Genomic DNA, 125,162 nt, shown 5'->3' with positions numbered 1-125,162 from the left:
GATCATACACCCCAGGTTTGGCCACGTCACTCAACAATCTATATGCAACTCTTTCCAGTCTCGGACGGCACTCGGAGGCACTCCTATCCATTGCAGAATGTGTTCAAATCTGGCGCCAGCTAGTTGTTGTTAACCCAGGAGCACATGCTCCAGGATTGGCTCACTCGCTCAACAATCTCCATACTGCACTCTCCAATCTCGGGCGTCATTTCGATGCACTAATGGTCCGCGATTGAGTGGCCTCGGTTCTTTGGTCTTCCCCATTCCGCTTATCATTTCCATTTCCCGGCATGGGCCAACCACACCATAATGCTCATGCTGCATGCACGAAAGGGGGCGTTCAACTCGAGAACACTGACAACTCTATCCCAGTTTTTTTGTTAGAAACTGTTGACTATACCTCCACAGAGTTTGCTAGCCGTTACACTCATAACAGACCAGGGTCGTATCTTACAATTTTTTATATCGGGTGTTCATTTGTTCAGCTAAACCATTTTGCCTGCCATTGCTTGCTCATCGCCAAAGTACTGGCCCATTTTTCTGCATATCATCATAGGTGATGACGCCGAGGTTTGGATGGATGACGAATGCTGGTGCAATGAAAAGACGAAGCCGACTAGTTGACATAGTCTAGTGATAAGTTGGGGACTTGAACTGCGTTTGGGGATATCGACCTCCAATACGTAAGGGACAACAAACTTTGATTTGATCCATCCGAATACAAGAGGGATGATTCGACGGAGGTTGTGTAATGTCAATTGAGTTGTGGTGACGTCAAGGTATGGGCAGGCAACCCAACCCTCGGATGTCGACCTCGACTCGGCGAACTCGGCATTTCTCTGACAACCTCACACCGTACTGCTTACAACCTGAATTCCTTGGAGCACGCTACGCGGGATCATGTCATTTAGGAACATGAAGGTTGAACCTTCACTGATTTCTTGGCACCCCGGACGTCACCACGACTAATCGATAAGGCCTCTAGCTTCCTTTTTTTTAACACCGACTTGATGGTGCATTTAGAGGCGTATTCATTTCCAACCTGCCCATTTCACTGCGCGCCCCTGGCTTTGTTTGCCAGTCTTCTTTCTGCCTTCCTCCTGAACCATCACTGTCGTTATCCCACCGCGCGTAATCTCGGAACGCTTCACTACACCCCAATGGGCAGCTGTTGCAACTGTCATCCCCTCCCTCCCATCATCCCTTCCACCAGTAGCACCATCAGCAGTCCCTTCTAGCATACGAAAGGAACTCTCGCTTGGACTCTATCGACCGTTGAATAACCACCGACTTCGATGCGCTATTCAAGACATTGTTGTTAGGATCGTTGTGGGAGTACGTACGATTGCGATGCTGATGAAGACCGTGGATTCGTTGCGGATGAGTAGTTGTATCGGGGAGTCGTGAATAGGAACTTGGTCGACTGCACTAACGGCATTCGCGGTGGCGGAGGATAAGGTGGGATCGTACTTGGTAAGTCCCGTATGATCTGTCCCATTTCCGGTTTCAATGGGATTGTGGGTACTAATCTTCCTGGCATCCTAGTTTCTGAAGACACGTCCGGTGATGCTTTTACCCGCCATGCTTTCTTAATGGTTGTATCACTGGCACTACCTCACTTTCTAACTTGGACGACTCCGACGACTCGAACGCCCGCACTCGGCTTTGGCACACTCAGTACACATCCCCGACATGGCACCCTTCGACCTGACCGATTCAAACCATTTCCCTCACCACCACGAACAAACTTCATGACATAACCTGGGTCTTTGGGGTTTGCCACCCTACAATCTTTGCGAATATAAATTCACTAGCAGCGCATATGATACAATCTTTCCCTTCTTTCGAAGACTCGCCCGTTTTGTCCCAACAGCCCATCATCCCACTCCTCCATACACTCTTAGGAGAGTCCATCTCTTTCCGCTGGTCCAATCCTTCCGTCAAGGCGATCGTTGATGAACAAATCGTCTTTCCACCCTCATCTTCATTGTTGTCCGGTTTCCCTTCGTCACTGCCTTCCTCTGTACTTCCGTCCACGGTTCGTTGCAATTATTTAGGACCTTCATCTAGGCAGGTTACCAGCCCCTACAGTATAGAACTCTACGTACGTGATGCTCTTTTCACTCTCGGATATCATTCCGAGGCACGAATGGTCCAACGTCTGAGCGACCCAAAGGCACAGCGATCCTCTCATTTCCCAGTTTGCTGCTTGAATTAGATATTCAGTTCGAGAACACTTTGTATCTGTAATACGCTTAGTCATTTTCCCAAACAAATATTATGAATCCTTATTCATTTCTTTACGCCTTACGAATCCACCTCTGCGTCAATTCAGATTTTCTCATAACCAGCAGGGTGTGGCGGCGACGTGTGCATGATTTCCGGAATGAGTTCCAGCTCGGCTCACCCCTCAAGTTGATCTTACCAGCAATGACGAAACCCGGCAGCCTAAGGGAGCCATTCTTGTCATGTACGACACCTCCACATGGTGGTGGATAAATGACATTTCTGCTATATAAATGACCCCCAAAGCCGTTCATTGCTCCTCCATTCGACCAGCCCCTTGGAATCTCTCAAAGCTCTTTCACCCTGCACTGCACTTCGAGACTCCGAATCACATTCACTAGGCTCTTGTCTACTCGCTCGATCATGTCGACGCCTACTTTGACCCTTTACACTGCTCCGACCCCTAATGGCCACAAAGTCTCCATAGCTCTTGGTGCGTATGGGCTAGCCTGTGTGGCGATTGCGAGCGCTAATGATTCGGGTTTCTCCTATATCTCACAGAGGCTCTCAAAGAATTGTACCCCGATGGAGGACTGAGCTACAATTTCAAAGTATGCACCACAAGTTCACGTTCCAATCACGGGCACTCAATGCATCCTCTGACTTCTCATACCCCTGCCGTTTAGAAACTGGACTTCAGCAAATTGGAACAGAAAGAACCATGGTACCTTCAAATAAACCCGAATGGTCGAATTCCGGCAGTGACCCACCACCGCCCAGACGGATCGCACTTTAACGTTTTCGAAACAGCCGCCATACTTCTTTATCTCGTTCAGCGATGGGATCCAGAGAGAAAGATTAGTTTTGAGATCGGATCAGATGAGGAATCTGAAGCTCTTCAGTGGATATTCTTTGCTGTGAGTTTATTTTTTCGGATGTGGTGTTAACGCGCTATAGTCTGACGCAACTTCTTGGATTTGTTCATATAGCATGGTGGTGTTGGTCCAATGCAAGGTTCGTCAAGTCTGAAGATCGTCGAGTTTCGTTATAATTAAATCCCCTGGTTTGATAACAGGCCAAGCGAATCACTTCTACCGCTACGCACCTGAAAAAATCCCCTATGGTATAAACCGTATGTGCGCCTTCCTCACTCTCTTTCACCTTCGTGAAAGTGAACAAGCTACCATTCCCGTCATCTCTTTTCTGGGAATGAATCCACCTAGGTTACATAACCGAAACGAAACGCCTTTATAGCGTCCTTGAGGCCAGGTTGACCCAAGATGAAGGTCGAGACTATCTAGTTGGATATGGGAAGGGGAAGTATTCTATCGCTGATATCAACGTTTGGCCTTGGTACGTCCACGTCATCGTCATCCTAAAGGAGTCGATAGCGTTGATTAATTGTTGAACATTGGAATAGGGTCAAAGGTTGGGCATGGTCGGGCATCGATAACCTCGATGATTTCCCTAACCTCGCCGTACGTCTCATGTTGTTCTTCATTCCTTCACAACTAACGAGTCCATCGACAGAAATGGCTCGATAGAATTGCCAACAGTCCAGGTGTTCAGGCGGGCCTTAACGTGCCTGAGAAACGTCCCGCTGTGAGTGAATTGACGAAGGAACAACAGGAGGAACAAGCTAGGAAGACTTCAGAGTGGATCTTGAAGGGAAATGGTGTTAATCAGACCAAGTGAGTAGACCCCGGGGAGTGATGGCCTTCTGTAAATTGTACACTGCTGGTGCGGTCCTCATACCAATATACGACCTCACCGTCCACAGGAAGAACGACATAATCCCAACTCGGTAGTTGTATAATCCAATGTGTAAGAACTTTTCACTCGATAGTCAGCTTCATGAATGGGTATCAGAGGTTGGGCCCGAGAATAGTTTGCGCAATCCTTGCTCGACTGGCAGTTAGAGCCGCGTCCGGTGTCTCGACAATAACAGCAAAAGATTGGGAGCATAGATAAACATGTCAGTGGAGCCGAGAGCCTAGATCATTGAACTGTACACGCGCATGCGACCAAAATGATATCCTCCCGCCACAGAAGCAAATGGTTTGTGTCGACACAGGCTTTATTCCAGTACGTCCCGGGCCCAGAAGCGTCATCATCAAGTTGAACCTAGATGAAGGACAGAGTTTCGAACTTTAAAATATGGCCACGCTGAGAACAGAAACACCCTCAAGTTGAGAAATTGGAAACCTAGCTGAGGGGGGTTCTTCCTAGGACTGAAATCTCATCCTGAACGCTCTAGTGTCAAGGATGATCTGCAGCGGATAGGTTACGAAGACTCATTGTACATGGTAGGCATGGGATATCAGCATTGCGAAGCTGGATTGCGGTACGGAAAGAAGTAAAGAATTGAGAGTGGTCCCGGTGGACAGAGTTGATAGACGAAGTATCGAGTTGTATTCTCAGCCTCCTTTCTGTGTGCAGATCGCATGCCTCCGCGCGGCATCTTGACTGCTTTCTCCGATACCGAATGGGAGCGGGGTCAGGCTCAATCCTGGCTTTGAGGGCGTTAACGTCAGACCCGAGATACCATTTTTAAGCATCGAGAACAAATAAAGCGAGAGAGAGAGGTTCACTCAGGTTCGGTCGGTATAAAACTGAAGAAACGACTGTTGTTGTACATCAAGCCTGGGCGTCTACTCAGTCCGAAAGAGAAAACAGTCTTGTGTAACAGACGTGGATGCGCAGAATGAGAATGTGTGCCATCGCGATTGAGATTCATGGCGGTTTGTGGTGCAGCAAGAGAGATAAACGCAGTGAATCAGGAAGCGTAGCCAGGAGTTCGAGGGCGTGATTGGACAATACGGTTGCCGTATATAGAGAGTGGGACCGTACGTCAACAGTAGTGACATACCCTAAGCTGGCCGGTGCCAAAGTGGATTCTATCGTAATTCCCTGAGGGAAGCCGTTCCCTGCTTATGACTCTTCCTTTAGAACAGGATTGAGTGACAACCTTAATTCCCAATAGGAATAGTACACGAACAAGAAAAGAGAAGGAATAATTAACAAAAGTGAGTTGCATGGCGTTATATTTGCAGCGTTTGGCCAAAAACTCACATGTGGACACCTATCTAGGCTACCTGAAACCTCCGAGTTCTCGGTTATCAACTGGAACCTCGACTGGAACTCTATATGCAAGAGAAGACAGAAGTTAGATCTGGCGCTGCTCATTTCTTATCGCACTCTCAGACGTGCATTTTCCTGGCATTGTTGACACTGCGTATGGCCGGGTTCGGTCAAGTGTTTGCGCATCAATCAGAACGCCCGCTGAGAAGGAAGTGATTGACGGACGCTATGTTTGGCACTGTCTTGCATGCTCGCTGGCATTTTTCCCATTGCACGCCTTCGAATCTGCACTCCCCTGGTATTTACCTGCGGTGCTTATCTGTTGGCATTACATAGAATTTGCAGCGTTTGGCCAAAAGCTCACATGTGGACGCCTATCTAGACTGCCTGAAACCCCTGATAACTCAGTTATCAACTGGAACCTCCACTGGAACTCCATGTTGTAAGAGAAAGGGAAGATAGACAGAACCTGGATCGGCACCACCGCTGCTCACTGGCATCGCTTTCCACTGTATTTCCTTAAATCCTCACACCAGTGTACATACGCAATCGGTGAAACACTCATTTGGGGACGTCTATGTTGGTACCTAACACTCGTCAGATCTTGAGGAGCAGGCGATTTGCTCCCAGGGTACTCTAAAACAAGAGAAAGAGAGCAGAGGTGTGGTGATCCAGAGTAATACTGGAGCGGTGCCGATTTGAGCAGTGATCTTTATGTCTGATGATCCGGGGTTTAGGCAAGTCTATCATGGTTGTTATCATTTTCTAACACATCGTTGACCCGAGGTTACGGATGGTCTGAAGTTATTAGGAAGGTAGGAAGGGTGTCGAAGTGGCAAAAAGTTCACATGTGGACGTCTCATTCAGAGCGATGGAAAACAAGAAATTTCGAGTGACAACCTCAATACTCCATTGGAACAGTATAGAAACAAGAGAAGAGAAGAAAGTGAGTTGCATATCATTATATTTGCACCATTTGGCCAAAAACTCACATGTGGACGCCTGTCTAGGCTACCTGAAACCTCCGAGTACTTTGTTATCAACTGGAACCTCCACTGGAACTCTATGTGTAAGAGAAAGGGATGATAGACAAAGTCTAAGTAAGCACCACTGTTGACTCGCTAGCATCGCTTTTCATTGCGTTTTCTTGAACCCTCACTCCTAGCATCATTAGTGCGGAATCGGTGAAACACACACATGTGGACGTCTCTTTTGGAACCTAAAACTAGTTAGATCTCGAGGAACCGGCGAGCCGCTCCAAGGGTACTCCAGAACAAGGGAAGGAAAGCAAAGGTATGGCGATCCAAGCTCTACTGATTAGTTTGAAGCAGCGATCTTACGTCTGAGGATCTGGCCTGAATTTTGGGTTTAGGGAAGTCTATCATAGTTATTCTCTAGTACATCACTGACCCGAGGTTACAGATAGTCCGGAGCTACTAGGAAGGACGCCGAAGCGACAAAAAACCCACATGTGGACGTCTCATTCAGAGCCACGCAATACAAGAAATTCCGAGCGACAATCTTAACACTCGATAGGAACAGTATGAATGCAAGAGAAGAGAAGGAATTAATGAAAGTGAGTGGCAAGGTCACCGACGGTCCATATGTTCATCTTATTAAGGGGCAAGCTGTCACAGCTGCAGTTTTATAGATCTGGCCAGGCCAGCGAGCACAAAATGAGACCGGATTCGAGGTAATTTGCTAAGTTCTTGATCTCCTGGGAGGATGTCCACCTTGTCGTGGTCCAGGAGCTGCCTGATGAAGACTTCAGGACTGTGACTTGTCATGGTTCAGCAGTCGAGGGCTCCAAGAGGCATCCATTGCTCGATCTAGTGTGGTAGTTGCTTAATCTAGGGCGATAGTTGCTTGTTGTTTCCGGGGCAGAGACTTCTTAAAGAGTCCCCACTTGTCGCGGTTCAGTCGATCCCGACAGTGGCTCTGGGGTCGAAGCTTCACGGGATACGATCTCTTCAGAGTCCCCACTTGTTGCGGTTCAGTTGAACCCAACAGTGGCTCTGGGATCCGAAGCTCCAACGCGACTTAGAGCGAAGACTTCTTAAAGAGTCCCCACTTGGCGTGGTTCAGTTGAACCCGGCAGTGGCTCTGGGGTCGAAGCTCTAAGAGGGGGGGTGGGGGTGGGGGTATATCGCGTCCACAGCAAAAACCTCTTAAGAGTCCCCACTTGTTGCGGTTCAGTCGATCCCGACAGTGGCTCTGGGGTCGAAGCTTCACGGGGATACGATCTCTTTAGAGTCCCCACTTGTTGCGATTCATTGGAATAATCCGACAGTGGCTCTGGGATCCGAAGCTCCAACGCGACTTAGGGTGAAGACTTCTTAAAGAGTCCCCACTTGCTGCGGTTCAGTTGAACCCGGCAGTGGCTCTGGGGTCGGAGCTCTAAGAGAGAGAGGGGGAGGGGATGTATCGCGTCCACAGCAAAAGCCTCCTAAGAGTCTCCACATGTTGCGGTTCAGTCGATCCGACAGTGGCTCTGGGCCAAAGCTTCACGGGGGTACGATCTCTTTAGAGTCCCCACTTGTTGCGATTCATTGGAATAATCCGACAGTGGCTCTGGGATCCGAAACTCCAACGCGCCTCAGGGTGAAATGACTTCTTAAAGAGTCCCCACTTGCTGCGGTTCAGTTGAACCCGGCAGTGGCTCTGGGGTCAAAGCTCTAAGAGGGGGAGAAGGGGAGAGGGATAGTTGCTTGCTTGATCTATGTGGTCGTTTGTTGGTGACGTTCCCCTGGGAGGATGTCCACCTTGTCGTGGTCCAGGGGCTACCTGATGAAGACTTCAGAGCTGTGACTTGTCATAGTTCAGCAGTCGAGGCTCCAAGAGGCATCCAATTCTTAGTCTCAGTGATAGTTATTTATGGAACTGGTATCGACGGGACAGAGTTTTCTTCTATGTTGCCAGGACTCAAGGAGCAAAAAAGCTTGGATGCGGCGTACATTCGCTAGATAGAACTACTGTTGGGGCTGTTTCACAAAATCCATCCTGATACAATTGCCATTGACACGGGCGCTCATGTTCGTTGATTCCAGATTTAGATAATCCGATCTGGTGCGACTAGCTTAGTATATGTATCGTTCCAATTTTATACACATGCACCCCGAAGGAGTTCCCTGTCAAGAGCAAGCATTCTGCCAACGAGAGTACAGCGAGACAAAGCTAGCCAATGCCGTTAGAGTACCAAAGTACAATCTCCTCTTGGCGTCTCAGCGATATTTGAGTCAATCGGTAGAAGCCAGGCTAGCCGCAGGCGTTGTTAAGCGATCATCGACAGATCGATCGATTCGAAAGGCCATATGCTAACCAGCTGCATGCGTATTCAATGGAACCAGCTAATTAAGGGTGGTAAAAATGTCTAGGCTTGTAGCTAGAATAAGCTGGGTTATATACGGATCGATATGTAGGAGGCGCTCTCAAACACGGAGACGCCACATCAAGGAAGGGAGTCCCACTTCCTAAATCCTACGAACAAAAGGTAAAGAAATTCTCCATGTTTTCCAGGTGCCTCGGTGCAAGGAAGCGTACTGAGGACATGTAACCAGAGCAGAAGGGGACGGAGTCGGCTGGTAACGTCCACGGGTGGCAGGTGTACATTCGGCCGATTGGTATAATGTTCATTCTTTCTTAGGCCCCGGTCCAGCATGATACAGTACTAGTTATCCGAACCGTGGAAGTCAGGTCGTAGGAGACACCGGCAGCATACGCAATTTCTCTGCTGTTGCATGCATTTCAGCACCAAGCGGCGTCGTTGTGACAAAAAAGCCACATGGTAAGCAAAAGAATTGAGGCCATCTACACATGCAGCTGGAGGATATACTAGTAAGTAAGCGAGGTACTCTCTAGACTGGAGTTAGGATATTAGTGATGTCGAACGACTTGTAGCCGTGGGAATAAATTAAATAAATTCGTGTCACATAACCCGTTCTCACTGTACTGGCTGCTCTAAGCCCATTGTAGTATAGTGAAAGCTTCCCGAGCACGCAGACATCATGCAGGAAGTTGAGAGACGAGCATATTCACGTAATTCTTGAGACCCACTTCAATCTTAGGCTAGTCGCGAAACATGCGCAAGGAACAAGTTCAGGACTAGCTAGTAGCCAAGTTCTAAACCTAATCCACCTGCCGGCCCCAGTTCAATCCCAACGCCACTATCGCTCACCAATCTCGTGATCGCCAACCTTGCCACACCAACACCCTTTTTCTGACTGTAGTGCTATCTGAGTCCTTCGCTTTGGAGCTGGAGAGTCGGAGCGAACGTGTGATGTGTGGTCTCATCACCCGCCGTCGTTCTATGATCTTGTTGGAATCGCTGTGAATCTCGCGTGCATGACAGAATCCATAGAGCTGGTCACTGGCTATGGCAGAGAAGAAGTAAGCGTGTCACATATTGTGTGCTATATACGTACATTATGCAGTCTACATTAGCTTTATATTTAGATCACTCCGCATTTGCACATCGTCAGCGATCCATCTGGTTCCTCATCCACTTTGTGGCGTTCAATTTGTATGGGACCTATTGCGGGAAGTCACTTTGCTTAATTCCCTTCAAAGATGTTCCTCAGAGGCATCCGTCCGGCTGTTTTTCCCCGCCTCGATCGATGTGGATTTAAGGATCGCATCTGGCCTCTCTGCAATGCGCTCGTGTCCCCCCGTTTTCAGTCCTTGAGCAGTTGAGCGGAAGGTGTCTCGAATGGTTCCCTCGTTGGCATTGCTCGTTTCTGCTCTCCCCTTATTGAGTTGGGTGTGCGCCGCACTTCCAGCACCCCATTTTGTCGAGAAGAGCTCGATCCGACTGCCTCGGGGATGGACCCACCATGGCATTCCTCGCCTCGCACTCCCATCACTCTCCGTTTGGGCTCACCTAGCCTTACTTTCACCGTTTGAAATAAGCGATCCATCTAGCCCCGATGACTGAGCACTTAAGCAAAGAAGAGTCGAAGAGTTCTCCGCTCCTCAGAAAGTATCATCCTGCTCGAATCTTTTCTTGTCTCGCACGGCATCGATATCACACGCGACGCACTCCAACGAACACCCGCAAGTGATTGGATCTCACTCAAGACACCATTGAAATCGCAGAGAAATTCTCGACACAACCTTTTCAATATATGCAACCACGAGACCAGACTCACTGCGATTCGTACAACGTCATATAGTCTTCCTGCTCACCTGCACGACCATATCGACGTCGTTCAGCCTACGAACTACTCCCCTTCTGGTCGACCTCTTGTCGTCTCTGATAGTGATGATGGTGCTTCAACCAGCAAAGCGCTCCCACCCCAGTACCATCACCACAACCAAACATTCACTCCCAAGCTTAAAACGCTCTATCGCACCGATGCGTACAAGGCTAAAGGAACGCGAGTTCAATCGGTATCACCGGGTAGTATCATCACATGCTAAATTGTTTCGCTCTCGGAATTCCCATCAACTGTTTAAACTAAAATGTGATGTTTTCTCATTTTAGGTACCTCGAGCAATATGCCAACTTTGCTGACCTCAAACAGTTTATTCCATTTCATCCTCCAGCGCTGAAGAGTGCCCTCCATGTGGGCTTATCAACGTAAAGTTCATCGTTGTGGCATTTCGTTATCATTGATGCATTTTTTTTCTCTTCTTGTTGTCGCTGTTACATAGGAGCAATCGCTCTCGGAACATTTCCGAGCTGGCATCGAGGCTGTAATTCCTTTGAATCTCGATTCTTCATTCCCACTTTCTTTTTCTCTTTCTTTTCACGCCTTATATGTATAAAATTTGAACACTAACCCCTCGGTTTTTGCATTCCTCTTAAATTCACAGAATTTGGATGTCCAATTCGCGGGAGGGGTATCGTGAGCTACCTCACCTCTGTGCAATGCAGATTCCGGTTACTCATCGCCCCATGGAATCTGTTTTGATCGCAGTACCCTGTCAAGCAAAGTACGTACGGCTTGAATCAGTACCATTTTAACTATCTAACACCATTTCTTCTTAATTAGTATTCTACAGTACATATGGTCGCGGCCAAAATACGAACCAGAGCATCAGCTATGAGGATAACGGGAATGAACCGTGAGCGGATGCCAAACCCGTATTCATATGAATCTACTAAATTATCACAATCCACAGCTACGACGTTTTCTCACTTACCTCAGGAAGAAAACGAAGGATCTTCCTCAAGTGTGACTACCAGTTATGTGAGTCTCTGCATCCTATTTCCTCTGGACCCAAAAGTTTCACTCTAACACCATTGGGGACCGCGGAATTTCGAAATTATATGAAGTGAGGATGAGAATACAGTTCCAATCAACTACGCCCGACGTGTGTGCAAGCTTACGCTGCACTTGGACGCGGGTGTTAGCGCTCTGCATGCCTCGGCGATGGAGGTGTAGGCCGCATGGGAACAGGAGCTTGTTTCACCCCCAATAGGTTCGTTCCTATCTTCCTGGTGGGTGCCATAGTGAGTTTTCTATGTATTTTCCCTATATCTGTGGTGAACATTAAGTCGTGCTGCTTGAAGCGTCACGACTGTTGGGGCGACTACCAAATTCCCGAAACAACAGTTCGCTTCTCGGAGGAGATTTAGTGATTACTTCCCCCGCCCATGTACCAACACCATGCAGTACCGAATACCTTAAAACACTCGGAAGCACGTATGAAGATTGTTCAACAAAATGGGGAGCCTATCCTGATGTTGCGGCTCAGTGAGTTTCTTTATGCGTCTGGCTTGCTTCGTCCTCGAGGATCGCTTGATCTGATGGTTCTCACTCATCCTCTGTGCAGGGATATCGGTATTTCATCGTGTATCAAGGGAAAGTCATACGTGTCTCGGTACGAGCGCTTCGACACCTACTTTTGCTGCGATAGTGAGTTCCATTTCCTTTTTCATTCTCTCCTCGCAGACCTAAGCAACGATGTATACTGCATCTTAGATTGCCCTCTAACGATGCTCTACTCTCCAAAGGTCGCAGACCTCTCGGATTTCTGTACGTTTGTTTGTTTCTCCCTTCCTCAGGCACCCGCTCACCGAAGCGCTAGCTCAACACGGGCAGCAACCCATGGATTTACTCTCTCAAACGGGAGTCCTGAACGACATCACTACGGGTAGCAACCCAGGTTGTGGAACGACAGGGTTCAATGCGACGAGAGGTTGGGACCCTGCAACTGGATTTGGAACGCCTGATTTGCCGAGACTTCTTAAGGCACTTAAGCTTTGATCATTGGGTGTTTTTCTTCTCGTTCGTCGTTGTCCAATCGTTGTTGTTATTGTGGCGAGCACACGGATAAAATATTGATCTGATCTTGAACGCGCTGCAGTATTCCCATCGGGTTATTGTCAGTCTGCCCTTTCTGGTATTCTCGATACCAGTGTTAATTCGTTCTTTTTCTCAGTTTCAAAGTTGGGTTATGCTTGAGGCTGAGTCCCGCTCTGTTTTGCTGGACTTGAAATGTGGCATTTTATTCCGTCATATGTAGATACGATAATAAGCCATACGTCCCTAAAACTCACTTCTCGTATTGGCACTATTGGTCGGTGCAGCGCACTATTGGATGGCGGGGGAAGCGGAGGCAAAGCGGCTGGCACATCTAGGGTGTAGGGTATGTGGTACTGTATAGGGGAGCTTGGCTTCACCATCGTTGATATTTGCTGTAATGTATGGAGTATGTTGAGATTTTATTCTTCTATCAATGCGTTGGGAAGTAGTCGAAGTAGTGTACACGTAGCGGCCAATCTTATTCAGCGATGGGTGGTCATGCACACCCAGCGGTGACCAGAGCACGATCGAATATGACGCATCAGGCCACAACCAAGTGGCACAGTGTTGGCCCACAAGCGGCACTGGAACAACCCCACCGAATGGGTCGAGGCCTCGTGGGATGCTTGCAGCGCGCAGGTACAGTGGAGCCTTTCAAGGCGCTGTCCAGAGACCAAAAGGAAAATATATTGGGTTGCGGAAAACGACTTCAACGATAGCTAAATGTAAGCCTTTTTATACTGTCTGAATAGCTTTGGCGCACAGCTGACACCCACATCCTAAAAGCTTAAATAAAAGCCGATCGCGCCTCTACGATGAGGGATGGGACGACCATGATGAGACGCTAGGGATGCCAGCCTGCGCTGAAATCGCGTGGCACAGCGGCGCTATATTAGTTGATTATATCAATGTGTTGGGAAGTAGTAGTCGAAGTACTTGTGGGGGCCAATTTATTCGCCGACGGGTATCACCCCGACTAGTGGTGACCGGAGCACGATCGAATATGACGCGGCACAACAAGTAGAACAAGTATTGGTTCCACAAGCGCCACGAAAACAGCTTCACCGCCAACTTGAATGGGTCGAGGCGACATGGGATGGTCGCGACACGCGTACAGTGGGGCCCTGGAGCTTTCAGGGCGCAGTCTAGAGAGCGGCGCTTGATCAAAAGGAAAGGGAAGTTGAGGTTGGGTTCCAGAAAACGATAGCTGAAAAATGACAAGCTTTGACGTACAGCCGACACCCACTTGCCTGCATCCTAAGAGCTTAATTAAAAGCTAATCGCTCCCTTGAGGAACGGGATGACCGTCGTGAAACGTCGTGGGGCGCTTACCGTGGGCCCTCGGTACGAAGCGATCGCTGCAACTCGTGCCTGATTACGACTTACATATGAGGTCCTATAAGTCAGCAAGCAGGGGTCATACTAATTCTCTCGCTGTCATAACCAGTCTGGGTCATGCCAACGCGCATGCTAGAATTCGCGTTGACATCGGATTAGACTAAATGCTAGGCAGAATCCAGCCTCTACTAAAGTAAATGCATATATCATATCCTTCCATAATCAGGCGGAGGCCCCGTGGCTCTGAGTATCAGGGGCTCACACGTGTATTGCGCACTCTCCGTCACTTGTCCGCTATCGACCATGTCATTGCAGCAAAAGGCTGAGGTCCTCAGGCAAAAGATCGATGATCTCCTCGTAGCGGGTGGTGCCATAGCGGTCCCAATCCTCCGGGTTGTCAATAATACGGCTGATTGGTGTCCCCCGCTAAAAATGGCGACTGGCGGTGCACTCTCCATCCTCGACGAGGTTCAGGTTAGCAATGGTTTGTGACCGGCCTTGAATGCAAGCTCACACTAGTTTGCGCCACGTACTTAGAAGTTCAAGGACAACAAGAAGGAATGGGCTGGTTTTGGTCAACATGTAGTCGACACTGTGACCGAGGTGATTTTAGCCATAAAATCCTATGATCCATCAGCGGAAGAGGCAAAGCCGTGGGTGGAGAGTATCACGAAGCTTGATGAGTAAGTTGTATTTATTTTTTGGTTGTCCCCGACACCGTTGCTTACATCAAGTCCTAGCGCGCTACGGAAGATCAAGTCCGACATCGATCGAAGACTGAAAAAATTGGAGAAACGACCGGCTTTCATGAATGCATTGTCCTACTTGAGAGACCCAGGAAGGATCGATGACCTAAAGAAAGATTTTGACAAAGCATTGACATCGTTTCAGGTAGGTTTTCACAGTATCGTTCCATAATCATTCTGATTTTTTCGGCCGATGCAGCTTAGGGCGAACCTAATAGGCGGCGCCAAATTAGCGGCCATAGAACGTCGTCTACAGGATGACAAAATCTTGGATAGTCTCCGATTCCCTCATATCGCCCACGATGATTCGACTCAGGCATGCCTAGAAGGCACTAGGGTGGATCTCACCGAGCATATTATGACATGGTGCCGCAACACTGGGGAGAGTGAGAACCGGTTAATGCTACTGACAGCTGTGGCGGTGCCGGAAGACTTCGATTACGCTCACGATAGCAGAACGGTGTGCGAGTGAAGAGGACGTTACCCTGTTACTGCACTTCTTCTTTAAAGCTGGCGAACGGTCACGGCCCGATTCTCTATTCAGCGGCATAGCTCGGGCTTTAGCAGACCATGACCCGGTTTACCGCACTTTCATTATCTCTGCTCTGAAAAGACCTTCCCTCTCAACGCCCACTCGCGAAGCAATTCGAGGGATTTGGTGGCTTCGCCTCTCCGACAAAACCTCCACTCCCGACCGTCCTATGGTGGTCATCATCGATGCTTTAGATGAATGCGATAAAGAAGCGTTTGAGCCCTTGCCGAAATTCTTGGGAGGTGCCTAGCTACCATCTTCCATTAAATTCTTTATCACATCGAGACAATTTGATCTCGTGAATCGCTACCTCTCCCCCAATTACCCTATCGATCGTCTCACTATTGATCTTTCGGATGGGCAAATTTGAAGGACTGACTACATACATACATTCCAGCTTCAAGTGCTGAAGAAAGTACATCCGGATTACGCCATAATCTTCAGGACGAGGATAAGAAAGTACAGGAGATCTCAGAACGCAAATGGTTGTTTGTTTGGATCAGCACCATCTTTCGCTACATGAAGACGGCCAACAAGGATCCTATGAGACGTAGAGCCTGCTTGACACTGTGCCAAACGATCAAAGGTCCCTGCTGAGGAATGATGGATCGCTTGTATACAAGCATTCTGAAGAGTGTAATTGGAAGATGAAGGTTTGCATATGACTACCCATCGTGATGGGAGCAATCTTCATTGCGCAGCAGCCTCTATCTGTCGCAAGCTGGGATAGCCATTTTGTCACCTTTCAAATCTCTGTTCGATATATGTTTGGCCGAACTTGCACCTCTCCTCTCAGGTTGGGATCACATTCCGATTCGATCTACACAATCCTTCCGTGACTTTATCGGATCGAATCGACCCCGATCAATCAACCCCAGCTGCGGTCAGTAGATGTGAGACAGAATGCCAGGGTTGCCCTGCGATGTACCGAGATTCTCAACCAGGATCTTTCCTCTGTAAGGGCTTAGGACTGATTGAAAATCTGTCCAAAAAGACGAAATGCCGCGCATTCCTCGAGAGGAGTTATCCGAGCACTTTCATTATGCATGTCGCCATATTGTCCATCACCTCAGTGGAGTCCAGGAACCGGAGGAGGGGCTTGCTGTGTCAGTTGCTGTATTTCTCACTCAGGAAGCAACTCGCTGGGTGGAAGTCTGTGTGAGAATGGAGGGCTACATTAGTATCTCGTCACTACCCAAGTGGGCTAAGGCATGTGTTATCAATTGTATTAATGAAACTACCTCATGATCTTCTAGTCAGCTGTTGAGCACCGGTCCAAGGATGCTATTGTGCATTGGCCAATGAGCTTATCCAGCTTGTGGGAATTTGGATTTTTTTTCAAGATTCCAGAGGCTTATGAGCAGCGAATGATTCCGTTGTGTTCTGCCGTGACCTTGTTTCTCTGGACCCAGGGACCTACACCTCGATTTGGCCGAGTCACTCAACAGTCTATATTGCACTCTTTCGAATCTTGGACGGCACTCGGAGGCGCTCCCATTTATTGAAGAAAGCGCCAAACTCTACCGCCAGCTAGTTACTGTTCACCCAGGATTATATACCCAGATTTGGCCAGGTCACTCAACAACCTATGCAATGCTCTTTCCAATCTGGGACGGCACTCGGAGGCGCTCCCATTCATCGAAGAAAGCGTCAAGCTCCGACGCCAGCTAGTTGCTGTTCACCCAAACCCCGGATTTGGCCGGGTCACTCAACAATCTATATGTCACTCTTTCCAATCTTGGACGGCACTCGGAGGCACTCCCATTCATTGAAGAAAGCGTCAAACTCTACCGGCAACTAGTTGCCGTTCATCCAGGATCGTACACCCCGCATTTGGCCGTGTTACTCGGCAGCCTATGCAATGCTCTTTCCGATCTGGGACAGCATTCAGAGGCGCTCCCATTCATTGAAGAAAGTGTCAAACTCCAACGCCAGCTAGTTGCCATCCACCCAGGATCATACATCCCAGGTTTGGCCACGTCACTCAGCAATCTAGCTTCCACTCTTTCCAATCTCAGACGGCACTCGGAGGCACTCCCATTCATTGAAGAAAGCGTCAAACTCTACCGGCAACTAGTTGCCATTCATCCAGGATCATACACCCCGAATTTGGCTTCGTCACTCAATAATCTACGTATTGCTCTTTCCCGTCTTGGACGGCACTCGGAGGCACTCCCATTTATCGAAGAGAGCGTCAAACTTTACCGCCAGCTGGTTGTTGTTCACCCAGGATCATACACCCCGGATTTGGCCAAGTCACTCAGCAACCTATGCAATGCTCTTTCCAATCTGGGACGGGACTCAGAGGCGCTCCCATTCATTGAAGAAAGTGTCAAACTCCGACGCCAGCTAGTTGCTGTTCACCCAGGATCATACACCCCAGGTTTGGCCACGTCACTCAACAATCTATATGCAACTCTTTCCAGTCTCGGACGGCACTCGGAGGCACTCCTATCCATTGCAGAATGTGTTCAAATCTGGCGCCAGCTAGTTGTTGTTAACCCAGGAGCACATGCTCCAGGATTGGCTCACTCGCTCAACAATCTCCATACTGCACTCTCCAATCTCGGGCGTCATTTCGATGCACTAATGGTCCGCGATTGAGTGGCCTCGGTTCTTTGGTCTTCCCCATTCCGCTTATCATTTCCATTTCCCGGCATGGGCCAACCACACCATAATGCTCATGCTGCATGCACGAAAGGGGGCGTTCAACTCGAGAACACTGACAACTCTATCCCAGTTTTTTTGTTAGAAACTGTTGACTATACCTCCACAGAGTTTGCTAGCCGTTACACTCATAACAGACCAGGGTCGTATCTTACAATTTTTTATATCGGGTGTTCATTTGTTCAGCTAAACCATTTTGCCTGCCATTGCTTGCTCATCGCCAAAGTACTGGCCCATTTTTCTGCATATCATCATAGGTGATGACGCCGAGGTTTGGATGGATGACGAATGCTGGTGCAATGAAAAGACGAAGCCGACTAGTTGACATAGTCTAGTGATAAGTTGGGGACTTGAACTGCGTTTGGGGATATCGACCTCCAATACGTAAGGGACAACAAACTTTGATTTGATCCATCCGAATACAAGAGGGATGATTCGACGGAGGTTGTGTAATGTCAATTGAGTTGTGGTGACGTCAAGGTATGGGCAGGCAACCCAACCCTCGGATGTCGACCTCGACTCGGCGAACTCGGCATTTCTCTGACAACCTCACACCGTACTGCTTACAACCCTGAATTCCTTGGAGCACGCTACGCGGGATCATGTCATTTAGGAACATGAAGGTTGAACCTTCACTGATTTCTTGGCACCCGGACGTCACCACGACTAATCGATAAGGCCTCTAGCTTCCTTTTTTTTTAACACCGACTTGATGGTGCATTTAGAGGCGTATTCATTTCCAACCTGCCCATTTCACTGCGCGCCCCTGGCTTTGTTTGCCAGTCTTCTTTCTGCCTTCCTCCTGAACCATCACTGTCGTTATCCCACCGCGCGTAATCTCGGAACGCTTCACTACACCCCAATGGGCAGCTGTTGCAACTGTCATCCCCTCCCTCCCATCATCCCTTCCACCAGTAGCACCATCAGCAGTCCCTTCTAGCATACGAAAGGAACTCTCGCTTGGACTCTATCGACCGTTGAATAACCACCGACTTCGATGCGCTATTCAAGACATTGTTGTTAGGATCGTTGTGGGAGTACGTACGATTGCGATGCTGATGAAGACCGTGGATTCGTTGCGGATGAGTAGTTGTATCGGGGAGTCGTGAATAGGAACTTGGTCGACTGCACTAACGGCATTCGCGGTGGCGGAGGATAAGGTGGGATCGTACTTGGTAAGTCCCGTATGATCTGTCCCATTTCCGGTTTCAATGGGATTGTGGGTACTAATCTTCCTGGCATCCTAGTTTCTGAAGACACGTCCGGTGATGCTTTTACCCGCCATGCTTTCTTAATGGTTGTATCACTGGCACTACCTCACTTTCTAACTTGGACGACTCCGACGACTCGAACGCCCGCACTCGGCTTTGGCACACTCAGTACACATCCCCGACATGGCACCCTTCGACCTGACCGATTCAAACCATTTCCCTCACCACCACGAACAAACTTCATGACATAACCTGGGTCTTTGGGTTTGCCACCCTACAATCTTTGCGAATATAAATTCACTAGCAGCGCATATGATACAATCTTTCCCTTCTTTCGAAGACTCGCCCGTTTTGTCCCAACAGCCCATCATCCACTCCTCCATACACTCTTAGGAGAGTCCATCTCTTTCCGCTGGTCCAATCCTTCCGTCAAGGCGATCGTTGATGAACAAATCGTCTTTCCACCCTCATCTTCATTGTTGTCCGGTTTCCCTTCGTCACTGCCTTCCTCTGTACTTCCGTCCACGGTTCGTTGCAATTATTTAGGACCTTCATCTAGGCAGGTTACCAGCCCTACAGTATAGAACTCTACGTACGTGATGCTCTTTTCACTCTCGGATATCATTCCGAGGCACGAATGGTCCAACGTCTGAGCGACCCAAAGGCACAGCGATCCTCTCATTTCCCAGTTTGCTGCTTGAATTAGATATTCAGTTCGAGAACACTTTGTATCTGTAATACGCTTAGTCATTTTCCCAAACAAATATTATGAATCCTTATTCATTTCTTTACGCCTTACGAATCCACCTCTGCGTCAATTCAGATTTTCTCATAACCAGCAGGGTGTGGCGGCGACGTGTGCATGATTTCCGGAATGAGTTCCAGCTCGGCTCACCCCTCAAGTTGATCTTACCAGCAATGACGAAACCCGGCAGCCTAAGGGAGCCATTCTTGTCATGTACGACACCTCCACATGGTGGTGGATAAATGACATTTCTGCTATATAAATGACCCCCAAAGCCGTTCATTGCTCCTCCATTCGACCAGCCCCTTGGAATCTCTCAAAGCTCTTTCACCCTGCACTGCACTTCGAGACTCCGAATCACATTCACTAGGCTCTTGTCTACTCGCTCGATCATGTCGACGCCTACTTTGACCCTTTACACTGCTCCGACCCCTAATGGCCACAAAGTCTCCATAGCTCTTGGTGCGTATGGGCTAGCCTGTGTGGCGATTGCGAGCGCTAATGATTCGGGTTTCTCCTATATCTCACAGAGGCTCTCAAAGAATTGTACCCCGATGGAGGACTGAGCTACAATTTCAAAGTATGCACCACAAGTTCACGTTCCAATCACGGGCACTCAATGCATCCTCTGACTTCTCATACCCTGCCGTTTAGAAACTGGACTTCAGCAAATTGGAACAGAAAGAACCATGGTACCTTCAAATAAACCCGAATGGTCGAATTCCGGCAGTGACCCACCACCGCCCAGACGGATCGCACTTTAACGTTTTCGAAACAGCCGCCATACTTCTTTATCTCGTTCAGCGATGGGATCCAGAGAGAAAGATTAGTTTTGAGATCGGATCAGATGAGGAATCTGAAGCTCTTCAGTGGATATTCTTTGCTGTGAGTTTATTTTTTCGGATGTGGTGTTAACGCGCTATAGTCTGACGCAACTTCTTGGATTTGTTCATATAGCATGGTGGTGTTGGTCCAATGCAAGGTTCGTCAAGTCTGAAGATCGTCGAGTTTCGTTATAATTAAATCCCCTGGTTTGATAACAGGCCAAGCGAATCACTTCTACCGCTACGCACCTGAAAAAATCCCCTATGGTATAAACCGTATGTGCGCCTTCCTCACTCTCTTTCACCTTCGTGAAAGTGAACAAGCTACCATTCCCGTCATCTCTTTTCTGGGAATGAATCCACCTAGGTTACATAACCGAAACGAAACGCCTTTATAGCGTCCTTGAGGCCAGGTTGACCCAAGATGAAGGTCGAGACTATCTAGTTGGATATGGGAAGGGGAAGTATTCTATCGCTGATATCAACGTTTGGCCTTGGTACGTCCACGTCATCGTCATCCTAAAGGAGTCGATAGCGTTGATTAATTGTTGAACATTGGAATAGGGTCAAAGGTTGGGCATGGTCGGGCATCGATAACCTCGATGATTTCCCTAACCTCGCCGTACGTCTCATGTTGTTCTTCATTCCTTCACAACTAACGAGTCCATCGACAGAAATGGCTCGATAGAATTGCCAACAGTCCAGGTGTTCAGGCGGGCCTTAACGTGCCTGAGAAACGTCCCGCTGTGAGTGAATTGACGAAGGAACAACAGGAGGAACAAGCTAGGAAGACTTCAGAGTGGATCTTGAAGGGAAATGGTGTTAATCAGACCAAGTGAGTAGACCCCGGGGAGTGATGGCCTTCTGTAAATTGTACACTGCTGGTGCGGTCCTCATACCAATATACGACCTCACCGTCCACAGGAAGAACGACATAATCCCAACTCGGTAGTTGTATAATCCAATGTGTAAGAACTTTTCACTCGATAGTCAGCTTCATGAATGGGTATCAGAGGTTGGGCCCGAGAATAGTTTGCGCAATCCTTGCTCGACTGGCAGTTAGAGCCGCGTCCGGTGTCTCGACAATAACAGCAAAAGATTGGGAGCATAGATAAACATGTCAGTGGAGCCGAGAGCCTAGATCATTGAACTGTACACGCGCATGCGACCAAAATGATATCCTCCCGCCACAGAAGCAAATGGTTTGTGTCGACACAGGCTTTATTCCAGTACGTCCCGGGCCCAGAAGCGTCATCATCAAGTTGAACCTAGATGAAGGACAGAGTTTCGAACTTTAAAATATGGCCACGCTGAGAACAGAAACACCCTCAAGTTGAGAAATTGGAAACCTAGCTGAGGGGGGTTCTTCCTAGGACTGAAATCTCATCCTGAACGCTCTAGTGTCAAGGATGATCTGCAGCGGATAGGTTACGAAGACTCATTGTACATGGTAGGCATGGGATATCAGCATTGCGAAGCTGGATTGCGGTACGGAAAGAAGTAAAGAATTGAGAGTGGTCCCGGTGGACAGAGTTGATAGACGAAGTATCGAGTTGTATTCTCAGCCTCCTTTCTGTGTGCAGATCGCATGCCTCCGCGCGGCATCTTGACTGCTTTCTCCGATACCGAATGGGAGCGGGGTCAGGCTCAATCCTGGCTTTGAGGGCGTTAACGTCAGACCCGAGATACCATTTTTAAGCATCGAGAACAAATAAAGCGAGAGAGAGAGGTTCACTCAGGTTCGGTCGGTATAAAACTGAAGAAACGACTGTTGTTGTACATCAAGCCTGGGCGTCTACTCAGTCCGAAAGAGAAAACAGTCTTGTGTAACAGACGTGGATGCGCAGAATGAGAATGTGTGCCATCGCGATTGAGATTCATGGCGGTTTGTGGTGCAGCAAGAGAGATAAACGCAGTGAATCAGGAAGCGTAGCCAGGAGTTCGAGGCGTGATTGGACAATACGGTTGCCGTATATAGAGAGTGGGACCGTACGTCAACAGTAGTGACATACCCTAAGCTGGCCGGTGCCAAAGTGGATTCTATCGTAATTCCCTGAGGGAAGCCGTTCCCTGCTTATGACTCTTCCTTTAGAACAGGATTGAGTGACAACCTTAATTCCCAATAGGAATAGTACACGAACAAGAAAAGAGAAGGAATAATTAACAAAAGTGAGTTGCATGGCGTTATATTTGCAGCGTTTGGCCAAAAACTCACATGTGGACACCTATCTAGGCTACCTGAAACCTCCGAGTTCTCGGTTATCAACTGGAACCTCGACTGGAACTCTATATGCAAGAGAAGACAGAAGTTAGATCTGGCGCTGCTCATTTCTTATCGCACTCTCAGACGTGCATTTTCCTGGCATTGTTGACACTGCGTATGGCCGGGTTCGGTCAAGTGTTTGCGCATCAATCAGAACGCCCGCTGAGAAGGAAGTGATTGACGGACGCTATGTTTGGCACTGTCTTGCATGCTCGCTGGCATTTTTCCCATTGCACGCCTTCGAATCTGCACTCCCCTGGTATTTACCTGCGGTGCTTATCTGTTGGCATTACATAGAATTTGCAGCGTTTGGCCAAAAGCTCACATGTGGACGCCTATCTAGACTGCCTGAAACCCTGATAACTCAGTTATCAACTGGAACCTCCACTGGAACTCCATGTTGTAAGAGAAAGGGAAGATAGACAGAACCTGGATCGGCACCACCGCTGCTCACTGGCATCGCTTTCCACTGTATTTCCTTAAATCCTCACACCAGTGTACATACGCAATCGGTGAAACACTCATTTGGGGACGTCTATGTTGGTACCTAACACTCGTCAGATCTTGAGGAGCAGGCGATTTGCTCCCAGGGTACTCTAAAACAAGAGAAAGAGAGCAGAGGTGTGGTGATCCAGAGTAATACTGGAGCGGTGCCGATTTGAGCAGTGATCTTTATGTCTGATGATCCGGGGTTTAGGCAAGTCTATCATGGTTGTTATCATTTTCTAACACATCGTTGACCCGAGGTTACGGATGGTCTGAAGTTATTAGGAAGGTAGGAAGGGTGTCGAAGTGGCAAAAAGTTCACATGTGGACGTCTCATTCAGAGCGATGGAAAACAAGAAATTTCGAGTGACAACCTCAATACTCCATTGGAACAGTATAGAAACAAGAGAAGAGAAGAAAGTGAGTTGCATATCATTATATTTGCACCATTTGGCCAAAAACTCACATGTGGACGCCTGTCTAGGCTACCTGAAACCTCCGAGTACTTTGTTATCAACTGGAACCTCCACTGGAACTCTATGTGTAAGAGAAAGGGATGATAGACAAAGTCTAAGTAAGCACCACTGTTGACTCGCTAGCATCGCTTTTCATTGCGTTTTCTTGAACCCTCACTCCTAGCATCATTAGTGCGGAATCGGTGAAACACACACATGTGGACGTCTCTTTTGGAACCTAAAACTAGTTAGATCTCGAGGAACCGGCGAGCCGCTCCAAGGGTACTCCAGAACAAGGGAAGGAAAGCAAAGGTATGGCGATCCAAGCTCTACTGATTAGTTTGAAGCAGCGATCTTACGTCTGAGGATCTGGCCTGAATTTTGGGTTTAGGGAAGTCTATCATAGTTATTCTCTAGTACATCACTGACCCGAGGTTACAGATAGTCCGGAGCTACTAGGAAGGACGCCGAAGCGACAAAAAACCCACATGTGGACGTCTCATTCAGAGCCACGCAATACAAGAAATTCCGAGCGACAATCTTAACACTCGATAGGAACAGTATGAATGCAAGAGAAGAGAAGGAATTAATGAAAGTGAGTGGCAAGGTCACCGACGGTCCATATGTTCATCTTATTAAGGGGCAAGCTGTCACAGCTGCAGTTTTATAGATCTGGCCAGGCCAGCGAGCACAAAATGAGACCGGATTCGAGGTAATTTGCTAAGTTCTTGATCTCCTGGGAGGATGTCCACCTTGTCGTGGTCCAGGAGCTGCCTGATGAAGACTTCAGGACTGTGACTTGTCATGGTTCAGCAGTCGAGGGCTCCAAGAGGCATCCATTGCTCGATCTAGTGTGGTAGTTGCTTAATCTAGGGCGATAGTTGCTTGTTGTTTCCGGGGCAGAGACTTCTTAAAGAGTCCCCACTTGTCGCGGTTCAGTCGATCCCGACAGTGGCTCTGGGGTCGAAGCTTCACGGGGATACGATCTCTTCAGAGTCCCCACTTGTTGCGGTTCAGTTGAACCCAACAGTGGCTCTGGGATCCGAAGCTCCAACGCGACTTAGAGCGAAGACTTCTTAAAGAGTCCCCACTTGGCGTGGTTCAGTTGAACCCGGCAGTGGCTCTGGGGTCGAAGCTCTAAGAGGGGGGGTGGGGGTGGGGGTATATCGCGTCCACAGCAAAAACCTCTTAAGAGTCCCCACTTGTTGCGGTTCAGTCGATCCCGACAGTGGCTCTGGGGTCGAAGCTTCACGGGGATACGATCTCTTTAGAGTCCCCACTTGTTGCGATTCATTGGAATAATCCGACAGTGGCTCTGGGATCCGAAGCTCCAACGCGACTTAGGGTGAAGACTTCTTAAAGAGTCCCCACTTGCTGCGGTTCAGTTGAACCCGGCAGTGGCTCTGGGGTCGGAGCTCTAAGAGAGAGAGGGGGAGGGGATGTATCGCGTCCACAGCAAAAGCCTCCTAAGAGTCTCCACATGTTGCGGTTCAGTCGATCCCGACAGTGGCTCTGGGGCCAAAGCTTCACGGGGGTACGATCTCTTTAGAGTCCCCACTTGTTGCGATTCATTGGAATAATCCGACAGTGGCTCTGGGATCCGAAACTCCAACGCGCCTCAGGGTGAAATGACTTCTTAAAGAGTCCCCACTTGCTGCGGTTCAGTTGAACCCGGCAGTGGCTCTGGGGTCAAAGCTCTAAGAGGGGGGAGAAGGGGGAGAGGGGATAGTTGCTTGCTTGATCTATGGTGGTCGTTTGTTGGTGACGTTCCCCTGGGAGGATGTCCACCTTGTCGTGGTCCAGGGGCTACCTGATGAAGACTTCAGAGCTGTGACTTGTCATAGTTCAGCAGTCGAGGGCTCCAAGAGGCATCCAATTCTTAGTCTCAGTGATAGTTATTTATGGAACTGGTATCGACGGGACAGAGTTTTCTTCTATGTTGCCAGGACTCAAGGAGCAAAAAAGCTTGGATGCGGCGTACATTCGCTAGATAGAACTACTGTTGGGGCTGTTTCACAAAATCCATCCTGATACCAATTGCCATTGACACGGGCGCTCATGTTCGTTGATTCCAGATTTAGATAATCCGATCTGGTGCGACTAGCTTAGTATATGTATCGTTCCAATTTTATACACATGCCACCCCGAAGGAGTTCCCTGTCAAGAGCAAGCATTCTGCCAACGAGAGTACAGCGAGACAAAGCTAGCCAATGCCGTTTAGAGTACCAAAGTACAATCTCCTCTTGGCGTCTCAGCGATATTTGAGTCAATCGGTAGAAGCCAGGCTAGCCGCAGGCGTTGTTAAGCGATCATCGACAGATCGATCGATTCGAAAGGCCATATGCTAACCAGCTGCATGCGTATTCAATGGAACCAGCTAATTAAGGGGTGGTAAAAATGTCTAGGCTTGTAGCTAGAATAAGCTGGGTTATATACGGATCGATATGTAGGAGGCGCTCTCAAACACGGAGACGCCACATCAAGGAAGGGAGTCCCACTTCCTAAATCCTACGAACAAAAGGTAAAGAAATTCTCCATGTTTTCCAGGTGCCTCGGTGCAAGGAAGCGTACTGAGGACATGTAACCAGAGCAGAAGGGGACGGAGTCGGCTGGTAACGTCCACGGGTGGCAGGTGTACATTCGGCCGATTGGTATAATGTTCATTCTTTCTTAGGCCCCGGTCCAGCATGATACAGTACTAGTTATCCGAACCGTGGAAGTCAGGTCGTAGGAGACACCGGCAGCATACGCAATTTCTCTGCTGTTGCATGCATTTCAGCACCAAGCGGCGTCGTTGTGACAAAAAAGCCACATGGTAAGCAAAAGAATTGAGGCCATCTACACATGCAGCTGGAGGATATACTAGTAAGTAAGCGAGGTACTCTCTAGACTGGAGTTTAGGATATTAGTGATGTCGAACGACTTGTAGCCGTGGGAATAAATTAAATAAATTCGTGTCACATAACCCGTTCTCACTGTACTGGCTGCTCTAAGCCCATTGTAGTATAGTGAAAGCTTCCCGAGCACGCAGACATCATGCAGGAAAGTTGAGAGACGAGCATATTCACGTAATTCTTGAGACCCACTTCAATCTTAGGCTAGTCGCGAAACATGCGCAAGGAACAAGTTCAGGACTAGCTAGTAGCCAAGTTCTAAACCTAATCCACCTGCCGGCCCCAGTTCAATCCCAACGCCACTATCGCTCACCAATCTCGTGATCGCCAACCTTGCCACACCAACACCCTTTTTCTGACTGTAGTGCTATCTGAGTCCTTCGCTTTGGAGCTGGAGAGTCGGAGCGAACGTGTGATGTGTGGGTCTCATCACCCGCCGTCGTTCTATGATCTTGTTGGAATCGGCTGTGAATCTCGCGTGCATGACAGAATCCATAGAGGCTGGTCACTGGCTATGGCAGAGAAGAAGTAAGCGTGTCACATATTGTGTGCTATATACGTACATTATGCAGTCTACATTAGCTTTATATTTAGATCACTCCGCATTTGCACATCGTCAGCGATCCATCTTGGTTCCTCATCCACTTTGTGGCGTTCAATTTGTATGGGACCTATTGCGGGGAAGTCACTTTGCTTAATTCCCTTCAAAGATGTTCCTCAGAGGCATCCGTCCGGCTGTTTTTCCCCGCCTCGATCGATGTGGATTTAAGGATCGCATCTGGCCTCTCTGCAATGCGCTCGTGTCCCCCCCGTTTTCAGTCCTTGAGCAGTTGAGCGGAAGGTGTCTCGGAATGGTTCCCTCGTTGGCATTGCTCGTTTCTGCTCTCCCCTTATTGAGTTGGGTGTGCGCCGCACTTCCAGCACCCCATTTTGTCGAGAAGAGCTCGATCCGACTGCCTCGGGGATGGACCCACCATGGCATTCCTCGCCTCGCACTCCCATCACTCTCCGTTTTGGGCTCACCTAGCCTTACTTTCACCGTTTGAAATAAGCGATCCATCTAGCCCCCGATGGACTGAGCACTTAAGCAAAGAAGAGGTCGAAGAGTTCTCCGCTCCTCAGAAAGTATCATCCTGCTCGAATCTTTTCTTGTCTCGCACGGCATCGATATCACACGCGACGCACTCCAACGAACACCCGCAAGTGATTGGATCTCACTCAAGACCACCATTGAAATCGCAGAGAAACTTCTCGACACAACCTTTTCAATATATGCGAACCACGAGACCAGACTCACTGCGATTCGTACAACGTCATATAGTCTTCCTGCTCACCTGCACGACCATATCGACGTCGTTCAGCCTACGAACTACTCCCCTTCTGGTCGACCTCTTGTCGTCTCTGATAGTTGATGATGGTGCCTTCAACCAGCAAAGCGCTCCCACCCCAGTACCATCACCACAACCAAACATGTCACTCCCAGAGCTTAAAACGCTCTATCGCACCGATGCGTACAAGGCTAAAGGAACGCGAAGTTCAATCGGTATCACCGGGTAGGTATCATCACATGCTAATTGTTTCGCTCTCGGAATTCCCATCAACTGTTTAAACTAAAATGTGATGTTTTCTCATTTTAGGTACCTCGAGCAATATGCCAACTTTGCTGACCTCAAACAGTTTTATTCCATTTTCCATCCTCCAGCGCTGAAGAGTGCCCTCCATGTGGGGCTTATCAACGGTAAAGTTCATCGTTGTGGCATTTCGTTATCATTGATGCATTTTTTTTCTCTCTCTTGTTGTCGCTGTTACATAGGAGCAATCGGCTCTCGGAACATTTCCGAGGCTGGCATCGAGGCTGTAAGTTCCTTTGAATCTCGATTCTTCCATTCCCACTTTCTTTTTCTCTTTCTTTTCACGCCCTTATATGTATAAAATTTGAACACTAACCCCTCGGTTTTTTGGCATTCCTCTTAAATTCACAGAATTTGGATGTCCAATTCGCGGGAGGGGTATCGGTGAGCTACCTCACCTCTGTGCAATGCAGATTCCGGGTTACTCAATCGCCCCATGGAATCTGTTTTGATCGCAGTACCCTGTCAAGCAAAGTACGTACGGCTTGAATCAGTACCATTTTAACTATCGTAACACCATTTCTTCTTAATTAGTATTCTACAGTACATATGGTCGCGGCCAAAATACGAACCAGAGCATCAGCTATGAGGATAACGGGAATGAACCGTGAGCGGATGCCAAACCCGTATTCATATGAATCTACTAAATTATCACAATCCACAGCTACGACGTTTTTCTCACTTACCTCAGGAAGAAAACGAAGGATCTTCCTCAAGTGTTGACTACCAGTTATGGTGAGTCTCTGCATCCTATTTCCTCTGGGACCCAAAAGTTTCACTCTAACACCCATGTGGGGACCGCGGAATTTTCGAAATTATATGAAGGTGAGGATGAGAATACAGTTCCAATCAACTACGCCCGACGTGTGTGCAAGCTTTACGCTGCACTTGGGACGCGGGGTGTTAGCGCTCTGCATGCCTCGGGCGATGGAGGTGTAGGCCGCATGGGGGAAACAGGAGCTTGTTTCACCCCCAATAGGTTCGTTCCTATCTTCCCTGGTGGGTGCCCATAGTGAGTTTTCTATGTATTTTCCCTATATCTGTGGTGAACATTAAGTCGTGCTGCTTGAAGCGTCACGACTGTTGGGGCGACGTACCAAATTCCCGAAACAACAGTTCGCTTCTCGGGAGGGAGATTTAGTGATTACTTCCCCCGCCCATGGTACCAACACCATGCAGTACCGAGATACCTTAAAACACTCGGAAGCACGTATGAAGGATTGTTCAACAAGAATGGGGGAGCCTATCCTGATGTTGCGGCTCAGTGAGTTTCTTTATGCGTCTGGCTTGCTTCGTCCTCGAGGGATCGCTTGATCTGATGGGTTCTCACTCATCCTCTGTGCAGGGGATATCGGTATTTCATCGTGTATCAAGGGAAAGTCATACGTGTCTCGGGTACGAGCGCTTCGACACCTACTTTTGCTGCGATAGTGAGTTCCATTTCCTTTTTCATTCTCTCCTCGCAGACCTAAGCAACGATGTATACTTGCATCTTAGATTGCCCTCTTAAACGATGCTCTACTCTCCAAAGGTCGCAGACCTCTCGGATTTCTGTACGTTTGTTTGTTTCTCCCTTCCTCAGGCACCCGCTCACCGAAGCGCTATGCTCAACACGGGCAGCAACCCATGGATTTACACTCTCAAATCGGGAGTCCTGAACGACATCACTACGGGTAGCAACCCAGGTTGTGGAACGACAGGGTTCAATGCGACGAGAGGTTGGGACCCTGCAACTGGATTTGGAACGCCTGATTTGCCGAGACTTCTTAAGGCACTCAAGCTTTGATCATTGGGTGTTTGCTCTTCTGGCTGCTTCTCGCTCGTTGTTGGCTAATCGTTGTTGTTATTGTGGCGAGCACACGGATAAAATATTGATCTGATCTTGAACGCGCTGCAGTATTCCCATCGGGTTATTGTCAGTCTGCCCTTTCTGGTATTCTTGATACCAGTGTTAATTCGTTCTTTTTCTCAGTTTCAAAGTTGGGTTACGCTTGAGGCTGAGTCCTGCTCTGTTTTGCTGGACTTGAAATGTGGCATTTTATTCCGTAATATGTAGATACGATAATAAGCCATACGTCCCTTAAAACTCACTTCTCGGTATTGGCACTATTATTGGTCGGTGCAGCGCACTATTGGATGGCGGGGGAAGCGGAGGCAAAGCGGCTGGCACATCTAGGGTGTAGGGTATGTGGTACTGTATAGGGGAGCTTGGCTTCACCATCGTTGATATTTGCTGTAATGTATGGAGTATGTTGAGATTTTATTCTTCTATCAATGCGTTGGGAAGTAGTCGAAGTAGTGTACAAGTAGCGGCCAATCTTATTCAGCGATGGGTGGTCATGCACACCCAGCGGTGACCAGAGCACGATCGAATATGACGCATCAAGGCCACAACCAAGTGGCACAGTGTTGGCCCACAAGCGGCACTGGAACAACCCCACCGAATGGGTCGAGGCCTCATGGGATGCTTGCGGCGCGCAGGTGCAGTGGAGCCTTTCAAGGCGCTGTCCAGAGACCAAAAGGAAAGGGGAATATATTGGGTTTGCGGAAAATGACTTCAACGATAGCTAAAAATGTAGGCCTTTTTATACTGTCCGAATAGCTTTGGCGCATCTACAGCTGACACCCACATCCTAAAAGCTTAAATAAAAGCCGATCGCGCCTCTACGATGAGGGATGGGACGACCGTGATGAGACGCTAGGGATGCCAGCCTGCGCTGAAATCGCGTGGCACAGCGGCGCTATATTAGTTGAGATTATTATTGTATCGATGCGTTGGGAAGTACGTAGTCGAAGTACTTGTGGGGACCAATTTATTCGCCGAGGGTATCACCCCGACTCGTGGTGACCAGAGCACGATCGAATATGACGCGGCACAACAAGTAGAACAAGTATTGGGTCCACAAGCGCCACGAAAACAGCCTCACCGCCAACTTGAATGGGTCGAGGCGCCATGGGATGGTCGCGACACGCGTACAGTGGGGCCCTGGAGCTTTCAGGGCGCAGTCTAGAGAGCGGCGCTTGATCAAAAGGAAAGGGAAGATGGGTTCCAGAAAACGATAGCTGAAAAATGACAAGCTTTGACGTACAGCCAACACCCACTTGCCTGCATCCTAAGAGCTTAATTAAAAGCTAATCGCTCCCCTTGAGGAACGGGATGACCGTCGTGAAACGTCGCGGGACCGCAGCGGCGCTTACCGTGGGTCCTCGGTACGAAGCGATCGCTGCAACTCGTGCCTGATTACGACTTACACATGAGGTCCTATAAGTCAACAAGCAGGGGTCATACTAATTCTCTCGCCGCCATAACCAGTCTGGGTCATGCCAACGCGCATGCTAGAATTCGCCGTTGACATCGGATTAGACTGAATGCTAGGCAGAATCCAGCCTCTACTAAAGTAAATGCATATATCATATCCTTCCATAATCAGGCGGGGGCCCCGTGGCTCTGAGTATCAGGGGCCCACACGTGTATTGCGCACTCTCCGTTCACTTGTCCGCTATCGACCATGTCATTGCAGCAAAAGGCTGAGGTCCTCCGGCAAAAGATTGATGATCTCCTCGTAGCGGGTGGTGCTATAGCCGTCCCAATCCTCCGGGTTGTCAATAATACGGCTGATTGGTGTCCCCCGCTAAAAATGGCGACTGGCGGTGCACTCTCCATCCTCGACGAGGTTCAGGTTAGCAATGGTTTGTGACCGGCCTTGAATGAAAGCTCACACTAGTTTGCGCCACGTACTTAGAAGTTCAAGGACGACAAGAAGGAATGGGCTGGTTTTGGTCAACATGTAGTCGACACTGTGACTGAGGTGATTTTAGCCATAAAATCCTATGATCCATCAGCGGAAGAGGCAAAGCCGTGGGTGGAGAGTATCACGAAGCTTGATGAGTAAGTTGTATTTATTTTCCCGACACCGTTGCTTACATCAAGTCCTAGCGCGCTACAGAAGATCAAGTCCGACATCGATCGAAGACTGAAAAAATTGGAGAAACGACCGGCTTTCATGAATGCATTGTCTTACTTGAGAGACCCAGGAAAGATCGATGACCTAAAGAAAGAGTTTGACAAAGCATTGACATCGTTTCAGGTAGGTTTTCTCATAGTATCGTTCCATAATCATTCTGATTTTCGGCCGATGCAGCTTAGGGCGAACCTAATAGGCAGCGCCAAATTAGCGGCCATAGAACGTCGTCTACAGGATGACAAAATCTTGGATAGTCTCCGATTCCCTCATATCGCCCACGATGATTCCACTCAGGCATGCCTAGAAGGCACTAGGGTGGATCTCACCGAGCGTATTATGACATGGTGCCGCAACACTGGGGAGAGTGAGAACCGGTTAATGCTGCTGACAGCTGTGGCCGGTGCCGGTAAGACTTCGATTACGCTCACGATAGCAGAACGGTGTGCGAGTGAAGAGGACGTTACCCTGTTACTGCACTTCTTCTTCAAAGCTGGCGAACGGTCACGGCCCGATTCTCTATTCAGCGGCATAGCTCGGGCTTTAGCAGACCATGACCCGGTTTACCGCACTTTCATTATCTCTGCTCTGCGAAAAGACCCTTCCCTCTCAACGGCCCTACTCGCGAAGCAATTCGAGAATTTGGTGGCTTCGCCTCTCCAACATAAACCTCCATCTCCCGACCGTCCTATGGTGGTCATCATTGATGCGTTAGATGAATGCGATAAAGAAGCGTTTGAGCCTCTTGCCGAAATTCTTAGGGAAGGGGTGTCCAGGCTACCATCTTCCATTAAATTCTTCATCACATCGAGACAGTTTGATCTCGTGAATCGCTACCTCTCCCCTAATTGCCCAATCCATCGTCTCACTATTGATCTTTCGGATGGGGCAAATTTGAGGGACTGTACTACATACATACATTCCCAGCTGCAAGTGCTGAAGAAAGTACATCCGGATGTACGCCATAATCTTCAGGACGAGGATAAGAAAGTACAGGAGATCTCAGAACAAGCAAATGGTTTGTTTGTTTGGATCAGCACCATCTTTCGCTACATGAGGATGGCCAACAAGAATCCTATGAAGACGTTAGAGGGCCTGCTCGACACTGGTGCCAAACGATCAAAGGTCCCTGCTGAGGGAATGATGGATCGCTTGTATACAAGCATTCTGAAGAAGTGCGATTGGGAGGATGAAGAGTTTGCATATGACTACCCAATCGTGATGGGAGCAATCTTCGTTGCGCAGCAACCTCTATCTGTCGCAGCTTGGGACGCCATTTTGTCACCTTTCCTCAAATCTTCTGTTCAATATGTGTTGGCAGAACTCGCACCTCTCCTCTCAGTGGTTGGGGATCATCATGTTCCAGTTCGAATCTTACACCAATCCTTCCGTGTCTTCATCATCGATCGGATTGATCCCCGATCAATCAACCCCAGCTGCGGTCCAGTAGGTGTGCAGACAGAGAATGCCAAGGTTGCCCTGCGATGTACCGAGATTCTCATCCAGGATCTTTCCTCTGTAGAGGGCTTAGGACTGATTGAAAATCTGTCCAAAAAAGACGAAATGCCGCGCATTCCTCGAGAGGAGTTATCCGAGCACTTTCATTATGCATGTCGCCATATTGTCCATCACCTCAGTGGAGTCCAGGAACCGGAGGAGGGGCTTGCTGTGTCAGTTGCTGTATTTCTCACTCAAGAAGCAACTCGCTGGGTGGAAGTCTGTGTGAGAATGGAGGGCTACATTAGTATCTCGTCACTACCCAAGTGGGCTAAGGCATGTGTTATCAATTGTATTAATGAAACTACCTCATGATATTCTAGTCAGCTGTTGAGCACCGGTCCAAGGATGCTATTCGTGCATTGGCCAATGAGCTTATCCAGCTTGTGGAGAATTTGTTTTTTTTTTCAAGATTCCATGAGGCTTATGAGGCAGCGAATGATTCCGTTGTGTTCTGCCGTGACCTTGTTTCTCTGGACCCAGGGACCTACACCTCGGATTTGACCGAGTCACTCAACAATCTATATTGCACTCTTTCGAATCTTGGACGGCACTCGGAGGCGCTCCCATTTATTGAAGAAAGCGTCAGGCTCTGCCGCCAGCTAGTTACTGTTCACCCAGGATCATATACCCCGGATTTGGCCGGGTCACTCAACAACCTATGCAATGCTCTTTCCAAGCTGGGACGGCACTCAGAGGCGCTCCCATTCATCGAAGAAAGCGTCAATCTCCGACGCCAGCTAGTTGTTGTTCACCCAGGATCATACACCCCAGGTTTGGCCACGTCACTCACCAATCTATATGCAACTCTTTCCAATCTCGGACGGCACTCGGAGGCACTCCCATTCATTGAAGAAAGCGCCAAACTGTACCGGAAACTAGTTGCTGTTCATCCAGGATCATACACCCCGAATTTGGCTATGTCACTCAATAATCTACGTATTGCTCTTTCCAATCTTGGACGGCACTCAGAGGCACTCCCATTCATCGAAGAGAGCGTCAAACTCTACCGCCAGCTAGTTGTTGTCCACCCAGGATCATACACCCCGCATTTGGCCAAGTCACTCGGCAGCCTATGCAATGCTCTTTCCAATCTGGGACGGCACTCGGAGGCGCTCCCATTTATTGAAGAAAGCGTCAAACTCTACCGCCAGCTAGTTGCTATCCACCCAGGATCATACACCTCAGATTTGGCCACGTCACTCAACAATCTATGTATAACTCTTTCCCGTCTCGGACAGCACTCGGAGGCACTCATATCCATTGAAGAATGTGTCCAAATCCGGCGCCAGCTAGTTGCTGTCAACCCAGGAGCACATGCCCCAGAATTGGCCGAGTCACTCAACGATCTACGTACCGCACTCTCCGATCTCGGGCGTCATTCCGATGCACTAATGGTCCGCGATTGAGTGGCCTAGGTTCTCTGGTCTTCCCTATTCCGCTTACCATTGCCATTTCCCGTGGGCCACCACCCACACCACAATGCACATGCTGCATGTGTGAAAGGGGGAACACTGACGACTCTATCCCAGTTTATTTGTTAGAGACTATTGACAATACTTCCACAGGGTTTGCTAGCTACTACGCCCATAACAGATCAGGGTTGTATCTTACAATTTTTTTATATCGGGTGTTCATTTATTCGTCTAAACCATTTTGCCTGCCATTGATTGTTCATCGCCGAAGTACTGGTCCATATTTCTGCATACCATCATAGGTGATGACACCGAGGTTCCGATGGGCGATGAATGTCGGTGCAATACGAAGCCGACTAGTTGACATTGTCTGGTGTATCGTGCTAGGGTTGTTCAAGTTGGGAACTTGAACTGTGTTTGGGGATATCGACCTCCAATACGTAAGGGACAACAAACTTTGATTCGATGTTATTATCTCCATCCGAATACAAGAGGGGCAATTCGACGGGGGAAGTCCGAGGTTGTGTAATGTCAATTGAGTTGTGGTGACGTCAAGGTATGTCAGGCAACCCAACCTCGGATGTCCGCCTCGACTCGGCGAACTCGGCATTTCTCTGACAACCTGACACCGTACTGCTTACTACCCTGAATTCCTTGGAGCACGCTACGCAGGATCATGTTATTTAGGAACATGAGGGTCGAGCCTTCACTGATTCCTTGGCACCCCGGACGCCACCGTGACTAATCGATAAGGCCTCTAGCTTCCTTTTTTTTAACACCGACTTGATAGTGCATTTGGAGGCGTATTCATTTCCAACCTGCCCATATCGCTGTGCGCCCCTGGCTTCGTTTTCCAGTCTTCGGGCAGCTGTTGCAACCGTCATCCCCTCCCTCCCGTCATCTTCCACCAGTAGTGCCATCAGCCGTCCCTTCTAGCATACGAAAGGAGCTCTCGCTTGGACTCTATCGACCGTTGAATAACTACCGACCTTAAAGCGCTTCAGAAATTATGCAAGACATTGTTGTTAGGGAGTACGTACGATTGCGACGCTGATGAAGATCGTGGATTCATTGCGGATGAGTAGTTATATCGGGGAGTCGTGAATAGGAACTTGGTCGACTGCACTAACGGCATTTGCGGTGGCGGAGGATAAGGTGGGATCATACTTGGTGAGTCCCGTATGATCTGTCCCCTCTCCGGTTTCAATGGGATTGTGGGTGCTAATCTTCCTGGCATTCTAGTTTCTGAAGACATCTGGTGATGCTCTTACCCACCACGCTTCATTTGAGGTTTCTTGATGGTTGTGTCACTGGCACTACCTCACTTTCTAACTTGGATGACTTGAACGCCCGCGCTCGGCTTTGGCACACTCAGTACACATCCCCAACATGGCACCCTTCGACCTGACCGATTCGAACCATTTCCCTCACCACCACGAACGAACTTCATGACGTGGCCTGGGTCTTTGGGGTTTGCCACCCTACAAACAGCCTGGAAAAAATCTCTGCCAATATAAATCCACTAGCGGCACATATGATACAACCCTTCCCTTCTTTCGGAGACTCGCCCATTTTGTCCCAACAGCTCATCATCCTACTCCTCCATACACTCTTAGGAGAGTCCATCTCTTTCCGCTGGTCCAATCCTTCCGTCAAGGCGATCATTGATGAACAAATCGTCTTTCCGCCCTCATCTTCATTGTCGTCCGATTTCCCTTCGATCGTTACTGTTTTCTTCTGTACCACCGTCCACGGTTCGTTGCAATTAGTTAGGACCTTCATTTAGGCAGGTTACCAGCCTCTACAGTATATAACTCTACGTACGTGATGCTCTTTTCACTCTCGGATATCATTCCGAGGCACGAATGGTCCAACGTCTGAGCGACCCAAAGGCACAGCGATCCTCTCATTTCCCAGTTTGCTGCTTGAATTACCTTGCTTGCAAGGTCTCTTGCATGTCCACAATTCGTGGGAATTCTGCAAATATATTGGTGGGAATTCTGAAAATGTATTGACCGCTTCTCTGCACGTGTCCTTTCTTACAACTCTCGCGATAAGATCTTTCTGGCTCATTTTTCCCACTACTTCGTAGCGGGTTCTGCACATTTAGGCCCCACAAGTGCTGTTCACAGGATCCTTTGTAACCCAGGGTCCTCTTTTCCCAATATGACAATCACTTCCGCTGTAGTACCACTGCGATAAGACAAATCACTTGACCCCTCGTATAACTATGTTAGCTCAGACTTCAGACACCCAGTCGGCTCTCTGTGAGTACGAATTTGACTAACACTACACATTCCTCATTCCAATCTCAGTTTGAAACGCGACTCTTCCTGCACACTGTGGCTTCCTCTAACTCCATTTGCATCACTTCCGATTCAACCTCTAAACCGTGGTCATACTCATTTTTGAGTGTGCCTTGGACCTCGATCCATCCACCATCACTAATTACACATACCTCCGTGATTCATATCAACGGCGCAATGCACTGCATTCTTTTAATCGGATAAAGCTAGTGGAATAGAGAGCGTTGGGAAAGCTAACTGGTGTTGGGTAATAACTAATGTAGTGTGCTCATGGCAAACAAAAAGAGGGGAAAGAACACCCATGACAGCTTAATAAAAGTTGCGCGATGGTAGAAAGAACCTCAGCATAATGGTGCAAAAAGACCCTACCAGTTTGATGGAAAGGTCAACGATTCGGCAGAAACTGTTCCGCTGTGGCGGTTAACCTCACATGCAGAAGCCTTATCACAAGCAAGGTCAGGGCTGCACGGCAGCCATTTCTAGTTAGATATTCAGTTCGAGAATACTATGTATCTGTAATACGCTCAGTCATTCTCCCAAACAAATATTATGAATCCTTATTCATCTCTTTATGCCTTACGAATCCACCGCTGCGTCAATTCAGATTTTCTCATAACCAGCAGGGTGTGGCGGCGACGTGTGCATGATTTCCGGAATGAGTTCCAGCTCGGCTCACCCCTCAAGTTGATCTTACCAGCAATGATGAAACCCGGCAGCCTAAGGGACCCATTCTTGTCATGCACGACACCTCCACATGGTGGTGGATAAATGACATTTCTGCTATATAAATGACTTCCCAAAGCCGTTCATTGCTCCTCCATTCGACCAGCCCCTTGGAATCTCTCAAAGCTCTTTCACCCTGCACTGCACTTCGAGACTCCGAATCGCATTCACTGGGCTCTTGTCTACTCGCTCGATCATGTTGACGCCTACTTTGACCCTTTACACTGCTCCGACCCCGAATGGCCACAAAGTCTCCATAGCTCTTGGTGCGTACGGGCTAACCTGTGTGGCGATTGCGAGCGCTAATTATTCGGGTTTCTCCTATATCTCACAGACGCTCTCAAAGAATTGTACCCCGATAGCGGACTAAGCTACGATTTCAAAGTATGCACCACAAGTTCGCGTTCTAATCATGCGTACTCAATGTATCCTCCGACTTCTCATACCCTCGCCGTTTAGAAACTTGACTTCAGCAAACTGGAACAGAAAGAACCATGGTACCTTCAAATAAACCCGAATGGTCGAATTCCGGCAGTAACCCACCACCGCCCAGACGGATCGCACTTTAACGTTTTCGAAACAGCCGCCATACTTCTTTATCTCGTTCAGCGATGGGATCCAGAGAGAAAGATCAGTTTTGAGATTGGATCAGATGAGGAATCTGAAGCTCTTCAGTGGATATTCTTTGCTGTGAGTTTATTTTTTCGGATGTGGTGTTAACGCGCTATAGTCTGACGCAACTTCTTGGGTTTGTTTATATAGCATGGTGGTGTTGGTCCGATGCAAGGTTCGTCAAGTCTGGAGATCGTCGAGATTTCGTTATAATTAAATCCCCTGGTTCGATAACAGGCCAAGCGAATCACTTCTACCGCTACGCACCTGAAAAAATCCCCTATGGTATAAACCGTATGTGCGCCTTCCTCTCTCTTTCACCTTCGTGAAAGTGAACAAGCTACCATTCCCGTCATCTCTTTTCTGGGAATGAATCCACCTAGGTTACATAACCGAAACGAAACGCCTTTATAGCGTCCTCGAGGCCAGGTTGACCCAAGGTGAAGGTCGAGACTATCTAGTTGGATCTGGGAAGGGGAAGTATTCTATTGCTGATATCAACGTTTGGCCCTGGTACGTCCAACTCTGCTTGTCATCGTCATCCTCAAGGAGTCAATCGCGTTAACTAATTGTTGAACATTGGAATAGGATCAAAGCCTGGGCATGGTCGGGCGTCGATAGCCTCGATGATTTCCCTAACCTCGCCGTACGTCTCACGTCTCGTTCTTCATTCCTTCACGACTAACGAGTCCATCGACAGAAATGGCTCGATAGAATTGCCAACAGTCCAGGTGTTCAGGCGGGTCTTAACGTGCCTGAGAAACGTCCCGCTGTGAGTGAATTGACCAAGGAACAACAGGAGGAACAAGCTAGGAAGGCTTCGGAGTGGATCTTGAAGGGAAATGGTGTTAATCAGACCAAGTGAGTAGACCCCGGAGAGTGATGGCTTGTACTGCTGGTGCGGTCCTCATACCAATATACGACCTCACCGTCCACAGGAAGAACGACACAATCCCAACTCTGTAGTTGTATAATTCAATGTGTAAAAACCTTCACTCGACAGTCAGTTTCATGAATGGGTAGAGAGATCGCCCCCGAGAATAGTTTGCGCAATCCTTGCTCGACTGGCAGTTAGAGCCGCATCCGGTGTCTCAACAATAACAGTAAAAGATTGGGAGCATAGATAAACATGTCGGTGGAGCCGAGAGCCTAGATCTCTGAAGTACGGTGAACATGTATTCACTGCTTTCTCCGATACCGAATGGGAGAGGGGTCAGGCTCAATCCTGGCTTCGAGGGCGTTAACGTCAGACCCGAGAAACCAATTTTAAGCATTGAGAACAAATGAAGCGAGAGAGAGAGGTTCACTCAGGTTCGGTCGGTATAAAACTGAAGAAACAACTGTTGTTGTACATCAAACCTGGGCGTCTGCTTGGTCCGAAAGAGAAAACAGTCTTGACTCTTGTGTAACAGACGTGGATGGGCAGGATGAGAATGTGTGCCATCGCGATGGCAGTTTGTGGTGCAGCAAGAGAGATAAACGCAGTGAACCAGGCAGGAAGCGGAGCCAAGAGCTCGAGGGTGTGATTGGACAATACGGTTCAAGCCGTGTATAGATCGAGTGGGACCGTAGGTCAACAGTAGTGACATACCCTAAGCAGCGCTGGCCGGTGCCAAAGTGGATTCTGTCGTATAGTAATTCCCCAAAGGAAGCCATTCCCTGCTTATGACTCTTCCTCCAGAACAGGACTGAGTGACAATATTAATACCCAATAGGAACAGTATACGATCAAGAGAAGAGAAGGAATAATAAAAGTGAGTTGCATGGCGTTATATTTGCAGGGTTTGGCCAAAAACTCACATGTGGACGCCTGTCTAGGCTACCTGAAACCTCCGAGTTCTCAGTTATCAACTGGAACCTCCACTGGAACTCTAAGTACAAGAGAAAGAGATACATAGACAGACACTAGATCTGGCGCTACAGTGGCTCGCAACCATCATTTCTTATCGCACTCTCAGACCTGCATTCTCCTGGCATTGTTGACACTGCGTATGGCCGGGTTCGGTCAAATAACTGACATGCGTCTGGGCGTCAATTAGAACGCTCGCTGAGAGAAGGACGGATGCTATGTCTGGCACTAGCTTGCCCGCATTGCACTCCCTCGAATCTGCGCTCGCCTTGGTATTTGCTGCAGTGCTTATGTGTTGGCATTACATATTTGCAGCATTTGGCCAAAAACTCACATGTGGACGCCTATCTTAGCTGCCTGAAACCCCCGATAACTCAGTTATCAACTGGAACCTCCACTGGAACTCTATGTGGTAAAGAAAGAGAACATAGACAGACGCTGGATTGGCAGCACCGTTTCTCGCTGGCATCACTTTCCACTGTGTTTTCTTAAACCCTCACACTAGTGTACATACGCAATCAGTGAAACACTCACTTGTGGGCGTCTTTGTTGGTACCTAGAACTAGTCAGATCTTGAGGAGCAGGCGATCCGAGAAATAATGAAGTGATACTGATTTGAGCAGCGATCTTTATATGTCTGATGATCCGGGGTTTAGGCAAGTCTATCATGGTTGTTATCATTCTCTAACACATCATTGACCCAAGGTTACGAATGGTCTGAAGTTATTAGGAAGGGTGTCGAAGTGACAAAAAGTTCACATGTGGACGTCTCATTCAGAGCTATGCAAAACAAAAAATTTCAAGTCACAATCTTAATACTCCACAGGAACAGTATACGAACAAGAGAAGAGGAGAAAGTGAGTTGCATATCATCATATTTGCACCGTTTGGCCAAAAACCCACATGTGGACGCCTGTCTAGGCTACCTGAAACCTCCGAATACTTTGTTATCAACTGGAACCTCCACTGGAACTCTATGTGTAAGAGAAAGGGATGTCTAAGTAAGCACCACTATTGGCTCGCTAGCATTGCTTTTCATTGCGTTTTCTTGAACCCTCACTCCTAGCATCATTAGTGCGGAATCGGTGAAACATACACATGTGGACGTCTCTTTTGGAACTTAAAACTAGTCAGATTTCGAGGAACCGGCGAGTTGCTCCAAGGGTACTCCAGAACAAGGGAAGGAAAGCAAAGGTATGGCGATCCAAGTTCTACTGATTAGTTTGAAGCAGCGATCTTACGTCTGAGGATCTGGCCTGAATTTTGGGTTTAGGGAAGTCTATCATAGTTATTCTCTAGTACATCACTGACCCGAGGTTACAGATAGTCCGGAGCTACTAGGAAGGACGCCGAAGCGACAAAAAACCCACATGTGGACGTCTCATTCAGAGCCACGCAATACAAGAAATTCCGAGCGACAATCTTAACACTCGATAGGAACAGTATGAATGCAAGAGAAGAGAAGGAATTAATGAAAGTGAGTGGCAAGGTCACCGACGGTCTATGTGTTCATCTTATTAAGGGGCAGGCTGCAAGCCTATCACAGCTGCAGTTTTATAGATCTAGCCAGGCCAGCGAGCACAAAATGAGACCGGATTCGAGGTAAGTTGCTAAGTTCTTGATCTCCTGGGAGGATGTCCACCTTGTCGTGGTCCAGGAGCTGCCTGATGAAGACTTGAGGACTGTGACTTGTCATGGTTCAGCAGTTGAGGGCTCCAAGAGGCATCCATTGCTCGATCTAGTGTGGTAGTTGCTTAATCTAGGGCGATAGTTGCTTGTTGTTTCCGGCGCAGAGACTTCTTAAGAGTCCCCACTTGTCGCAGTTCAGTCAAACCCGACAGTGGCTCTGGGGTCAAAGCTCCGAGGGGAGGGGCAGGGGGATGTTTGTGTATCGCGTTTACAGCAAAGACCTCTTTAGAGTCCCCACTTGTTGCGGTTCAGTCGATCCTGACAGTGGCTCTGGGGTCGAAGCTTCATGGGGATACGATCTCTTTAGAGTCCCCACTTGTTGCGGTTCAGTTGAACCCAACAGTGGCTCTGGGATCCGAAACTCCAGCGCGACTTAGGGGGAAGACTTCTTAAAGAGTCCCCACTTGGCGTGGTTCAGCTGAACCCGGCAGTGGCTCTGGGGTCGAAGCTCTAAGAGGGGGGGTGGGGGTGGGGGTATATCGCGTCCACAGCAAAAGCCTCTTAAGAGTCCCCACTTGTTGCGGTTCAGTCGATCCCGACAGTGGCTCTGGGGTCGAAGCTTCACGGGGATACGATCTCTTTAGAGTCCCCACTTGTTGCGATTCATTGGAATAATCCGACAGTGGCTCTGGGATCCGAAACTCCAACGCGACTTAGGGCGAAAGACTTCTTAAAGAGTCCCCACTTGTTGCGGTTCAGTTGAACCCGGCAGTGGCTCTGGGGTCGGAGCTTTAAGAGAGGGGGGGGGAGGGGATGTATCGCGTCCACAGCAAAAGCCCTCTAAGAGTCTCCACATGTTGCGGTTCAGTCGATCCCGACAGTGGCTCTGGGGCCAAAGCTTCACGGGGGTACGATCTCTTTAGAGTCCCCACTTGTTGCGATTCATTGGAATAATCCGACAGTGGCTCTGGGATCCGAAACTCCAACGCGCCTTAGGGTGAAAGACTTCTTAAAGAGTCTCCACTTGCTGCGGTTCAGTTGAACCCGGCAGTGGCTCTGGGGTCAAAGCTCTAAGAGGGGGAGAAGGGGGAGAGGGGGTTAGTTGCTTGCTTGATCTATGGTGGTCGTTTGTTGGTGACGTTCCCCTGGGAGGATGTCCACCTTGTCGTGGTCCAGGGGCTACCTGATGAAGACTTCAGAGCTGTGACTTGTCATAGTTCAAGAGTCGAGGGCTCCAAGAGGCATCCAATCCTTAGTCTTAGTGATGGTTATTTATGGAGATGGTAGCGACGGGACAGAGTTTTCTTCTATGTTGCCAGGACTCAAGGAGCAAAAAAGCTTGGATGCGGCGTACATTCGCTAGATAGAACTATTGGGGCTGTTTCACAAAATCCATCCTGATACCAATTGCCATTGACACGGGCGCTCATGTTCGTTGATTCCAGATTTAGATAATTCGATCTGGTGTGACTAGCTTAGTATATGTATCGTTCCAATTTTATACACATGCCACCCCGAAGGAGTTCCCTGTCAAGAGCAAGCATTCTGCCAACGAGAGTACAGCGAGACAAAGCTAGCCAATGCCGTTTAGAGTACCAAAGTACAATCTCCTCTTGGCGTCTTAGCGATATTTGAGTCAATCGGTAGAAGCCAGGCTAGCCGCAGGCGTTGTTAAACGATCATCGACAGATCGATCGATTCGAAAGGCCATATGCTAACCAGCTGCATGCGTATTCAATGGAACCAGCTAATTAAGGGGTGGTAAAAAGGTCTGGGCTTGTAGCTAGAATAAGCTGGGTTATACGTAAGAGGCACTCTCAAACACGGAGACGCCACATCAAGGAAGGGAGTCCCACTTCCTAAATCCTACGAACAAAAGGTAAAGAAATTCTCCGTCTTTTCCAGGTGCATTAGTGCAAGGAAGCGTACTGAGGACATGTAACCAGAGCAGAAGGGGACGGAGTCGGCTGGTAACGTCCACGGGTGGTAGGTGTACATTCGGCCGATTGGTATAATGTTCATTCCTTCTTAGGCCCCGGTCCAGCATGATACAGTACTAGTTATCCGAACCCTGGAAGTCAGGTCGCAGGAGACACCGGCAGCATTCGCAATTTCTCTGCTGTTGCATGCATTTCAGCACCAAGCGGCGTCGTTGTGACAAAAAAGCCACATGGTAAGCAAAAGGATTGAGGCCATCTACACATGCAGCTGGAGGATATACTAGTAAGTAAGCGAGGTACTCTCTAGACTGGAGTTTAGGATATTAGTGATGTCGAACGACTTGTAGCCGTGGGAATAAATTAAATAAATTCGTGTCACATAACCTCTTCTCACTGGCTGCTCTAAGTATAGTGAAAGCTTCCCGAGCACGCAGACATCATGCAGGAAAGTTGAGAGACGAGCATATTTACGTAATTTTTGAGACCCACTTCAATCTTAGGCTAGTAGCGAAACATGCGCAAGGAACAAGTTCAGGACTAGCTAGTAGCTAGGCGGTTCAAGTTCTAAACCTAATCCACCTGCCGGCCCCAGACCAATCCCAGCACCACCATCGTTCACCAATCTCATGATCGCCGACCTCGCCACACCAACACCCTTTTTCTCACTGTAGTGCTCTCTGAGTCCTTCGCTTTGGAGCTGGAGAGTCGGAGCGAACGTGTGATGTGTGGGTCTCATCACCCGCCGTCGTTCTATGATCTTGTTGGAATCGGCTGTGAATCTCGCGTGCATGACAGAATTTATAGAGGCTGGTTACTGGCTATGGCAGAGAAGAAGTAAGCGTGTCACATATTGTGTGCTATATACGTACATTATGCAGTTTACATTAGCTTTAGATCGATCACTCCGCATTTGCACATCGTCAGTGATACATCTTGATTCCCCATGCATTTTGTAGCGTTTGAAGTGTATGGGAGTTGCACGTCCCTGAGCATTTCATTGCGGAGAAGTCACTTTGCCTTCCCTTCAAAGATGTTTCGTATAGAGGTCCCGATGGACTGAGCACTTGACCAAACCTAGGAGAGGCCGAAGAGTTCTCCGCTCCTCACTCAGATAGTGTCATCTTGCTCGAATCTTTCCTCGTCTCGCACGGCATAGACACCACAGGCGACGCGCTCCAACGAACAACCGCAAATGATTGGATCTCACTCAAGACCACCATTGAAATCGCAGAGAAACCTCTTGACACAACCTATTCAATATATGCGAACCACAAGATTGGACTCACTGCGATTTGTACAATGTCATACAGTCTTCCTGCCCACCTTCACGACCACATTGACGTCGTTCAGCCTACGAACTACTTCCCTTCTGGTCGACCTCTCTTGTCGTCTTTGATAGTTGATAATGGCTCCTTCAACCAGCAAAGCGCTCCTTCCCCAGCACCATCACCACAGCCAAACATATCGCTCCCACCGGGTAGGTATCATCACATCTTCATTGTCTCGCTCTCGGAATCCCCATCAGAGAACTGCATAAACTAAAACATCATTTAGATACTTTGAGCAATATGCGAACCTTGCTGACCTTAAACAGTTTTATTCCACTTTCTATCCTCCAGCACTGACGTTGCGGCTCAGTGAGTTTCTTTCTGTGTCTGGCTCCATTCGTCCTCGATGGATTGCTTGATCTGATGAGTTCTCATTCATCCTCTGTGCAGGGGCTATCGGTATCTTGTCGTGTACCAAGGGAAAGTCATACGTGTTCTCGGGTACAAACGCTTCGACATGCAATAGTGAGTCCCATTTCGTTTTCCATTCTCTCCTTGCAGGCCTCAGCAGCGAGGTATACTTGCGTTTTAGATCAATGATGCTTCACTCTCCAATGGTTGTAGACTTCTCGGGCTTCTGTATGTTTGTTTGTTTGTTTGCTCTCTTCCTCAGGCACCCGCTCACCGAAGCGCTACGGTCTATATATGGGCAGTAACCCATGGATTTACTCTCTCAAACCGGGCGTCCAGAACGACATCACTACGGGCAGCAACCCAGGTTGTGGAACGACAGGGTTCAATGGAACGAGAGGTTGGGACCCTGCCACTGGATTTGAAACGCCTGATTTGCCGAGACTTCTTACTAAGGCACTTAAGCTTTAATCATTGGGTGTTTGTACTTCTGTCTGCTTCTCGCTCGACGCTGGCCAATCGTTGTTGTTATTGTGGCGAGCACACGGATAAAATATTGATTTGATTTTGAACGTTGCAGCGTTCCTATCGGGAGGAGCGGTGACCGAAGGTCGACTTGGGCTATTGTCAGCATGCCCTTCCCTTTCTGGTATTATCGATACCTGGCTGTGTTGATTCATTTTTTTCTCAGTTCTCAAAGTTGGGTCATGGGTTATGCTTGAGGTTGAGTCCTGCCCTGTTTTGCTGGACTGATGTGGCATTTTATTCCGTAATAGTGCGCCGCAGCGACCAATTATAGTACCAATACCGAAAAGTGAGTTTTAGTTATTCAATGCTGCACGGGATGTAAGCTCTGCGCCAAGAAGAATATGTCAAATAGGAACATGAGGGTCGAGCCTTGACTGACTCCCTGGCACCCCGACGCCACCGTGACTGATTGATAGGCCTGGCCTAAATTCCGTTCAACTACCTACACTATCTCCGAGGATAATGCAACGAAGAGAATTTCACAGTGATACACTATGAAACTGGCTGGACGCATTCTTCCCATGACTAGTCATCCCCGATTTCGTGATTGATGCCTTGCCTTGCCTTTGTCCACTCTCCCCTCTCTCTATAACCCCTAGCTCGCTGTCATCGTCCCACCATGGCTAATCTTCAAGCCCACTTGAACTCCAAACGGGAAACTCACAAACTCAGCCATCCACTCTCCATCGTCATCCCCTTCCACCAGTACTTCCCTTTCCCTCCGCCCCATGCGGCCATTCAGACCCCATCGATTGTCAGACAGCTGCGGACCCCAAAACTCACGATATTGTTGTTATGATCCGGGGAGAGCGGGAAGAGGACGTTGCGAAGCAGATGAAGATCCCAAGGCAGGTTTAGCGAGGATGAGTTGTTGGGCGCTGATCTCTTTGCGCCTCCTCGGCATTCTGTATATGACAATGCTAGGATACTCGTCACGCTCGACGCTGCCCTCTCTCATCGCTGGGGCGTCTCCGATCTCTTTATGGCCATGTCGCTTTCCCACTCGACTCCGACAAACTCGAACCCCTGGACTCGGCTCAACGGACTCGGCACACATCCCTGACGTACACCCTTCGAACTGCACCACTGCTGATGATTTGAACTTACTCTCACTTGCCGGCCAATGAACTCTATAACGCAGCCTGGGTTTCTTGGATTTACTACCCTGCAGAGCGAACGTGGAAAAATATCTCGAACGCAAACCCACTCATCAGCCGCACACCCAATCTATCCAATTTCCCCCCAACCGTTTATCTTCCCACCCTTTTCCCTGGTCCAATCCTTCCATCTAAGCGACCGTCGATGAACGAATTGTCTCCCTACAACCTCCATTATTCGTAGGCAGGACTCTAGCCTCTGTGACTACGTAATACATTCTTTGTCGGGTTCGCCCTCGTTGTCATCTTCATCCGAACCATCGTCCACGCATCATTCCAGTTCGTTAGGTTTTTCGTCTTTGTCATCGGCGGGTCCTACTTCCAACGGAGTACGTGGTGGTGGAGTACTGATAGCAAGTACGGCACACTGTTCTTACACGACGGGGGATGAGGGACTCGAGTGAAGCAGCTGGGGACATCTAGGGAGTGGTAGGGAGTATGGTAGTGACAGGGAAAGGTTGCAATTCGACGCTACGCAGTTCCCGGCATTATATCGTTTAGCCCCAAGCAGTAACAGGCACTGCAAACGTGATATTCATGGAGAGATGTCGTTGGAATATCGATCACTGTTCCCATTCTCGAATCGGAGTAGTAAGTGTCTGCACAGCCGACTCTGGCGATTTGGGCCATCCATAATGCACATGTTGCATGCTTTGAAAGGCGATATTCAGCTCGAGAACACTACTAACAATATTTATACAGAGTTTGCTAGCTGCTAAATCCATATTAGATCTTTTGATTTAACGTCGGGTGTTCACTTCTTCATTTGAAACATTTCCCCCCCCCATTGATCGCTCATCACTGAAGTACTGGACCGTATTTCTGCATACCACCGTGAGCGATGACGTCGAGGTTTGGATGAATGATGAATTTTAATCTCGGCGCGATGAAAAAAAGATGATATCGACTGATCGATATTGTCTGGTGCATCGCGCGAATGTAGTAATTAATACTAATGTCTCAAGGGATATCCAACTCTAAAATTAATACGTGAGAGACATAATTTGATGGTATGTATCTCGACAAGCAGACTAAGTACATATGTTCCTGTGGAATCGTTGCCAATGGAGCACGAAGTCCGGTGTCAATTCAGTCGTTAAACTCGGCAACCCGACAAATTGACCTTGGCATGACCAACCTCTCATCTTCTGTCTCAGGGATCTGCTTAAGCGTGGGTTACTGCTTGCTGTTGCAGATGCTAGGAATACCTGCTCTGCCATCAAATTTTCGGTTGTGGGCTAAGAAGGAACACCGGGGTCGAGCCTTGATTCAGTCGCACCGAAACGATCCCCTCAACAACTGTCATTGATTATTCCAGTGATACACTATCGCAACTGGCTGTACGCCGTGTTATTCCCAGTCACCCTCGATTTCGATCGTGCAACGTCGTGCCAAATCAGGGATGACGCCAAGGAACGATCAAAAGGCTCGATCGCATGCTATGGTTACTGATGGTGCATTATTGTTCTCCTGGAGGCGCATTCATTTCCAACCTGCTCGTCTCACTGCGCTTGTGCCAGTCTTCTTTCTGCCCTCCTCTTGACCCCTCACTGACCGTGCATAATCTTGAAATACTGCACTACACCCAAATGGGCAACTGTCGCAACAGCCATCCCCTCCCCCCGTCATCCCTTTCGCCAGTAGCACCATCAACAGTCCCTTCTAGCATACGAAAGGGACTCTCGCTTGGACTCCATCTACCGTCGAATAACCACCAACTTCGATGCGTTTCAGAAATTATGCAAGACATTTCTGTTAGGATCGTTGTGGGAGTACGTACGACTGCGACGCTGATGAAGATAATAGATTCGTTGCGGTTGAGTAGTGTATCGGGGGTCGTGAATAGGAACTTCGTCGACTGCACTAAGGGCATTTGTGGTGGTGGAGGACATTAGATTGAGAAGGTGGGATCATGCTCTATACGATCTGTCCCTTTTCGGTTTCAATGGGACTGTGGGAGCTAACCTTTTTTTCTTGTCCCGGCATCCTGGTTTCTAAAGACATGCCTGGTGATGCTCTTACCCGCCACGCTTCATGATACCCTCTTTTGAGATTTCTTGATGGTTGTGTCACTGCTTCCTTACTTAGACGACTCCGACGACTTGAGCGCCCGGACTCGGCTGTGGCACACTCAGTACACATCTTCGATATGGCACACTTCGACTTGACCTCTGCTGATTCGAATAACGTTTCTCATCACCACGAACGAACTTCATGACGTAGCCTGGGTCTTCTGGTTTTGTCACCCTACAAACAGCCTGCGAATACAAACTCATTATGATATAATCTTTCCCTTCTTTCGAAGACTCACCAACGCCTCATCCTCCCACTCCTCCCTACACCCCCATCTCCTTCCTCTGGTCCGATCCTTCCATCAAGGCGATCGTTGATGAACAAATCGTCCTTCCACCCTTATCGTCATTGTCATCCGGTCCCCCTTCGACACCGTCTTCCTCGGTACCATCATCCATGGTTCATTCAATTATTTGGGACTTTCATCTTCTCCGTTTGGTTGGTAGAGAGGAGCACTACCAACGAGTAGATCGTACCGTGACAGAAGCCGGCTTTGCTCTCATGGATTCAGCGGCTGTATTATCTGGGCATGCAAGGAGGATATGCTGAGGAACTATGTTGCCTAACTTGAATGATGTGTTCAGGGCGAGGGCTAAGACGATGGGGAGAACTGAGGCGAAGTTTAGTATTGGTCCCTCACATATTCAGTGCGTTTTTATTTTTGTTTCCATCGTGTGTGCCAAATATGACCCTTTCATCATGTTAAGCCGGCAACCCAAAATGGATCCACTTTTCTTGAATCCATAACTTCCATAATTTTTTCACGCAGCTCTGGAATACGACCAACCGTTGGTCAAGAATCCTACTCAGAATCGTATGAAGGACTTTCTGACGCCGTTCGATTCGGTGGTGAATTCAATATGGATCCCTTCGACAAGTATCACCCTTTTTCTGAATAAGGATGTGTTTTTGGAGGAGACTTCGGGGAAGGCCATAGTGGGAGGGCAGGATGGTGGGAGCGCTGCGGTGGGCGGAGTGGGAGTCCGGGGTTAGGAAGGTAAATGGAGCAAAAGCACCCAAGCCCAGTTTTCGCAGGCGAATACGACAATGTTGAGTTTTCTAGCTTGACCGAAGCCACTGGATACGGGAAAACGTGCGTACTCTTTCACCAATTGTTCGGTCTGCTGTCGCTGATGTTCGATGAATGCTCTGTTGATTCTTGCTGCTCTTACTCATCTTGGAAGCGGCGGAAGGGACGATGCTGCATAATGGACTGGGATTATGTAGATGCACTGAGTTCGGTACTCCCCTCCAAGTCCTAACGACAATACCGCCCTCTTTCTACACATCCCCGCTTTCGATCCGGGGTCCAAGGCCCAAGAGATAATGCGGTTGATGGATTGAGGGACATCCGCTTTTTCTCGCACATTGCCATTTTGTTTTTCTCATGAAGGCAAACTGCTCGTTGCAACCCACATTCACATGTAGCACCTCTTGTCGGCATCCGTCCATCGCCACAGGGACAGGCGCCGAATTTGGCAAGGATTCTGTCCTTGTCGAATGAGCGAGTTCCGATTTAAATGTCGAGGTGCGCTGACTTGATTTAGACATTAGCCGGGTGGCGGGGGCTACTTTCAGGACCCATTCTCGGTGAGGGATGAATGCACTAGACACGTTGTTTGGAGAGAAGCAAACCGCATCCCGAGATGGAACGAAATTAGAGTTCCAGCAAGAAAACCAGAAGGGGAGGAAAAAGGTTCAAAGGTAGCTATGGCATGAATTCACCCATCGGGCTAGAGAATACACGATCCGGGGAGGATGGAAGTGGAAGTTGAGATTATTATTGTATCAATGCGTTGGGAAGTAGTCGAAGTGCTTGTGGGGGCCAATTCATCCACCAACGGATAATCACCCATGGGGCCTCAACCAAGCGGAAAAGTATTGGTTCCACAAGCGCCATCAAAACAGCGCCACCGCCAAACTTGAATCTGTCGAGGCGCCATGGGATGCTTGCGGCGCGCGTACAGAGGAGCCATGGACCTTTCAGAACACGATCTAGAGACCGGCGCTTGATTAAACGGAAAGGAAAGTTGGGTTCGCAGAAGGCGATAGCTGAACGATGATAAGCTTGGACGCACAGCCGACACTCACTCGCCTGTATCCTAAGAGCTCAATTAGAAGCTGGTCGTCCCCTTGATGAGACCGTCGTGAAACGTCGCATGCCACAAGCAGCGCTTAACGCCGGCCCGAAGCGACCGCCGCGACTCGTGCCTCATTACGACTTACATCTGATGTCCCATATGTTATGAGGCCTATCGATTCTCTCCCTGTCGTCATCCTCAACCAGTCTGGGTCATGCCAACGCACATGCTGGCATTCACCGTTGACATCGGATTAGACTAAGCAGGTTCTACCGAAGTAGAAATAAATACGCATATCGTGGAGGCCTCGTGGCTCTGAGTGTCAGGGACCACACGTGCATTGCACACCCAAGCGCTCTCCTCCGTCCACTTGCCTGTTATTGATCATGTCATTGCAGCAAAAGGCTGAAGCTCTCAGGCAAAAGATCGATGATTTCCTCGTAGCGGGAGGCTCCATAGCGGTCCCAGTCCTCCGGGTTGTCAATAGCACGGCTGATTGGTGTCCCCCACTAAAAATGGCGACTGGTGGTGCACTCTCCATCCTCGACGAGGTTCAGGTTCGCAATGGTTTGCGATCGGCCTTGAATGAAAGCTCACACTAGTTTGGGCCACATAGAAGTTCAAGGACAACAAGAAGGAATGGGCTGATTTTGGTCAACACGTAGTCGACACTGTGACCGAGGTGATTTTAGCCATAAAATCCTACGATCCATCAGCGGAAGAGGCCAAGCCGTGGGTGGAGAATATCACGAAGCTTGACGGGTAAGTTGTTTTTGTTTTTGTTGTTTGTTTTTTTGGTTCTCCCCGACCCCGTTACTTACATCAAGTCCTAGCGCGCTACAGAAGATCAAGTCCGGAATCGAACGAAGACTGCAAAAAATGGAGAAGCGACCAGCTTTCATAAATGCATTGTCCTACTTGAGAGATCCAGGAAGGATCGATGACCTAAAGAAAGATTTTGACAAAGCATTGGCATCATTTCAAGTAGGTTTCCCCACAGTACCGACCCATAATTATTGTTATTCTAATTTCCGGCCGATGCAGCTTAGGACGAACCTAATAGGCGGCGCCAAATTAGCGGCGATAGAACGTCGTCTACAGGACGACAAAATTCTGGATAGTCTCCGATTCCCCCCTATCGCCCACGATGATTTCACTCAGGCATGCCTAGAAGGCACTAGGGTGGATCTCACTGAGCATATTATGGCATGGTGCCGCAACGTTGGGGAGAGTGAGAACCGGCTAATGCTACTGACAGCTGTGGCCGGTGCCGGAAAGACTTCGATTACGCTCACGATAGCAGAACGGTGTGCGAGTGAAGAGGACGTTACCCTGTTACTGCACTTCTTCTTCAAAGCTGGCGAACGGTCACGGCCTGATTCTCTATTCAGCGGCATGGCTCGGGCATTAGTAGACCATGACCCAGTTTACCGCGCTTTCATTATCTCTGCTCTGCGAAAAGACCCTTCCCTCTCAACGGCCTTACTCGCGAAGCAATTCGAGGATTTAGTGGCTTCACCTCTCCGACATAAACCTCCATCTCCCGACCGTCCTATGGTGGTCATCATCGATGCTTTAGATGAATGCGATAAAGAAGCGTTTGAGCTTCTTGCCGAAATTCTTAGGGAAGGGGTGCCTAGGCTACCATCCTCCATAAAATTCTTTATCACATCGAGACAATTCGATCTCGTGAATCGCTACCTCTCCTCCGATTGCCCTATCGATCGTCTCACTATTGATCTTTCGGATGGGACAAATTTGAAGGACTGCACCACATACATACATTCCCAGTTGCAAGTGCTGAAGAAAGTACATCCAGATGTATGCCATAATCTTCAGGACGAGGACAAGAAAATACAAGAGATCTCAGAACAAGCAAGTGGCTTGTTTGTTTGGATCAGCACCATCTTTCGCTACATGAGGACGGCCAACAAGGATCCTATGAGGACGTTAGAGGGCCTGCTCGACACTGGTGCCAAACGATCAAAGGTCCCTGCTGAGGGAATGATGGATCGGCTGTATGCAAGCATTCTGAAGAAGTGCGATTGGGAGGATGAAGAATTTGCATATGACTACCCAATCGTGATGGGAGCAATATTCGTTGCGCAGCAGCCTCTATCTGTCATAGCTTGGGATGCCATTTTGTCACCTTTCCTCAAATCTTCTGTTCGATATGTGTTGGCTGAACTTGCACCTCTCCTCTCAGCGGTTGGGGATCATCATGTTCCGGTTCGAATCTTACACCAATCCTTCCGTGACTTTATCGTCGATCGGATGGATCCCAAATCGATCAACCCCAGCTGCGGTCCAGTAGATGTGTGGACAGAGAATGCCAAAGTTGCACTGCGATGTACCGAGATTCTCATCCAGGATCTTTCCTCTGTAGAGGGCTTAGGACTGATTGAAAATCTGTCGAAAAAAGACGAAATGCCGCGCATTCCTCGAGAGGAGTTATCTGAGCACTTTCATTATGCATGTTGCCATATTGTTGATCACCTCAGTGGAGTCCAAGAACCGGAGGAGGGGCTTGCTGGGTTAGTCGGTGTGTTTCTAAGTCAGGAGGCAACTCGCTGGGTGGAAGTCTGTGTGAGAATGGAGGGCTACATTAGTATCTCGTTACTACCTAAGTGGGCCAAAGTATGTGTCCTTCATTGTATTAATGGAACTACCTCATGATGTTTTAGTCGGCTGTTGAGCACCGGTCCAAGGATGTTGTCTGTGCATTGGCCAATGAGCTTATCCAGCTTGCGAGGAATTTGGATTTTTTTTCAAAATTCCAGGAGGCTTATGAAGCAGCGAACGATTCCGTTACGCTTTGCCGTGACCTTGTTTCTCTGGACCCGGAGACCTACACCCCAGATTTGGCCGAGTCACTCAACAGTCTATATAATGCACTTTCGAATCTTGGACGGCACTCGGAGGCGCTCCCATTCATTGAAGAAAGTGCCAAACTCTACCGCCAACTGGTTGTCATTCACCCAGAATCATACACGCCAGATTTGGCTATGTCACTCAATAATCTACGTATTGCTCTTTCTGATCTCGGACGGCACTCGGAGGCACTCCCATTCATCGAAGAGAGCGTCAAACTCTATCGCCAACTAGTTGCCGTTTATCCAGAATCATACACTCCAGATTTGGCCGCGTCACTCAACAACCTATCCAACGCTCTTTCTAATCTGGGACGGGACCCAGAGGCACTCCCATTTGTCGAAGAAAGTGTCAAACTCCGACGCCAGCTAGTTGCTGTTGACCCAGGATCACACACCCCGGATTTGGCCATGTCACTCAATAATCTATCTACCGTTCTTTCCAGTCTCCGACGGCACTCGGAGGCGCTCCCATTCGTTGAAGAGAGCGTCAAACTCCGGCGCCAGCTCGTTGTCATTCACCTAGGATCATACACCCCGGATTTAGCCATGTCACTCAGCAATCTATCTGCCATTCTTTCCGATCTCGGACGGTACTCGGAGGCACTCCCGTTCATCGAAGAGAGCGTCAAACTCCGGCGCCAGCTAGTTGTTGTTCACCCAGAATCATACACCCCAGATTTGGCCAGGTCACTCAATAATCTATTTACCACTCTTTCCGATCTTGGACGGCACTCGGAGGCACTTTCATTCATCGAAGAAGGCGTCAAACTCTACCGCCAGCTAGTTGCCGTTTATCCAGGATCATACACCCCGGATTTGGCTATGTCACTCAACAATCTATCTGCCATTCTCTCCGATCTTGGACGCCACTCGGAGGCGCTTCCGTTCATCGAAGAGAGCGTCAAACTCCGGCGGCAGCTAGTTGTTGTTCACCCAGGATCATACACCCCGGATTTGGCCGGGTCACTCAACACTATGTATACCACTCTTTCCAATCTCGGACGGCACTTGGAGGCACTTTCATTCATTGAAGAAAGCGTCAAACTCTACCGACAACTAGTTGCCGTTCATCCAGGATCATACACCCCGGATTTGGCTATGTCACTCAATAATCTACGTATTGCTCTTTCCGATCTTGGACGGCACTCAGAGGCGCTTCCATACATTGAAGAGAGCGTCAAACTATACCGCCAGCTAGTTGCTGTCCACCCAGGATCTTACACCCCGGATTTGGCCGTGACACTCAGCAACCTATGCAATGCTCTTTCCAATCTGGGACGGGACTCAGAGGCGCTCCCATTCATCGAAGAAAGTGTCAAACTCCGACGCCAGCTAGTTGTTGTTCACCCAGGATCATACACCCCAGATTTGGCCGGGTCACTCAACAATCTATCTACCACTCTTTCCGGTCTCGGACGGGACCCAGAGGCACTCCCATTCATCGAAGAAAGTGTCAAACTCCGACGCCAGCTAGTTGCTGTTCAGCCAGGATCATACACCCCAGATTTAGCCATGTCACTCAACAACCTATCTATCATTCTTTCCAGTCTCGGACGGCACTCGGAGGCACTCCTAATTATTGAAGAATGTGTCCAAATCCGGCGCCAGCTAGTTCTTGTTAACCCAGGAGCACATGCCCCAGAATTGGCTAACTCGCTCAAGAACCTACGTAGTGCACTCTCCGATCTCGGGCGCGATTCCGAGGCGCTGATGGTTCGCGATTGAGTGGCCGTTCTCTGGTCTTCCCCATTCCGCTTATCATTGCCTTTTCTCGTGGGCCAACCACACCATACTGCATATGCTGCATGTGTGGAAGGGGGTGTTCAGCTCAATTACTCTATCCCAGTTTTTTTTTTTTCGTTAGAAACTTTCCCACATCCGGTGTTCATTTATTCAAGTAGACCATTTTGCCTGCCGCTGATTGCTCATCTGGTCCATATTTCTGCATAACATCATAGGTGATGATGCCGAGGTTTGGATGGACGATGAACGTTGGTGCAATGAAAGGACGAAGCAGACTAGTTGACATTCTCTGGTGCCATCGTGCTAGCGTTGTGAAAGTTGGGAACTTGAACTATGTTTGGGGATATCAACCTCCAATACGTAAGGGACAACGACAACAAACTTCGATTTATCTCGACAAGCAACTGCACATCAACTCTATCCGAATACAAGAGTGGGAAGTCGAGGATACCAATCGACTTGTGGCGATGCCAAGGTATGACAGGCAACCCCACCGACGTCGGCCTCAACTGAACTCGGCATTTCTCTCTGCGTGATGCCCTTTTCGATCTCGGACATTACTCCGAAGCACCCATGGTCCACGTTCGAGCGACTCAGGCACAGCGATTCCCAGTTTGCGGCCTGAATTGGATAGTCCGAGAACAATAACAAATTTATTCACAATTTTTGATTGAAACAATATTTATAGCTAGAGCACCATATCGCATCTTAAAATTTTAACATCAGCGATACTCATTTCTTTATCTAAATATTTTCATTCCCATCGCTCGTTGCTGTTGTACTCTTTCTTTTTCTGCATACCATCATGCGTGATGCCAATATTGAGATTTGGATGTCGGTGCAACGGAAAGATGAAATTGGTCACCCAGTGTATCGCCAGGAGCATAACTTTGAATTGACTTGGCGATAGTCCAGCACATAATATTATTAAGTGACATGATGAACGACAGTATCAAGGGGTACATGCCAGTGCCTGTCGCATTGTCGCAATTGCATTCGAATGTGGGTTGTGGTGACGTCAATGACAGGCGATCTGACTCGGCGAGGGAGGAGAACGCGACCGACCCGGAGCACGCAGAGGAGCACAAACCACACCCCTTATGTAGATTCAGTTGCACCGAGCTAGCTAGATAGCCGCAACTCCCACGTACCGCGGGGTAACAAAATAGAGTACAACAACCCGAACTCGGCGGACCCCTCTACAACCTAGTGATCGTTGTTGAACACTGAGCCCAGGCGCACGGAGAAAGCAATCTGACCTTGAAGGCCCTTGGGAGCGGACTGCTCCTGTAATACGCTTAGTCATTCTCCCACACAAATATTATTCATTTCTTCATGCCTTACGAATCCACCTGAGTATTAATTAAGATTCACCCATAACCAGTGATCCCCTCACTAGTGTGCCTAGGGGAGTTGACTGCTGCCAGCGACGACTACGTGTGCATGATTTTCGGAATAGGTTTTAGCTCGGCTCACCTTTCAAGTTGATCTTACCAAGCAGTGTCCAAACCCAGCAGCCTAAGGGACTCATTAATGTCATGCACGATACCTCCACATGGTGGTGGAGGTGGACAAAATGACATTTCTGCTATATAAATGACCCTTCATTGCTTGCTACACTCCTCCATTCAACCTGCCCCTCGGAATCTCTCAAAGCTCCTTCACGTTTCGAGGCTCCGAATCGCATTCGCTAGGCTCTTGTCTACTCGCTTGATCATGTCGACGCCTACTTTGACCCTTTATACTGCTCCGAGCCCTAATGGCCACAAAGTCTCCATAACTCTTGGTGCGTATAGGCTAACCTGCGTGGCGATTGCAAGCGCTAATTTGCCGTTTTGCCTTATATCTCACAGAGGCCCTCAAAGAATTGTATCCCGATGGAGGACTAAGCTACGATTTTAAAGTATGCGGAGTTCACGTTCCAGTCACGGGCACTCATTGTATCCCCACTTCTCATATCCCCGCCATTTAGAAACTGGACTTCAGCAAACTGGAACAGAAAGAACCATGGTTCCTTCAAATAAACCCGAATGGTCGAATTCCGGCAGTGACCCACCACCGCCCAGACGGAACGCAGTTTAACGTTTTCGAATCAGCCGCCATACTTCTTTATCTCGTTCAGCGATGGGATCCAGAGAGAAAGATCAGTTTTGAGGTGGGATCAGATGAGGAATCCGAAGCTCTTCAGTGGATATTCTTTTCTGTGAGTTTTTCCGGATATGGTGTTGGGGGACTTCGGTCGTCTCGTCCGCGGCCTGAGAGCATTGATACCATAGTCTGACGCAACTTCTTGGGTTTGTTTATATAGCATGGTGGTGTTGGTCCGATGTCAGGTTCGCCAAGTCTGGAAATTGTCAAGATTCCGTTATAATTACATTCTCTGGCTCGATAACAGGACAAGCGAATCACTTCTACCGCTACGCACCTGAAAAAATCCCCTATGGCATAAACCGTAGGTATACCTCCCTCACTCTCTTTCGCCTTCGTGCAAGGGAACAAGCTACCATTTCCATGATCTCTTTAATCCACCAGGTTACATGACCGAAACAAAACGTCTTTATAGCGTCCTCGAGGCCAGGTTGACCCAAGGTGAAGGTCGAGACTATCTAGTTGGATCTGGGAAGGGGAAGTATTCTATTGCTGATATCAACGTTTGGCCTTGGTACGTTTGTCATCGTCCTCTTATAGCGTTAATTAATTGTCGAACATTGGAATAGGATCAACGGTTGGGCATGGACGGGCCTCGACAGCCTCGATGATTTCCCTAACCTTGCCGTATGTCTCACGTTTCTTTCTTCATTCCTGCACGACTAACGGGTCCATCGACAGAAATGGCTCGATAGAATTGCTAAAAGTCCAGGTGTTCAGGCGGGTCTTAACGTGCCTGAGAAAGGTCCTGCTGCGAGTCAATTGACGAAGGAACAACAGGAGGAAGCAGCTAGGCAGGGTTCACAGTGGATCTTGAGGGGAAATGGTGTTATTCTGACCAAGTGAGTAGACCCCGGGGAGTGATGGCTTCTGTAATTGTACTGCTGGTGCACGGGTGGTGAGGCCGTATATTGGCATGAGGACGGGAAGAACGACATAATCACAACTTTGTAGTTGTATGATTCAATGTATAAGAACCTTTCACTCGATAGTCAGCTTCATGAAGACGTTCCGAATGGGTATCAGAGGTCGGGCTCGAGTGTAGTTTGCGCAATCCTCGCTTACGGCTGCTCAGGCCGCAGTCAGAGCCGTATTCAGTGTCTCAGGGGTGAACTCGATCCGATAATAGTGGGGTGAGATCGTCCAACTTTACACATGCACGACATCCTCCTGCCACAGATGCAAATGGTTTGTGTCGACCCGCAATGAGCAGTCGCCGACCTAGGAATCTCAATGAAACGTGGGGGTTTATTCCAGTCCAGGGCCCAGAAGCGTCATCATCAAGTTGAACCTAGCAAAGGACAGAGTTTCGAACTTAAAAATATGGCCACAAAAACAGAAACACGAACACCCCCAAGTTGGAAGCCTAGCCGAGGGAGGGGGTTCTTCCTAGGACCGGAATCTCATCCTGAACGCTCTAGTGTCAATGATGATCTGCGGCGAATAGGTTACGGAGACTCATTGTATATATTAGGCGCCCAGTATCCGGGTGGGATAACCAATAGAAATAGCATTGCGAAGCGGGATTACGGTATGGGAAAAAATAGAGAACTGGGAGCCCGAACCGTCGTAGTCCCGGTGGGTAGAGTTGACGGGCGAAGTACTGAGTTGTATTCTCGGCCTCCTTTTTGTGTACAGATCGCAAACCTCTGTGCGGCATCTTGATGGCCCAATGTGTGCCAGAAGGTTTATATACTCTGCGCAAATTCTGAAGTACATCGACCATGTATTAACTGCTTTCTCCGATACCAAACGGGAGTGGGGTTAGGCTCAATCCCGGCTTCGAGGGCGTTAAAGTCAGACCCAAGAAACGATCGAGAACAAGTGAAGCGAGAAAGAGAGGAAAGCTCAGGTTCAGTCGGAAGAAACAACTGTTGTTGTACATCGAGCCTGAGCGTCCACTTTGGCAATCGCCATCGGTCCGAAAGAGAAAACAGCTCTGTGTACAGATGCGGATGGGTAGGATGAGAATGTGGTGCAGCCACGCAGTGAATCAGGAAGCGTAGCCAAGAGCCCGAGGGTGTGATTGGACAATACGGTTCAAGCCGTGTATAGATCGAGTGGGACCGTAGATCAACAGTAGTGACATACCCTAAGCAGCGCTGGCTGGTGCCAAAGTGGATTCTGTCGTATAGTAATTCCCCGAAGGAAGCCATTCCCTGCTTATGACTCTTCCTCCAGAACAGGACTGAGTGACAATATTAATACCCAATAGGAACAGTATACGATCAAGAGAAGAGAAGGAATGATAAGAGTGAGTTGCATTTGCAGGGTTTGGCCAAAAACTCACATGTGGACGCCTGTCTAGGCTACCTGAAACCTCGGAGTTCTCAGTTATCAACTGGAACCTCCACTGGAACTCTAAGTACAAGAGAAAGAGATGCATAGACAGACACTAGATCTGGCGCTACAGTGGCTCGCAAGCATAATTTCTTATCGCACTCTCAGACCTGCATTCTCCTGGCATTGTTGACACTGCGTATGGCCGGGTTCGGTCAAATAACTGACATGCGTTCGGGCGTCAATTAGAACGCCCGCTGAGAGAAGGAGGTGATTGACGGATGCTATGTCTGGCACTAGCTTGCCCGCATTGCACTCCCTCGAATCTGCGCTCGCCTTGGTATTTGCTGCAGTGCTTATGTGTTGGCATTACATATTTGCAGCATTTGGCCAAAAACTCACATGTGGACGCCTATCTTAGCTGCCTGAAACCCCCGATAACTCAGTTATCAACTGGAACCTCCACTGGAACTCTATGTGGTAAAGAAAGAGAACATAGACAGACGCTGGATCGGCACCACCGTTGCTCGCTGGCATCGCTTTCCACTGTGTTTTCTCCAACCCTCACACCAGTGTACATACGCAATCGGTGAAACACTCACTTGTGGACGTCTTTGTTGGTACCTAGAACTAGTCAGATCTTGAGGAGCAGGCGATCCGAGAAATAATGAAGCGATACTGATTTGAGCAGCGATCTTCATATGTCTGATGATCCGGGGTATAGGCAAGTCTATCATGGTTGTTATCATTTTCTAACACATCGTTGACCCGAGGTTACGGATGGTCTGAAGTTATTAGGAAGGTAGGAAGGGTGTCGAAGTGGCAAAAAGTTCACATGTGGACGTCTCATTCAGAGCGATGGAAAACAAGAAATTTTGAGTGACAACCTCAATACTCCATTGGAACAGTATAGAAACAAGATAAGAGAAGAAAGTGAGTTGCATATCATTATATTTGCACCGTTTGGCCAAAAACTCACATGTGGACGCCTGTCTAGGCTACCTGAAACCTCCGAGTTCTTTGTTATCAACTGGAACCTCCACTGGAACTCTATGTGTAAGAGAAAGGGATGATAGACAGAGTCTAAGTAAGCACTACTGTTGGCTCGCTAGCATCGCTTTCATTGTGTTTTCTTGAATCCTCACACCTAGCATCATTAGTACGGAATCGGTGAAACACACACATGTGGACGTCTCTTTTGGAACCTAAAACTAGTCAGATCTCAAGGAACCGGCAAGTTGCTCCAAGGGTACTCCAGAACAAGGAGAGCAGAGGTATGGCGATCCAAGCTCTACTGATTAGTTCGAAGCAGCGATCTTACATCTGAAGATCTGGCCTGAATTTTGGGTTTAGGCAAGTCTATCATAGTTATTCTCTAGCACATCACTGACCCGAGGTTACAGATAGTCCGGGGCTACTAGGAAGGACGCCGAAGCGACAAAAAGCCCACATGTGGACGTCTCGTTCAGAACCATGCAATACAAGAAATTCCGAGTGACAATCTTAACACTCGATAGGAACAGTATGAATGCAAGAGAAGAGAAGGAATTAATGAAAGTGAGTAGCAAGGTCACTGACGGTCTATATGTTCATCTTATTAAGGGGCAGGCTGCAAGCATAGCTGCAGTTTTATAGATCTAGCCAGGCCAGTGAGCACAAAATGAGACCGGATTACCGGATTCGAGGTAAGTTGCTAAGTTCTTGATCTCCTGGGAGGATGTCCACCTTGTCGTGGTCCAGGAGCTGCCTGATGAAAACTTCAGGACTGTGACTTGTCATGGTTCAGCAGTTGAGGGCTCCAAGAGGCATCCATTGCTCGATCTAGTGTGGTAGTTGCTTAATCTAGGGCGATAGTTGCTTGTTGTTTCCGGGGCAGAGACTTCTTAAGAGTCCCCACTTGTCGCGGTTCAGTCGAACCCGACAGTGGCTCTGGGGTCAAAGCTCCGAGGGGAGGGGCGGGGGGATGTTTGTGTATCGCGTTTGAAGCAAAGGCCTCCTTAGAGTCCCCACTTGTTGCGGTTCAGTCGATCCCAACAGTGGCTCTGGGGTCGAAACTTCACGGGGATACGATCTCTTTAGAGTCCCCACTTGTTGCGGTTCAGTTGAACCCAACAGTGGCTCTGGGATCCGAAGCTCCAACGCGACTTAGGGGGAAGACTTCTTAAAGAGTCCCCACTTGCTGTGGTTCAGTTGAACCCGGCAGTGGCTCTGGGGTCGAAGCTCTAAGAGGGGGGGTGGGGGTGGGGGTATATCGCGTCCACAGCAAAAGCCTCTTAAGAGTCCCCACTTGTTGCGGTTCAGTCGATCCCGACAGTGGCTCTGGGGTCGAAGCTTCACGGGGATACGATCTCTTTAGAGTCCCCACTTGTTGCGATTCATTGGAATAATCCGACAGTGGCTCTGGGATCCGAAACTCCAACGCGGCTTAGGGCGAAAGACTTCTTAAGGAGTCCCCACTTGCTGCGGTTCAGTTGAACCCGGCAGTGGCTCTGGGGTCGGAGCTCTAAGAGAGAGGGGGGGAGGGGATGTATCGCGTCCACAGCCAAAGCCTCCTAAGAGTCTCCACATGTTGCGGTTCAGTCGATCCCGACAGTGGCTCTGGGGTCGAAGCTTCACGGGGATACGATCTCTTTAGAGTCCCCACTTGTTGCGATTCATTGGAATAATCCGACAGTGGCTCTGGGATCTGAAACTCCAACGCGCCTTAGGGTGAAATGACTTCTTAAAGAGTCTCCACTTGCTACGGTTCAGTTGAACCCGGCAGTGGCTCTGGGGTCAAAGCTCTAAGAGGGGGGGAGGGGGAGAGGGGGAAATTGCTTGCTTGATCTACAGCGGTTGTTTGTTGGTGACGTTCCCCTGGGAGGATGTCCACCTTGTCGTGGTCCAGGGGCTGCCTGACGAAGACTTCAGGACTGTGACTTGTCATAGTTCAGCAGTCGAGGGCTCCAAGAGGCATCCAATCTTAGTCTCAGTGATGGAGATGGTAGCGACGGGACAGAGTTATCTTCTATGTTACCCAACTCAAGAGACGCAAACGGTGAGTTCTCGGTGCACATATCCATATATATATAGAAGATGGAGCGATTTTCCAGGCGCATCAGTGCAAGAAAGTGTAGAGGGGCGACGGAGTCGGCTGGTAACCAAGGGTGGTAGGTGTATATACATGGGGCTAATGTTCGTTTCTTCTTAGGCCCCGGCCCAGCATGATACAAGAAGTATTTGAACTGTGTAATCAGCTCGCAGGAGACACCAGCAGCATTCACAACTTCTTTGCGTTTCTCTGCCCTTACTTTTCAGCACCGTGTCGTTGAACAAACGAGCCACAGAAAAGTCCTTGGTACGTAGAAAGGTTGTACACATGCAGCTGGAGGATATAAGTAAGCGAGGGGCTCTCTAGATGCACTGGAGTTTAGGATATTGTTAGTGATGTCGAACGCTTGTAGCCGTGGGAATAAATTAAATTCGTTGCCGCTTTTCCTCTCCTGCTGCCCTAAGCTCATGAAAGCTTCCCGAGCATGCAGACATCGACATCATGCGTGAAAGTTGAGAGTCGAGCATATTTACGTAATTTTTTGAGACGTACTTCGATTTTGGGCTAGTTCAGATCCAAACGCCTTATAAGCCAAGGAAAAAACTTGCAAATATTCATTCGAGGTAAGTCACTTCCGTTAACCAATGAATTCAAATAGTCAAGTTGAAGGCGCAATGTCCATTTCTCATTTCATCATGAGTTCATCGATTAGCAAGCTTGATTCGTTCTCGCGCAAAACATGTTCATTTAATGTTTTTCCGGAATTAGCCGTGTTCATTACTGCGGCCGCACGCTCAATGGGTCTGGAGTCTTGTAAAGATTATCCACACCATCGACCCTAGCTTATTCTCCGGCGGTCGCATGGCAGCTCCCCAAATGGATGTCTTTATTTTCATCAGATTGTCTGTGCGAATTTTATGATGATACTCCGCGGGAAAATGGAATCGAAGCGATGTCTCTTCTTTTCTTGGCTTCCGCGGAGACGTTGTTTCTATTTCCTCGCTTTTCAATACGGAATAGCTCATATCACGACCTAATAGAAGATAACTGTACTATGTAGTTGCAGCCTTGGCTCCTATTTGCGTTCGGCGCTTCTTTCTACCACCAACTTGGTTCATCCACGCAGTTCCAATCTTTCCAGACTCACACTCCGATTCGCTCACTGCTATATAATGTCTAACTAAAAGGTCATCTGGGTACTCTCGCCAGGATTCTACCACTGAAAATCGTGAAAGGCTACCTTCATCCCGCTAGCCTATAATCGATGAGGCTTAATTCTCATATCTTACACGGCTTTCTGTTCTGGCGTATGAATATGAATTGTACCGAGAAGACATTCTCCCAGACATTCTCACCAAATCTTGCATGTCCATGATGCGGTGGAGGGCGTCTTGCATCAAGCCGAGAACAGATAGATACGACGGTGCGACCTTCTCTTCCTCAACTAAACTCCCCGTTTTCAGCAACGTGGTGATGTATATGGACGTGAAAAGTTGGTATGGAGCTCTGCTCCTTGCTGAAGGTCTGTGGGCGATGAATTTTCGACCTTTTCGTTGGAGGAAGGTGTTGGGCGGGAATTCATTTCGAGCCGGGTGCGTGGTTCACTTGGAACATTGTTCTAATGACCCACCCCGCAAGAAGCACCTAGCAAAAACTCGACTCTCTCCGACTCTCTCCGACCCTCTCCGACTTTCGGGATTGCAGGATGGTCTAAAGTGCTCGACGTCTCGATACGCACGGGGCATCTGTTTTGACGTCCTCAATTTCAACTGGCAACACTACATACATCATTGATTCTGAGGCTAGGTAGTACCCTGAATTTCCCCTGGCTGTGATACCAGTCGTGTGCCTTCCCGATATCTCAAATTCGAATCTTCGTGCGTCGTACTAGAGCTCTCCAACAATAGCAGTGGGAGAACCATCAATATCATTGGTTCATCCAGGTCCTCGAAATTTCAAAAATCACGCATTTGAGCCGTTATGGCTGCTCGCTGACATGCCTCACATCAGCACCCCAGGGAAAGACAGCCGATCTACCGCACGTCCCGGGACTAATACCGAGTACAGGGCATAATGCCGAGCGTGGCAGATCAAATTATGCGCTCCGATTGATCCAAAGAGCAGGTACTAGCTAAGCGATAAATGAGCCCTCGGTGAATCCCTCCCTTCCAACCCACACCCATCCCATCACTTCCCATATTTAATCTCTCAGATTCATTATTCACTCCATGGACTTATAAGTATCCGACGATGACCTTCTATGTAATAATCTCTAGTGGGAGCATTCAGACCCCAAGTTGGACATTCAAGCTCCAACCACGGCTTGCAAAATCACCAATGTCACGCTATTGTATTCGTGGCTGCAGGATGCTATATGGAGCTTCGTTGTTGTCGAGGGCTCGAGCTCAAGCTTGGACGCCGGTCATATGTCAGAGTCTGTTTGGCTTTACTTCCTCTCCGTCCGCCACTCGCTCCACCGGTGCTGCCACCATTTCGACGCATACGCGTCTGATGTCGTCTGAGGCTAAAGCTACATTTACACTCTATACCGCGCCATCACCCAACGGCTATAAAGTTTCCGTCACACTGGGTACGACATGCCTTGCTGCAGGATCTAGAGCTGAGTGTAACAACTAATCGTTCTCTCCTATTACATCTGTTGGAGGAGTTGAAAGCCGCCTATCCTGGTGTTCAGATCTCATATGGATACAAGGTCAGTCCATTATCGAGTCGATCTCTCCCCTTCTAGTTGAGGCTCAATTTGTCTTCTGCAGACACTCGACTTTTCCATCCTTGAACAAAAACAACCTTGGTTTTTAAAAGTACGCTTCCCTTTCTGACATCTCACCCTCCACATCTCACACCACCTCCCACCTCCCAAGATCAACCCTAACGGTCGAATCCCCGCCTTGACACACCATTACCTAAACGGGAAGATGTCACACTTCAACGTCTTCGAAAGTAGTGCCATATTGCTCTACCTAGTCAAGCACTTCGATAAGGAGAGAAAAATCAGCTTTCTGGAAGGTTCGGAGGAAGAAAGCGAGTGTTTACAATGGATTTTCTTTATAGTGAGTTGTTGAAGGGTCGTGTGTGGGGATTGACCTGCTGACACGATTCTCATTTCACCTGGGTGGTATTAGCATGGTGGTATTGGGCCCATGCAGGGTATGTCCGTCTTTTTGAAGATGCATTATGACTGGATGATCAATGATCACTACCACAAATACAGGTCAAGCGATTCACTTTACGAGATATGCACCTGAAAAAATCCCCTACGCCATAAACCGTAAGTCTTCCACCCCTCCCCCTCGCCGTCTAACTAGGCCACAAACTAACTTGTTCTCTTATTTTATTAACCTCCCGGTAACCAACCGACCATATCCCTTGGGAGCAGGATATACAAATGAGACTAAACGTCTCTTTACCGTACTGGACGATAGATTGAAAGAAGGTGAAGGGAGGGATTATCTTGTTGGATCCGGGAGGGGGAGGTACAGTATTGCGGATATTAGCGCTTGGACTTGGTATGTTCTCTCCATCCAATATCTTAGTTCTTCCTTTCCTCCCCCCTACTCCGGTGAATTAACATACCCTCTCTTTCAAAGGTGCAGGAAATGGTCCTACGCAGGTATAGATTCGGAGACGATAGAATCGTACCCTCACTTCAAAGGGTGGTTAGATCGGATAGGTGAAAGGCCAGCGGTCCAGTTGGGGTTGAGTGTGCCACTGCTACCGTTACAAAAGTAGGAAATTAGAATACCAGTTTAAAGAGGAGGAGGCAACTGCGATTTGATTTCGGATGGAGAATTCGAGTTTTAGCTAAAGAGGCGGCCTGATTACGGGCAACGTCGTAATGCTGTCCTTCACGTTGAATGCTTGGAATTGGAAGGATCTCGGGTGGTATTTTGGAAGAAAATAACATGTTGAAAATGTGAAGCCACCAAGGAACAATATTTCCTCCAGGCACGGGCCGCATGCGTCATTGGCCATCAGTGGGACATGTCACTTCTCAAAATAGAACCAGCTTGCATTCCCTCAATCTTGAAGGTATTCTCTCGAATGACGAACAGCCTGTCATATTTAAACCTCTGATACGTCTCCCGAGACGCGACGTCGTGCTGCGCTCGCCTCCAACGAGACGTGAATACAACTCTTACCGCGCAACAACACGAGCGCGAGAAAATTCAAATTGATGGTAGGTTGACCTTAATTGCACTCTCAACCAAGGATCGTCCAAAGCTCTAGGACGCGCCCGTCGTACATTCACTCCTCCGAGATACCCGTCCGGCCTAATGTGGTGGCTACTACTACTTCTGGCTTCTGGAAATGCGTCCAAAGCAATACTTGGTAGCGAAGAAAGGTCATCACAGTCACGGGAAGAAGACAAGAGGGAGGTGGAGGTGTAACTTTGAGATTAAGCCGAGCAAGGGGGGGGAGGGATCTGGTGAACGTTTCTGGAACGGTTCGTTCATTGCGAATGTTGCTGTTTTTTGGACATTTTATTGGGATTTGGCTCCTCCTTCCGGAAGAGGAAACGATGGTTCCAAGGACTTGGACGGGGGGACAGGATCATGAGAGGCGCATCGAATGGCATTTTGCCGATGGATGAGTCCACTATCGTATCTATTACAGCGAATTGCAAGGGGAGTACGGCTGATAACTGAGTTGGAGGGTACGTCGAGCAAAATGCCAACTCACGCACATAGTGCCGGAATCGACAATATGATCATACTAAGTGGTACTCTTACAAGCAGATTATTCGTACCCTGTTTCTCATCACCCTTGATCTATCTTCCAGAGCATTTTCTTACCATCCAGGAACAGTGAAGAGGTATAGATCTTTCCGAACCATACGTTGGGGAAATGATGAAAACAAGGGACTATTTACGGCGGGAGACGCCTCAGATGAAAGGGAATGGGGCGTTTGTGGATTGGAGGGGGGGTGACTGGTGAGCCGCTGGTGGTTTGCATGCGTGTGCGCCTATGCAGGTGCGCTTACGTGGCTTGCTGTTGCAATTGCGATCCTTGTTCATCGCAGTCAGGGTAAGTAAGGTTGGCGCCCTGATTTTGAATTCGGACTTGATCCAAGCGCCTAGGAATTTGATGGTTTCTCACGCTGCGATTCAGTACCGAATGAGACACCATTGCACAAGTACTGCTTTGTACACTGCTTGGCTGCTTTGCTGACTTGGCTCCGACTTGACGGAACCCTACTTTGGTCGGGGAATCCCTTTCTTCCAAGATCCGAGGATTATTCATGGATGACTAATTGCTTGTCATCGCCTCAGCGCCCAATACATTCCATTATCGCTGCACACTCAACAACCCAAAAGAACATCAACATCGGTTCCCTGTTCTTACATAATCACTTTGCTCCGTTGCCTGTGCAACGTGTAGATCTGAAGAGATGTAGTAGAAGCTCCTTTATTCAAGCTCATTACTTAAACCTCGATGGTCTTTGGTCAAACCACCGCTCGAACACTCCTCTGTCTTGCTCTTCCCACCCTCAACAACTGCGTCAGCTTCAGGAAAATGGCGACTAGTGCTACCAGCGTTGGAATGCCTCCTATCGTTACGCCTGAAGGAAAGAAGGCCTTGGTGAGTTTATTATACCCGAGTCTCCTGTTTTTATCTTCCCAAAGATGTGGAGTTGCATGGGGAAATATTGCGCCATTCGCGTTCGGTATGTCTCTACCCGAGGTTGACGGGCGTGAGCGTGTTCTTTATTAAGACCATCGGCTCTTTAATGATTGCCGATACGTGCTTATGCCAGTCAGCGGCCCTTTTCTGCTGGTTTGGACGGTGTTAATGCACTCCGTCTCGGTTCCATCACACGACAGGCGCTCAAGCTTTTCCTGCACACCTCATCCCTCCACTTTTCCATGCTAACCGGCCATGACCCTTGCACTCATCTTTTTGGCCATTTAGGAACTATACCTTTTCGTTGGAGGAGGGTCGCCCAACGGTCATAAAGCCGCTATCCTCTTTGAGGAACTTCGTAATGCTTATGGGAAAGAATTCGATTACTCTCTGAAGACGATCGAAAGTCGGAAGAAGGAGCACTTCAGTGCTGAATTCTCAAAGGTCAACCCCGTACGTCTTGAATAAGAGCCTTCCTGGACTGGCTACAACTACCCACTCACCCAATCTGCTCGGTATATATACCTATAGAACAACAAAATTCCCGCTCTTCTACATACGCTCCCTTCCGGTCATACCGCCCGGATCTTCGAATCTTCCGCCATCTTATCATACATCACCACCTCCTTCGACCCCGACCACAAACTAAGTTTCTCTACGACCTCACCTCATTACGGCGAACAACTTTCATGGCTCTTTTGGGGTCCTGGTAATCTCACTCCAACCTTCATGGAAGCCGTCCATTATAATTGGTTGGATGTAAAAGTTCCTCATGCTAGTGAGAGGGTTGGTAAAGAAGCGGCGAGGGTGATTGGTGTCATTAATCAGAGGTTGGAAGAAGAGGGTGGGAGGGAGTATCTTGTTGGTGATGGGAAGGGAACATTTAGCGTTGCCGATATTAGTCTTTTCCCTTTGTGAGTGGGCGGGGGGAAATTATCGACGATCTGTTGCAGCTAATGAGTGAATCTCTCCTCTTTAGGGTTCGTGGGATGTTCGCGTTCGGAGGTCTTCCACAAGGCGATTTGAAAAAGTGGCCTCATGTCGCTGTAAGTCGGATCCATCACACACAAGAGGAAGAGACTCCCAAACTTAATTCAAAACCTCGAATCCCACTAGGAATGGCTAGGTCGTATTCAGTCACGGCCTACCGTACAGGCTGGGTTGACGACTGGTCAGCGCTAGCCAGACCCTTTTTTTCCCCCTCCCTTTTCTTCTTTTCCTTGTTGCGCTGTGCAAGTAGGAGGTATGGTAAATGAAATGAAGATATCTGAACGTTCCCTCATTCGTGCATAAGCACTAGCCCAAAATTGAAGTTGCGTCTCAAAAATATTACGTAAATATGGGGTTTGCCCTCGCTTCTCAACTTTTTGCGCATGATGCCTGCTTTTTTTTCGCTATATTGTACTACAATGGGCTTCGAGCAGGAACTGGCTTGTCCTAGTGAGAAGTGGGAAAGATAAGTTTACGCAACACCAATTTTATTTATTCCCACGGCTATATGCAAGTCGTTCGACAGCGCCACACCATCTAAAGTTGCACCCTCGTTTACTTACTAGTATATCCTCCAGCTGCATGTGTAAAGGGCCTCGCGATCTTTTTTTTTTTTTTACTTACCAAGTACTACTTCTATGTGGCTTGTTTGTTACAACGACGCCGCTTCCGGTGCTGAAAAGCAAGGAAACTGCGAATGCTGCCGGTGTCTCCTACAACCTGACTCCACACGGTTCGGATACCTACTGTATCATGCTGGACCGGGGCCTAAGAAGGAACGAGCCAATATACCAATCAGCCGAATGTGCACCTACCTACCACCCGTGGTTACCAGCCGACTCCGTCGTCCCTCTGCTCTGGTTGTGTGTCCTCAGTACGCTTTCTTGCATTGATGCACCTGGAAGACATGGAGAATTCCTCTGCCTTCTGTATACATAGACAACTGCACCGATATTTGATATATTCTAGGTATTTATCTGTTCGTAGGATTTAGGAGGTTGGGACTATGTCCCTTAATACCTTGATGTGGCGTCTCCTTGTTTGAGAGTACCTTTCACATATCGATCTGTGTCGGTGATCGCTTAACAATTCCTGCGGCTAGTTCTTGACATTTGGCTTCTACCGATTAACTCAAATATCGCTAAGACGCCTGTACAGCTTTGGTTCTCTAAACGAACATTGGCTAGCCTTGTCTCGCTGTACTCTCGTTGGCAGAATGCTTGCTCTTGACAGGGAACTACACATGCCTCTTTCGGGGGTGGCATGTGTATCAAATTGGAGCGATACATACACTACACCACATATATCGGATTATCTAAATCTGCAATCAACGAACGTGAGCGCCCGTGTCAATGGCGATTGGTATCAGGATGAATTTTGTGAAACAGCCCCAACAATAGTTCTATCTTAGCTAACCCTACGCCGCACTCGCCGCTTGCGTCCCCCCCTTTTTTTTTTCTCCTCGAGTCCTGGCAACATAGAAGAAAACTCTGTCCCGTCGCTACCATCTCCATAAATAACTATCACTAAGACTAAGGATTGGATGCCTCTTGGAGCCCTCGACTCCTGAACTATGACAAGTCACAGCTCTGAAGTCTTCATCAGGTAGCCCCTGGACCACGACAAGGTGGACATCCTCCCAGGGGAACGTACGTCACCAACAAACGACCACCATAGATCAAGCAAGCAACTAACCCCCTCTCTCCCCCTTCTCCCCCCTCTTAGAGCTTTGACCCCAGAGCCACTGCCGGGTTCAACTGAACCGCAGCAAGTGGAGACTCTTTAAGAAGTCATTTCGCCCTAAGGCGCGTTGGAGTTTCGGATCCCAGAGCCACTGTCGGATTATTCCAATGAATCGCAACAAGTGGGGACTCTAAAGAGATCGTACCCCCGTGAAGCTTTGGCCCCAGAGCCACTGTCGGGATCGACTGAACCGCAACATGTGGAGACTCTTAGGAGGCTTTTGCTGTGGACGCGATACATCTCCTCTCCCCCCCCCTCTCTCTTAGAGCTCCGACCCCAGAGCCACTGCCGGGTTCAACTGAACCGCAGCAAGTGGGGACTCTTTAAGAAGTCTTTCACCCTAAGTCGCGTTGGAGCTTCGGATCCCAGAGCCACTGTCGGATTATTCCAATGAATCGCAACAAGTGGGGACTCTAAAGAGATCGTATCCCCGTGAAGCTTCGACCCCAGAGCCACTGTCGGGATCGACTGAACCGCAACAAGTGGGGACTCTTAAGAGGCTTTTGCTATGGACGCGATATACCCCCACCACCACCACCCCTCTTAGAGCTTCGACCCCAGAGCCACTGCCGGGTTCAACTGAACCACGCCAAGTGGGGACTCTTTAAGAAGTCTTCACTCTAAGTCGCGTTGGAGTTTCGGATCCCAGAGCCACTGTTGGGTTCAACTGAACCGCAACAAGTGGGGACTCTAAAGAGATCGTATCCCCGTGAAGCTTCGACCCCAGAGCCACTGTCGGGATCAACTGAACCGCAACAAGTGGGGACTCTAAGGAGGCCTTTGCTGTAAACGCGATACACAAACATCCCCCCGCCCCTCCCCTCGGAGCTTTGACCCCAGAGCCACTGTCGGGTTCGACTGAACCGCGACAAGTGGGAACTCTTAAGAAGTCTCTGCCCCGGAAACAACAAGCAACTATCGCCCTAGATTAAGCAACTACCACACTAGATCGAGCAATGGATGCCTCTTGGAGCCCTCGACTGCTGAACCATGACAAGTCACAGTCCTCAAGTCTTCATCAGGCAGCTCCTGGACCACGACAAGGTGGACATCCTCCCAGGAGATCAAGAACTTAGCAACTTACCTCGAATCCGGTCTCATTTTGTGCCCGCTAGCCTGGCTAGATCTACAAAACTGCAGCTGTGATAGGCTTGCAGCCTACCCCTTAATAAGATGAACATATAAACTATCGGTAACCTTGCTACTCACTTTCATTAATTCCATCTCTTCTCTTGCATTCATACTGTTCCTATCGAGTGTTAAGCTTGTCGCTCGGAATTTCTTGTATTGCATAGCTCTGAACGAGACGTCCACATGTGGGCTTTTTGTCGCTTTGCCGTCCTTCCTGGTAGCCCCGGACTATCCGTGACTTTGAGTCAGTGATGTGCTAGAGAATGACTATGATAGACTTGCCTAAACCCAAAATTCAGGCCAGATCTTTAGACGTAAGATCACTGCTTCAAACTAATCAGTAGAGCTTGGATCGCCATACCTTTGCTTTCCTTCCCTTGTTCTGAAGTACCCTTGGAGCAACTCGCCAGTTCCTCGAGATCTGACTAGTTTTAAGTTCCAAAAGAGACGTCCACATGTGTGTGTTTCACCGATTCCGCACTAATGGAGTGAGGATTCGAGAAAACGCAATGAAAAGTGATGCTAGCGAGCCAACAGTGGTGCTTACTTAGACTCCGTCTATCATCCCTTTCTCTTACACATAGAGTTCCAGTGGAGGTTCCAGTTGATAACAAAGTACTCGGAAGTTTCAGGTAGCCTAGACAGGCGTCCACATGTGAGTTTTTGGCCAAACGGTGCAAATATAATGATATGCAACTCACTTTCTTGTTCGCATACTGTTCCTATGGAGTATTAAGATTGTAACTTGAAATTTCTTGTTTTGCGTAGCTCTGAATGAGACGTCCACATGTGAACTTTTTGCCACTTCGACACCCTTCCTAATAACTTCAGACCATCCATAACCTCGGGTCAGTGATGTGTTAGAGAACGATAACAACCATGATAGACTCGCTCAAACCCCGAATCATCAGAGATAAAGATTGCTGCTCAAATCAGTACCGCTTCAGTATTACTCGGATCACCACGCCTCTGCTCTCCTTCCCTTGTTTTAGAGTACTCTGGGTGCACCTTGCCGGCTCCTCAAGATCTGACGAGTTTTAGGTACCAACAAAGTCCTCCACAACTGAGTGTTTCACCGATTGCGTATGTACACTGTTCAAGCAAACACAGTGGAAAGCGATGCCAGCTCGGAGCAACGGTCAGCGTCCGCCTAGCTTCTCTTTCTCTTTCAACATAGAGTTCCAGTGGAGGTTCCAGTTGACAACTGAGTTATCGGGGGTTTCAGGTAGCTTAGATAGGTGTCCACATGTGAGTTTTTGGCCAAACGCTGCAAATATGTAATGCCAACATAAGCACTGCAGGAAATACCTAGTGCAATGCGGGCAAGATAGTGCCAGACGTAGCGTCCGCCAATCACCTCTTTCCTAGCGGGCGTTCTAATTGACGCGCGAACACATGTGGGTATTTGACTGAACACAGTCATATGCAGTGTCAACTTAATGCCAGGACAATGCAACCTAGGTCTGAGAGTGCGGTAAGAAATGATGCTAGCGAGCGGCAGTAGCGCCAGATCTGGTGTCTGTCTATGCATCTCTTTCTCTTGCACTTAGAGTTCCAGTGGAGGTTCCAGTTGATGACTGAGAACTCGGAGGTTTCAGGTAGCCTAGACAGGCGTCCACATGTGAGTTTTTGGCCAAACCGTGCAAATACGACTCACTTTCTTCTCTTCTCTTGTTCGTATACTGTTCCTATGGAGTATTAAGATTGTCACTCGAAATTTCTTGTTTTGCATAGCTCTGAATGAGACGTCCACATGTGGACCTTTTGCCAGTTCAGCACCTTTCCTAGTAGCTCCAGGCCATCCGTCACCTCAATGGTCCGCCGGATCTTCAGACATAAAGATCACTGGTTGCATTTATTTCATCGACATCAGTGCACGCTTATACTTAGAAACTATCAGACAAACCGCTTCAGTATTGACTCGGATCATTACACCTCTGCACTTCCTTCTTCGTTTTAGAGCCCCCTGGAGTAAATTGCCTGCTCACGATCTGACGAGTTCTAGGTACCCAAAAAGGCGTTCACAAGTGAGCGTTCCACCGATCCTGTACGTACACTGGTAACGCGGAGCCAGGGGTGTGAGGATTCAAAAGAACGAAACGAAAAGCGACGCTGGCAGCCATAGTAGTGCACTGCTGGATCAAGCGCCTGTCTATACATCTCTTTCTCTTGCACTTAGGAGTTCTAGCGGAGGTTCCAGTTGATAACTGAGGACTCGGAGCTAGAGCCTAGATAGGCGTCCACATGTGAGTTTTTGGCACGACCTCGCCAAAATGTAATGCCAACACCTATGCTCCGCAGCCAATGTCAGGGGAGTGCGAATCATAAGTCACATCCTTTAGCGGACATTCTAATTGTCATGCGAATACTCAAAGATGTCACAAGTATCTACATCTGAGCATTTGACCGCCCAACACCTGGACAATGCCAGGGGACGCGCATCGATCTGGGAAATGATGCCAGAGCATCGGTGGTGTTGAATCTAGGACCCGTCTACCCTGTTCCATATAGCTCTAGTAGAGGTTCCAATACGTGAGTGAGTACTCAAAGGTTTCCGGTAGCCCAGTTGATGTCCGCAGATGAGTATTTGGCCAAATCCCGGCCGTACGCATGCTGACATTGCGATGCGTGAAATCGCCATAAACGGAAAATTCTCTCTCTTCCGTAGCTACCTACATAATCAAGTACGCGGCTAGTTACCTTTCTGCGAACCCCGCGGAAATTCAGAATTGATGAAATGTGAACATAGCTAGACACCAATGCATTCGGTTCCGTCTTAGGGCGATGATCCAATGCACTTAGAACTACGAGTGCCCAATCCTCACGAGCTCATAGGTTCCCTAACCTGAGGGTGGGGGATGTCCCGGAGCATCACCGATCAGATCTGTCTTGCAACCGATTGACGTTTACATTTGCAATCAATTCTCTGGATAACGCCCAGAGTCATAGATCTGTGTTCTCGAACCCACATGGGCTACAGTGAGGGTTGGATACCGATGCACGCAGTGTTCGCACAAACGCTGATACTCCCGCCAAAGTTCCATGATAGCAAGGTATTCTCATATCCAATAGATCCAATAGACGTGATCAATCAAGGCGTTTCGCACAAACGAGAAACCTCAGAAATTCAGTCGTGATGAGAGTGATTTCCGTCCGGGGTCGAGTCATCCTCTTCGGCACCTTCTGGTCGGGGAGGCGGTGTTGGAGTTGGGATCAGCCCGATAATGCCCACTGTCAGAGCATAGAACCCAAGACCTGGATGGGTGAACGAAAACGGCGAGAGATGTTGAAATGTGGAAGCGAGGAGTGGAGAACTATATACGCACTGGCTACGATGCTCTTCCAGAGCACGAGTTCTGTATAGCTCCAGAGTGCATAGAAGAGGGAGCTCCATCCCCCAATAATCCCGAACGTTAGCCACTAGTGGATATGAATAGGGTATGATTGGTGAGGAATGCAGATGCAGCATAACGACGATCCCTGCTTACTGGGACCGCAGTAGATAGTTCATTTTGCGGCCAATGAGAGTACTGGAGAACTCTATGAGTATATCATAGTCCGCGTGCTCGTACGAGACACATACGTCAGGATGAATCCCTTTGATGCGAGGAAGATAAACCAAGATGTAAAGAAATACTCCGACAGCAAGTATTTGCAGAGCAATACTTGTGACAGTCAAAGCTCTATTAGATAAAGTAGCGATAAGCGAGGATATGCGTTCGGGCGATACTTACGAAGTGAAGGAATAAAATGACGCACTCACCCTGGGAGAGTTGTCACACCCCTATCCAACACCTCAGAGATGTGCTTGGGAACGTTGAAGTACCAAGTAGTTGCAGCTCCTGGAAAACCATTGATTGAAGCGAGAAAAACACCAAGGCATGCCAAGGGTCCGTTAGGAAAGGACGAATAGGCTCATACAGACAGTACGAACCGAAAGCGATATAGCGGAGTTGCTTGAGGATATGTGGTGCCATCGCCAGAGTGTAATATCACAAATACCAAGGGTTCAGGATACTCTAACGCTCATAAACGGCGAGAAGAAGGCATGACGAGAATTTTGGCTTACAAGCTATGAACAGGAGTTTAGGTTCCGACGTGTTGGACAATGTGATTTGCGTTGTTGCAAGAGGTCTACAGACAAAACAAGCTTGAAAGCTACTACTGATTACCTTCCGCCGACACTGCTACGTGATGGTCTCACCTGTCCACTGAAAAGCACAACAATGAGAAGTGTGGGAATATGAACAGTTAATTCCACCGACTTACGTAATCTTGGGGGCTGAAGGAAATGTCCGACACTTCACCGGCCTCACCATCTTGCATGTGATATATGTAACATGTCACTCCCTGAGACTGAATATGTGGAGGTGGGAGTCACCGGCCGGCAATGCGTCTCCGGATTTGTGGGTTGGGCTCTTGCTCCTATCTCGTTTAGCTGCTAGAACAGAGGATACTCGGCATGTCTCTGATCGTACCCGCGAAAACCAAGCGTGTCTACTTGTCCAAACGCCCAATAGAAGGCATCGAGAAAGACACCTTTGTGAGCGGTACCGCCAAATCTATCGCCGTGTGTAAATTGAGGTGAAAGAGGAATAGGTCTCGGAGACAACCTACGTTAAACAACCAGGTCCAGATGAGGTCGTAGTGCGCGTCGATATCGTTTCGCTCGATCCCGCCATGCGTGGCTGGATTCGCGATGTCCGCTCGTATGGTGACCCGGCGCCCCCAATGTGTGATTGTAGCTGAGGTAGTTCTACGATTTGACAGGTACACGCCTCCAGTCAAAATTGGGGAAACAATGGTGGGTGATCGTGATGTCTTTTTGCACCACTCATTCTCCCTCTCGCGGAAACAGCGCGCTGGTGCACTTGGAACCGTGTTGACGAACGGAAAAACGCTCAAGAAAGGTGATATCGTGCAGGGGTATCTCGGTTAGTGATCTTCTGGCTGCAAGGAATAGTGCCATCACTATATTTTCCTCAATCGGGCACGTAGGCTGGACTGAGTATTCGACCATCAAGGAGAAGTTTTTGGAAAAGGTTGTGTGAGCGGGCTTCTCCCCTCCATTGTGTTGAAATTGCCTTATCTGTGGTTATTAACGTAGAGCGCCGCCAGGTGCGAATCCTGTCGATTTCCTGGGCCCGCTCGGGATGATCGGTGAGTCTGAGGAGTATTGACCCATTGTGTATCATGTGAATTCCATCGACTATGGGCGCTATGGACAGGCATGACCGCGTACTTCGTAAGTACCAAATATTTCAGCGTTACGGTTTTCTAAGCAAATGGTTCGAGCTAGGGTATCCTCTACGTTGGAAAGATTAAGCCTGGTCAAACCGTCGTAGTCTCGGGAGCAGCTGGCGCCACAGGCTCTCTGGTTTGTCAAATCGCCAAGATCAAAGGTTCCCACCTTCTCATGCTACTTGAATACCAATGATTGACAACTGGTTTGCGTATAGGTGCTAAGGTTATTGGCATTGCTGGTGCGGAAGATAAATGCAGATGGCTAGTGGAGGACCTGGGTATCGATAAGGCGTATAATTACAACGAACAAGGGTGGCACAGCCGGTTCAAGAGGGAAGTCGGTTATTTGTAAGTGCCAAAACGGTCCATTTCCCGGGCACCATCTCTCGCTCACTCTATGTCAATTCTCAAATAGGGATGTGTTCTTCGATAACGGTGTGACTTAGTCTAATGCTGTCATTTGTATCTTCGCCGTCTCATGGACTACCTACTCCCATAGTTGGTGGATCGATCCTTGATTTCATGCTTACCCGCCTAAACCTGAACGCGCGCATCGTCCTCTGTGGCACCATTTCGGAGTACAACTCGTCGAAACCACGGGGGTTGCAAAATTACCAGACTCTCACGGCCATGCGAGCGAGCATCCAAGGTTTCATCGTGTCAGTTTTGGTTGTCGCTGATTTGCAGTACCAATGACTTAACATTCAATATTGCATGGTCGGGGATAGGTTCGATTTCACGAACGACTATCCAAAGGCTGTGGCCGATATGGCTCAGTGGATCCAGGAGGGCAAATTGAAGCGGAAGTATCACATCGAGTCCGGACTTGAGAATTGCCCACGGTATCTCCAGATGCTGTTCCGTGGTGAGAACAGGGGAAAGCTGTGAGTATCTTCATTGATAAGTGGCTCGTGTCCTGAGGACCGGCGGACCCCCCTTCAGATTGGTTAGAGTGACGGGAGAAGCGTCTAAATTGTGAAGGAAACGCCAAACGATTGTTCTGTGTCATAATTGCTGGAGTAAAGCCCAAATTCGAGGCTGCTGCGCCGTGTATTTAGGCATGTTTGCATCGAACAACAGTACTTCGCCGTGATCTTTTATCGTTTAACTTACCGGCCGATCATTTCACTCGAGCATGTCCACGGGCATGCACAACGGCGAAGTTGCTAATTGGGGTCGAAGGGCTAACGGACCAGAGGTGCGCGGTGTTGATGTAGTTCCGTATCATTTGGATTTACACAGAGCGGACCCAGAACGGCTATGAGGGTTGGCGGTTGGATGCGTGCTCAACTGCATCATACCACGTTGCACTATGTTCTTGGCATGTTTCAGTCGTTGAATCCCATCTCTCCGTCACAACCCTGACTCTGGCGCTGACACTGCATCCACCAACAGGGATTCCAACCGGAATCTCAATGCCAAATCTATAGACCAGGTATCCGGGGTAGAAAGGTATCCCAAAACGTTCCGTCACCCCCGATCGCCAGACGCAGTGATTCGGATCCAGCCTCGTGGCTATTCGTGGATAGCTGCTTCCGTCAAAATCGTGGTATTCCGTAGTTACGATCACCTCAGCTATCACCAGCCTGTCCACAGGCTTACTGTGGACAACTGATAACGCCTGGGAAGCTGGCGCGTTGACCGGGAGCATCGGTGTGTATACCCGCACTTCATTGCAGTGCTCCCGGGCGTTTTGGGGTGTGATCCTGGGATTGCAAATCATGCGATTAGGCCTAGGGATAACATCCTGAAGACTGTTGAGCTTACGATACGTTCACAGGTTTCAGGGGATTGGGACCAAGGTGTATCTCGCATTCGACGAGCTTATCCGAGTCCATGTCAAGCGAGTAGAAGCAGCGTTTTGTGTTTGTGTGTGCGTGCTGTGCGTGCGGCGTGCCAATGAAGAGTGAGCCAGTAAATCGTGGGCCTAAAGTGTTACTCTTATAGCCCAGATCAGGTCAGTTGCGGATACCGATGACCAAGCATATCAGAGATATGGGTGTTTATTTTTTTTCGGTGCTCAACAATTCAATCCCCTTTGGGTGTTGTCTAACTGAATTGACCAAAAGGAGATGAAGGGGCCGTTTGACATCAATACTATAACCTCTAAGGTGTATGCGCGCTCCGTAAGGTCGGATTTCCTTCGGAATGAAAACCTGATGGTAGATTATGCGCGAGACAACCTTGTGATGGCGCTAGTTGGAATTAAGCCGTTCGGTCACTTTTACCCTTTTGTTTTTTAACCTGCTGTGTCAATTGTAAATATCGGTAAAATAGTTATCATTGCCTTGGACTGCAACTGAAAATTTTGGACCTACAACCATGATGGCCGCTGGTAGATGCGACAAAACTCCATAGTGATCATTGACCGTTGCAAATGTGGGACATCGTGTGCACCAGGAATATAAATGAATTGCATGCTCGCATGGTGCTTTCATCTGCGCCGATCGGATGACATCAGGATTTGTATACGGCCGACAGAAATTTCGGTGGATGCCGCGAAATTGTCTGCCATGGCCACTTTCTTCAGATCAGCAAAGGCTCGCCACTGGGGGACGCAAGCGACTCCATCACATAACCTCATTGACCCCGTCAGAACATACATACCACCCAGGAAATCACAGATGTAATACACAGCATTAATGGAGGCCCCCCAGCATTGTCAGTGCCAATGTTATCCTTCAGAAATCAGGGTGATCCTTAGAAATCGATGCACCTCATGGAAGCCGCACTCATCTGAGCAGATGAAGGAAAAACCCATACGGGATTCCCAGGAGGATAGCTCCGAGATTAATCTCCAGACTACAGCGAACCACACAGGTGCACGCGAAAGCCATCTGCCATGTGAACGAGAGGGGCGGGGTTCCATCCAAACTCTTTCCTTATGGCCTAGCGTGCCCGCCGCCGAAGTTAGCGCAATTCAGATAAGTCAGCTTTAGGGCCGAATGGTTTGGTGCCCGAGTGCCAGTCATTCAACATCAGCAACCGGGTCTAGGCAGCTGGCACAGTTTATAGGACAATTATTTTTTGATCCGTGAAAATACCTCTATCAACACTTGGTGACATCAAAAGGGTACTCTGTAGTTGAAGTTCCAGTTCCAGCAGGCGCCCACAGGACTCCATCGAGTCATATTGATGCAAACTGGTCCGGAAGCATCCTCCAACCCACATTGATACCACGTGGAGTGGAACGCAGAATCACACCAAAGATGGCGTCGAACGAGGAGGAGGACTCTGACTTCTTTGAGAAAGAAAGAACACGTTTGATTGCCGAAATTAGTAGCGTAAGGAACCCGACCCTGCCAGAAGCGTGATTGACTTATCCGCACGTTCCAGGGATTTGAGCAACTTCTGACAGAACAGAACAAACTCAACCAGAAACTTGACCAAGTTAGAGGCGTGGGAGGGGAATTTTCGTCATTGGCAGCGTTATGGTCTAATTTGCACGAGTTGATGCGACAACAAGAATTAGATGCTCCAGTGTTAAACAAGTCAACCTCTGGAGGCTATCCCGGGTCAGGGAGCCATGTAATAGGTAGATGAGGATGTTAAGCTGCCATTCTCCCAAACGCACATAACGAGCACAAAGCGTGTAATTAGAGTCTTGTCGGACATCAAAACACAACGGCAACAGGCGGGAGTCATCTTGGCGCTTCGCTCCGACCCAACTGCCTCCTCAACCGTTTCTTTTCCCTGTCACCAAAGTATCCTTTCCCCTACGAGACCATCCCGATTCGGGCCTATTCAGGCCCTTGGTTTGATTGCGGAGGTTACGGAATAACGCGTCTGTTGGTTGACTGATTGCAGCTTCATTTGAGGACCTGATTTCTCCGACAATACTGAGGCAAATCATATATGTACGAGCCTATTGGGTCTTGCGCAATATGTGCGGACGTCTTAATGAACCCCTGTGCTTTACCTTCTTGTGGTGAGTGAGGTTCATATGTCGTTGGAGACCTCAATCGGCGTCTGGCCTCACTTTGAACATCATAGGGCATGTATTCTGCTTCGAATGTCTGAATCAGTATCTTGGGGCCGCTTCTTCTCTCAGCTCGCGACAACGACCACCAAAGGGATGTCCTATGTGCAGGAAGCCAGCTGGCCATTCCCCGCCGATAAAACTCTTCGTTGAGCCGTTGGAGAAATCACTGACAGGGCCGACTCGAAGTGCGAAAGCAGCTGTCACCACACGTTCAGAATCTAATTCCCAAGAGACAAACACAAAGTCCTGGGCTGAAGCAACCATTCCTGTACCCCTATTCGCGCTGGTTCATGTCAAGAACCTTCAGAATGACCTCGCTGCACTTCGTTCCGAATACGAACGCACTCAAGTTCAACTCCAAACGGCAGACAACCGAGTACAGGACCTCCAGGCTCGCATTGGGGAGAAGGAGATTGCAATTGATGACATCTCTCGACAAGTTCAGGTAGTTCGATGTGTTGCGCAAAGGAATGCTGCCGAAGCTTCATCGATGCGAAGTAGCCTTGAGCACAGTCAGGGCGAGCTTAGCACGACGCAACTTCAACTCGCTGAGGCGAGACTGGAGATTGAAATGTTGAGACGAATTCTAGCCACAATCCAGCATAAAAGCGCTGGCACCGATGGATGTATGTCTGAATCACTGTTGACACTACTTCCCCATATACATACTGCTGAAATTTCGTGTCCAGACATCAACACTTGGCTTGAATTTGCATCTTTGATGGGAAACACTAATACCAGAATTCAAGCGTTGGATGGCGTGTTGTACACCTCGAACGGGCCTGAACTCACGGACACAACGAGTGGCACAAATGAACAAAGTGTATCATAACCGAGCCCTCCAGGGCAACATTGCCTCCCCCCCTTCTGTTCATCACTCACAATTGTCGCCAGCAGGCTAGAAGATCGCACTAACACCGCATTCTCACGAACCCGCCCTCCCCACATCCCGTTGGCCTTCTTCCTTTCTTCTCGGACTGTCCTTGTACTACTGTGCTCCTGTACTTGCCGTGCCGCCTGTGTATCTCGCGCGTGTACGATAGTTCTTACCATTGGGATCGCGGTACCGCCAGCGTATGTTCGTGGATCGCCTAGTTCAAGACCAACAGGCGATCGGAAGGACAAAAGATATTCAAGAGTCCTCTGGCCCCCGATGCCTCCACTGCTGCCACTGAGACGGGGTCAATCTATTGTTTTACCATGCTGAGTTTTCAGCGTTACCAGTGTCAACGAGGGCGTTAGAAGGGCGAGTGAGCAACGTTGTCGAATCAAAAGGAGAAACGCCAACTTCAAGCCCAGATCTGGTAATGATTAACATTACTCACAGCTGACGATAACTTATAGTCGGCATGGCCCCACAAATTCCGTAGCCGTCGAAATGACCTTCAGACACTATTTATCGTGATATCCTTTCAGGATTGGAAGCACTGGGTGTGTAGTGGGTGCATGCGTGAACTATTATGCATGATCAACTTACGACGTAGGATGGTACCTCCAAAAGGTTGTGCGTCTGCAAACAAAAGGCATGGTCGCGTTTCGCCAAGCATTGCCCCGACCCGTTTCCCCGTTCGGTAGCAGCGTCTCGCGAAACCATAGCAACTTTGAAGACATTTAACTTCGACTGTCCAGCACTGGCATGTCTCCTCAGCCTCGCAGAAGCTGTGACTTCAGTGGATTGTAAGCTAGCCTCGTTCAGACACCACACTATATTCTTCAGCTCCTTGACGCAAACATTTACGAGGTTTTTACGTTCTACCTTGTGCGATGTCTCTACCATCCGGATTTTGTCGGGTGTGCCTGCGTCTTCTGGAAAATCCTCACGCTCTGTCTTGTGGTGAGCATATTCTTCCTTGATCAATGTTAGTTTGATTGTCTTGGAAATGCATGTAGGGCATTTCTTTTGTGAACATTGCTTGCCTCCGGTTACAAGCTTCGATGGTCCGGTTCCAGGAACCAGTTGTCCAATTTGTGGGGTGAGGGCAAGTGGAAATCCTCTGAAAATCACCCTCGGTATCTTCCGGAGTGATGTGGATCAGAGCGAATATTCCAACAGAGCGAGAGCTGTAAGTTTACTTTCAAGTTCACCGGGAACCAGGGAATTGAAAACCAACTCATTGTTTCAGTTCCCTAATGAAGACTCTCCGTCAACAGCGAATTACCTGCGCCTCCCTTTGGCTAATCAAGAGGAGATGAAGACACGATTACGCCAACTTAAAGAGGATGTCCAAATTTTGACGTTGATGACCGATATGGAACACTCGGGTACCAATACAGCGGTCCAGCTGCAGACAGCCCAAGAACATCTCCGCGAAATTGAAACTGGCGAAGGATCGTCGTTCGACGATGGCGATTGATAGTTGGACAATGATTCCCAACTGCTGGGAATTTATCTTGTCCATCGTATCAAACTGAACTGGACCTGATTCTCGAAGATATAGGACATTTGTGTTTGTTCTCGATTCCCCCCGTTCTATCCTGCCCCGCCACATGTTCATTTAGTTTGTGTGTTTGACTTGTCGTGTGTTCCATGATCATTGTGGCGTCGTTTTTCCCTCTAAGGTTCTCCCCCCAAGAGCCTATATCATCATTCCAGGATTCGACCCGACCATCTGCCTGGCGTCCACTGACTAGTCTTAGGCTGCATCCCCCACATATTCGGATATTTGTCACGGAACTCAGCATGAGACTCGAGCGAGCGCGAAGTGAGCGACGCATGACGGTCCGTTCCTTGTCCCTGTTGTGCGTCTTTAGTGCCCAGATGATGTCTGGGGCAGACTCTACTGAGAGACACCCAACATTCGGAGCGATGACGTATCCCGCGAGCACTGCCCGACTCTTTTCAATCTGGCACATAGTTTCCCAGTTCTCAGACCACAGAGCTAGCATCCCCTGACTGTTCAAGGGACCTTAGAAGTGGCGTCAGGGCGTACAACCATGCGACAACCGAATCAGTACGAGGATATGCACTCCGGTTGGGGGAAACGCCGTATATAGAGCTCAAAAATCACTGTTCAGATCCTACAGAAAACTCTTTCGTTTGGTCAGATGGTTTGAGACTGATAAATACCAGATTGTGTATTGGGATAGTACATAGACCGATGTCACTGTGACTATCTAACGTTTACACCGAATTTTCCAATTATCCCGCTACTCTGTATATAGCGCCGAGTCCTGTGGATTTAGAGCCCCTGATTGAATGACACAAATGACAAGGTCCTCTGAAAATGCATTGAACGGTAACCTAGGGTCCTTAACCCCCCTCACATATAGTGTAGCGAGCTCCCCAGTAATCGTGCCTACTACTAACCCTGCTTCTAATTCTGTACTCTTCACTTTTCACACCGGTCAGTACCGCTCGCAGTGAGATCTGCGTCACATTCTCATTCGTAGCAATGCCACCTTTGTACCAGAGAACGGTAAGAGAGGTTCTACGAGCGAACCCAACCGGGAGTTGAAGGGAGCCGCATGCTGATTACCGTAAAAAAAACAGCCCAGCTAAACTCTGAGTTGTCCTCTTACAGTAATCAGGATGCGACTCCCTTCAACTCCTGGAGAGAGTAAAATCGATCTCTGGCTTCAAGAACATTCCTCCTTTATCTCATTCTGAGTGTCTCTTAGCGATTGAAGCTAATGAGCACGAAATTCCAAATCCATCAAGGGTGGGCCTAGGGCTCTCCATCGATTGAGAGAACCACCTTGCCACCAAAACTGGTCGATCAGCTCGAAGGGCTGGTGAAACGCGGTTCTCCCATGAATATAAAGGCGTCCGATGGATGGCCTGAGTTACCTGCACAGCAGAGTCACTTCCCCAGCCCACAATTACGTAACTTCTGACGCTGAAAACGTGCGAATATTTTCTCTGGTCATTCATTTATTTCGGTTATATCGGTTATTTGTTCTCTCCAGTACAACACTCATGCATGTCAGTGTTCGAGTACGGCAGCGAGGCTAGGAGGGGGAGATGAATAAGACATAAGAATGATGACGAAGGGAGTTGTAAGATGAAAGCAGTGTGATGGGTAGACAAAAAAATGCTCTTACACATCGAAGGGGCCGGGATGCTATCTGCTTGAAAGTATTGTAAGTCTTTTGGATTAAATTTTATGCTAAATTAATGCATGCACGCTGTGCAGGTTTGGCGAAGCAAGGCGAGCACTCTAGTAATTATCAAGGGGCATAAACCGTGGGAACGTCATGTCATGTCAACAGTATCATAGTCCTCGTATTTTCAATTAGAGGTGCAAAGGAGATGTCTTTGACGGGGCGTGCCCAATCACTGTATCTCACCTGCTCTGCAAAGGCTAATTTAACTGTGCTGGATCTACAACGAGCATCGCCCCCGGTCATCTCTTGGCGACGCGTGCATGCAACGAAAGCATCCGGCGAACCAGTCTTGCTACAACGGCTAAATGCTCCTATTGCAGAAGATGGGAAAAAAAACGCCTACGACTTCAAACGTCCGAACAATCGAAGAAGCCAAGTCTTCAACGTGCATGCCAACGCGATGAGTTCCGGCACTCCATATCGGTTAGATCTTGTAGCCGCACTGAAACGCTGATGATTCTTCGAATGGCTTCGGTCGTTACCACGGTGGTGCTTTAGGCCGTTCAGAGGACGGGAAAACTCTGGGTGCCCTGTTTGGTACTTTATGCCTTCATGGCCGTAACTTCATTGTGAAAGCCTTCGCCCCTAGGGCCTAAAACCGTGGACAGTCCTCGGGAGTCATTTCTTCCCTTTTTGTACCCATGCATAGCACAAATCGTTGTTGCCTGATGGAATATTTAACCCTAGCCCATCTTCGATCGCGAGAACATGAAAACCTGGGCAGCTTATGTTCAGCTGCTAACAAGTCGCGTGCGCCGCAAATACTCTCGATAATAGTTAGACGAGCTAGCTTGAAAAGACTAATAAAACCAAAAAATAATGGAGTGCATCGCGCCGTAGAGGGAGCATTACCGTGCGCTTCCACTCAGAATAAAGCGCCCGCTACTTTGCAACTGACTTGTGCACGGTACGCCCGAAGCAGCTCTGGTAGAGCAGGCTACCACCTAGATACTAAGATAGCGGAGAGTATTTTCCCCTCAGGGCCTCAGCTAAGCCATATCACAGGTTCGGACATGCAGATCAAGCCAGACAGAGAGAGCTGTCGGAAAAAGACCCTCCTATTCATGGCTCCTCTTGTGGCAGCGTAGGTAGGCCTCTATTACATAAGTAACAAATGAATGATTGACTACCACGCTTTTTTAGCTTTGCGCCCTTGTGTCTTGGTGGCATATTTTAGGCATTCTTGCAACTGATGTTCATCTTTCTCGAATTGGCACCCCATTGCTCAGAGCATATAGTTTCTCTTGAAAGCCGAGGGAGACCCTAGGAATGGCATTAGAATGCGTTATGCAACGATGGAAACAGAGACATAGGCGTCAACTTTGCGATTACCCAAAATGGGTTAATTTTTATTACTTGATTCCACGAGCACCAACATCGAGCAGTGCCTGCGTGGCAGCTCATACGCAACGTGTGGCATTTTTCTTTTCTTTTCAGTTGGTGAAGGACCTTGGAGTCGGTGGCATTGAAAGGTATCGTGAAGCGATGGAAACAAGCTCGAGGGCACGCATATATAATTTCGGATAGTCTGACCTCAGTGCACCTTCTTCACCGCGAAGTGGTGAAATCCTCATCGCGCGAAGTAGGTGTGTACCAAGCACAGAGCACTCAACGATCGTAAGTCCCTTTTCAACCACACTCGACGTATCGGAGCAAAGTTGACACCAGACTGGGCTTTCGATGCATCGACATTCCGTATGCGCGATATTCGACTTGTTGATACCAACCAATTCCGAACCTCGACCAAAGTATGAATAAAGAAGACCAGCTGGTTTGCAGTTGGTGCTGGAGGCCCGGGGGAGACCTGTACCTGGCTCGTTGTGGTGAGTACCCATACTGCTTAAGGTTTTTTTCTCAAGAGTTTAAAATGTGTCTAGGACATGTGCTCTGTGGGGAATGCCTCGATAACTGCCGATTGGATCCTGATGCGAGCATGAATTGCCCTTGCGGAAAGGTGGCACTGGCAAAGGATTTCTTGCGACTTCGATTCGATGATATCGGTGGCTATCGAAATACCGAAGCTGATAATGCGACAGTAAGTTTTTCGTAGTCCGGAGTGTTTCGACACTCAGCTCTGATGACCTTACTGAGGACTCTTTGGCAAACTTCCCCCCCCGTATTGGAAAACGGCGCTCATTTCCAGGTGCCCGGAACTGAACAAGTACTCAAGAAGTTTTGCTATATAATTATCATTGCAGTCTTGAGTGCTTTGTTAAGCAGGCTTGGACATTGGTGGGCCTAAGCTGTAGCTCATTTTTTTCCCTTAATTTTTCTGTCTCCATGGACATACGGACAATTGCCAGTGGCGGTGCAAGAACTCAAGGACCTTGCTACATGATTATCATGACAGTTTTTTAAGTAGGCTTAGACATTTGTTGCCCTAAGCTAGCTTATTTCTTTCCCTGTATCCAGTTCATTGGTATCGTGTCGAAATTTGATTTCCAATGACCCTTGTTCATCGCATGAAATCGCGAAAGTGTCCGGACGGTTTCGGCCCGGACAGGCTTGTGCAAACTGAAGAGAAGATTCAACCCAGACGCGCCACCCTGGAAGTTCCATGAGTTGTTGGATGCCGGCAGTGTCACCACCTGCATTTTTAGTGGTAGCTACGGGAATACTTGATGGACCATCGATGTTGGCGCGGTACAGCGGATTGCGCGGACAGCCAGAATTTCAGAACACAACAGTGGGAGCCGAGACGCCGTTCAGTGGAAAGCGTCTAGCTCGTGCAGTGGGAGTTGTCTACCAGGAGGATGTCAAGAAGCCTTTGAGTGCCTTTTCTCCGCGATCCGACTACACTTAGTAGTAGCACGACCGCGGTGCGCGCAGAGGTGATGAGTTGAGCCAGACAAAAGAGACGAATTAAAATGGCAGGGCTGGGCCGTCGGATATCTAACTCCCCACTTACAACAGTGACCACCGCTCAAGTGCACCAGCGTTATATACATCATGCCCGTGGCCGCTCATCTCAGGCCGGCGTACCGACAATAGAGCAGACTGATATACCCTGTTTCATAGTAATTACACCCGACCCGCCGAACCTAGCTATTCGACAAGATCTGAGCAGTACATTAAGCAAGGGAAACACATCAGTACTCGTGACAACAGTTGGCTATCCTCTGAAATCGAGAATAAAGAGGATAGAGGAATATTAAGATGGTTTGGATAAATATTCGTGTAAGATAGATGGGTAGGGATTTGGGGTATGTCCGAAGCCTTCACCTATAATAGGGGGGTGATGGCTTCAGGTGCACGTATACAAGAAGGAATCAATGGGTATCGGGACTAAAGATGGGAAAAGAAGAGTACACTGAATTGTGTCTCATCCTTCTCTTTACCAACACAATTTTGAGTGTTCACCAGAGCCTATAGAACAAGGACGTAACATCAACTGCTCGTCTCCGACATCGTCTTCCAAACCTTGAATCATCGCAACTTACCAAGCGTAGCCAACTGAGCAGCCCTCTCCCTGTCATCCGTTCTCTTCTGCTCCGTGGCCCTCAAAACCTGCAGATTCTTCTCTTTCACTTCCTCAGTCGTTTGTTTTGCATATTTTCTAGCATTTTCCAACCGTTCAACATTAGATCGCAGCTCGACTTGAGCCTTTTCGTACTGCGCTTTGATTTTTGCGAATTCAGCGGCTGTTCTTTGCTCGATGGCCACCGCTCTTGTGTGTTGCGACAAGGCTTTGGATTCTTCCTGGCGTTCCGATTAGTAGGAAGTGGAATCAGTGCGAGCAATTAGAAAGGGGAAGAAGAATGGCTATACCGTAACAGCGGATTTTTGAACTGATTGGAGTTTCTTTAATTCGTCGATGGCCGTCTGGAGCGCCCGATCCTGGGCTTTCGCTTCGGCTTTGATGATCTTGGCCATTTGCTTATTGTTTTTCCCTGTTGAACGTGTTAAGTAAGTAATCAAATTGATGTGAAACCAAGACCGAAGGGCGCATAATGGAAGTTGGTCAGGAGTCACGTTGACTGCCGTGAGGGCAAGTATGACGAAGTCACAAAAATGAATTTTAAATGTGGGTCCGATGCATGTCCCATGATGAAATGTGGTGGAGCGAAATGAGGCATGAAACTTACCCTCGGCTTTGAGAATTTTGGATTTGGTCTTTTCGTCAAGCTGGGCCTCGGCTGTAGCGGCACGTTCGTGCAACGTTCCAGTTCGCTCTGGGTGACGCTGTTGTGCAATAAACAATGTGCCAGTGGTTATTAAAGCCGGCCGGCATCTGATATAAGGAATAATTGTACCCACAGTAGTAGCAGCCCCATCGGCAAATGCACCAGTTGCGTGCCTCGACAAGTCTGCTTCGGGTTCAACAACAATAGGTTTGCTCTCGTCCACATTTTCAGGATAGGCGGAGAGTCCCTTCGCACTGCTTGTTGGGGATGTGGGAGAGGAAGTGTTAGCTGGTGGCTGAGCGGCCACATCAGTGGTAGCGGCAGCGGCGTTCGCAGGGGACTTCTCAACGAGAGATTCATCAGTGCTAGATGGAAGGGTTGGCGACGCTTTTACGTCCTCTGGAGGAGGAGAAGCAGGCATGGTCTCCAAGGGAGCAGCCGTCGAGGGTACATCCAAGATAAGAGCCTTTCCTTCATACTTTGGACTTGGGCCGTCTTGGGCGTGAATGACGGGGAGTTGTTGTGTCGAAGCCATTGCAGTGGGTGTCTCGTATGTGGAGAAGTACGCTGAGGTCCCTGTGTATGTGCGTGCGATGGAGAATCCTCCTGGTGTATTTGGACGAGCAGTGGAGGGGGTTGGAGGGAGGTCGTCTTGAACTTGCATCAGATGACGAGAGTGGAGTCGATTTTATAGGTGGTTTAATGAGGGTAAAAAGCGGAGAAATACGCAACTCAGAATACGATTGAAACGTTAAGAATGCGACAACAGAAGCTATATGTATTGAAGGGAACAGTGGAAAAACAAAACCAACCGACACCGCTCGATTGAGGTCAAACCGCACTGCCACCAAAAAACTCAATTCATCAGTGAGACGTCATTTGTCTCGACAGTTTCGGTCAAGTGACTCAGTTTGTGACACGCGGAGCGCGTCAGTCACAAAAGCGCGTCTTAGACTGAGATCATCCTTTCTCACATGTTCATCCATTCATTTCCTGAAACTTAGTCCTTACGCCTCAGCCATGACAACTCAAGATGATGAACCTATCAAGAAAGCGCCAAAGCCAATTCGGCGCTTGGAACAGTCGCTTATAAACAGGATTGCTGCTGGTGAAGTGAGTTATTGGAAAGAAGAAAAGATTTCAATAATACATTGCCATTCCAACACACGTTGTGTGCTTAGATTATTCAGCGCCCTTCATCAGCTCTCAAGGAACTCATCGAGAACGCGCTCGATGCTGGCGCGAAGCAGATACGCGTAACTGTCAAAGAAGGTGGTCTAAAACTTCTACAAATTCAGGACGACGGCTGTGGCATTCGAGTTGAGCCCTCTTGGTTGCTTTCTCGCTCACTTGTGTCAAGTAGTGACTCATAAATTAGAAAGCGGATCTCCCAATCCTCTGTGAACGCTACACAACATCCAAAATTTCTAAATTTTCCGATTTAGCTTCCATTCATACATATGGATTTCGTGGAGAGGCACTGGCCTCGATATCGCATGTTGCTCACTTGACGGTGACGACGAAAACAGAACTAGATCCCTGCGCATGGAGAGTTTCGTATAGCGATGGTCGTCCAGTATCAAGTTCGCCCTCTTCTTCTCAACCTCGTTCTTCTCAACTTCCTTCCGCTTCCTCTTCGTCGTCTTCACAGCCTGCACCATCCCAAGAAGACATAATAAATAATACAAACATCATAAAACCCTACGCCGGAACGAATGGTACGACTCTAACGGTCGAAGACCTCTTTTACAATACTCCCACTCGATTATCAGCTTTACGCTCCTCATCCTCTTCCGTTTCTGAAGAGTATGGAAGGATATTGGATGTTGTAATGAGGTATGCAGTTCATAATCCGAATGTTGGGTTCAGTTGCAAAAAAGGTGCAGGCGGAGTAGGGAGTGTGCCGGATATTAGTACGCCAGGGGAAGGTACGAGTGGGAGTGGAAGAAGTGCCAGTGTCGAGGGTGCGATCAAGTTGGTTTATGGAGGGAATGTGGGGAGGGAGTTGATGCATGTTAAGACGTCTTCTGAGGATGGAGACAAGTCTTCGAGGAAGAGAAAGAGGAGTGGCGATGCCGGTGGTGATGAGGAGGACGGGGATGGAGGCGAGGAAGAGGAAGGAGAAGATGATATGATGAGGGACACTGGAGACGAAGATGACCTTCCACCTCTTAAAAGCCGGACAACCTGGTCCGCCGAAATTTACGCAACAAGCGTCAACTATCATTCCAAAAAGATAACCTTTCTCTTATTCATTAATCGTACGTACAAGCTTCCCCCAGCTGCGAAAGGCGGACGAATAACCTGATGAACGGTTAACTTTTATTATTTTGGTGTCTCGTCTGGTGATACATAGATCGCTTGGTAGAGTCGACACGTATCAAGCGAGCTGTTGAAGCTGTTTATGCATCCATACTCCAGAAGGGGTCATATCCGTTTGTCTACCTGAGGTAAGGTTGTCTCTATATCCTTTAACAGCCCCTTCAATTCTGCATCATCTGAATTTTTCTTGGATACAGTCTGGAAATTGACCCAGCAAGTGTGGACGTGAACGTTCACCCAACAAAACGAGAGGTTTGTTCATAGTCATGAGATTTCGCTTTAGTCGATGTATTCATGACAAAGTATTTAGGTCCATTTCTTAGATGAGGATAAGATTACAGAAGCAGTGATGGATAAACTTCAAGCAGCGCTCACCGTAAGAAATGATTCTAGGACGTTCGAGTATCAGGTGCGAGTACTTCAATATCGCTCACGAACGTTGTGGGTTGAGATATGCGTTGATCGGTTTGACAGACCCTCCTTACAAGAGGAGGAAGGGATGTGGATGGAGTCCAACAACTTCAGCTTCGTGATCGTGGTCCAAAATTCCGCATGCAGGATGAGGAAGAGCAACGAGAACAAAGTAAAGTCCACCGGTAGAATACGACGGTTCTTGCTTCTTTAACACTATCAACAACGACCTACTTAGTATCCTCGCCTTTGAAGACTCCCGCTTCGAAACCGTACCCACATCATAAAGTCCGAGGCGTTACAGCTCAAGATCGCACTTTGGATTCCATGTTCCTCCCAACTTCCCATCCCTCGCATCAATCCCAGACTCCAGCTAAACCCACTCCTTCATCTTCATCATCCGCCGCTGTCGCCTCAAGTCAGAGCAAAGGCACTCCTCGAGATATCGACGCGGATTCATCAGAGGAAGATGATAACGAAGATCCACTTCTGGAGGACGTAGTGACTCAAACTCAGAATACAACTAGAGGAAGGACTGGGAAGGAACGAGAAATGGTGAGGATCCAAGATTCGAAGTGTTTCCTGCAGAGCGTCATGGAGATGAGGGCAGAGATTAAGAAGGCAGGACATGAACGTAGGTTATTCTCTTTCCGTCCCTTTATATCGTATCAGCTCACCAATCTGTGGAACGGGACGGCGAATTAACTTGATAGGTCTACATGATATATTATCCAATCACACGCCGGTCGGTATCGTAGATTTGGAACGATGTCTCGCTCTCATTCAGCACACAACGAATTTATACATGGTCGATTATGGGGCCTTGTCGTGAGTTGAAAAAAATCGACAACTCCGTCCCTGACCAACTAGCTGATATCATGTTGCTCATACGATCGACAGAGAAGAATTGTTCTATCAACTTGGCGTACGCCAATTCGGGGACTTTGGAAAGCTACTCCTCGAACCACCTCCAGAAGTTCAGACGCTCATTCAGCTTGCTGTTGATTGCGAGACCACAGTCGAGAAAAGTGGAATGACAAAAGAACAAGTTGTTCAGGTCCGTTGCTTTCGATTGCATCAACCCCATACTTCGATTGTCTAACGTTCTCTGATATTTCAACGAAAAAAAAAAAAAAACCTTAGGCCATCGTTGGACTTTTGATGGATCAGCGAGAAATGCTCCAAGAATATTTCTCGCTTATCATCAATGAGAAAGGATTGTTGGAGAGTATACCCATGTTACTGAAAGATTACACTCCCAATTTGGACCGTTTACCTTCCTTTTTGATGCGACTCGGTCCACAGGTATGCTTGCTTCTGCTCATTCATTATGACTCTCTCACTGATTGGTAACTCCCCCCTTCCAATAGATAAATTGGACGTCCGAAAAGGACTGCTTCGAGACTTTCCTCCGCGAACTAGCGTTCTTCTATTCGGCGGGTTTCGCTCCTCCCCCTCCAGCTTCTTCCTCTCCATCATCAGCCGATAATATGGACGTGGATGGCGGTCATGGGGATGGTGGAAGCGATGATCTGATGCAGGAAGAAAAGGCGGAACGATGGCAGATTGAACATGTTTTGATGCCCGCGATCAGGGATTATCTGATTCCACCAAAGAGCTTACTGGGTTCAGTGGGACCACAGGGTGTGAAAGGGAAAATGGGTGACGTTCAAAGTGGGAGCGCGGTGGTTCAGGTGGCCAGTTTGCCTGACCTCTACCGGGTATTTGAGAGATGTTAATATTGAAGATTGATTGTTGCCTTCACCCGAATGAAGCGTCATCTCGCTAGAACATGAAACACAGCATATGTAGATGGAATATTGCAGCTGCGTGATACCTGGTGTTTGGTGGAACCTTCGGTAGCTTGGGACTGCCAGTGATACTTGGTATTAAATCGGCTATTGGTGTGATGGAATAATGGTATACATTGGTATGCGTATATTGTGTCAATGCGCCCATGCAGGCGAGCAATGGAAGAGATCAGGAAAACGAGTGAAACTATCATAAAAGGGATACCGAAATAATAGGACGCGCATGTAAATGAAAATTATATACGAGACACAGTCGACCCTTTCTTCCCTCGCACACGTTCAGGTTTCGGCGAAATGGCGCCTGGGTGCCCAATCTTACTGGCAACATTCTTGAACCATCCAGATCCGGATCCAGAAGAGGATTGTATACTGCTTGACTGGCTTCCTTCTTGTTGATGCGGAAGGATATGTGGTGTGCGTTTTCGCAGTTTGCTCATGGACGACGTCGGGTGGATGCTATCCGAAGGTGCCGCTTCGCCGAGGGCCAGTAGGTTCACTTTCGATCCTCCAAGGGTTTCATTATCGCTTATGAGATCCCAGTCTTCCCGAGTGGGGCTGGAGGATGGGACTTGGAGGGATAGATGCAAATTGTCAATAGAAGATGTGCTGGCCGTTCGCTTAGCCAATATGGCCCTGTTTAGATCTGCCGAAGCAAGACGATGGTGATGTAGGGGATGTGCAATGTGATCCAGCATTTCGTCGACCCATGATGGCAGCCTGTGCTCGCCGTTTGGTTCACCGCGAAGTTGTGACTGCGGTGGTGGCGGTGGTGGCGCAGAATGAGGAGTGGGGGGTATGGTGGGATACTTCACACTCAACGAGTGATTTGGAGCAAGAGGCCCAGAATTCCTTACCTCTGAAAGGGGGGATGGACGAGGAGCATAGAAAGCAGCGAGCCGCTTGTTCACTGCTGCCCTGTCTTGAACGAACGTCGTGTCTGTGACAGGAACGGACAGACGCTTTTTGCTTGTATTTTTCCATCGATTTACTGTTGACGGTGGAACGCTGAGCCCACGGCCTGCAGCCCTGGCGTTCTCGTCCGGGGTGGTCGAGGAAGTGAGGAAGCCAGGTTGTGTAGAGTAAGAAGCTTGGGAAGTGGGGGTTTGGTAGGAGCGTAGGGGCTTCTACGCGTGCGATTTAGCTTAATGAGTGTGGATTGCACCGTTGCCGCGTGCTCGTTGCTGTGATTTTGAGGCAACGACGTGCCTGTTGGGCGTGGCTGTGGTCGCGAAGTTCGGGTAGTGATCTCTAAAAACACTTGAGCTCTACTTATGGTTGCCCGAAGGGCCCTTTCCGCGTCTTGAGGAGATGTACTGGACTTGGACTCCCTAGCCCGGTTCGCTTCCAGGATCCTCGCACGCGATTGCACCTTCCCACGCACCTGCATTAGGTTGCCCTTAGAGGCGGCTTCATGTGCAATGCTGCATTCGAGTTTCTCTCGAAGCTCCCGTACAGCCTCTTTCTCCCTCTCGAATAAGGAGAGGGAGACAGAGTCAGTGCCGATGACGCCTTCCCGATCCTTCACCAATGCCTCGGCAGCAAGCGCTTTAACTTTCCAGTCAGCAAGTCTAGTTTCTAGTACATTTATTTGGACGAGAAGCTGTGTGTTGACTTTCTGGGTTGCACGAATCTGAGCGGCAAGATCGACAATAGCGTGTTCGGGACGGTTATAATGAGGTGTCGGTATAAGGTGATGCGGTCGAGGACTGGGTATTCGATAGGTGGTGGGAACGGAATGATCGGGAGGGGGTTGGAGTGCTTGAGGCGTTGTCGGAAGGGTATTCGAAACTGGAGAGGCGGTCAGGTCAGAGGTGGCGGCGCCAATTTGAGTTGGAGTGTGCAACAGAAGAGAGGACGCGTAAGAGAGATCACGAGGTTGTTCTTCATGAAGTTGAGCAAGCTGGGGATATTTCTGCAACACAAGGTAACGCCTCGCAGCAGCTTGGACTTTTTCAATTGACTTGAATGCACGACGGGCGGCACTGACTAGCGTGTTAGGTTTGAGCATTAAGTATTCCCCAAAATACTCACATGCCACGCAATGGTCCCGCGGGGTGCGCTGCCGCTTCTAGGACCTCTGTGCTTTCAACGACGCCATACAAGGGCTTGGGCATATTTTATTACCCGATGTGTTTCCCCGGAACGATGAGCCACGTCGGTGCCTCCGAATTGTGACCCAGAGGACAAGCCAATGCGAGTATAAAAGCCCTGGGGAGAGACGGCGTGGCGGCCGCGAACTCGAATTTTAAGCTGTGCGTCTTAGCCGGACGCTGGCAGGTCCACCAACTTTGCTTCCGAAGACACGCGTTCAGGGCGCGATTCCAGCTGCGATCCAGTACTCACAAAGTTAGAATTGAAATGCAGACACCCAATGACAAAAACGAGCCTCGCACTGACAGCGTTAGCACTACGGGATCGTCTGCCCAAACCACAAATGTTACGGCCACGAACCCAACAGATGTTGCGGCCGATCTGGTGAAAGTGTACTCACCTCCACCCCTTTCCACATTGCCAGGTGGGCGTCGACCAGGATCTATGAGACGCTTATAACTTATGGAATCCGATGCGCAAAGCCGATATACCGGACGAGGAGTTCGAGCCTACAACTGCGGAGCTGAAGGTGCGATATTGAAGAGAGCATCGATCTTCCAGTGCCTCTATTCATGTGGTCCGACAGGCAGCATATGCATCCCAGCAGAGACGCGTGGTTGCTCTGACAAATGCACCCCTTAAGACGCAAGCAATGAAGAAGCGGGATGAGGAGGCACGTCTCAGTCGGTGGCCTACGGTTAGTCATCTTCAATCATGAATCATTCAAAGGTGCTGATCTTCCCTACAGACAAAGATACGGATAAAATTCCCCAACCAACTCATTCTGGAGAGGTCATTCCCATCCACAGAAAAAATAAAATCTGTCTATCAATTCGTTCGCAGTTCACTCATTGAGGAAGCACAATCGGATAAATTCATACTTTGTGAGCCTATCACATTCATCTCTTGGTGTTCCGCGATTTTAACTCTGTGTTTCTACCAAGATCAGCCACCTAAACGAGAATTAAAAGTTTCTGACCCAGAAGTGAGACTACAATCATTAGCACAATTAGATCTTGCCCCGTCATCCTTATTGCTAATCAAATTCCAGACCGATGGCTACAATGGTGAGGTCTTCTTGTTCGCTACTTCTATCCTGCTTACGGTCATATGCAGATCCGATACGTCCCCCACCTCTTCTCTCACGACTTCTTGAACAATCGGTCCCACTCCCCACTCCAAAAAGAGAACAAGAGCCTCCATCTTCATCTTCCTCAAAGATGGGCCCCCTCGCCTCTAGCTTGGGAAAGAAGATTCCAAAATGGTTTAAAAAGTAACTTGGATATTCTCTTCATCTTTTCGCCCACGACTCTTCATGTATCGTAACTTGGTACGCTTGTCGTAGATTGAGAAAAAAGTGCTTTTCCGGACACGATTAACGCGCACACGGGTGGCTCAAACCCAATGCAACATTGATTGTTGCTACATGAGGACAAACATCGGGCAGCCGGCCGTCACTGCAACGTTAGGTAAGAGCAACAGTGGTCTATAACTTAGCGTACGTTATCTCAGTGCCTTGGAGGATGAGGAGGGCGTAGGTGGCCCCGGGGAGAAATATTTGGCAATCCCATCTTTGGCTGCTTTTCGGCCACCAGCTGAGTGAGACTCCTTACGCGGTTTCTTCGTCGAGGGCCTATCGGGGTAGACCTCCCTCGATGCCATGCTTGTACGACTCGGGCTCAAATCATGGTCCTCTCGAGCTAAATCTTGCGCGAAATGGAAATCCTCATGCTCCATCTTCAAGGATGCCATCGCATCCCGATCGTCGAGACCCTCCCTCGAGTCGCTTGGCAATGAAATTCGTCTGGAACAACGAGAGCAAACGAAGGAGTTGCTGTCACTAGAACCAGCAGCTTCTTGTAGCTCCGGACTACTCTGATCTCTCGGTCTCCTTTTCAAACGGTCCTGACCTTCAGTGGGTTCGAGTTTCAGGAAAGCGACTAACGGAGAACCATCTCTTCGAGGTCTGGGAGCAGCTAGGAAACCCTTGATACTTCTCTGTCCAGTCTCCGCCGCCATCAGCCCACCAAACGAAACACCAATATTATGGATTTTTCCGGAACCCGATTTCTCCTTTTTGTCTTTTGTGAGAGCCTCCCACAATTTAAGCGCCACATTGCCAACATAAGTCGCCGTGAGGTTACGAGTATAAGGGAAAGGCGATTGTTTGGAGGCACGCCGCTCAGAGCCTACAATTTTAATCTATCAGAACACACGCAAGGGAGGTTTCCCCGATAACTACCTTGGGAGAAATGAACGGCGATAGTTTTCGGCCAGATTGTGGGTGTCACTTCTCTCGCATCGGCCAAACGAATAGCTAGCTCAGACTTCCCTCCACGTCAGTATCACTAAATAGGTCTGAAAGAACCATTGCACTCACCGAAAGCAAGCGAATCCATTGTTCCCCTTCATCAGGGTCGGTGAAAGCCGGCTGAATGTTCTTCGAAGCTAGCATACTCTTGGTTATCGTTCTTTCGGTCACTTTGTTGACATGCATGTCAGAAATCCTTATTTGAGTAGGGATCCTCTTGAGCTGACCTTCACTCCTGTCGATTCCTCTTAGGACTTGCCACACCCATATAGATTCTTCTCCATACATTCGTTGCATCTCATCTATAGAAGTCGCGAATCCACATACGGCCGGGAAACTCTTGAAAAGATGGCTTACTAAGTGAAATATGTTCTAGATCACCAACGGTCTCCGCATCCATGTCATCCGAAAGCGTCCGACCAAGCTTGCCACCAAGAAAGCGGATCTTCCGGGCAGTGACTAATTGTCCCTCGTAGCAAAATGAATATCTTACATTCTGGAATGGCATAGGCCTCCAATATCCAGGTATCGCTGCATTTCGGAGGATGGACTATTGCGGTCTCAACAGAAGCTCGGATGGTAGCATTGGACTGACCCACCTGCTGGTCTAATTTCTTATAGGAAGCGACGAGCTGCATGATCTATCAGCTCTGCCACTTCGAGAATTGTATGGTGAAGCATGCCTTTGCTAATGGCTTATTACGAGCGATTCCACAGCTCGTCCTGACAGAGTGGCCACCTCGAATCAGAGGCAACAAGAAGAAGAACGTGAACAAACGTGTAACCCAATTTCTCTTTTACTTCCGTCCTCATTTTGAGCATGATCTCTGCCCCTATGCCCAGAGCCTTTGAGGAATCAGGAATAGAACAATGTGAAGATCATGCCACACTAACTATATCATGCCATGTTACAGGGTGTTTGGATGTCGAGGCATTGGATTCATTCCTCATTACCTCAGGAAGTTCGGGTTGACCCTTGCGAGGAGAATTGGAAGGATTTACAATACTGCACTCTGGCTTCGAATCGGTAGGAGAGGTCGGTGACGACGGGACAATTGGAATTAGATTCCCTAATCCCTCGAAGGGATACGTCAACGGAGGTGGTGGTAGAGGAGTATCAAGTCCGTTAGGAGCCTCAGGAGGCACTTGCCCTAGGTACGGGTATCTCTCCAGAAGTATGTCCCTAACCGGAAGAGTAAGGCAAAAGAAACATTCATCAATAGACGCTTTTTCTGGAAATTGATGAGAAACTCATGAGAAACCTTGTTGGAGAATGATCTTACCAAGCTCGGCTCCAGGAGGAAGCCTCTCTCGATACACATCCACTATACGTTTAGACTCACGGCGGTAGTGGTCCAGAGAGACCTAGATCGAGAAATGAGAAGTAAACAGAGCCGAATGAAAGAATGTACTTTGTAATGTCGGGGATCAGGATTGTCATGATACGCTGGTTCACTGTCGCCTTCCTTGTAGGTCATAACATGTACCGCTACTAAATTTGGACATTTTTTCTTGGCCTCTTTGACCTGAAATTGGATGAGTTCGGCGGCATTATAAGCGAAAGCGCGTCATATGTACATTATCCATGCGTTTCACGCCATATGTTCGTGCGGGGTATGAGACAGCAATCTAGGGAACGTATATTCAGATTATTCACGAATCACCAACGCAGTACCGCAGATGTAAAAATTATTCTCACCAACGAATCCCACTGTAGGGCAGCGACCGGGGTCTCTGTATGATAGTTGGTTCGGAACACGTCGGGTGTGGTTCAAACACTGCACTCGCGTCTCACCTGGAGGAAGTCCAAGTCGGATTCGTTCACACGCAGCATAAAATGCATCGTTATCGCACAGGGCTTGCATGGGAACATTTAAGTGCCCCAAAAAATACTTCATACGTTGCGTACTCACTTACAACACGAAGAGGGTTGCTGCCCAATCTCATCTGATCAAAAAAGGTGCGATGACTGGGACACATGAAGACACCCACTAAACATGAGGTATATTCGATAGAAGATGCCGATATGTTATGGTTGGATTGAGATCCCACTCATCCTCCTCATCCTTGGCGGAATGCATCGCGGAGCCGAAGGAAGTCACGAGCTGTCGAGAGCCACTCAAAAATTCAATCCGGCGATTCGCATGTGACCATGCCTTCCTGGAAGATAGCAGGGCGCCCACTTTCACTCTGCACCAGAACATTTGCCACATACTCCGGACTTTCCTCAACTGGCCAAACCTACATTGAAAAGATCGTGCAAAAGTATGCTGTCGATTTGGCCCCAGGAAAGCTGGTCAAGGCAGGAGATTATGTTATGATCAAACCGCAAAATGTGATGACTCACGACAACACTGGGCCTGTTATATCCAAGTGAGGACTTGGTGAAGCTGGAATCTGTAGAGGCTCATTTGTTTGACGTGATAGATTCAAATCCATAGGCGCTAGCCGTGTTCACGATCCTCATCAACTTGTCTTCACACTCGATCATGATGTGCAGAACAAGTCACCAAAGAACTTGGCCAAATATTCTTCCATAGAGGCATTTGCTAGAAAGCACAATATAGACTTTTATCCTGCTGGACGGGGAATCGGACACCAAATACTCGTTGAAGAAGGATATGCATTTCCTCATTGCCTTACTGTCGCCAGTGACAGCCATAGCAACATGTATGGAGCCGTTGGCTGCGTGGGCACTCCCATCGTAAGGACAGATGCGGCAGCTTTGTGGGCGACTGGAAAGACATGGTGGCAGATTCCTCGGATGGTCAAGGTCGAACTCAGGGGCCGTTTGCATCCTGGGGTATCCGGGAAAGATGTTATAGTCGCCCTTTGCGGTTCCTTCAACAAGGACGAGGCCCTGAATGCTGCTATCGAGTTCGTGGGTGAAGGAGTGGCTGCTCTCAGCGTGGACGAGCGGCTGACAATAGCGAATATGACGACTGAATGGGGTGCCTTAGCCGGAGTCTTTCCTGTAGATGGTACCCTGATTGCTTGGTATGAGAACCTTATCTCTAAAGTCGAAAACAGCACCTTCCCTTCCTCGACACCGTGGGCCATTCCTGCTCCCCCCGAACACCCACGCCTTAACCGGAGACGACTGGAAGCTATAAAAGCAAACAAAATTGTGTCTGACTCCGATGCTGGGTACTCTGCGCATCTGACATTTGACCTGAGCACCCTGATCCCGCACGTGTCTGGCCCGAACAGTGTCAAAATATCAACCCCACTTCCTGTCCTGGAAGCGAAGAAGATCGAAATCCAGAAGGCATACATCGTTAGCTGCACCAACGCACGAGCTTCTGATCTTGCAGCAGCTGCTGCAGTCGTTCGAGGCAAGCGCGTAGCATCTGGTGTCGAGTTCTACGTTGCCGCCGCAAGCTCCGTTGTTCAGCAGGAATCAGAGAACTCCGGAGACTGGCAAGCTCTGGTAGCAGCTGGTGCGAAGGTCTTACCAGCAGGATGTGGGCCTTGCATTGGATTAGGCACCGGCCTCTTGGAAGAGGGGGAAACTGGGATCAGTGCAACGAATCGCAATTACAAGGGTCGCATGGGGAGTCCCAAGGCGCAAGCCTACCTTGCCAGCCCCGCCGTTGTGGCAGCTAGCGCCATCAACGGCTACATCTCTGGACCAGCCGAATCACAGTCGTCCGCAGCTAATCCTCCTTCGTATTCTCACTCTTCCGTTTCCTCTCCCGCTCCCGATGATACCTCCGTGGAGCCCTTAGTCGACTCTTTCCCCCGGGTTTTTGAGGGTCCTCTCTTATTCGCCCCCCAGGACAATCTCAACACTGACGCTATATATCCAGGCAAGTATACATACCAAGATGACATCACCCTCGAGCGTCAAGCAGAGGTTGTCATGGAAAATTACGATACCACATTTGCCGGAACCGTCGCTTCCATTGTGCCTTCGCTCAACCCTACCTCTCCAGACGGCAAACCAGGTGTTGTCCTTGTATCTGGATATAATTTCGGTACAGGGTCGTCGCGCGAGCAGGCGGCGACAGCCCTAAAATCAGCCGGTGTCAATCTCGTCATTGCAGGATCTTTCGGTGACATTTTCAAACGAAACGCTATCAATAACGGGCTGATATGCCTAGAGTGCCCCGAGCTTGTCGTAGACCTTACGAAACAATTCGCCCAAGGAGGCACGCGAGGTGCAGGTGGTATCAACGGTGAGCTTACTGTCCAACCAGGCTGGTATGTCAAAGTAGGGATGGACAATGGAAGCGTGCAAGTTAGCATACCCAAGGACGGAACGGAACGGAAGTACAGAGTGAAAGCCATAGGAAGCAGTGTTCAAGAATTGTGGTTATGTGGCGGATTAGAGGGCTTTGTTCTCAAGTCGATCCAGCGACAGTATTTGGTGTAGCTCTATCTCGGGGGCGCTTACACAATCAATCTCATGGAATGCTCATTCCGCAATGAATCCAAATGTTATGTAAGGATAAGACGCCCGATGCGGCAGAACCCGCCACTCTTCCCGCCTCTTAACTTTTAATCAGCCTGCTAATTGCATTTTACTGATCTGTATTGAGGGTCCGGAGCCAGGCACTTCTCATACATCCAAATGTGGAGTGCAGTATCACATGGGTAACATAGCGAAGAACACCAGGACCCTAACCCATCATTTCTCGTCTGGTTGCTCACGCACAAGCAGAGAATTATTCCCTGGGTCCTGTTGATGCCATGCCTCATCCTTGACTTCGATAAGTCAAGGACGAGGCTCTAGAAAATTCTCTGCTTGTGCGTGAGCAACCAGACGAGAAATGATGGCAGAATTCATGGTGACTGCGCGCACACCCGGATATTGACTTCACGCCTTGGATGTGCTCCCCTAGTCTCCACAAGTTGGGTTGACTTGCTCATGTTCTTTTGTCTCAAGACTTCACTTTATAATATAACTTCATTCTTACGACTTCGTTCTAATTCTATGTAGGCACCATCATCGGCCTGGATTGAGATGCTGAGGCTGGCGATGTCACCTCCTAGGTCTTAGGGATATCGTCTTGGACAAGGATATACCTTGTCTGATCATGCTCGAGTGAAACGATGACCGATACTAAATATCCCATTCGACAACAAGTTCGACACCTCCGCTAAAGACGACTCCAGCGCTATCACCGTTAAAGGCTGGATTGCCCACCCCCATATTATCAGTCGCTCAGGCATAAGTTTCCAGCATCTCAGTAAATATCATATGATTCATCCTTGGAATTGGTTGCATGTATATATAACAGACCAGCAAGTAGATGGCGAAGTCCGAAGACTCCTTTTTGGAGCAAGGCGGCGAACAACCAAGACCCATCTATTCCTTGTATTCTGGCCGAAGTGTGCGAACCGTGCGACCTAGGCAGACGTTAGTTTCAATTGTTTTGGGCAGCAAAAAAATCACAAACCTGCGCGCCAAATTTCCTGATTGTTAATCTCCTCAAGCTCTTTAGCAAGATCCTGCCGGTAGGTCTTCCGCCCATTGAATTCGAGCGCTTTGCGGGTCTCGGTGCCGTTCTTCACAGACTCGTACAGCGCTTCGAAGACAGGAAGATTAGCTTTCTCGAAAATCGGAGCCCAGTCCAAAGCACCGCGGCGCGCCGTTGTCGAGCATGCCTGATGACACAAATTCATATTAAAACCCAGTAAACGTGCTCCAACCAAAGACTCACGTTATACATGTAATCCTAGCAGCGTGAAAGGTAAATAATCAATTAACATAAGGCACCCCAGTGATGGTTGGAGAAATTTACCATGCTAGGGACAGACATTAGTATGTATATGGAGTCAGAGCATAGTGACATACCCATATGCACCGATCAACGGGAAGAGGCTTTGAGTTGCCTCCTCGACAGTTTCATTGAAAGCCTCTGAAGGAGAGTGTCCATTTCTCCGCAGAACCTCATATTGGGCACGGAACATCCCCTCTAAACCATTCATCAGCGACCAGAAAAACGACATAAGAGAGACATACGGATGCCACCCATGAGCTGTGAAAAGCATGAATATATGCTTCAGCAAAATGACAAAAGATTTTGGCATTATGACACCACATACCACACCGCGCTCACCATAAAGATCAGAATACACCTCCTTCTCAAAGGTTGTTTCGTATGCGTATCCAGTACCGACGGCAACAGCAAGGGCGCGAGCTTTCTCCAGGGCTTTTCCTGAGACATCCTGCCAGACAGCAATGCTACCGTTGATACCACGTCCCTCCTTGAACAGCGTCCGAACCGTGCGCCCGGATCCCTTAGGGGCAACCAAGATGACATCTACGTCGGCTGGAGGGATAACTTTCGTGTCCTCCTTGAAAACGACGGAGAATCCATGGGAGAAGTAGAGAGTCTTCCCCTTGGTAATAAGAGGCTTGATTTCAGGCCATGTTTGGGCTTGTGCAGCGTCAGAAAGAAGGTTCATAATGATGGTGCCCTTCTGGATTGCTTCTTCTATCGGGAAGAGAGTCTCGCCAGGCACCTAGCAGGATGAGTTAAATTTGGGATGTCCTTATTTAAAGGTGAACTCGTACCCAACCATCCTGAACGGCTTGACGCCAGCTCTCCCCGTCCTTCCGCACACCGATAATAACATTGAGGCCATTATCACGCGCGTTAAGACCCTGACCATGTCCTTGCGATCCATACCCAATCAAAGCCAAGGTGTCGTTCTTCAGATACTCATGCAGTTTGGGAAGGGGCCAGTCTGAACGTTCATACACAATCTCCTTCGTCCCAGCAAAATCAAGAGTTTTGAAGCCTCTCGAGGGAGTCTAGCTTCACTCTCAGAAAAGGCACTTCGGAAGGTATGAACACACTGACTCTAAAAATTGTGCTGGGAGCCACCACAGCAGAGCGTGCCAAAACGGAGTAACGACGAGCCGCAGGGCATGTTCCGCTTGCTACAGAGCGCACCGCACTGCGCAGAAGAGTTGTGGATTGACGAATGGACATTTTTATCTGTCGAAAGCTGAATTGAGCCAAAAACTTCCGATAAAACCGAACGACTCAATGAGCGTCACGAGCCGGACTGATTTGGAAACTAACGGTCGAATCATCAGTTGTTCGACGAGACTCCCTACGGTGCCCATGGCTTTATTTAGTGGGTTTCTAAGGCGATATCATTGCCACCAGTCCCGATCTTTTGGATTTGTGCGTTGCATCGGGCCCTTGTCCCTTCGTTCTCGATTGCCACATCAGGTGCAGTCCTCAAAGGCCCATGGTCTATCACTAAAATGTAATCGTGGCTTGAGTTCCACTGTGGCTTCTCTCCCCAAGAATGTGATAAGGGGTGATAAAGAAGTGATCATAGAATGGAATGGGGCCAAGTCGGTATTGTATGGTTAAGTCCTGTATTCTACTAGCTGGGAGTATTGTTTATTGATACTCCTTAGCAATAATATGTGGCTGCGGGATCACTGCAGGTGTCCGGAATGCTTTCATCCAATTACCCGTCAACGCCTGGTAAACACATTTGACCTTCTAGATCAATCTCTTCAAGGTGAGACCTAGATTCCCCATCGTGAGCAGTAATTCAACCTCGCCCAGATGTGACGGCCACACGGGAAGGATTAAAAGTCATCTGTGAGGGGTATTTGACAGATTACAGGGTTCCGCCCATTGAGCAAGGTTTTAGGGCACGATGAGCGCCCAGATGTTAAAATACATGAATCCGTCTACCCCTGGGAGTGGCTTGAGGGAGGCTTAAGTGGGTGTCCACCCTCGACATCAACCCTACATCCTGCAGGAACGAGGTGGTCGAGATTGCAGTTCTCACAATGAATCAAACTCACCATTTTCAAAGCCTTTCCCCACTTGGAAAACAATACTGGTCATCGACGATTGGGAAGTCGCCCCCTTCTGTGGACTATGAAGCAGTTATCGGCTCCGAAGATGCTGTTTTGGAATGGTTAGAAAATGTCGTGAGTTTCTCGACCACCTATGTCCCCACTCATGCTTCTGAAGTTAATACTCCAGCACCGTTATGGGTTTTGCCTTGTCAATGGTGTCCCCGTAGATCCAAAACTTACTGAGGAACTTATCAGACGAATCGCTTTTATTCGGGAGACTCATTGTACGACCGCTTGAGCAGTGGGGTAACGGCTCAGTATTAACCTGTATTCATGTAGATGGTGGCTTTTGGGAGTTCAGCCCCGATTTGGCACATGGGGACACTGCATATACTGACATGGCACTCAAAGCACACACCGACACCACTTACTTTGTTCGTCCAACTACCGCTATACAACCGTCTTCTAACAACCATTTTTAGACTGATCCGTGCGGACTTCAAATCTTCCACCTCCTATCGCATACAGAGGGATCGGGTGGGGAATCTCTGCTTGTTGATGGGTTCCGCGCAGCCTCCATCCTGCAGGAGAAGCATCCCGAAGACTTCGAAATCCTGATGAGGACACGTGTCCCGACGCACGCTGTGGGTGATGCGCTCTACAAATATACAGTGATAGGGGAAGGCTACCCCATCATTACCACTCGGGGTGGGGAACCTTCCATGATTCGATATAATAATGACGACCGAAGCGTGATCAAGCATATGGCACCTGAGGATGTGGCACCTTGGTACGTGTGCGTTGCCGTAATCCGGCTATCTAATATTCTGACCGCTGTGCAGGTATGGTGCCCTTGCCAGTTGGGATCGGGTTCTTTCGAGTCCTGACTCTGAATACTGGTTTCAGTTGCAGCCAGGGACCGTTGTAGGTGTGTGCAGCAGTGACGCAGTCTGCCATAGTCAGCCTGACAAGGGAACAACATTCCCCAAGTCATCGATAACCATAGAGTCCTTCATGGACGAGCCGAATTTACAGGGAAGAGACGATTGTGCGGCGCGTATGTTGGGAAAGATGACTACTTGGCAAGGCTCTACGCCTTGCGCGATCGAGCTGTCGCCAAGGAAGGAGAGTCCAGCGTCTGGGACCCGACACTTTAACGTAGACTACTTTAGGCTGAACCTCGATACCAGACTAGGAGAGATGCTGTTGGCACATTACGGTCGATTGGTAGTCCGAGATTGTGTATTTCCTCAACTTGGTCGAGGACATGACCCATGACTCATAAGCAGCAGATTGGCCTAATGAAACGATAGGCAGCCTTGACATGTTGATGGTAAAACTTTTCGTTTGCAATTCCCCATCCCTGTGTATTCAAGCTGAAAATAAAGATATTTGGATGATGAACAGACAAATCCTCTCGTCGCTGGAACATATAGAAATAAGCCTATGAGAATGCCTGGCACTTTGAGCAAAGTAACCACTCGTCAAGCGCTGCACTAGAGCCGATTGTGCTACTAAGATGGCTCATACAACTGGGCCGAGTCCTATCCACGTTCTCAGCCATACTCGTAGCGTTGCTGCGGAGTCGTCGTTACGGATGCAAGATGATGTACACGGGGGGATTGCCGAACTACTCATTCACCATAAATCCCTTCCTGTCCTTGCCTGTCGTTGGAAAATTCGAATAAACACTTGGATTGCTTGTTGATCGTCTGTGAAGCAGTATTCCTGCGCCTCTCTCTTACACCATCCCACCGTCCCTACCTTTGCCTCATTGAGAATTGCTCACTCTTCGACTTCCCACTATCGGCGGTCTTCGACTCTTTCTCCATTATTATGTCTCGCCCGAACCCAGACCCGTCCGACCCATTTGAGAGACCATCCACGCCTTCGTCAAGGCAAAGGGAGTCATCCCCGTTTAGAGACCCGTTACCTCCTTCTCCGGCCGGCTCTGAGTCTCCGCTTCCTGACGCTCGTCTTCTCCCAAAATATGTCTCTTCTCCATTGAACCCCCACGCCGGTGGTCTATCCGTAGGTGATCGTGGCCCCATTGCGCGGGGGGGCTCTCCATCATGGGGGGCTGCCGCAGACCGCTCAGAACCACCGATATCGGATGAAAGTTCAGCCAGCAGTCATGCTGACCGTGAACACATCAAAGGGATTATGGCCGGCGATGTTGGCGGGGGTTATAGTCCTTATCCTGTAAGTGTTTTTGACGCGCTTTTAAGCGTAGTCACTCTAAACTCCTTTTTTTATTCATAAATCCCCCAGGTCATGTTCAAGGCACCGCCTCCATCCGCACCTTCCACCGTAAATTCAAGAAGTTCTAGTCGCGTAATGAGTCTTGCCCCGCCACACAGTCGCTTCTCAACTGGATCCAACGTGGGCTCAGTTTTGTCGTTCATGACTGATTCCAAATACGCTCAGTCCACTGCCGCATTTCTCCCTTACAAGTCCGACGCCGACCCTCGAGCCAAATTCCTTTCAATCGATCAATATGGTCCCTATGAGAGACTGGGTGGTCCGGCAGATGATGATGATTTCATTCATGAGCCGGGCCAGCGCAACCTCGAAGTTGGGGGGTTTTCGTGGCGGGGATTGATCAACATTGCAATGATCATTTTGTTGCTTATTGCCCTTCTTACCTTGTTCGCTGTCTACCCAATCGTAATGGATTTTACGATGAAGCGGCCATGGGAAAGCTTTCATTTCAACGGGACAGGCCAGATCCCTGCTCTGACGTTGCTCCCAAGCGCAATTGACCCTGTTACTCCGAAGGACGTTTATACTCGCATTGGTGTCGACGGACAGGAGTATGAGCTGGTCTTTTCGGATGAGTTTGAGACGCCTGGGCGTTCATTCTACCCTGGAGATGACCCCTTTTGGGAGGCGGTCGATCTTTGGGCAAGTCATGGGTTCTATTTCTTATGGTTTTACTAATAGGTTCATGCTCCCACAGTACTGGGCCACTGGAGATCTGGAGTGGTACGATCCAGGCCAAGTGACAACACGAGACGGTGCCCTTGTTATCGTTATTGAGGATCAGGAGTCCCACGGAAGGATATTCAAGTCCGGAATGATTCAAAGTTGGAATAAATTCTGTTTCACCACCGGGTATATGGAAGGTAGAGTTACGACATGCATTTCAGTATTAGTTGGCTGATTTAAGCCTCTACAGTTAGCGTCATCTTTCCTGGAGCTCCGGATGTGTCTGGATATGTAGGCTTTTCATTCTGAGTTTTTGCTGCAGCCAACTAACTTTCATTCTCGACAGTGGCCTGGTGTTCGTATTTCCTTTTAGGGATGCAGGACCCAAACTGATTATGGCAATCTAGGTCTGGATGATGGGCAACCTTGGAAGACCAGGGTACGGAGCAACCGCAGATGGTCTCTGGCCGTATTCGTGAGTCAGCTGCACATTTCCCCTATCATCAGAATGATATACCTTAGGTAGTTACGACACTTGCGATGTTGGTACCCTTCCCAACCAAACTCTAAATGGAGAACCAGCCATTGCGGCCACAGCAGGTGGCAACAAGAAATACAACTATAACCTCTCTTGGCAGCCTGGCCAACGCCTCTCGTGAGCCGTTCTCCCATCCCTTACTCCTTATCGCTGAACCTGCTTCATTGTTACCAGTGCATGCACATGTCCTGGGGAAGATCACCCCGGTCCTGTCAATACTAAAGGGCGGGCGGCCCCTGAAATTGACATTTTTGAGGCTCAGAAGAACAAGGAGGGTTATGGTGGCCGTGTCACGCAATCCGTTCAGTTGGCACCCTTCAACAATCTCTACTATTTCCCCAACACTTCCGCGGATGTTACAATCTACAACCCCCAGCGTACAAAGTTGAATACTTATCGGTATGTGTTTTTCCCACCGCTTCTGCAGCGTATTGATTGGCCTAATTTGCTTTTGGCAGTGGTTCTGCTCTGTACGCAATGCTTTATCATTGTTATGTGTATTCCAACCCACAAGTTCTTGTCCAGCCAACAGGCTATCTCTGCTCTGACGGATTTGAATGACACAGCCTTTGAACTAGGTGGAGCACAGTTCACTAAGTTTGGGGTGGAGTTCTGGTCGGATCCGAACAACCGCCAGGATGGACACATCGCCTGGATCGCAGATCAACCTGTGTTCGCAATCGACGCACTCACATTTAGCGCAGATCCAACAGTGAACATCTCAGATCGTATCATTCCGGAAGAGCCGATGGTCCGTTGTCTCCACCAAGCTCATGTTTTGCACAGCGCTCATATTTGTTGTTTCTAGGCAATGGTTCTTAACTTGGCCGTCTCAGGTTCGTAATATTTCTTGGTGTTGGGGTGTTTCTAACACAGACAATTCTTCCTCTAGAGTCGTTCCAGAAGGTTGATGTGGCTGCGATGACATTTCCTGCTGAGATGAAAGTCGACTACGTGCGAGTTTGGCAGCGTAAAGGATTGAAGGACTCGGTGACTTGTGATCCTCCAAGTGAGTTCTCATTTGAGACTTTGAAATATTCTTACCTTAAACCCGACAGACTATCCGACAGCGAAGTACATCAACGATCACATAAATGTGTACACGAGTAAGTGCCAACGTAATGGTGATCCGTCATTTCTGACGTTATTACTTATTCAGACCCCAACCTAACGCTATGGAGTGAAACTGGTTACAGTAAACCGAAAAATCGGCTGGTGCGCTTGTGTTCCCTTCGACTTCGCAATTTCAGTTCTCATTTGTCCCCAAGGTTGACCAATGCTGAGGTCGCGCTGGCGCGTGCTTTCACATCCATGTTCCCACTTTTCTAATTTCGCAGGGAGTTCCGAGCTTGCACCTGCCGTCCATGTTTTCTCAACTCCAACTCCTTCCACACTTGTTTACATCACCCATTATGACATGCCTACGTTACACTCTATTCCGTCTGCTTAATTTTGGCGTAAACGTTCCACTTTCAATTTGTACGCTTCTAATAGGCATGTACGCTCATTCTCTACCGCACAATATATCAAATCTTGGAGGCCTGAAAGTTCCGATCGACCTGGAAGATCACGCAGGAATTATTATGTCGCAGTGATCGAGGGGTCTGTGGAGGTTTGTGTTTCTCCTAGACGCCGTGCTTTCTCCTTCCTGTGGCTTGCCAGTCTCTGTTCTTGTACGGCTTGCACTAACGTTAAGTGACCGTTACCGTATGGCCGTCGCTGTACGACATCGTATCCACGAACTGCTCTCCGCTCCTCTCGTAACTCCCTAGCTGATCGAACCGCATCCGCAGGGACGTTCGCGACTTGGACTAGTTCCTTCACTTGGAGTAATTTCCCCGCTATGTCTGGTGAATGCTCATGGAAGACTGTTTGCATTCGTTTGTGTAATCCAAGAGCTTCCAGCGTCCGTGAGATTTGTTTAGGGAGGCCAATAGCGGAGCGGTGAAGAGTGACGCGGTAGTGCGTATTCGGTTCAGCGGGTGGAAAAGCGGGAGAGGGCGCGGAGGAAGGTGAGGGGTGAGGTGCAGATGGGTTGTTGAGTACTCGGGCGAAGTTTGGTTTCGGCGTACGAAATGGCCCTCGTGTGGATGAGGCATAGCGGACGAATATTCTCGAGCAAGCATTACCCTGCATGGCAGTATTCTTCGATGCCTCTCAAAGAGTTGGAAGAATTCCCGCGGCTCCGTAGCGGGTCCTGCCGATCCGTGAATGAGGTCCTCTAAAATTGCAAATGAGCTCTTCTCACGGGTCCTCAAGGAACTCCATCGTTATCTCTCAAAGGTCTCCAAACTCAGCCTAATCGCACGACTTCCACCCACTTCCCTTCTAGGTCCGTCCTTGATCTCCGATCTATGTTTCGTAGGTGACTTCCCATTTTCCCTTCCTGAAAGGAGTGGCCGCAGCTTCCGATATCCCCAATAAGAAATTGCCGCGATACGTGGCGTCAGTCATTTCTTCAACCAATTGCTCCATCACTTGTACCCCGACTATGCCACTGGTTCGCAGATTCGCAACATGGGGATATCTTGTCGATATTAGCTCCCAAGTCTCACCGTAGGATCCCTGGGGAAGGCGAAGCTCGAGGAGCCGGCCCTCGGTATAAGTACGCATCTCATATATATATTTCGGGAACACTACTTGCCCACGCGTCGAGGGTGCACAACCGGCCGAGAACCTTATGACAAAGTAGTCTGCCTGGCCATGTGCATAGGCTTTTTTGATTTAGCTTGCGCTCGGATTGCGTACACTTTATCGTCGATGCGCAACGAGTCCACAGCAGGACGTACAACGAGTGAGGGCATGGACGTCAACTGGGGTTGTAAGGCAGCATCACATCTACGGATCAATCGAGTCACAGCAATGGGGAGCGATACTGCGTCCTGGTGACATCGTCGAGTAACAGGATATCTCAAATGTCCCCACGGATACAGATAGAATTAGTCCTGAACACGCCTCGTATAGGGTTTAATCTTGACCCGAGGATCACCGTAACGATCTAGGAGCAGCGTCATCTCATGAATCAAACTTCAAGGGTGTAGTACGTTATCGACTATGCAAGAGACAGGAGTTAGTTGGTGCGGCAACTAGGCTGTCTGTTATATTTGCATACTACATCGGCCATAAAAACGATAGCGGCAGCTAGATGAGCCGCGACAAAAGGATTAGAGCCGCTCTTCTAATGAGAGGTGGGGGAAACTAAGAGCTGATGAGGAAAGCAAGAGTGACAACGGTGCTCCAGGCGTAAACTGTTGGAAACCGACCTCGAAACATGTATTTCACTGGTGATAGTGCAATGCGGCAGATTCTTGAAGGGGGGCGTGTGAACAACGGCCACGTAGAAAGGAGGAAAATGCTTTAGGTGCTCACGACTGACACCGTCATGAACAATACAAAATCAGTGAGAATTAAGGCACTAGTGAGTGGAGGAGATCCACAGCTTCCACAGTCCCGATAATCAATACAGTCACTAGGAACAGGACAAAACACAAGCTTAAATGCTCGAGTTGGCAACGCGCCCAGTTCCCGCTGCCTCTGTGATATCAACGATGACAGATACCAAGGTCGAGGATACGTTGAATGAGCGGCACGTCCTCCGAACTGGCTGGTCCGCAACAGCCTTGCCTAAGAGGATGCATGTGCCGCTTCCGCAGCGGCACCGCCATCATTGTTACATAGCAGGCTCGTCAGCGATAAATCATAAATGGTGGTTCGTGCACCTAGGCGCTCCACGCAGTGGCACGTCGGGCAGCATTGTGCAGGTAGTAGAATCCGCGGCCTAATGAGGGACCGGGGTTGACACCTGTGCAAGGGAAATGCCAAAAGAACCTATTTTCAGTTGCCCCCACCCTATTGTTTTCTCAACAGTGAACCAACAAACAAGATCGAGGACGTTTCGATCAGGTAGGGAAGGACTGGAGGCCTATGATGCATCATAGTTGGATATGGTGCAGAGCGGAGTGTGGATCACAGCGATAGTAACATCCAGGACTCTTCCCGGCCAGGAACTGGACAGAACCATCAAAAGATAGCACCGAACACGAGGAGACTTTTTGTGGAAGAACTTAATAACGGCAATCATGACAATTGTGCGAGGGAGAGGCAGAATTAGGATAAATGGGCGCTGTATTCGACAGTTGACTATAGACATAAAGCCAGGCGGGGGGATTGGTAAGGTTCAGGACGCCTCCAGCTGACGAGGTTTTATATCGTCCACTCCCTTTCTGTAGTTCTCCCCGACGGCAACAGCATTAAATCTTTTGAATCGATAGTAGTCTGGGACGATCCCGATGCCACAGACGAACTGAATTGATGAGAATATCAGGATGTATCAATGCAAGCAGGAGGGTCAGAACGACGAACAGCATATAGCTCCACGAGGATGACTAGGTCAGGATTGTCAAGATCTACAGAGTGACCGCGATCTTTTGGGACACATGCTGCGAGAGCCCGGATAAGCTCTCCTTTGTCAACGCCGGTGTGATTTCGTGATGTGATGATAATTTTATACTGGACAGAGGCGTATGAGCGCAGAGAAAGGATGTCGAAGGAATAGAACCTTGATGGGACCAGGTGAATCAGACTCAAAGTGGGGCGGGAAAAGGCGTTTCGCCAAGTTTAAGATGTCTTCAATGGTGGCAGCACAAGAGTCGGAGACGGGGGCATAACGTTGGGCCGACCTTGCCTCACAAGACACTTAAGAAAGTGAACAACCCCTTCCAAAAGTAAATGCAGACCTCGTTCTGGTAACTCCAGTTTGTTCCACCTCAGACAGATATGTCCAGACGAGTCGTACGGGATCGATAGGCGGCTTTATCGCAATAAAAATCACTGCGCCGTAGACAAACCACGGGGATCAATCAGAAACCGACCGAAGGATGCATGTATGTGGTATTCACGGCAGATAGCATCCACTTTGCAATTCACTGATGGACAGAAGTGGGAAGTGAAGTCTTTATTTCTTGCATTAATCAGACGAACCAAACCGAGATTCCCCAGACCGAGGTCGCTTTAGCTCTTCCAGTTCTCGATCCATCGCGGCTTCGATGTCCTCTGTGTCGATGACATCGTCGTCGTCGCTTGTCTCAGCAGCGTTGGAAACGGGATATAGTCTCTCTGCTAGCTGAGATTCCTTTTATGAGTGAAGAACTCTCGGATCGACATCGCATGCTTGCCGACTCAAATATGTCATACACTTCACCCACCGCCTGCCTCTCTTTACCCTGAACCCATGAGGGAAGCTCGTGAGCCACGTTATGATACTTACGAGGGGTCCTAAGCCCACCTTTATGCACGTCACCCAAACTCCAGGTCCCTCAACCTTACGGCTACCTGGGAGCCTTGGCTACGGGCCAGTTAACGGGGGAAGCTGTGGAGAGGCATCTACGTACTCTGAGATATTTCTTTATATTTTTCTTTCCCCCTGGCATTAAATATAATGGGCGGTGGTCGTTGCTTGTCCAACTTGCAAGCCGCACCCACCGGTATAAATACACAAAAATAAGGGGAATAGGTTTCATTTCATTTCAGCGCATCGCCCGCCTTCGACCAAGAGATAAGTACAACGAAATGAGGGACCAAATGGGTTAGGCAGAGTGGATGGTAGGAAAGGAGAACTCCAGGCCTCACAATCCACTGCAAGTCATGAGCATGGCTGAGGGCAATTAAGACGGGTTACATTGACTATAAAACTTAGGAATGAACGCTCTGAATGCTAATCCATTACAAGAAACAAAATGCCTCCCAAAATTTGGATCGCTCTGAAGAGTCCCAGGTGGAAGGAAAAGGATATGCGCGTCAACCTGCAGAGCCAAAGTTTTCGTTTCGCCCTTGAGTCTGTTGCTGATGGTGTTGCTCCATTGTATGCTGATCCGTGCCTCCATATGGATCTTCATCAAATGCTCCGTAAGGGCCAGGAGATGTTGTCCGAGGGATCCCGGATCCGTAAGCATTCTGGGGACCAGGAGATGGCGTACGACCCGCATACGCTGCTTGCGGTCCAGGAGATGGTACGCGTCCAACACCGATGCCTCCCCCGTACGGAGGTTGGGGGCCAGGACTTCCCGTGCGACCACCTTCATACGCGTTATACGGCCCGGGACTTTTCCTTCCGTATTGATCCTCGGGAGGTAAGGTCATCGATTTCGGCACGGGACCTCGATATGGGTCATAGTAACCTTCAGGTTGCTGCGGATATTGACCCCCAAAAGCTGCGGGATCATCGTGGTATTGCTGGGACGGCGGAACATCGGGAGCTGGCAACGAGTATGGGGCAGGGGCCGGATGCACAAGGTTCGTCAAGGAATTTTCGGCGAAACTGCGCGAGTCGAACGCGTCATTTTCGGAACGGTCAAGTGCACTGGTTTCCACACCTGCACGACCCGTTGGTCGTGCTGGTAGCGGATGCATCGCCGCCGCGCCATCAAGATCGGGCCATTTGATGGCGTTGTCTGATGTTCATTGTCGCACTGATTGGTGATGTGTCATGGAAAAGGCTTGAATAGAATACTGACCATCATCGTCAAAGTCCGAGAAACGCTTTCGCTTTAGCTTCCATATGATGAAACCAAGAATTGCGAGAGCGCCAACAGCGCCAGCGACCGATAGTGCAATAATAGTAGACTTTCCGAGCCCACCAGAGTCCGATGAGCCTGTGCTCGTACTTGATGGCGAAGAGCTTGTAGTCGTCGTTGATTGAGAATTAGAAACGGATGATGTGACGGTTGTGACAGATGGCGCTGTCGTCGTAGGTGGAGACGAGGAAGTGGTGAGTGCTCTAGGAGTCGTTGAAGATGCAACCGAAGTAGAGGAGGGAGGTGACGATGAAGAAGAAGAGGAGGGGGAAGATGTCGGGGAGGTAGTAGAGGGCGAGCTTGAGCTTGTCGGCTGCTGGGTCGTCGTTGGCTGGGCGGAAGACGTAGCAGTTGTAGTTGGTGTAGTCGGTGTTTCTGACGTCGACGTCAATGATGACGTTACATCTCCAGGCTTTGAAGACTGTCCGGGACCGGGGCCGCCCTGTCTCCCAACAATGAAGCCCCCATTCTCCAAACTTCCATGAGGAAGTGGTTCAGCGAGCACGGTGAACACAGGAGTGAGGAATAAAAGCAGCAAGTCTAGCTTCATGCACGTAGTCTAAATACTTAACCCTCGTCAAGTGGAACGTTGGGAGAACAGAACCTTAAGCCCAGTCTGATGAAAAGTGTCTCTACGTTTTGGTGACGGATGCAAATTTGAAAATCTTTTGGCATCGCCGCTTGCGATTCCGCATCAATGTAGCAATATTTTGACTCACTTTTCTCGCAACAACAATTTTACGACTCAACAACCCCGCAGGCTCGTTGCGATGGAATTTCCGCTGGGTGACTTTGCAGACAGCGATGAGGAGAACAGTGGGCCGAGCGCGAGGGAACTGCGCATTGATCGCGCATTCCAGCAGAGCAAGGAGAGTTACAAAAACGAACTGGTTTCTCTCAATCATTCATGGTTCGATTGCAAGCTAGAAGATGTCCCTATTCTTCCTGCCACGCAGCTCTTGGGGTTTCACAGCCTAGGTATATTATAACTAGATCATTGTAATCGACTGCGCGCGAGCTTAGATTCGGGGGATGCATTAGATGCATCCGCCCATGCAGCCTATCTCAAAAAGGATTACCATCTCGCTCTTTCATGGTGCCTTGCCTACTTGGACGGTGTAAGAGGTGGTAATATTATTGTCTCAGGCAACAGCTCTGCCCGGGAAAAGGAACTCTTTGACATTGCCATAAGGAGCGCCATCCGATCTGGCTCCAAGGACCAAGCTTATCATCTCGCTTCACGGGCCTTGTCTCATCCCACGCTTTCTGCTTCCATTGCAGAGGCATTCATCTTCTCGGGTCATCCTAGAGGTACAAGTACAACTATCCAAGTGCGATGTTGCTCACTTTTGATGCAGACGCTGTCTCTTCATTGCTCAAGTCATCCTCCGCAAGAAGCCGTGGCCACCCTTTCGTCAAATTACTCTCCCAAGCTTTCCTTGCATGGGAAAAACAAATATCTAAATCGGATGAACATCTCAAGGCGTCCCTCCATACATTGCATGGACTCCTGGAAGGTTCCGTTCGGCGAACAGCTTATTTCTCTAAACATTTATTCCCCGGAGACGAGCCATCATCTAAACCAGATCTCAACAATCAGCCAAAGCCTTCTAAAATAGAAGCGGAAACACTACAACAATTGTGCACAACTGCCGGCTTAGACGATTGCGAATCGCGTCGGCTGGTGCATTTGCTCACCAGTAGCGAATCAAACGTTTCTCAAACCAACAGCGACGACAGATCAGTTAGGACGCTGTAAGGCACATTTCCATTATGATAGCGCCTTTCTTTTATTTGAAATGCAAAACGATGTAGGTAGTATTCCATAAGGCGACATTGCCCGCCAGACTTTCCAGAGCGAAAATGGGTGGCAACATATACAAAAATGATGCCCGCACCCCTAAAACCATTACACAATCCCCAAACGTTCAAAAAGTAACCGAAGTGGAGTAGAATCCCCAGGGGATGCGGGTTGGCAGTATCTGATTTGAGGATCTTCTCCATGTGCAGGCTCCATCATTAGCTGGAACACAAGATTTGATGAGTAAAAAGCCACATGCATTGTTGTAGGGCCGCACGTACGTGAATAGTCTGCCAAGTCGTGAACACGGTAGCTACCAATCCAAATACCAGAAGAGCAATATCCCCTGCCCTGGCCCACCTTGTGCGAGCGCACGCCTTGTAATGTAACATTGCAGGATACACATAGCATAATGGAATGCTGCAAGGATACGATCAATGAACGGCGAGGCAAAGGCCAATGATATCACTTGCCAAGCGAACGATCCAATAAAGCTGACGAATTTATCCAAATCGGCGGCACCAAGCCATGCAACGACATAACAGCCGAAAACAGTGGCAAATCTAAAAACGTTCTTCCTCCACTTAACCCTCAAGCTTGTTTTCCCGCTCTTAGTGAAGAGCCAATTCTCCATAATACGCACGGCGGGGAAAAGTTGTAATGGGACAGATAAAAGAATCGCCGATGCGTAAAGGAATTGAACAACTTGAACAAACTTTTGATCTTGTGGTAGATTGACTAGTATAACTGTTTGGACAGACGACCCATAAGCCGCATATGAAAGGACGCCAGCACCGCCAAATAAGACTGTGGGTGTGAAAAGGGGAGTATGAGTTAATGGATCGCATAAGTCGGGCCTGGCAAGGGAACTGACATAGGAGAAAAATCATCACTCCGCTCAGAACCGCTGGAAACTTTCGAGGTTCCCTCATCGAATCAGTGATCGGGACAACCTGATGAACGTCATCACCCGTACTCTTACGGGGGATGATGGAGCAACTGACCAATCCGATACCTTCGAAAGCGAAGACAGAAGTCCTACATCGGGCGTCATTTGTTAGCTATTACCCCGTGGAGTGCATCCAATCCATACTTACCCAATAAGGAGCGGGAAGTCCTTAGGATTGAACATAGCAACGTCGGCAATTCCACGCTCAGCTATTACCGCAACCTCATTTGATCCGATGTAAATCAATCCAACCAAGATGAATGCATCAGCAATCAGGGCCGTCACTGAGAGCCTCGCAAGGTTTCGGACCAGTGACAATGGGCATAAAACAATCGCCTGCACCATAATGAGATACTTCATGGGTATGAAGTGACGACAGTTGGAAACGGCCATGATTACCGCTTGGAAATTGCTCGCGATGAAGATGGTATAGGCAGAGACGAATCCGAGTTGTGATATCACGATAGACGTAAGGATAGCAACTCGCAACCACCTTCCGTAGAGAATCCCGCCGAGGTCTTTGGCAAAGATGCTGAGTGTGACCAAGCAGAGTCACGAGAGGGTCACGTACCACCGAAACTTCCCGATACCACGAATTTGGTCTTTATCAGTAGGATGAATGAGTAGAGCGAGATAGCAGCAATAAACGTGAGAGTGAGGATGGAGAACAACAACCCTCCATTATAGAATCTGCGGTGGGAGTTAGATTCATACAGATCCTCCGTCAATGGCTACATACGCCTTTCCGAGGAAAAGGATTCCAGTTCCGATGAATGATTTGAGCAACTATGGAAGCCCGTTTCAGCTGCGCAAGTTCGGGGATGGTAGAATTCACACACCATGAGAACGGCCTGAGTGACAGTCGCGTCCCCGTACTTCCCACTCGCTGATCGCTGCCGTCTTCTCAGTCTGCTCAGGCTTCTGGAAGTGTCACGAGGCAGTAGAGGGCGATGCTCGTGTGGCTTCGACGCATCGAAAGGCCGTTGAGCTAGTCCAGATTGGACACCACGCAAGCCTGCTTCAGCAGGGGAAAGTGGATGGGGCTTTGGTGTAAGGAAATCTTCATCCATTTCTTCATCTTCGTCCTCCTCAAGATCTTCTCCGCCCTGGACATTCTATGAGCCTATGGAGTAGATGAGAGAAATTGCGACACATACAAAATGGCCGAAGATGTACAGGAAATCGATGAAGTGGTTCGACATGGGAGGCACTTCTATACCTTGTTCATTTGCACGCAACAGAAGGTAGTTCCTCCTGAATCCTCCCGGTTCGTGAATATGCTGAAAAGCTGAATCGACATTTATTGCTGGCGCGATTAAAGAGGTGGCACGGGTACGGCGAAGTGCTTCTCGACGAGCATCAGATTGCCACTTGTAAATGTTATGACTGCTAAGGTTCAGAAACTAGCCCACTGCAAAAGATGAGCGGCATACGTTATATCAGCACCTGGATGCGAATATGTTATTGGGAACTCCTCATCATCCATCTCGTAGAGCGAAGAAGTTTTGGATCTTCCTGGCACAGCGCTTACACCACCCGTATCCTGTCTCGCAGACACATTTGGGGTTATAGATGGTGCACGACTACCTCGTTCCTCACGGGACACCAAATGCCTCCTCAGCACACGAGCCTTCTCCTCATCTGGCAACCCATCCAACTCTCTGGGAATTGGGGTCCCAGAGCGGCCGCGTTCATCACGAACCTCCGGGAGTCCAGCAGGGCTTGCTCGGCCACTCACAAGAGGGCTTCCACGAGATGGTGAGCCGAACGCCGGCCCCAATCGAGGCGAGGAGCTCACACTCGGTCTCAAACTGGCACTCACGAAACGTGGTGGGATATTTGGAGGTGGAGTTCCAAACGACGCAGGCGTGCCATGTGAATCATTAGAAGCGAATTGTGCCTGGCCCGCCACTGGACGATCATCCTGACGCCCTGGAAAGTGGATCCCGACTGGAGAAGACGTTGGTTTTGAAGGGCCTGGGTTGGACATGGCACTCCTTTCAACTCGGTGTTTGGGGGTTCGAGAGTTGAGAACTGGGGTTACCCCTTGACGTGGGCAGCTGACGATACAGTTGTACAACCAGAATATATCAGGATGGAGGAACGCGTTAAATAAACCCCACGTGCTTTGCAAAAGAAAAGGAGTTTCTGCGGCCTCATGTCGGGAAAGAACTCAAAGCAGTGCACTCATGCGCTGATAATGTTGAAGTGGCGTGCTCGGAATGTCGGGCTGCGATGCCACGATTTTAACAGATGAAGCCAATGATGCACAAGCTCACTCATAGGGATGACACTCAGCTAATTGAAGATACAAAGTGCAACCCACGGGATCATATTAATATTGGGAGCTGTCTAAATTCTAGGCGGGACTCATCTCTAGGAGAATAGCTACGCATAAACAGATGAGCTGGCAGGGATAACCGCGACAGGGTGAAATTGCCATTACTGGAAGAGGGAGCCAGAAGTGCCAGTGAGCTCCCCAAAACTCAATCAAGTCCTTACTGTACCTAGAGGCTATCCACGCATGATCACTTGAGAAGGAAACAAACAACAAGTAGGTTTTCGAAGTCCCAGCGGTTGTGCAAAAAAAATTGGCGCGGCCCCAGCCGGGCTCGTTCACGTTTACGAAGCTAACATACTCCCGTCGTTGAGTCGATAACGGAGTGTATATGTACCTATTTATTTCCCCTGGATCATGCCAGAAAGTCCACCTGAAGTGATTGACGAGTCGATGGAGGGAACCCTCGTGACTCCCCGATCCAAGGCTCGAATTCCGTATCGAGGATGATTATGCCAATGAAGGGACTGTGCAGAATCATCCGTGGTGGTACGCTCCCTACCAGTAACTTTGGCCTAGGAATACTCAGGACCACATGTGGGTGCTAACACAGTTTGTAACTTGCTCAAAGGATCGGCCAATGTATTCATCCCGGCAGTATATAGTGCTGATTCGCGATTCGGAACCCGCCAAACCGCCATCATCTACGAAAACGGTCTGGGCGATGGATGCATGCTAACTTCCACCAAGTGGTACCAAAATGGAGTACATTAGCCCTCTCGTTCTCCTTTCCGCTGTCACCCTGGCTCCGCTCGCATTGGCGGCCCCCTTTTTGATGGAATGTACCAAATCGGTTGTAATGCCGTGGCTATAGCGTGTTACTTTGCAGCTGAATCTAAGTTTGGTACTGTGGTCACTGCAGCGGCCCTTCCTGCCATCGTGGCGTGTAATAGCGCCCTTGGAACATGTCCTACGGGGTGCGCAGCACTTCTCATCCTTCCCATTCCCTGAATTGTGAGCAGTCAAGTTGATTGACGTCAATCATCTTGCAGCCGGTCATCTGGAAGATTGGAGTGGCGCCCACTTAAGAGTTGGTATGCCAGTGCAATGTCCTCCATTACCCATGTTGTGTATATGTTATATTTCAATCTTGAGCTGCTGTGACCTGACAGACAGACCCGAACCCTCACATCCGACAATCTGCACCGAGAGAAGGAACAGTAACCGCAGAGCGTTAGAAATTGCGGAACCATCAGTGACCCAGCCACTCGATTTGGATAAATCTAAATCCAACTAACAGAAGTGGCGGCTCGGCTATATACAGTACACTCTTCGGTGACCAATCGACGTCCTTCTCGCGTAAAGTCCGGAAGACTGACTGAAACTCGCGCAAGGCTTAAGGACGACTGTCGAATCACGGATTTGGGATATGAGAGTGGGGAAAGGAGTAGCCAAAATGGCGTCAGACACCAAGGTGTGCAGAGAAACAAAAGCGGAGTTGAGGTATAGTGGAGGGATGAGAGATCGGTTTGTGATATAGGATAACGATATATCACCGGACAAGACGCGGCTGATCGGAGATTAGATATAATCCTAAACGAATCGACTTCGGTGACGGCTGGGGATTTATGGAATTCTGCGTTGAGGTTGGATAGCACCAAGTATCCGATTATAGTGGGGACGCAATAATTTGGTCGGTGGCGGACCATTGCACAACAGGGAGGTTGCGAACTGATGAAGATATTGTGCAAACCATGGGCGACGTCGCGTTCATTATGTTGATTTTGGCCCAGGAATACTCGGGACCATGCACGAGTCATCTATTTCGTGGTTTCCACCATGTGTCCGCAGTTGTGTGCGTGTGTGGGGGGGTTGCAACGTGTTCAAAACGAGAAGGATCGGCCAATATATTCATCCTGGCGGTATATAAGACTGGTTTGCGGCTCAAACCTAATCACCAGGTTTCCAACGAACCACCATAACCTACCAAACCGCTCTTGCGCGTTAAATTTTGACGATCGCCAAACAGTATCGACATGAAATACTTTAATCCTCTCATCCTCTTCTCCGCTCTCGCCCTTGCCCCATCTGCATTGGCGGGTCCTTTTACCTACGGAGTTTGTCAAACGGGGTGTAACGTTGTGGCTGTCGCATGCTACGCCGCGGCCGGATTTACGTTTGGTACCGTAGCAGCTGCGGGGGCCCCTGCGGTCATTGTTGCGTGCAACAGTGCCCTCGGAACCTGCTCTGCGGGTTGTGCAGCACTTCTCGTCACTCCCACTCCCTGAATCATGCATGTGTAAGTCATGTTTCTTAAACTCTCAGCGGACCAATGCCAATCACCTTGCAGCTCGACCATCTGATGGAACATGTCTGTTGGAGCCAATATGTACTTCTCATCCTGTCGATAATTCACTGTATCTTTGGCCGTTTCACGTTGTACGATCCCATGTTGTCTGTGAAACTGTCGGGCGCATACATGTTTGCCTTTGTTTGTGTCGAGGTAAATCATCGAGGCATCGGGAAACTAAGCTTGA

General features: G+C 48.8%; 48 protein-coding genes across 48 annotated transcripts in view; 33 read left to right on the top strand and 15 right to left on the bottom strand.

The window, feature by feature from the left end:
- EI90DRAFT_2590442 (uncharacterized protein) overlaps positions 1-623 on the top strand; it is a 3,566-nt gene extending 2,943 nt beyond the window's left edge. The window contains exon 3 of the mRNA XM_039053278.1: positions 1-623. This exon is cut by the window's left edge and continues 1,117 nt beyond it. Within this exon, the coding sequence (XP_038910483.1) occupies positions 1-236 (236 nt within the window). The 3' untranslated portion in view covers positions 237-623.
- A 1,735-nt stretch (positions 624-2,358) lies between these two features.
- On the bottom strand, positions 2,359-2,983 carry EI90DRAFT_3080031 (uncharacterized protein; the record flags this gene model as incomplete). Its single annotated transcript, XM_039061863.1, is given in 4 exon segments — positions 2,359-2,410; positions 2,424-2,719; positions 2,788-2,837; positions 2,913-2,983. Coding segments are annotated over 2 exon segments (169 nt in total), but the record flags the coding sequence as incomplete, so codon positions are not given.
- On the top strand, positions 2,367-3,942 carry EI90DRAFT_3080026 (glutathione S-transferase). The gene is given in 11 exon segments (XM_039061862.1): positions 2,367-2,526; positions 2,541-2,562; positions 2,608-2,719; positions 2,788-2,837; positions 2,913-3,140; positions 3,184-3,186; positions 3,216-3,240; positions 3,302-3,358; positions 3,450-3,579; positions 3,647-3,704; positions 3,757-3,942. The coding sequence occupies 9 exon segments, from the start codon at positions 2,650-2,652 to the stop codon at positions 3,919-3,921; spliced, it is 786 nt and encodes a 261-aa protein (XP_038910481.1). The 5' UTR covers positions 2,367-2,526; positions 2,541-2,562; positions 2,608-2,649; the 3' UTR covers positions 3,922-3,942.
- Positions 3,943-7,472: 3,530 nt separating this feature from the next.
- On the bottom strand, positions 7,473-7,972 carry EI90DRAFT_3080014 (uncharacterized protein; the record flags this gene model as incomplete). The annotated part of the gene is made up of 2 exons (XM_039061861.1): positions 7,679-7,972; positions 7,473-7,550 (listed from the first exon to the last, which is right to left on the bottom strand). Coding segments are annotated over exons 1-2 (169 nt in total), but the record flags the coding sequence as incomplete, so codon positions are not given.
- Positions 7,973-10,965: 2,993 nt separating this feature from the next.
- On the top strand, positions 10,966-12,515 carry EI90DRAFT_3080003 (uncharacterized protein; the record flags this gene model as incomplete). The annotated part of the gene is made up of 10 exons (XM_039061860.1): positions 10,966-10,998; positions 11,112-11,168; positions 11,298-11,370; positions 11,454-11,480; positions 11,582-11,621; positions 11,660-11,727; positions 11,819-11,920; positions 11,949-12,002; positions 12,082-12,129; positions 12,314-12,515. The coding sequence occupies exons 2-10, from the start codon at positions 11,126-11,128 to the stop codon at positions 12,513-12,515; spliced, it is 657 nt and encodes a 218-aa protein (XP_038910479.1). The 5' UTR covers positions 10,966-10,998; positions 11,112-11,125.
- A 447-nt stretch (positions 12,516-12,962) lies between these two features.
- Positions 12,963-14,034, top strand: EI90DRAFT_3079984 (uncharacterized protein; the record flags this gene model as incomplete). Its single annotated transcript, XM_039061859.1, is given in 6 exon segments — positions 12,963-13,049; positions 13,075-13,247; positions 13,341-13,466; positions 13,547-13,866; positions 13,878-13,894; positions 13,905-14,034. The coding sequence occupies 4 exon segments, from the start codon at positions 12,963-12,965 to the stop codon at positions 13,701-13,703; spliced, it is 543 nt and encodes a 180-aa protein (XP_038910478.1). The 3' UTR covers positions 13,704-13,866; positions 13,878-13,894; positions 13,905-14,034.
- Positions 14,035-14,195: 161 nt separating this feature from the next.
- Positions 14,196-15,420, top strand: EI90DRAFT_3131820 (uncharacterized protein; the record flags this gene model as incomplete). Its single annotated transcript, XM_039064426.1, has 5 exons — positions 14,196-14,366; positions 14,430-14,575; positions 14,633-14,783; positions 14,838-15,024; positions 15,092-15,420. The coding sequence occupies 5 exons, from the start codon at positions 14,196-14,198 to the stop codon at positions 15,418-15,420; spliced, it is 984 nt and encodes a 327-aa protein (XP_038910477.1).
- Positions 15,421-16,169: 749 nt separating this feature from the next.
- Positions 16,170-17,774, top strand: EI90DRAFT_3131819 (uncharacterized protein; the record flags this gene model as incomplete). Its single annotated transcript, XM_039064425.1, has 3 exons — positions 16,170-16,369; positions 16,583-16,709; positions 16,842-17,774. 3 exons carry the CDS (start codon positions 16,170-16,172, stop codon positions 17,772-17,774), a joined length of 1,260 nt encoding a protein of 419 aa, XP_038910476.1.
- A 2,120-nt stretch (positions 17,775-19,894) lies between these two features.
- EI90DRAFT_3079958 (uncharacterized protein) lies at positions 19,895-20,518 on the bottom strand (the record flags this gene model as incomplete). The annotated part of the gene is given in 4 exon segments (XM_039061858.1): positions 19,895-19,946; positions 19,960-20,255; positions 20,324-20,373; positions 20,448-20,518. Coding segments are annotated over 2 exon segments (169 nt in total), but the record flags the coding sequence as incomplete, so codon positions are not given.
- On the top strand, positions 19,903-21,477 carry EI90DRAFT_3079953 (glutathione S-transferase). Its single transcript, XM_039061857.1, is given in 11 exon segments — positions 19,903-20,062; positions 20,077-20,098; positions 20,144-20,255; positions 20,324-20,373; positions 20,448-20,675; positions 20,719-20,721; positions 20,751-20,775; positions 20,837-20,893; positions 20,985-21,114; positions 21,182-21,239; positions 21,292-21,477. 9 exon segments carry the CDS (start codon positions 20,186-20,188, stop codon positions 21,454-21,456), a joined length of 786 nt encoding a protein of 261 aa, XP_038910474.1. The 5' UTR covers positions 19,903-20,062; positions 20,077-20,098; positions 20,144-20,185; the 3' UTR covers positions 21,457-21,477.
- A 6,110-nt stretch (positions 21,478-27,587) lies between these two features.
- EI90DRAFT_2588824 (peptidase S8/S53 domain-containing protein) lies at positions 27,588-30,584 on the top strand. The gene is made up of 13 exons (XM_039053276.1): positions 27,588-28,268; positions 28,353-28,453; positions 28,529-28,572; positions 28,698-28,730; positions 28,805-28,820; positions 28,881-28,953; positions 29,011-29,081; positions 29,172-29,358; positions 29,419-29,610; positions 29,692-29,776; positions 29,844-29,899; positions 29,967-30,261; positions 30,319-30,584. The coding sequence occupies exons 1-12, from the start codon at positions 27,691-27,693 to the stop codon at positions 30,130-30,132; spliced, it is 1,602 nt and encodes a 533-aa protein (XP_038910473.1). The 5' UTR covers positions 27,588-27,690; the 3' UTR covers positions 30,133-30,261; positions 30,319-30,584.
- A 115-nt stretch (positions 30,585-30,699) lies between these two features.
- On the top strand, positions 30,700-31,523 carry EI90DRAFT_3079906 (uncharacterized protein; the record flags this gene model as incomplete). The annotated part of the gene is made up of 3 exons (XM_039061856.1): positions 30,700-30,938; positions 30,987-31,172; positions 31,201-31,523. Coding segments are annotated over 3 exons (582 nt in total), but the record flags the coding sequence as incomplete, so codon positions are not given.
- Positions 31,524-31,530: 7 nt separating this feature from the next.
- Positions 31,531-35,347, top strand: EI90DRAFT_2588826 (uncharacterized protein). The gene is made up of 6 exons (XM_039053277.1): positions 31,531-32,026; positions 32,090-32,235; positions 32,284-32,434; positions 32,489-33,754; positions 33,815-34,081; positions 34,129-35,347. The coding sequence occupies exons 1-6, from the start codon at positions 31,856-31,858 to the stop codon at positions 35,212-35,214; spliced, it is 3,087 nt and encodes a 1,028-aa protein (XP_038910471.1). The 5' UTR covers positions 31,531-31,855; the 3' UTR covers positions 35,215-35,347.
- Positions 35,348-38,161: 2,814 nt separating this feature from the next.
- Positions 38,162-39,750, top strand: EI90DRAFT_3079874 (glutathione S-transferase). The gene is given in 12 exon segments (XM_039061855.1): positions 38,162-38,322; positions 38,337-38,358; positions 38,404-38,514; positions 38,547-38,549; positions 38,586-38,633; positions 38,709-38,936; positions 38,980-38,982; positions 39,012-39,036; positions 39,099-39,155; positions 39,245-39,374; positions 39,450-39,507; positions 39,562-39,750. 10 exon segments carry the CDS (start codon positions 38,446-38,448, stop codon positions 39,724-39,726), a joined length of 786 nt encoding a protein of 261 aa, XP_038910470.1. The 5' UTR covers positions 38,162-38,322; positions 38,337-38,358; positions 38,404-38,445; the 3' UTR covers positions 39,727-39,750.
- A 5,627-nt stretch (positions 39,751-45,377) lies between these two features.
- EI90DRAFT_2845347 (uncharacterized protein) lies at positions 45,378-45,644 on the top strand (the record flags this gene model as incomplete). Its single annotated transcript, XM_039053713.1, has 1 exon — positions 45,378-45,644. A coding segment is annotated over one exon (267 nt), but the record flags the coding sequence as incomplete, so codon positions are not given.
- A 495-nt stretch (positions 45,645-46,139) lies between these two features.
- Positions 46,140-46,429, top strand: EI90DRAFT_2938968 (uncharacterized protein; the record flags this gene model as incomplete). The annotated part of the gene is made up of 2 exons (XM_039055213.1): positions 46,140-46,186; positions 46,261-46,429. Coding segments are annotated over 2 exons (216 nt in total), but the record flags the coding sequence as incomplete, so codon positions are not given.
- A 5,754-nt stretch (positions 46,430-52,183) lies between these two features.
- Positions 52,184-56,395, top strand: EI90DRAFT_3131813 (uncharacterized protein; the record flags this gene model as incomplete). The annotated part of the gene is made up of 5 exons (XM_039064424.1): positions 52,184-52,354; positions 52,414-52,559; positions 52,631-52,781; positions 52,842-54,434; positions 54,482-56,395. 5 exons carry the CDS (start codon positions 52,184-52,186, stop codon positions 56,393-56,395), a joined length of 3,975 nt encoding a protein of 1,324 aa, XP_038910467.1.
- A 118-nt stretch (positions 56,396-56,513) lies between these two features.
- On the top strand, positions 56,514-57,218 carry EI90DRAFT_2588045 (uncharacterized protein). Its single transcript, XM_039053275.1, has 2 exons — positions 56,514-56,888; positions 56,982-57,218. The coding sequence occupies exons 1-2, from the start codon at positions 56,632-56,634 to the stop codon at positions 57,085-57,087; spliced, it is 363 nt and encodes a 120-aa protein (XP_038910466.1). The 5' UTR covers positions 56,514-56,631; the 3' UTR covers positions 57,088-57,218.
- Positions 57,219-57,671: 453 nt separating this feature from the next.
- On the top strand, positions 57,672-59,553 carry EI90DRAFT_3079831 (glutathione S-transferase). Its single transcript, XM_039061854.1, has 9 exons — positions 57,672-58,052; positions 58,088-58,199; positions 58,267-58,316; positions 58,386-58,616; positions 58,722-58,746; positions 58,809-58,865; positions 58,946-59,075; positions 59,131-59,188; positions 59,243-59,553. The coding sequence occupies exons 2-9, from the start codon at positions 58,130-58,132 to the stop codon at positions 59,405-59,407; spliced, it is 786 nt and encodes a 261-aa protein (XP_038910465.1). The 5' UTR covers positions 57,672-58,052; positions 58,088-58,129; the 3' UTR covers positions 59,408-59,553.
- A 6,830-nt stretch (positions 59,554-66,383) lies between these two features.
- On the top strand, positions 66,384-67,622 carry EI90DRAFT_2938872 (glutathione S-transferase; the record flags this gene model as incomplete). The annotated part of the gene is made up of 7 exons (XM_039055208.1): positions 66,384-66,498; positions 66,627-66,694; positions 66,755-66,943; positions 67,016-67,040; positions 67,105-67,161; positions 67,270-67,425; positions 67,510-67,622. 7 exons carry the CDS (start codon positions 66,384-66,386, stop codon positions 67,620-67,622), a joined length of 723 nt encoding a protein of 240 aa, XP_038910464.1.
- A 1,383-nt stretch (positions 67,623-69,005) lies between these two features.
- On the top strand, positions 69,006-70,920 carry EI90DRAFT_3158017 (glutathione S-transferase). Its single transcript, XM_039066156.1, has 5 exons — positions 69,006-69,473; positions 69,804-69,968; positions 70,047-70,429; positions 70,495-70,561; positions 70,632-70,920. Exons 1-5 carry the CDS (start codon positions 69,327-69,329, stop codon positions 70,695-70,697), a joined length of 828 nt encoding a protein of 275 aa, XP_038910463.1. The 5' UTR covers positions 69,006-69,326; the 3' UTR covers positions 70,698-70,920.
- A 3,887-nt stretch (positions 70,921-74,807) lies between these two features.
- On the top strand, positions 74,808-75,618 carry EI90DRAFT_2587533 (uncharacterized protein). Its single transcript, XM_039053274.1, has 2 exons — positions 74,808-75,000; positions 75,083-75,618. Exons 1-2 carry the CDS (start codon positions 74,905-74,907, stop codon positions 75,440-75,442), a joined length of 456 nt encoding a protein of 151 aa, XP_038910462.1. The 5' UTR covers positions 74,808-74,904; the 3' UTR covers positions 75,443-75,618.
- Positions 75,619-76,272: 654 nt separating this feature from the next.
- EI90DRAFT_3079783 (uncharacterized protein) lies at positions 76,273-77,671 on the bottom strand. The gene is made up of 9 exons (XM_039061853.1): positions 77,649-77,671; positions 77,584-77,590; positions 77,449-77,537; positions 77,314-77,398; positions 77,143-77,221; positions 76,963-77,062; positions 76,868-76,909; positions 76,706-76,799; positions 76,273-76,634 (listed from the first exon to the last, which is right to left on the bottom strand). Exons 4-9 carry the CDS (start codon positions 77,354-77,356, stop codon positions 76,507-76,509), a joined length of 486 nt encoding a protein of 161 aa, XP_038910461.1. The 5' UTR covers positions 77,357-77,398; positions 77,449-77,537; positions 77,584-77,590; positions 77,649-77,671; the 3' UTR covers positions 76,273-76,506.
- Positions 77,672-77,704: 33 nt separating this feature from the next.
- On the top strand, positions 77,705-79,601 carry EI90DRAFT_2978037 (alcohol dehydrogenase). The gene is made up of 12 exons (XM_039055928.1): positions 77,705-77,922; positions 77,979-78,088; positions 78,150-78,183; positions 78,238-78,313; positions 78,378-78,426; positions 78,487-78,539; positions 78,608-78,624; positions 78,679-78,781; positions 78,839-78,971; positions 79,039-79,058; positions 79,123-79,282; positions 79,352-79,601. Exons 1-12 carry the CDS (start codon positions 77,842-77,844, stop codon positions 79,509-79,511), a joined length of 996 nt encoding a protein of 331 aa, XP_038910460.1. The 5' UTR covers positions 77,705-77,841; the 3' UTR covers positions 79,512-79,601.
- Positions 79,602-79,720: 119 nt separating this feature from the next.
- Positions 79,721-80,635, bottom strand: EI90DRAFT_3079775 (uncharacterized protein). The gene is made up of 2 exons (XM_039061852.1): positions 79,877-80,635; positions 79,721-79,821 (listed from the first exon to the last, which is right to left on the bottom strand). Exon 1 carries the CDS (start codon positions 80,344-80,346, stop codon positions 79,882-79,884), a length of 465 nt encoding a protein of 154 aa, XP_038910459.1. The 5' UTR covers positions 80,347-80,635; the 3' UTR covers positions 79,721-79,821; positions 79,877-79,881.
- Positions 80,636-81,832: 1,197 nt separating this feature from the next.
- On the top strand, positions 81,833-82,166 carry EI90DRAFT_2939051 (uncharacterized protein; the record flags this gene model as incomplete). Its single annotated transcript, XM_039055215.1, has 2 exons — positions 81,833-81,907; positions 81,960-82,166. The coding sequence occupies 2 exons, from the start codon at positions 81,833-81,835 to the stop codon at positions 82,164-82,166; spliced, it is 282 nt and encodes a 93-aa protein (XP_038910458.1).
- EI90DRAFT_2585833 (uncharacterized protein) lies at positions 82,163-83,751 on the top strand. Its single transcript, XM_039053272.1, has 3 exons — positions 82,163-82,551; positions 82,617-83,231; positions 83,295-83,751. The coding sequence occupies exons 1-3, from the start codon at positions 82,479-82,481 to the stop codon at positions 83,435-83,437; spliced, it is 831 nt and encodes a 276-aa protein (XP_038910457.1). The 5' UTR covers positions 82,163-82,478; the 3' UTR covers positions 83,438-83,751.
- Positions 83,752-84,369: 618 nt separating this feature from the next.
- EI90DRAFT_3131806 (uncharacterized protein) lies at positions 84,370-84,959 on the top strand (the record flags this gene model as incomplete). Its single annotated transcript, XM_039064423.1, has 3 exons — positions 84,370-84,439; positions 84,496-84,668; positions 84,729-84,959. 3 exons carry the CDS (start codon positions 84,370-84,372, stop codon positions 84,957-84,959), a joined length of 474 nt encoding a protein of 157 aa, XP_038910456.1.
- On the bottom strand, positions 84,913-85,791 carry EI90DRAFT_3079763 (uncharacterized protein). Its single transcript, XM_039061851.1, has one exon. The coding sequence runs from the start codon at positions 85,489-85,491 to the stop codon at positions 85,009-85,011; it is 483 nt and encodes a 160-aa protein (XP_038910455.1). The 5' UTR covers positions 85,492-85,791; the 3' UTR covers positions 84,913-85,008.
- A 2,438-nt stretch (positions 85,792-88,229) lies between these two features.
- On the top strand, positions 88,230-88,975 carry EI90DRAFT_3079754 (uncharacterized protein). Its single transcript, XM_039061850.1, has 4 exons — positions 88,230-88,326; positions 88,459-88,532; positions 88,587-88,744; positions 88,840-88,975. The coding sequence occupies exons 2-4, from the start codon at positions 88,460-88,462 to the stop codon at positions 88,864-88,866; spliced, it is 258 nt and encodes an 85-aa protein (XP_038910454.1). The 5' UTR covers positions 88,230-88,326; position 88,459; the 3' UTR covers positions 88,867-88,975.
- A 715-nt stretch (positions 88,976-89,690) lies between these two features.
- EI90DRAFT_3079753 (uncharacterized protein) lies at positions 89,691-91,699 on the bottom strand. Its single transcript, XM_039061849.1, has 5 exons — positions 90,967-91,699; positions 90,795-90,891; positions 90,478-90,599; positions 90,150-90,408; positions 89,691-90,075 (listed from the first exon to the last, which is right to left on the bottom strand). Exons 1-5 carry the CDS (start codon positions 91,495-91,497, stop codon positions 90,044-90,046), a joined length of 1,041 nt encoding a protein of 346 aa, XP_038910453.1. The 5' UTR covers positions 91,498-91,699; the 3' UTR covers positions 89,691-90,043.
- Positions 91,700-91,738: 39 nt separating this feature from the next.
- Positions 91,739-95,490, top strand: EI90DRAFT_3292775 (uncharacterized protein). Its single transcript, XM_039067350.1, has 12 exons — positions 91,739-91,946; positions 92,015-92,152; positions 92,212-93,094; positions 93,190-93,283; positions 93,353-93,407; positions 93,466-93,564; positions 93,630-93,738; positions 93,805-94,200; positions 94,280-94,394; positions 94,467-94,623; positions 94,710-94,873; positions 94,939-95,490. The coding sequence occupies exons 1-12, from the start codon at positions 91,854-91,856 to the stop codon at positions 95,303-95,305; spliced, it is 2,670 nt and encodes an 889-aa protein (XP_038910452.1). The 5' UTR covers positions 91,739-91,853; the 3' UTR covers positions 95,306-95,490.
- On the bottom strand, positions 95,432-97,659 carry EI90DRAFT_3079749 (uncharacterized protein). The gene is made up of 3 exons (XM_039061848.1): positions 97,409-97,659; positions 96,393-97,359; positions 95,432-96,336 (listed from the first exon to the last, which is right to left on the bottom strand). Exons 1-3 carry the CDS (start codon positions 97,489-97,491, stop codon positions 95,614-95,616), a joined length of 1,773 nt encoding a protein of 590 aa, XP_038910451.1. The 5' UTR covers positions 97,492-97,659; the 3' UTR covers positions 95,432-95,613.
- Positions 97,660-97,669: 10 nt separating this feature from the next.
- EI90DRAFT_2585890 (uncharacterized protein) lies at positions 97,670-98,890 on the top strand. The gene is made up of 6 exons (XM_039053273.1): positions 97,670-97,997; positions 98,055-98,165; positions 98,217-98,352; positions 98,413-98,535; positions 98,585-98,741; positions 98,814-98,890. The coding sequence occupies exons 1-6, from the start codon at positions 97,941-97,943 to the stop codon at positions 98,845-98,847; spliced, it is 618 nt and encodes a 205-aa protein (XP_038910450.1). The 5' UTR covers positions 97,670-97,940; the 3' UTR covers positions 98,848-98,890.
- EI90DRAFT_3079745 (uncharacterized protein) lies at positions 98,666-101,877 on the bottom strand. The gene is made up of 18 exons (XM_039061847.1): positions 101,772-101,877; positions 101,693-101,712; positions 101,575-101,637; positions 101,479-101,513; positions 101,358-101,408; positions 101,192-101,305; positions 101,063-101,144; positions 100,674-101,011; positions 100,558-100,625; positions 100,463-100,502; positions 100,379-100,411; positions 100,273-100,329; positions 100,137-100,224; positions 100,007-100,081; positions 99,849-99,949; positions 99,711-99,795; positions 98,971-99,657; positions 98,666-98,890 (listed from the first exon to the last, which is right to left on the bottom strand). Exons 1-17 carry the CDS (start codon positions 101,858-101,860, stop codon positions 98,972-98,974), a joined length of 2,025 nt encoding a protein of 674 aa, XP_038910449.1. The 5' UTR covers positions 101,861-101,877; the 3' UTR covers positions 98,666-98,890; position 98,971.
- Positions 101,878-101,931: 54 nt separating this feature from the next.
- On the top strand, positions 101,932-104,154 carry EI90DRAFT_3131800 (uncharacterized protein; the record flags this gene model as incomplete). The annotated part of the gene is made up of 2 exons (XM_039064422.1): positions 101,932-102,152; positions 102,207-104,154. 2 exons carry the CDS (start codon positions 101,932-101,934, stop codon positions 104,152-104,154), a joined length of 2,169 nt encoding a protein of 722 aa, XP_038910448.1.
- Positions 104,155-104,824: 670 nt separating this feature from the next.
- On the bottom strand, positions 104,825-106,773 carry EI90DRAFT_3292770 (uncharacterized protein). The gene is made up of 9 exons (XM_039067349.1): positions 106,592-106,773; positions 106,303-106,542; positions 105,831-106,250; positions 105,748-105,763; positions 105,580-105,700; positions 105,527-105,530; positions 105,446-105,460; positions 105,182-105,389; positions 104,825-105,131 (listed from the first exon to the last, which is right to left on the bottom strand). The coding sequence occupies exons 1-9, from the start codon at positions 106,721-106,723 to the stop codon at positions 105,091-105,093; spliced, it is 1,197 nt and encodes a 398-aa protein (XP_038910447.1). The 5' UTR covers positions 106,724-106,773; the 3' UTR covers positions 104,825-105,090.
- A 561-nt stretch (positions 106,774-107,334) lies between these two features.
- EI90DRAFT_2978018 (uncharacterized protein) lies at positions 107,335-108,960 on the top strand. Its single transcript, XM_039055927.1, has 7 exons — positions 107,335-107,353; positions 107,406-107,691; positions 107,747-107,843; positions 107,899-107,993; positions 108,042-108,355; positions 108,402-108,487; positions 108,550-108,960. Exons 2-7 carry the CDS (start codon positions 107,548-107,550, stop codon positions 108,714-108,716), a joined length of 903 nt encoding a protein of 300 aa, XP_038910446.1. The 5' UTR covers positions 107,335-107,353; positions 107,406-107,547; the 3' UTR covers positions 108,717-108,960.
- A 1,002-nt stretch (positions 108,961-109,962) lies between these two features.
- EI90DRAFT_2938892 (glycoside hydrolase family 16 protein) lies at positions 109,963-112,354 on the top strand (the record flags this gene model as incomplete). The annotated part of the gene is made up of 12 exons (XM_039055210.1): positions 109,963-110,474; positions 110,503-110,684; positions 110,738-110,778; positions 110,834-110,842; positions 110,895-110,962; positions 111,014-111,142; positions 111,200-111,430; positions 111,551-111,776; positions 111,834-111,861; positions 111,918-112,034; positions 112,084-112,131; positions 112,185-112,354. 12 exons carry the CDS (start codon positions 109,963-109,965, stop codon positions 112,352-112,354), a joined length of 1,761 nt encoding a protein of 586 aa, XP_038910445.1.
- A 252-nt stretch (positions 112,355-112,606) lies between these two features.
- On the bottom strand, positions 112,607-113,161 carry EI90DRAFT_3131796 (uncharacterized protein; the record flags this gene model as incomplete). The annotated part of the gene is made up of 1 exon (XM_039064421.1): positions 112,607-113,161. The coding sequence occupies one exon, from the start codon at positions 113,159-113,161 to the stop codon at positions 112,607-112,609; it is 555 nt and encodes a 184-aa protein (XP_038910444.1).
- Positions 113,162-114,406: 1,245 nt separating this feature from the next.
- Positions 114,407-115,278, top strand: EI90DRAFT_3079730 (uncharacterized protein). Its single transcript, XM_039061846.1, has 2 exons — positions 114,407-114,443; positions 114,499-115,278. The coding sequence occupies exon 2, from the start codon at positions 114,523-114,525 to the stop codon at positions 114,805-114,807; it is 285 nt and encodes a 94-aa protein (XP_038910443.1). The 5' UTR covers positions 114,407-114,443; positions 114,499-114,522; the 3' UTR covers positions 114,808-115,278.
- On the bottom strand, positions 114,855-116,369 carry EI90DRAFT_3079726 (uncharacterized protein). Its single transcript, XM_039061845.1, has 7 exons — positions 116,310-116,369; positions 116,006-116,247; positions 115,924-115,950; positions 115,762-115,855; positions 115,609-115,704; positions 115,388-115,583; positions 114,855-115,328 (listed from the first exon to the last, which is right to left on the bottom strand). Exons 2-7 carry the CDS (start codon positions 116,058-116,060, stop codon positions 115,203-115,205), a joined length of 594 nt encoding a protein of 197 aa, XP_038910442.1. The 5' UTR covers positions 116,061-116,247; positions 116,310-116,369; the 3' UTR covers positions 114,855-115,202.
- A 452-nt stretch (positions 116,370-116,821) lies between these two features.
- On the bottom strand, positions 116,822-117,469 carry EI90DRAFT_2938890 (uncharacterized protein; the record flags this gene model as incomplete). Its single annotated transcript, XM_039055209.1, has 1 exon — positions 116,822-117,469. A coding segment is annotated over one exon (648 nt), but the record flags the coding sequence as incomplete, so codon positions are not given.
- Positions 117,470-118,367: 898 nt separating this feature from the next.
- EI90DRAFT_3131793 (uncharacterized protein) lies at positions 118,368-119,356 on the top strand (the record flags this gene model as incomplete). The annotated part of the gene is made up of 3 exons (XM_039064420.1): positions 118,368-118,575; positions 118,639-118,908; positions 118,956-119,356. 3 exons carry the CDS (start codon positions 118,368-118,370, stop codon positions 119,354-119,356), a joined length of 879 nt encoding a protein of 292 aa, XP_038910440.1.
- Positions 119,357-119,506: 150 nt separating this feature from the next.
- On the bottom strand, positions 119,507-122,337 carry EI90DRAFT_3131792 (transmembrane amino acid transporter protein-domain-containing protein; the record flags this gene model as incomplete). Its single annotated transcript, XM_039064419.1, has 10 exons — positions 119,507-119,620; positions 119,680-119,818; positions 119,881-120,205; positions 120,273-120,436; positions 120,496-120,865; positions 120,919-121,037; positions 121,087-121,133; positions 121,187-121,453; positions 121,505-121,733; positions 121,781-122,337. 10 exons carry the CDS (start codon positions 122,335-122,337, stop codon positions 119,507-119,509), a joined length of 2,331 nt encoding a protein of 776 aa, XP_038910439.1.
- A 995-nt stretch (positions 122,338-123,332) lies between these two features.
- EI90DRAFT_3079715 (uncharacterized protein) lies at positions 123,333-123,680 on the top strand. Its single transcript, XM_039061844.1, has one exon. The coding sequence runs from the start codon at positions 123,466-123,468 to the stop codon at positions 123,634-123,636; it is 171 nt and encodes a 56-aa protein (XP_038910438.1). The 5' UTR covers positions 123,333-123,465; the 3' UTR covers positions 123,637-123,680.
- Positions 123,681-123,699: 19 nt separating this feature from the next.
- EI90DRAFT_2584010 (uncharacterized protein) lies at positions 123,700-124,572 on the bottom strand. Its single transcript, XM_039053271.1, has 2 exons — positions 123,924-124,572; positions 123,700-123,825 (listed from the first exon to the last, which is right to left on the bottom strand). The coding sequence occupies exons 1-2, from the start codon at positions 124,443-124,445 to the stop codon at positions 123,763-123,765; spliced, it is 585 nt and encodes a 194-aa protein (XP_038910437.1). The 5' UTR covers positions 124,446-124,572; the 3' UTR covers positions 123,700-123,762.
- EI90DRAFT_3079712 (uncharacterized protein) lies at positions 124,502-125,095 on the top strand. Its single transcript, XM_039061843.1, has 2 exons — positions 124,502-124,924; positions 124,976-125,095. The coding sequence occupies exon 1, from the start codon at positions 124,662-124,664 to the stop codon at positions 124,911-124,913; it is 252 nt and encodes an 83-aa protein (XP_038910436.1). The 5' UTR covers positions 124,502-124,661; the 3' UTR covers positions 124,914-124,924; positions 124,976-125,095.
- Positions 125,096-125,162: the final 67 nt, after the last annotated feature.

The sequence above is a fragment of the Cantharellus anzutake genome (assembly GCF_015039405.1).
Source record: "Cantharellus anzutake strain C23 chromosome Unknown EI90scaffold_81, whole genome shotgun sequence".
Taxonomy (NCBI): domain Eukaryota; kingdom Fungi; phylum Basidiomycota; class Agaricomycetes; order Cantharellales; family Hydnaceae; genus Cantharellus; species Cantharellus anzutake.
The sequence above is the reverse complement of the archived record's forward strand: the minus strand, read 5'-3'. Positions and strand labels throughout refer to the sequence as shown.

Excerpts from the sequence above, each read along its gene's own strand:
- EI90DRAFT_3080026 (XM_039061862.1), top strand. The coding sequence starts at position 2,650 with ATGTCGACGCCTACTTTGACCCTTTACACTGCTCCGACCCCTAATGGC. Across the intron at positions 3,241-3,301 it reads TGGTGTTGGTCCAATGCAAG|GCCAAGCGAATCACTTCTAC; the intron begins GTTCGTCAAGTC and ends GTTTGATAACAG. Across the intron at positions 3,359-3,449 it reads AATCCCCTATGGTATAAACC|GTTACATAACCGAAACGAAA; the intron begins GTATGTGCGCCT and ends GAATCCACCTAG.
- EI90DRAFT_3079953 (XM_039061857.1), top strand. The coding sequence starts at position 20,186 with ATGTCGACGCCTACTTTGACCCTTTACACTGCTCCGACCCCTAATGGC. Across the intron at positions 20,776-20,836 it reads TGGTGTTGGTCCAATGCAAG|GCCAAGCGAATCACTTCTAC; the intron begins GTTCGTCAAGTC and ends GTTTGATAACAG. Across the intron at positions 20,894-20,984 it reads AATCCCCTATGGTATAAACC|GTTACATAACCGAAACGAAA; the intron begins GTATGTGCGCCT and ends GAATCCACCTAG.
- EI90DRAFT_2588824 (XM_039053276.1), top strand. The coding sequence starts at position 27,691 with ATGGCATTCCTCGCCTCGCACTCCCATCACTCTCCGTTTTGGGCTCAC. Across the intron at positions 28,954-29,010 it reads GAGGATAACGGGAATGAACC|CTACGACGTTTTTCTCACTT; the intron begins GTGAGCGGATGC and ends CACAATCCACAG. Across the intron at positions 29,777-29,843 it reads CACCTACTTTTGCTGCGATA|ATTGCCCTCTTAAACGATGC; the intron begins GTGAGTTCCATT and ends CTTGCATCTTAG.
- EI90DRAFT_2588826 (XM_039053277.1), top strand. The coding sequence starts at position 31,856 with ATGTCATTGCAGCAAAAGGCTGAGGTCCTCCGGCAAAAGATTGATGAT. Across the intron at positions 33,755-33,814 it reads TCAACCCCAGCTGCGGTCCA|GATCTTTCCTCTGTAGAGGG; the intron begins GTAGGTGTGCAG and ends ATTCTCATCCAG. Across the intron at positions 34,082-34,128 it reads CACTACCCAAGTGGGCTAAG|TCAGCTGTTGAGCACCGGTC; the intron begins GCATGTGTTATC and ends ATGATATTCTAG.
- EI90DRAFT_3079874 (XM_039061855.1), top strand. The coding sequence starts at position 38,446 with ATGTTGACGCCTACTTTGACCCTTTACACTGCTCCGACCCCGAATGGC. Across the intron at positions 39,037-39,098 it reads TGGTGTTGGTCCGATGCAAG|GCCAAGCGAATCACTTCTAC; the intron begins GTTCGTCAAGTC and ends GTTCGATAACAG. Across the intron at positions 39,508-39,561 it reads ATGATTTCCCTAACCTCGCC|AAATGGCTCGATAGAATTGC; the intron begins GTACGTCTCACG and ends GTCCATCGACAG.
- EI90DRAFT_2588045 (XM_039053275.1), top strand. The coding sequence starts at position 56,632 with ATGATGCCGAGGTTTGGATGGACGATGAACGTTGGTGCAATGAAAGGA. Across the intron at positions 56,889-56,981 it reads CGACTTGTGGCGATGCCAAG|CACCCATGGTCCACGTTCGA; the intron begins GTATGACAGGCA and ends ATTACTCCGAAG.
- EI90DRAFT_3079831 (XM_039061854.1), top strand. The coding sequence starts at position 58,130 with ATGTCGACGCCTACTTTGACCCTTTATACTGCTCCGAGCCCTAATGGC. Across the intron at positions 58,317-58,385 it reads GACTAAGCTACGATTTTAAA|AAACTGGACTTCAGCAAACT; the intron begins GTATGCGGAGTT and ends CCCGCCATTTAG. Across the intron at positions 58,866-58,945 it reads AATCCCCTATGGCATAAACC|GTTACATGACCGAAACAAAA; the intron begins GTAGGTATACCT and ends TTAATCCACCAG.
- EI90DRAFT_3158017 (XM_039066156.1), top strand. The coding sequence starts at position 69,327 with ATGGTCTTTGGTCAAACCACCGCTCGAACACTCCTCTGTCTTGCTCTT. Across the intron at positions 69,474-69,803 it reads CTGAAGGAAAGAAGGCCTTG|GAACTATACCTTTTCGTTGG; the intron begins GTGAGTTTATTA and ends TTGGCCATTTAG. Across the intron at positions 69,969-70,046 it reads AATTCTCAAAGGTCAACCCC|AACAACAAAATTCCCGCTCT; the intron begins GTACGTCTTGAA and ends ATATACCTATAG.
- EI90DRAFT_2587533 (XM_039053274.1), top strand. The coding sequence starts at position 74,905 with ATGCATCTCTTTCTCTTGCACTTAGAGTTCCAGTGGAGGTTCCAGTTG. Across the intron at positions 75,001-75,082 it reads GCCTAGACAGGCGTCCACAT|ATTGTCACTCGAAATTTCTT; the intron begins GTGAGTTTTTGG and ends TGGAGTATTAAG.
- EI90DRAFT_3079783 (XM_039061853.1), bottom strand. The coding sequence starts at position 77,356 with ATGGCACCACATATCCTCAAGCAACTCCGCTATATCGCTTTCG. Across the intron at positions 77,063-77,142 it reads GGTGTGACAACTCTCCCAGG|AGCTTTGACTGTCACAAGTA; the intron begins GTGAGTGCGTCA and ends TTTATCTAATAG. Across the intron at positions 76,800-76,867 it reads AACTATCTACTGCGGTCCCA|TGGCTAACGTTCGGGATTAT; the intron begins GTAAGCAGGGAT and ends CATATCCACTAG.
- EI90DRAFT_2978037 (XM_039055928.1), top strand. The coding sequence starts at position 77,842 with ATGTCTCTGATCGTACCCGCGAAAACCAAGCGTGTCTACTTGTCCAAA. Across the intron at positions 78,184-78,237 it reads TCAAAATTGGGGAAACAATG|CGCGCTGGTGCACTTGGAAC; the intron begins GTGGGTGATCGT and ends TCGCGGAAACAG. Across the intron at positions 78,782-78,838 it reads TCAAATCGCCAAGATCAAAG|GTGCTAAGGTTATTGGCATT; the intron begins GTTCCCACCTTC and ends GTTTGCGTATAG.
- EI90DRAFT_3079775 (XM_039061852.1), bottom strand. The coding sequence starts at position 80,346 with ATGATTTGCAATCCCAGGATCACACCCCAAAACGCCCGGGAGCACTGC.
- EI90DRAFT_2585833 (XM_039053272.1), top strand. The coding sequence starts at position 82,479 with ATGTACGAGCCTATTGGGTCTTGCGCAATATGTGCGGACGTCTTAATG. Across the intron at positions 82,552-82,616 it reads CTGTGCTTTACCTTCTTGTG|GGCATGTATTCTGCTTCGAA; the intron begins GTGAGTGAGGTT and ends TGAACATCATAG. Across the intron at positions 83,232-83,294 it reads AAGCGCTGGCACCGATGGAT|ACATCAACACTTGGCTTGAA; the intron begins GTATGTCTGAAT and ends TTTCGTGTCCAG.
- EI90DRAFT_3079763 (XM_039061851.1), bottom strand. The coding sequence starts at position 85,491 with ATGCTAGCTCTGTGGTCTGAGAACTGGGAAACTATGTGCCAGATTGAA.
- EI90DRAFT_3079754 (XM_039061850.1), top strand. The coding sequence starts at position 88,460 with ATGAATAAAGAAGACCAGCTGGTTTGCAGTTGGTGCTGGAGGCCCGGG. Across the intron at positions 88,533-88,586 it reads CCTGTACCTGGCTCGTTGTG|GACATGTGCTCTGTGGGGAA; the intron begins GTGAGTACCCAT and ends AAATGTGTCTAG. Across the intron at positions 88,745-88,839 it reads CCGAAGCTGATAATGCGACA|CGCTCATTTCCAGGTGCCCG; the intron begins GTAAGTTTTTCG and ends ATTGGAAAACGG.
- EI90DRAFT_3079753 (XM_039061849.1), bottom strand. The coding sequence starts at position 91,497 with ATGCAAGTTCAAGACGACCTCCCTCCAACCCCCTCCACTGCTCGTCCA. Across the intron at positions 90,892-90,966 it reads CCGATGGGGCTGCTACTACT|CGTCACCCAGAGCGAACTGG; the intron begins GTGGGTACAATT and ends ATTGCACAACAG. Across the intron at positions 90,409-90,477 it reads TTCAAAAATCCGCTGTTACG|GAAGAATCCAAAGCCTTGTC; the intron begins GTATAGCCATTC and ends TCGGAACGCCAG.
- EI90DRAFT_3292775 (XM_039067350.1), top strand. The coding sequence starts at position 91,854 with ATGACAACTCAAGATGATGAACCTATCAAGAAAGCGCCAAAGCCAATT. Across the intron at positions 91,947-92,014 it reads ACAGGATTGCTGCTGGTGAA|ATTATTCAGCGCCCTTCATC; the intron begins GTGAGTTATTGG and ends TTGTGTGCTTAG. Across the intron at positions 94,395-94,466 it reads GTCGATTATGGGGCCTTGTC|AGAAGAATTGTTCTATCAAC; the intron begins GTGAGTTGAAAA and ends TACGATCGACAG.
- EI90DRAFT_3079749 (XM_039061848.1), bottom strand. The coding sequence starts at position 97,491 with ATGCCCAAGCCCTTGTATGGCGTCGTTGAAAGCACAGAGGTCCTAGAA. Across the intron at positions 97,360-97,408 it reads GCGGGACCATTGCGTGGCAT|TGCCGCCCGTCGTGCATTCA; the intron begins GTGAGTATTTTG and ends CACGCTAGTCAG. Across the intron at positions 96,337-96,392 it reads GAACGCCAGGGCTGCAGGCC|CGTCTGTCCGTTCCTGTCAC; the intron begins GTGGGCTCAGCG and ends ACAAGCAAAAAG.
- EI90DRAFT_2585890 (XM_039053273.1), top strand. The coding sequence starts at position 97,941 with ATGCGCAAAGCCGATATACCGGACGAGGAGTTCGAGCCTACAACTGCG. Across the intron at positions 98,536-98,584 it reads CCAGACCGATGGCTACAATG|ATCCGATACGTCCCCCACCT; the intron begins GTGAGGTCTTCT and ends GGTCATATGCAG. Across the intron at positions 98,742-98,813 it reads ATTCCAAAATGGTTTAAAAA|ATTGAGAAAAAAGTGCTTTT; the intron begins GTAACTTGGATA and ends CGCTTGTCGTAG.
- EI90DRAFT_3079745 (XM_039061847.1), bottom strand. The coding sequence starts at position 101,860 with ATGCATTCCGCCAAGGATGAGGAGGATGAGTGGGATCTCAATCCAACC. Across the intron at positions 101,713-101,771 it reads TCGAATATACCTCATGTTTA|CAACCCTCTTCGTGTTGTAA; the intron begins GTGGGTGTCTTC and ends GAGATTGGGCAG. Across the intron at positions 100,225-100,272 it reads GGCCTATGCCATTCCAGAAT|ATCCGCTTTCTTGGTGGCAA; the intron begins GTAAGATATTCA and ends ACTGCCCGGAAG.
- EI90DRAFT_3292770 (XM_039067349.1), bottom strand. The coding sequence starts at position 106,723 with ATGTCCATTCGTCAATCCACAACTCTTCTGCGCAGTGCGGTGCGCTCT. Across the intron at positions 106,543-106,591 it reads CTCCCAGCACAATTTTTAGA|ACTCCCTCGAGAGGCTTCAA; the intron begins GTCAGTGTGTTC and ends GAGTGAAGCTAG. Across the intron at positions 105,132-105,181 it reads TCAGGAAATTTGGCGCGCAG|GTCGCACGGTTCGCACACTT; the intron begins GTTTGTGATTTT and ends ACGTCTGCCTAG.
- EI90DRAFT_2978018 (XM_039055927.1), top strand. The coding sequence starts at position 107,548 with ATGAATCAAACTCACCATTTTCAAAGCCTTTCCCCACTTGGAAAACAA. Across the intron at positions 108,356-108,401 it reads GATGTGGCACCTTGGTACGT|GTATGGTGCCCTTGCCAGTT; the intron begins GTGCGTTGCCGT and ends ACCGCTGTGCAG. Across the intron at positions 108,488-108,549 it reads GCAGCCAGGGACCGTTGTAG|TCATCGATAACCATAGAGTC; the intron begins GTGTGTGCAGCA and ends ACATTCCCCAAG.
- EI90DRAFT_3079730 (XM_039061846.1), top strand. The coding sequence starts at position 114,523 with ATGCTCGAGTTGGCAACGCGCCCAGTTCCCGCTGCCTCTGTGATATCA.
- EI90DRAFT_3079726 (XM_039061845.1), bottom strand. The coding sequence starts at position 116,060 with ATGGATCGAGAACTGGAAGAGCTAAAGCGACCTCGGTCTGGGGAATCT. Across the intron at positions 115,951-116,005 it reads GTCTGGGGAATCTCGGTTTG|TGAATTGCAAAGTGGATGCT; the intron begins GTTCGTCTGATT and ends TCTGTCCATCAG. Across the intron at positions 115,856-115,923 it reads CAAAGTGGATGCTATCTGCC|TGATTTTTATTGCGATAAAG; the intron begins GTGAATACCACA and ends TCTACGGCGCAG.
- EI90DRAFT_3079715 (XM_039061844.1), top strand. The coding sequence starts at position 123,466 with ATGTACCAAATCGGTTGTAATGCCGTGGCTATAGCGTGTTACTTTGCA.
- EI90DRAFT_2584010 (XM_039053271.1), bottom strand. The coding sequence starts at position 124,445 with ATGACTCGTGCATGGTCCCGAGTATTCCTGGGCCAAAATCAACATAAT. Across the intron at positions 123,826-123,923 it reads ATAGCCGAGCCGCCACTTCT|ATTGTCGGATGTGAGGGTTC; the intron begins GTTAGTTGGATT and ends CTCTCGGTGCAG.
- EI90DRAFT_3079712 (XM_039061843.1), top strand. The coding sequence starts at position 124,662 with ATGAAATACTTTAATCCTCTCATCCTCTTCTCCGCTCTCGCCCTTGCC.